Genomic DNA, 132,049 nt, shown 5'->3' with positions numbered 1-132,049 from the left:
ACTGTGGAAGAAAATAAAAGCAAACAAACAAATTAGTAGTAGAATATATGGCACTGTAAGTGAAAACTGAAAGAAGAAAGTCGTAAGAGGCTCACCAACACACATAGTGTAGGTCCGTAGTGGCGGGACATGCCGCGGGCGATCGGCAGGAACGCAGCCCAGAACAGACTAATGGGTGGGCGATGTGTGTATCCATTTATACCCCTATCTAATATGTGGCACAGACAGATAACTGATGACACGTTCAGGATCGCACTGAACTTGTCGCAGCAGTAAGCAATTGGGCTATGACGGTGCTATGTGTTAAGAAATCTAAGCAGGAGAACCTCATGTAACATCCTGACGGCGGCGCTCTTGGTACGTGGAGGGGAGGACACTCCAATTGTCAACAATAGGGCCTTGTGCTTTGTTTTGCTCCAATATCTAAATGGTTAACCAAATGGGAGGGGGAAATGTGGCCGGACCAGTCGCTCATGGTCATGGCTGTCAACACATTCAGTCATGGAGAAAATGAACACAGGAGGCTGCCGCTACTTATACTAGCACCTCTTTTCTGTTATGTGCTTCTCAGCTAAACTGATCGGATCGCAGCCAGGGAAGTATGATCTGCCCTCTCCATGACAAACGGCAAAGAGAGATGGGACGAGCAGTAGGAGGCGAGCTTCGTGTTGCCCCGCACATGTTGCGTGGTCCAACGGGTGCGCATTTTCTGTTTTGGAGGAGGATTTCTGCATGAGTGTTTGGGAACTGGACCAAATTGTTCTCTCTTCCCAAAGGGATTACACAGCAAATTGGTGAGGCTAAGGCGAGTCTCAGTGGACAGTTTCATTGCACAAGCATGGAGAGTGAGAATTGTTAGTAGATGGTGCATGCATAGCGTGCGTGCGGATTCCGGCTACTTGAGTTATTGGATGCCGACCTGGTGTTTTTAAAGACGGAGTTGTAGATGCTCTTTCATTAGACGGAGAGAACAGACAAATAAGAGAAAAGCGGTGCTAAGGCCGAATTGGTAATCCTCCTCTGCTGATTCCAGTGTATGTGTTCGCCTTCATGAGCGAGCTCTCCCCTAGGCTTGTTCTAACACTGCACAATTCTCGGTCTTTTTCGCCCACCTCTTGTGTATATGTGCCCCTCAATTAGCAAAGTAGGATATTGGAGCGAAACAAAACATCCATACAGCGTACAGTGGGGAAATGTGTGCCGAGAAAGATTTCACGGCTGTTGGACACCACGTTGACTGACATGGCCGTGTTCTCCGCATCCTGGGCAGCAGCGCCAGGTTGTAGATGGCCGCGCCACTTCACGATACTGGGCCCGCCGTTGGTTGTTCTCCAACGACCTCCTCCCTGCGGTGTCCAAGCGTGACGGCAAACGAAGCGGTGCTCAAATTTCACTATGTTCTGATCAGGTTCCTCTCACCAAAGCATATAGGGAGCAATTTCGGTGGCACTATCACCGCGCAGATTAGCGGACGGAGTTACATTCGCCGGAGAATACGTGGCAGAGGTAACGGAGCCCAGGGGAGCGCTGGATTTCCGTCGTCATCCGGCAGGCATTCGTCACGTAGGGGAAGAAGGGCGCCAGGGGCAGTAGGGGCATGTAGCTCCGACCAACTCCTGCATCCTTGATCGAGTTGATGTCGCTCCGATCGCTGACAATGTGCGTCTAGTGACCCCCGGCTCGTCTCTATGCCCACCACCTGTGCATTGGTCGATCAGTCGATGCCTAGTGAAGACTGAAGAACAGAGCATTCGGATGGAGAAGCACCGCATCAATGGCTACGAAGATCGGATCATCCTAATTATTTCTACCGTGTCTTTCCTTTTGTCACTTTCTTAAATCTCTCTCATCTTTTATTTCTTCACTGTCAGTCTGTCACACATTAAGCTGATTTTCCCCTGTTGTGTTGATGGGTAATGATTCTAAAGATAGCGATCATGTACTCATTTAGCAGTCATCCGTTTCTTTACCAGATTCATGCAAAGTTCTCAACCTTCCTTCATATTCCAAAGAACCACCACCGCACCATCTCTTCTCGATAAACGACTATTGGCGGCAAGCATTCTGAAGTTGTGATTGCCTTTTCCTGGGCAATAGTTGTATGGAAACAAGAGAAGTAATAAGCTTACAGGATTTATGATCATAAAAAAGGAATAATTTGGGTTGTGGGCTTGTGGCTGTTGACTAGAAATGGTATGACATTAAAAATTTTCTTGTTGATTTTACTTGTTGCACATGTATGTAAAATCATGATAGTTTGTGGAAATCCTACCTTACTTATTGCAGTGATTGTGATGGCGACTGCAAACAGGGAGTCTAGACAAAGGTAACAATGTTGTTTGAGAATAGGTGTGTACTGCATGACGAACACAATGAGTTTGTTTTCAGTTCAACCACTAACATCCAATCAGTCCATGCTATAGTATTGAATCTGGTAGAGTTTTGGAGGAGTAGGAGTTTCTCACTTATATCCATATTTTCTGCTGGTCAAGAAATCAAAAGTGGCTACAATTGTTGGTGACAAAACTTTTTAAATATTGCCAATGTTAATATTTGCCTCAACAGCAAACGAATTTTCAGGTTTGTGCTCTTAGATAGACTAGCAAGTAACAAATGATTTTTTTATTTGGGGATTTGTTTACGTGCCAGGTTTTAGTTTATGTGCGCCCGCATGGTTGTGGTATTGTATCTCCATTACTCAAAATAAGCATCGAGTTGTCAGTTTGTGCATTGCATTTGCAGCAGCACTTTTCAGAAAGAAACTGCCTCCACTCTCCTTGTCTCGCCTGAAAATGTCGACTCACGCAACACAGATGGAATGTATACGTGATGATGGGGGCATTTACAAGTCCTAATCACACAGAGAATGTAAACATTGTAATTTATTACTAGCATTTCAACTTCGATTCAGGTTCAATGAAAACAAAAGACATTTTGACGAGGTACTGAACTCTGCATCTATTGCTGAATTTGTTTCCATTTTCATGATCAACTCTACCAAGTGAATACTATGATATGATGAAGCCTTTACTTGACACCAGATGTCAAAGTGAACACACGTCTGAGTTGCTACACTTTATTCAGCGCCAGAACAGGCCGCTGTCAGATTTAGCTCCACATGAACACAATGGGGCTCCTCACTTGATGCACGTCTCTTATGAAGAGACAAATTATTTTTAGTTTGATGTGGTAGCGTGAGTGAGCCACTGATCATTTCTTTGATAGTATAAACTTTCTCCAATTAGGAAGGGAGACAGATCAAGCACATGGTCGTGGCACTTGAATGCAATCAAGAAAGTGCGGACATTCTGTTTGATCTCCGCACTAGGGACTAATATGGACAGTGCGTGATCTTCAAAAATAAAATAAGAAAGAGATGCAAATGTTCATGATAAGAGGGAAGTGTCTTGATTTTGCTCTATGAATAAACACAGCAAATTCATGGATGAACCTTGACTTTGAAGCAGTAGGGGTTGGATCAACTTGAGAAAAAGACACTCATTTTTCACTTTCCAGAGACTCCAACTCATCAAGATTATGATTCCAATGAAGAATGCACAGCTAGAGAGTTGAGGAAATGTTGGATGATTGCAGTATCAGAAGTTCAGAACTTGCAGTGCAGCTGAAGCTCAACAAGGCCTAGCAGAATTGCAGGGCAGGAACAGATAGACTATTGCTCTTACCATAAAGCAAGAGACTAGTGACATATTCTCTCTTCCTGAAAGACCAGCTCGGCAAGTCGTTCAAAGAAGCCAGTAAGAACACCATGTGTTTTAACTGGCTAGATGAATTCCAGAGCTAGTGGCTCGCCTGCCTGATGAACTGGTGTGTGCCCAGTGACAATTTTGTAAGCCTTGACTGAGGAGAAAACATGTACTAGCCCAAATGTCAGAGGTATGTAGGCACTGAGTTAATTTGATGCATCCTGCAGTCTATCATTCTTGGCAAAGGTATGCAGCTCAGGGGAAAAAATTGCAAGGAACAATTCCAGCCCCACATGTCGTTGCAGAACATGCTTGTGCTCCCCTCCCATCACCAGTTACGCAGCTACTGCAGTCTGCAGTAGCGATACCTCTGTGAAAATTTAGGAATTTTACCACATCTCTCCACAAGAAGGATACTACCTTCTTCATCTCAGGAATTGCAACTGGTATCATGTTTACTGGCACACAATGACACAAGTACGTCCAGCCATCAGCCAAGTAACCAGAGCAGGCTCGCTCATCATCCTCCCTGCACCAGCGCGACGCAATCAGAGAACCAGTTTATCTGCCCCCATAGCCCCGTTGACCGGCCGCGGATCGGCCACGCCTCGTCCGAGGGAGGCGGCGAATCGTGCTTCCGCCCCTTGCGGTTGCGGCAGGAGCCAGCGAATCTCCGTTGGACCAGAGGAGTGGAAAGCTTGTGCTAGGGTTTGAGGAGGTGCAGGGGACGGATGGGTTAAACCTTCCGCTTGCACTGGGCGGAAGACGACGCCGCCGTCGGCGGCGGTGGCTCAACGGGAGGGGGAGAATCAGAATGAGCGCCCATCCGCCTCCCATCCGGAGGAGGCAGGGTGTTTTCCAAAAACAAATACGAACCGTAATTTTCACATGACACCCCTTCTGAAAATATATCTTCCGGTAATGTTCCAAAACCCCTCATTTGGATCGCAATTATTAGTTGCGATCCAAATTAGGGGGTTGTATGAAACAAATCTCAGACGGCATGACGGCGGCCGACGAGGCTGCGCGACCACTGGGTGCCGCCGCAAATCCCTCCGTGATGCCTCCGGCACCTCCATTCGTGGACAGAGAGCTCTCAGACGCGGCTCGGGATCCGACATTGCCGGCCACAAGCGCCGCTGCCTCCGGCCGGCACCGCCAAGCCGCCGCCTTCAACTGGAGGAGAATGAGAAGACGACAAGCAGCAGCCATGGAGACCCAGCGTCGGGCCAGCCCTTGTCACTAGGGCGTGGTGGTGTTCTCCTCCTCCTCCTCAATGGCAGGCCCTCACCCTGGAAGACTTGGATTCTGAAGAACAAGAACTCGCTGTTCACCTTACCGTTCAACTGGAGGATATGGAATTCTGAAGTAGACAAAATGCTTACCAGGCCAGCTTGCAATTGCAATTGTGTCATGTTCAGGCACACAAGTAAGTTTAAGACAACACAAGAAAACTTAACATTATATAGCAATTATCAACATCGACAAAGCTCACAAACTGCACAAGGGTTCATACCAGCACTAGAATTTTACTGACACGAAGAAGGTATCATATTAGCAGTTTAGCACTACAACTTTCATTCATGTTGAACTCTGCGTCTCATGACGTTGAACTCGAGCAGTTTAGATACAGTGATATGCAACCTTTTATTACTGGACACCAGATGTGAAGTACACCACCAACAAGTAACGAACACGTCTGCGCTGGCCTGACTTTATTCAGCGCCTGAAACAGAACAGGCCGCCGTCAGGTTCAGTTCCAGGTGAACACGACGGGGCTCCTCACTCGATGCGCGTCGTTTTCCCACACGATGTGCCCGAACTGCATCTTACTACCCGCGCCATGCGCACCAGCCGAGCTGTTCTTGCTCTGGAACACGACCTTGTAGCTCTTCGTCTCATTCAGCTCGCCGAACTCAAGCGTCGCCGGCGTGACGGTCACCGCCACCAGCTCGTCCGGCACCACGACCCTGACAGTGTAGATCTCCGGACCCTCCGAGACCCTCGTCACGTTGCGTGTCAGGACACGGACGTCGGTGCCGTTGCTGAAGTCCACAACGAACGACGGGTAGTTGAGGTCGCCGACGCCGCCGGGGAGCGTCCTCGTGCAGCCGGAGAAGTCTGGCACAAACATCCGGATCTGCGCGGTGGTGTAGTTCATGGTGCAGAAGAAGTCGACGTAGTCCTGCTCCACGGCGTCGTAGACCAGGCCCGGGTAGAGCGCTAGCTGCGGCCGGACAAGCCCGGCCCCGGCCGCCATCGGCGTCGTGCTGCCGCCGGGGCGGGCGTTGTCCGTGATGGGCCTGCCGTGGCTGTCGAGCATCGTCGCCGTCGTCATGAGCGCCGACCGAACCATGGCCGGAGTCCAGTCGGGGTGCTTCTTCTTCAGCAACGCGGCGACGCCGGCGACGTGCGGGCACGCCATGGAGGTGCCCGAGATGATGTTGAAGCTTGATCTTCTCGTGTCGCCGTCGGCGCGTGTCAGGGGCGACTCGCCGGGCCAGGCGGCGAGGATGTTCGTGCCGGGCGCGATGACGTCCGGCTTGAGGATCTCGCGGACGAGTTGGTTGGGTCCGCGCGACGAGAAGGTCGCTACCATCGGCGCGCGGTTCTCGCCGGTGACCGTGCTGCAGGTGAAGCGAAACGACGCCACCGGATAAGGTTCCGAGTGGATGTACGCCGCGAGCTTTTCGGCTTCACGGGCGCTGAGGCTGACAGCCGGAAGGGTGAACGCCTGGACCATGAGCCCGTCCATATGCTGCTCCACGGTGGCAACGGAAACTAGCCCGCTGCCACCGGCCCTCTGCACTGCAACGCCGTATGGTGGAGAAACTCCGAAATTGCTACTGCACACGACGATCTTGCCCATGATCCTGTCCGGCACCAGGTCGTTGCCAGTGCAGTCGCTGGGCAACAGCCGGACCATTGGTGTTTGTTTGGCCGCCTGGGCGTAGAGAGATTGACCGGTGAGGACCTGGCCGTTTCCAAGCGTGGCGCTCACCGGGAAAACCCGGTCCACGGTGGCGGCGCCGACCGTCGTGATCCACGGCGCCACGTTGCTCAGCGAGGACTCTAGCGGGCCAAAGTTGCCGGCCGAGCAGGCGACGAAGACGCCTGCCCGCACGGCGCCGAACAAGGCGATGGACATGGTGTCTTTGTAGAACTCCGAGGCGCCACCTCCGATGGACAAGGACAGGATGTCGACGCCGTCGTTCACCGCGGCGTCGATCGCCGCGACGATGGCCGTGAGATCGCATCCGCCGTCCTGGTTGCACGCCTTGTACATGGCGACCCTCGCCCTGGGAGCCACGCCCGTCGCGGTCCCACGCGCGAACATGAACAGGCCGGCGCCGGGAACCTCCGCGCCGGCTGCCGTTGACGCCACGTGCGTGCCATGGCCGTAGGCGTCCCTTGGCGACTGGAAGTCGGTGTCCACGTCGACTGCTTCCGGGCGTGTGCCAGCGGCGAAGAACCTGGCGCCTACTAGCTTGTTGTTGCACATGCTAGCGTTGAAACGCTCGCCGTCGTCGCACCGGCCCTTCCAGCTCGGCCGGACGGGGCCAAGCCCGGTGTCGTCGAAGCTGGGGTTCTCTGGCCAGATGCCGGTGTCGACGAAGCCAATGATGACGCCGTCGCCGAAGTCCGTATCCGGCCAGATCCCGAAGTCCTTGTTGAGGCCGAGGAAGCCCGGGGACCTGGTGGTGTGCAGATGCACCACCGTGTCCTTGTACACGCCGGACACGCCCGGAGTGCCCGACAGGAGCCGGGCCTCGTCGTCGGTGAGCTCGGCGGCGAAGCCGTGCATCACGGTGTCGTACACGTAGAAGATGCGTTTGGAGGTGGTGGCCGGGGAGAGCGAGGCCACCATAGCGGTGTACCAGTGCTCTGGGGTGGTGAACTGGGACGGCTTGGCGAGGTGGTCTGTGTGCACGATGTAGGCGCTGGAAGGCTGGGGATCGTGCTCTTGTTGGCAGCCACTCGGACCGCTCGGAGGTGGGATGATGACCGAGTGAGCGAGCTGTGCGAGCAGAAGTAAAATGGGTATGCAATGCAGGAGACTGGGGGACTTGGACGCCATTGTTGATGCACGAGAGGTTCCGGCTTGGGAAGACATGGCGTAGGGATGCACTGGTATTTATACCCGCATGAGCACTCATTTGCCCAACCTGTCAGTGACATGATGAACGGGTGCGGCACTAGTGTTGCCGTTTCGTACTTCCCAAAAGAAAAGAAAAGTATTATGCTGTGTACTTCTCTGTTAACTTTGTTTTTTTTCCCTTTCATTGCAACATGACTCATAAAGTTTTTGTCATTTCACCTAATTTCCTGTCCATTGGATGTGCTTCATGGTGCCATCTTTAGTTGCGGGTGAAACGTTTTACGATTTTTGCATGGTTCTTTATGATACCATTTTTAGGGAATGAACACATGTTTCATGGACATGTCAAAATTACAATATACATTTGTACCAAAATTATAAATTTGTGCAGCAATAATTAAGGATAAACATCATGCAATTCAGATGATTTTTCTAGAGATAACAAATTTTGGACCTAACAATATGCAATTTTGGTAAATAGTATGGAATTTTAGGCTAAATAGTATGAAATTCAGGTAACAAAAGTGGGTGATATGACAAATATCTTTCATAAGAACGATGCATACGAATTTCTAAAATTTTTGGACATATCCTCTCCTCTTAAACCTTCCTTCCCCATGCAAATGGCTAGCTCCCGCACGCACGTCACCACTCTCGCCAACAGAATGTTGTAGCTTAAAATTGCCATCTTGCTAGCTAAGTATAGCTTTGGCATGGCATTTTAATCAGGCAACTCCCGCTCTTACGAAGAGACAAAATTATTCTTAGTTTGATGGAGTAGCGTGAGAAGCAACATTGAGCCACTGATCATATCTCTGACAGTAACATTTCTCGGATTAGAAGGGGAGGCAGGTCATGTGTATGCTGGCACTTGGATGCATCCAAGTAAGGGCACGCATTCTGTTTCGATCTGGACACTAATATCCTTCAGGATGGGTTACTAAAACTTGGCGCCTTGGCGCCTCTGGTGCCTGTAATTGCTTCCCTTCTTATTAATTAACGCTGGGAATCATTATGGGTCTTTCGGAAAAAAAAAGACACTAATATCGATGGTGTGCTACCTTCACAAGTAGTAAGATAATTACAAAGAGACAAGAAATGCTCATGATTGAGGCATGCGATTTATATTCCACAAATTTTAGGCTCGTATTTGAAGTTGCTACTGTACTATACGTAAAAATTTCCAAGCCTTGTAACTTTTGAAGATAATGAAGTCACGAGTTAAAAAATTAAAAACAATTAGTTGTCGGTACCATTACCATACAGTCTTCATCGAACCGGAGTTGGCATGCACCAGATCAGAGTGGGACTGTGGGAGTTCTAGTCCCTGTATTGCACGGATCGCAAAAGATGTAGCGCTCCCGTCCCGGCTCGGTAGGGTCGGACTCGAACACGCACCAAACTGGCAAACTCCACCGATTCCAGCCCCCGGGCACGAGGCGCAGCCGCAATCTGCACCTCCGGATGACGAAGCGAGCGGCGTCCCGATCCCATGTCCCGTCACGGCGGGCGGCCAAGCGGCCGAGTGCCCTCCTCGACGATCCGCCACGCCCCTGCTGCTCCACATCCACCGCCGAGACGAATCTCCCCACCTGGGGCACGAAGCGCGCGCGCACCGCGCCCCACGATCTGGTCCGTGCCCACGACTGGGCGAACGGCCTCGCGGGCGGGCCGGCGTGGCTCATCTCCGAGCGCGTCCTCGCCAGCGACGTGGCGGACAACGTGCGGTCCCGCGCCGTGTGCCGCGCGTGGCGGCGGTGCGCCGCCGACCCCCGCGGGCACGGCGCCCTGCACGACAGCCGCTTCCACCCGCGCCGATGGTTCATGCTCCGGGAGGACGTCGACGCGCCCACCCCGCACCGCCGGCGGTTCCTGAACGCGTCCACGGGGCAGTGCGTCCAGATGGACATCCCCGAGCTCCAGGGCCACTGCGCGTTCGGGCCCATCGCGACACCAGGTTCAGGATCATGTCGGTCTTGTCATTCACAGGCCGCTTCTACTGCATCGTGGAAGGTAAAGTCATGGTAGTGGAGACTGCAGGAAACCAGCCACCGCGGCTGGTGGTGGCCGCCGAACTGCCCATGCCGACCTTTCCCCATGGGGACGCTCTGCAGCTGGTGGAGAATGCCAGGGAGCTTATGCTTGTGCACCGTAGCATGTCAATTTACACGAGGAAGTATGAAGTGTACCGGGTTGATTTGGAAGCGAGGAAGACGATACCTGTCCATGGCCTCGACGGGAATGCCATGTTCATTGGCATGTTCCGCGCATTGTCAGTGAGCCCTAAGGTGTTCCCTTCTATCAGCGCCGACACCATCTACCCAGGCTTTGAATTGGATGACAGGACTGGTCGGGGCAAAATCGACGCCTACTATCTGGCGGATCGAAGCATTGAACCCTCCGCCTACAGCTTGGTAAAAGGCCCTCGTAAATTTAAGAATCGGGCTCTATAAAAACTGGACAATAATATTATATTATTTTAAACTAAAAATAAATAAGACTGAGTTGGATTGTAAATGACCTACAGCTCTTCAAGCGGGCTCAATCTGGCACGCCCTTATATAATCATTGACGTTCTATCCTTGTACATAAGAAGCTATGTCGACAAGTACGATGACCAGAAGTCATGTCACACGTGCTGTGAAAATTGGAAAATACTTCCTCCGTTTTAAATTGTAGATCGTTTTGGCTTTTCTACACGCATAATTTTAATATATGCATCTAGGTTATGTAATAAAAAAACCAAAACGACTTACATTTTGGAACGGAGGGAGTAATTGTGTTATGTGATGTGAGGAGTGTATCATCAATTTTTTGAACTGCATTGTTTATTGTTTGCAACATTTCCTCATGTTTATCATCTAATGGAAATAATATATGGAGCCGCAATCTGATTGCAGCTTCTTCTTTTTTAAGAACAGAAAGGACAAGGCCCTCAAATTATATTATATTACAGAAAAGGAAAAAAAAGAGTATATGTACAAGCATTGAATGAAAAAGAGAGAACATGAAAAGAACTTGAGAATATAATCTAGCCAATCAGAAATCCGAAGGAAGTATCTTGATTTTGCTCTATGATGAATAACACCACGGAATTAAACTCAAGGATAAATCTTGACTTTCAGGCCAACTTGATGGAAGAGACATTTATTTTCCATTTGATGAACTGGAGTGTGCCTGTGCCCAACGACAGTTTTGTAAGCCTTTGACTGAGGTTAAAACAGGATTACCCCATCTATAAACCCAAATAACCGAGCTAGCACTGAAACTGGCAAAATGAATTTCTGGAATGCTTGCAGAGAGGTCTAGGTGGAAGTAGTTCTGTAATTGAGTTACATTTGGTTCCTCATGTAACATAGGAAAACTATTGCTGCAAGGAACAATTCCATCCCAAATATTGTTCCAGAACATGCATGTTTGTGCACCCGTCACCAGCCACTGCAGAAGCAATACCTCCGTTCTGTTCATGTCTTCTGTCTAGCAAATTCACCACGTGTGGAGAAATTGCAAGTAAATGCCAACCACAACCAGCATAGTACTTCTGGCTGTCAAAGAACCGCCTTAAGTCAGGCAAGCAAGCACTGAAATACCGAACAGTTTAAATGTTACTGTACTTTATATCCCAATTATGGATGAAAAAGCGGGGACCTTCTTGATTATAACGGTGGCATTGTTAAAGCAAAAATAGAGCTTTGTGGCCTGATTACTTCCCTTACCTGCTTCCCTACGTCCGGTGGAGTAACTACAGCAGCACGACGCAATTGGAGGCTCCTCCATCTGTCACCACACTCCCAATGACCAAACAACGGCGGGGGATCGGCCACGCCGCGTGCGCAGGAGGCGGCGCATCGCTCGCTTCCGGCCCTTGCCGCAGGAGCCTGTGAATCGCCTTTGGATCGGACGAGTGAAAGGCCACGCTACGGTTTGCGGAGGAGCATGGGATGGAATGATGGATGCGTTGAACCTTCCTCTTGCAAGGGACGGATGACGGCGCGGCCGTCGGCAGCGGCGGCTCGCCGGGAGGAGGGGGACAATCAGAACGAGCTGCCCACCTGGAGAAGGGCTTATTTGAAAATACTATGGGTTTTTTTGTGAAATAATGGATCGCGATTAATCATCACGATCCAAAATAGGGTGATTTATGAAAATATTAATCGCGATCCAAATTAGGTATTTCTCTGCAAAATGTCCCTAGCGGCGTGACGGGCCGGCCGACCACCGTTGGCCGCCGCGAATCCCGTCGAGATCACTCCCGCGCCTCCATCCGTGGACAGAGATCTCCCATACGCGGCTGCGGATCCGTCACTGCCGGCTACGCTCGCGCCGCTGCATCCGGCCGGCAGCACCAAGTCGCCGCTTTCAACTGGAGGAGAACGAGAAGAACACAAGCATCAAGCAGTAGCCGTGGAGAGCAAGCATCGGGCCTGCTCTCGCCACCATGGCGTGGGGGGGTCCTCTTCTTCTCCTTCTCAATGGAAGGTCCCCACCCAGGAGGCCAGGAGGACATGGATTCTGAAGAACTCTCCGTTGCTCACCCGGAGGACCGAGGCCATGGAACTCTGATGAATTGCAACTGTGTCGCGTGTTCAGGCACACAAGCAAAATTAACAGAACACAAGAAAGATTATATAACTATTATTAACACCAGTAGCTCTCACAATCACAGAGTCACAACAGAGGATACATGTCCGATCAACTCATCAACATAGCTTCACTTCTTATTCCAATGATTCCAATGGAATAGCTCTCTCACAAGTCACATCACTTCTTATTCTACTGCAAGTCTGCAAGTTTCTACTGGAAGTCATCAGTTCCAATGGAAGGCCACTGGGCTGCTGACACGATGGTTCTCGTTCTCCCAGCTGATGTATCCGAAACCCCACTCTGTCTTCTGGTTTCCACGGGCTTCATTTCTGAATTCCACCGTGTAGCTCTTCGTCTCATTCGGCTCCTTGAACTCCAGGGTCGTCGGCGTGACGATCACCTTCACGTGCTTCGGCGCCTTGACGGTGACATTATACGTCTCGGCCTCCTCGGACACCTTGGTCAGCGTCCGCGTCAGCGTGCGGACGGCGGTGCGGCTGTCGAAGACCACGACGAAGGACGGATAGTTGAGGCCGGCGGGGCCGCCGGCGAGCGTCCTCGTGCATCCGACGAAGTTCGGCACGAACACGCGCAGCTGCTCCGGGGTGTAGTTCAGGGCGCACAGGAAGTCGACGTAGTCGCGCTCGCCGGCGTCGTAGACGAGGCCCGGGTCCAGCGCGAGATCCGGGTGGACGTACCCGGCCCCGGCCACCAGCGGTGTCGCGGCCCTGACTTCGTCGTGGCGGCCAGCGGTGGCCCCGTCGTCGCGGATGCGCCGGCCGCGGTTGTCGAGCGTCCAGGCAGTCGTCATCAGCGCCGACCGTACCATGGCCGGCGTCCAGCTGGGGTACTCCTTCTTGATCAGCGCCGCGATGCCGGCGACGTGCGGGCACGCCATGGACGTCCCCGAGATGATGTTGTAGTCGGCTGTCCTCCCGTCTCGAACTCGGTCATCTCCCGACACAGACGCGTCGCCCGACCAGGCCGCGAGGATGTTCACTCCCGGCGCGACGACATCGGGCTTGAGGAGCTCGGGGACGATCGGGTTCGGCCCCCGCGACGAGAAGCCCGCCACCACCGGCGCCCTGTTCTTGCTGATGACCGTCTCACAGCCAAAGCTGAAGGACGCCACCGGGTTGGGCTCCGAGGCCATGTATGCCCTGAGCTTCTCGCCGGAGGTGTAGCTGAGCGTGAGACCCGGAAGGGTGAATGGATAGGCCGTGCTGCCATCTCGAGACCACTCGCGAGGATCCACATCAACTATGCCTGCTCCACCAGCATTCTGCAAGAGAATGCCATACGCGTCGGTTGCGCCGTCCATGCACACCACGATTTTCCCCATGACCGTGTCGGGCATCCAGTCATCAGGGGATCCACTGGACACTAGCGGGATCATGGCTGTTCCCTTGGCCTTCATGATGTAAAGGGACTGGCCCTCGAGCACGACACCGTTCCCAAGCGTGAGATTCGCCGGGAACAGCCGGTCCACGGTGGCGGCGCCGACGGTGGCCATCCATGGCGCGAAGTTGATCACCGTAGATGATTCCGGTCCCGCGTTGCCGCCGGAGAGGACGACGAAGATGCCTTGGCGCTCAGCACCAAAGGTGGCGATCGCGACGGCGTCGCTGTGAAAGGAGCGCGGCGGGCCTCCGAGGGAAATGGAAATGATGTCCACGCCGTCCTTCACCGCGGCGTCGATCGCCGCGACGATGTCCGCCCCTGAGCAGCCGTCGGGGTCACACGCCTTGTACATGGCGATCCTCGCCTTGGGCGCCATGCCCCGCGCGGTCCCTAGCGAGAACATGTTGAGGCCGGCGTCCGAGACCTCCGCGCCGGCGGCCGTCGACGAAGTGTGGGTGCCGTGTCCTACCTTGTCCCTCGGTGAAGGGACGCCGCCGCCGCTCTTCCTCATCGCCCTGGCGTCCGCGCCAGCGCTGAAGGCCTTGGCCCCAACCAGTTTGTTGTTGCACAGGCTGGCGTTGAAGTCCTCGGTGTCGACGCACTTGCCCTTCCAGCTCGCACGGACGGGGCCGAGCCCGCTGTCGTTGAAGCTTACGCTCTCGGGCCATATGCCGGTGTCGATGAAGCCGATGATGACGCCGTCGCCGAAGTTCGTCTCGTTCCAGGCGCCGTTCTTCGGGTCGAGGCCGACGAACCCCGGCGACCTCGTGGTCTGAGGGTAGAACAGCCCGTCCTCGTACACGCCGTCGACGCCGGGGGCGCCTGACATGCGCCGGGCCTCGTCGCCAGTGAGCTGGACGGCGAAGCCCTGCATCACAGTGTCATAGGTGTACAGGATGCGGCTGGTGTTGGAGGGGTGAGGTGAGTTGTCTGCCACCATGGAATGGTACCAGTGCTCGAGGGTGGCGAAGTGGGGCGGCTTGGCGAGGTGGTTGGCATGGACGATGTAGGTGCTCGATGGCTGAGGCTTGAGAGAAGCGTGGTTCTTGATCTTTGAGGCGAGAGCGGGGTCGGTGAGCTGCACAAGGAAGAGGAACAGTGCTAAATGGCGCAAGAGCTTTGTGATGATGGACGCCATTGCTGGTGGATGTGTGAGCTCGGTGGTGAAGGAATGCGGGTCCTGTGTGGGCTTTATATAGTGCTTGAGCCCTGTTCATCTGCCACCCTGGAAACCTGCTGCTACACAGCACTGTGGTTTCAAACTTGTGTGGTGGTGGTCGTGGTGGATTGACACTAGGAGAAGAAATTTTGCTCACTAACAAATTAAAAATATAAGATAGTGATAACATGGGGATGATATGTGGGCATAGGACCATTTTGTCAGTGATAACAATGTTACTTTATACTGTAAAATATGTCTTTTTTAACAATTATTGTACAATATCTTTGTAGTAATTTGGGCAAAATTTGCTCGACATTTGATATTGGGAAAATGGAAGCAATCCAACCAGTATGAGTTAATTCTAGGACTATTTCCCCCCTAGAATTAACTCATACTGGTAAATTCTAGGACTATCAGACACTTGTAAACACAGTTCCTCTATCTGAGAAGATAATCATTGTAATTACCATTTGCTGTAACCTTTCTAGATTAGCTCTGATTGTGGATTTGTAACAATTGCTGTTGCCCTCTGTGGCTCTAGGGTACACTTCAGTAAGGGGTTGATGGATTTAATTTTGGTGTTTTTTTAGAGTTGTGAACCTATGTAATATTAGTATCCAATGTGAGACTACTAAAACTTGTCCGATCTTAAGTTAATTGTGTGCTCATGCCTAATGGGCATTACCTGCACGTTAGATGAGTTTCTCCCTCATAAATAAAAGGGACATGACTTTGTGTATGATTAGTGCGTCAGAGAGGTATACTAAAAAGATGTAGAGTTATGTGTACCCAGGTGAGGAGCTCTGCAAAAATAATTTGAACATTGTTTTTTGCAATTATCAGGCTAAATTCATCATACATTGTATTTTTTTGTTTAGAAAAATGGAAAAGTTCCAGCCTATGCTCATCTTATAGTGCATAAAACTTGCAGTTGCAGATAAGTGTTTCACAAGACTTGGGTTTGCATATACCAGTTTTTCTTGAAATGCAATGCAACCAATTATCTTGGACTATACAGGCAAGGGGACCGAAAATATGTAAACACCCTGTAGCGTGCAAGTCGCATCCAGTGCGACCGAGCACACTGAAGAAAGCATTAGTGGATATTCTGGGCTATAGAACAAAATCAGTTTCTGGAGCTATCTTACTTTGGTACACTATATAGGAATCTATACATAACTCAAGGAAAGTGTAAGAATTTCGATATCGTCAAGCCGCTAAATATAGAAAAAGATGACACATATATAGAGAGAATATGAACTCTGAAATACGAGTATCAGATTAGGGATGGACAGAAATAAACACTTAACGGCCACCTCCCAAATTGACAGCACCATGTATTCAGACGAGAGGCCATCCACGAGACTTGTCCGGCCTCAAATATCCTCTTGGTTCAATCAAACCCAGTTCCACCAGAGATTACACATATTAAAAAACGGTGGTCATTTAGGTTTCTTCCTGTGTAATCAATCCTGAAATTAGTTGCTTGCATCTGTCTCCTGATTATCAAAATCAATTATGGTACATAAAATCGCTTCTTTAGCCATTTATAATGAAATACAGTCACATGAAAACAATTCAAAATGGATCTGAAAAGCTGTGTATTGTTCCGAACGATGTGACCAATTGAAGTTTTCTTGCTCCTATGCTACTTTTGATCCACACCCAACTCGCTGCATATGCTCGTGAGTGCTGCAACACGCAAAAACAGCCAAGAAGAGTGTTTGTGTAGGACAAACCTTACAAAACAGGTTGTACAATGCAAGATTGGCACACTTCTGAATGTGACTTGTAAATTGTAATCGTAACAGTTTCTCGGTCATAAAGATCCGTGGATAAGTACCAAGTGTACTGAAGAATTAATTTGCAATGGTGTAGATGAACTTATGGTACAATGTTAATATCATAACTCCTAAGTGACAACTTCAGTAATCCTAGTGCAATAGGCAAGGTAGCAGTGTTCTCAACTAGTGCAAAACGTGTAGCAGTGTTCTCCATCTTTCCTTGATGTAAAAAAAGGTATCTACATTTAGAAGCAAAGCGTGTAGCGGAAGCTTCGAAGTTGCAACAAGTGCCGCGTTGTACATACCTTTATTATATTGCCATCGGAGAAAGAAATCCTTAAAAATGAACTGCAGCTGCTATTATTCAGCACTTGGACAAGAGTTATTTTCAGTTGGAACTGGCGAAGGAATCAGCGCAAAACCAGGTGAGAGTTTGGAACTTTCTCCCAATTGTACAAGACCTGCGTTTGAATGTAATAGGGTTGGAAGGTGATAGATGACAAGTGGACATCAGGACATGTTCCTTGATGAATTTCATGTTCATCAAACCACTAGAAAGAGGCCAGTTAGCTTTCATACCATGTATGTATCAATGATGAACTGATAGCTTGCCTCCTGAATATCAGAAATAATTTTACATGACCATAGGTGACATTGTTTCATCCGTTATATGTACATTGTATATTCTGCGATCACAACGAAATTACAGTCCTATAAAACAAGAACTAGAGTAAACATTCTTTCCGCTCAGCAATGAGCAATATATGCCTATGTGGCAGTTTAGTTGCTGAACAATGAAGATAAGTTGCATTACAATGGATCGTGGAATGATCTGTACAGTTCAGTATGATCAAAAGAAGTCTTCCTGTTCCTATTGCTGCTACTTCTAATCCGTACTCAACGCGTCCCTGAATACATTCGCAATCAATTTATTCAGAATATACATAAGTGGAAATGAATTGACCAAGCATCCGATTGCTCCTTCCATCCTTTGCCCTACAATATCATTAGTAGCTTCAGGCTCCAGCACTAGAGTCATTCCATTGCGTAACCATGTGTCTATTACTGATGACCAAATGTTGACAGTCAAACTGTAGCAGTGCCACCAGCAAAATTATGCTAGAAGGGGCTCCACCAAAGGTCTTCGCCGAGTATCAGGGAGGTCCATGGTATAAGCTACTATCGCTGAAAGCAGTGAACAGGCAGCTGGAACTAAGCCCAAGCCAAGTCTTGTAACTGAATAGCCAAATGCTGTCTCTACATTTGGTGTGATATGGGTATTTCCTGCATGCAAAATCCCAACCTCATAAAATTTTAACTGAAAGATTACTAAGTCAGTGCTTATGTTGATGTACCAGCACTAAGACAGTTACAGCTATTACCTTGATAGGACTCGAGTATATATAGGGCTATTCCACATGAAATTTTGTCAACAAAACTTAATGAGCCATACACAAAAGCACAACCGTTTAGATCTTCTCCTACTAAAACACCTTCCATGCTAATACTTGTCACCTGGTACCAAGGAAAGAAAAGGAAAGGTAAAAATGATGGAAGTAAACTCCCACACGATCAAAATTATGTGTGGGAAATTTTCAGCTGAAAATATGCAGGATAGCATAAGCACATATTTAAGTTGTTTTTCTCTACTCCCTTTTACCATAACTGATCAACAAGGATACATTTACTAAACCAAATAGCAGTAAAGGTCAGGAATTAAATACAAACCAGCATACCAGATACATTACCCAGCTAACAACTAGGAACTAGGTACATGGGCCAGAATGACAGCATACACCATGGCATGATTAATTGGTAATATATCCTCTTGCATGTTTTTTCTTTAATTGTACATCTTATTGAATTAGCTACATAGTATAACACTAACTACTTTTTCCTAAAGTTGTATCATCTCTTTGCAGTACAGGTATTAAATATTAACCAATGTAACATCGTACTTACTGTCATAAGTGCATTGGCAGCTCCTATTACGATTGAAATGGCATACATGACGTTGTTCAATCTGCTTGGTAGAAGAACAATTCCAAGACCTGACAATATCCAAAGCACCGCTCCAGCTGAAAAGTAAAGCTTGAGACGCCAACTTGACCATCTAGTCTCCTATAAACGTTTCAAAAGTCCAATGAGTTGAGTAACAAAGTACTACATTAGAAAAAAGTAGACATTAAAAACAGTCTGACCTGTAATATTACAGATACTATCAAACTGCAGACGTAAATAATAGCAGGAACCTGAAGAAGGAAAATGTGAAATAATTAGTCCAAGGGGCACACATATTACAAGCCGACACACAGGGGCGGAGCTGTGCTGGTCAAGCGACTAGGGCCGCACAATGGTATTGCTCCATGATTGGGCTGGACTACATAAAAAATAAAAAAAACAGAAGGGAGTCCAAGGCGCAACTGGGCTAAGAGCCCAAGACTAGGGCCACGAACCTAGATGGAAATCCGCCACTGCCAACACACTTCATCATGTTAACTGATATAACATATGGAGTAAAAGTTACGAAAAATTGGTGATGGTATCTTAGCTACCAGAAGAAGAAAAAATAATTATTATTTAACATATATTTCAGTGTTCAGATTATTTTGACTATGAACCATCGGACTATCTAGACTGATCATCAGAAGTGCTGGAGTTAACAGAAAGCAGATTAATTTCAGAAAACAAACTGAAATTCAGCAGCTTTCACACATTCAAGAGTTTTGCACCTCTTACAACATTGATAATAAGTTCAAGAGAATATACTATATCACTTGCTTGTTTAATCGTTTAAAATTTCTACAATAGCATGTCATTGGATGAGTACACTTTCCCAAAGATATAATAAAAAAATAGACAAACTAAATGCAAGAGTCAGAAATAAATCTTAAAAAATAAACAAGGCTGAGGTTGGACCTTACCAATGCTTTGGAGGACTGAGGCATTTCTAAATCATATATCACATAAAAAGCAAGAAATGCCTGTTAAAACAAACGGAACATTATCACTGACTGGTCATCTTGTTGAAGTTCCAAGCATAAGTTGTATATTCAAAAATAAAATTCGCCATTGTAAATAGAATGAACAGTATAAATGCCTTTAGAACTTCCCAAAGAAAAGGTAATTTCAGTCCTGTATCAAATATGAAGAGATTACTAGATACCTGTGAGACATTGGTCACCAATCTAGTCAGAGTATAGACAAGAGCAACTTGGTAGTATAATACTCTCTTGAACCAGTAGGCCCATGAAATTCTGGAAAGGTTCTTATCCATAGGGTGCTGAATTGACCTAAAGATAAAATGTTTTATTCAAAATAGAAAAAGATAACTCTTTCAAAAGAATATTAGTATGAAGGTATCCATCTTACCCTGGCTCCTTAGTTCCAACTAAGAAGATGACAACAAAACAAGATCCGATGGAAATGGACACATAAGCAATCCACCGGTACTGTCAAAAGTATTAACAAATTATAATGAATATCCAGAATATAAGGCACATACTAAACATATTACTTAATACAAAGAGAGTACCTGAACTATTACGCTCACTGAATGCAATAGAGTAAATATCAGCAAAGCAATGCCATACAGGCTAAGATTTGCAACCTAGCAAAAGCATGGAAGAGCACATCAGATTCAATTACTTTTTCATTTGGACATAACAGAATAAATATTAGGGTAGAGTATTCTAACCATTGTGAAGGCATTACGACAGCTTACAAGTGAAACCCGGCTAGTTGGACTTGATGTCATGCAGTTCACCATTGACCTTATAAATATGAAAAAGACACCCGCAAATGAAACATTGAAACCTTTTGCCACCCTTTTGAAAAAATAAAATGCTGAAACCATAGACATAAACATAGGGAAAGTAATGAAATAAAGGAACAATTACATGTGAGCGACTTGAGTAACTGCCCAACCAACATTAAAGATAGAGGCAAATGTGCTGTATCCAACAGTCTCCAAAGTAGATGAATTAGTCCCCATAAGTTTGCAAGGGACACAGCTACCGAAAACAGATGAGAAGGAAATTGCCACTAAAATAGATCCTCCCGCATGCCACAGTTTGAAATGCCCAAAACGGTCCATCTGGAACAGAAGCAGTATGTTTATATATCTTCACCAGAATTATACACAACAAATGCTAAAGAAAATTATCTCATATTGATTAAAAAGATAAGAAAATCAAATAAATTGTTATTGTATTGAACTTTTTAATAGATGGATCATGTTATTTCTTGGCTCATACCAGTTCCCCGACAAAGATTGTTGTGAATCCATCCGCCAATTGTCCAGAAAGCATGACAACAGCAGCATCGCTGCAAAGGTGAATTATAAAGTAAAGTGTCTGAAGTAATCCTGAAGCTTTTACTTCCAAGCTTTCAGCATCTCAGTATTTCCCATAACCTGGATGAACGAACATATGATCTGATCCAACAATCCAATTTTTTAGGCAGACTACAACATGTCATTGATTAGAAAATTTGTTGGCTTTAAAAAAAGTACTCCCTCCGTCCCAAATTACTATTCGTTTTGGCTTTTCTAGGTACATAGCTTTTGTTATGCACCTAGATATATATTATGTCTAGATACATAGCAAAAGTTATGCATCTAGAAAAGCCAAAACAAATAGTAATTTGGGACCTAGGGAGTAGCTGGCATTTCCCTAGCAACTAACATTTCTGTTATAGCCTCATTAGTATTTGAACATGGTAAAGCCTTATTTGCCAAATTTTTAACATTGTTAACACCAGTGACATACTTACACTTAAAGTTTTAGATTATATATTTTTCGAAAGGACGTTTGGTTATATTGCAGTAAGATAATTTCTGCGTCACGTCAAAGACAACTTGAAATTAAACATGAAATTGCTAATTCATAGCAGCATAAAATTCCACTTTAAGTAGAGTGGATAAAGAGTTCGACTAAAGCTAACGCGATTTCATAAAGACCTCCAGTTTAACATGATCGAGCAACATACTAGAAACAAAATATATTCATATATTAGAATAGGAGAAAAGGGGATGCAACCCAGAAAGCACATACCGTGGACTAAGTCCCATTTCAGTCAAGAACACAAGCAGGTAGGTAAACCAACAAGACGATGTGATATCATTAAGCATATGCCCAGAACCATAAGAAAGTATCCGCACCCTCCCTAATGGCTCCTCCATTTGCGCTTCATATGATGATTCGTTGTCCCTCATATTAACCATTGTTTGAAGGTAGCAAAGACTATAAAAGTATCACCTGCACCACAATGGCAATCATGTTACCTTCAGTTATCACTTACCAGTACCTGACTAGCACAAAGTCTCCCTCACAACTTCAGGAAAAAAAAAAAGAATAGTACTGCAAAGGTGCTATCTAGAAGTTTCATAAACACTTGAAATGTTGCATGCCATTCATGAGTTTTGTGATGCAAAATTTCAGCATAAAACCCAAGTTTTAGTTCATCAGGCATATCTTTGGATTAACCAAGTGACAGCATGCTGATCGCATGATTATAAGTTGTGAACTTTTAAACGATGGCTACAGTGACAGAACCAGATCCATGTTTCACTTGCATGACTGATTCTGACATGTAATGTACTAGTATTGCCCTGCAATAAATACGAGACATGGACGTGACCATAGTGATTGCAGTTATGAGAAGTACATGCGTTGCGAAAGGTCAACCAGTCTACATAGGGGCACATCGATTTTTCAGTGCGCCAAAGTTAAGAAATGAATCGACCGAGAAGAGATATATTCGCATCTCCACTAGCCAGCCAGCCCTCCTACTATAATCCACAGATTTATGAGCCACCTCCGATCCCACCTTTCCCATACCCGAACAAGGATTTTCGGTTGTAACAGATTCACGCCCACACATCCGGCGTGCCCAAACTTCTGCAAATCGCAACAAACATTTAGACAGCAATTGCACTGCACCAGAAGTTCCCTCAAAAGATCGTTCTTTGAGCAGCCCCAGGGCCAGGTCCGCAAGAACTTACTGCGGAGTTCGAATTCTAAAATCAAAAGTGAGTGAAACAGAACGAGACTGTATTGAAGACTTGCGAAAATGATAGAATTTCTAGCAGTCCTGGTCGTGTAGTCCACACGAACCGCCTGCAGATGAAAGGAAATCGCACACATCCTAATTCCAAGTCGCGCTAAGAAATATTCCCCGAGATATCTTGCACCCCCATGGCAAAAGAACGGAAGATCGAATCCCATGTTCCCGAGAGACAACCGCAACCTCAAATCCCATGGCAATGAACCAGAGGCTGCGGTGAAAGCGTGAAAGTAACCCAGGCACTGCCGTCCCCAAGAACCCTCGGAGACCAAACCCAGCAGAGGCAGAGGAAAGGCCACCGGAGCTCACCTGCAGACTGCAGCAGCAGCGAGGGCCTCTCCGCTCGCTCGCGCCGCGCGGCTCCTGGAGTCTTGGGCTCGGAACTTTCTGAAAAGAAGGAACCCCGCCGCAACTATCTCCGGCTCGGGTCAGAGAGGGTGGGTCGATTTCCGGGTCGATGGAAGGCGACGGGCCCGAGGAGCGTCGCGTGGACGGCAGGCAGCAGGAGGAGGTGCTGGACTTTATGGAGGAAGCGGAAGCGCGGACGCAATCTCGGCGGAGAAGAAAAGAATTGTATCGGGGCGCGCCGCGCGCCTAGCGCACCACCGAGACAACGTTGTCACATGAGCGGGTAGCGGATGTTCTGCCCACTCGGGTGGTGGGGCCCGGTAGGACTAGGAGACGACGAAAAGATATGGAATCATTTTTTATTAATTGACGACGCCCTGGTGGCGCTGGCGCCGCGCGTCACGTCACGGCCGCCAGCCGGTGTGGGGCTCTTCCACTGGCCCCCCGCCACCGGTGGAGACCGGGAAGGCGACGGGGTCGGGGCGTGCGGCGGGGTCCGGAGCCGGACGGTGGCGGGGGTCGCGGGCGCCGGCATCTGGCAGACGCGTGCAGCGGACGGACCGGCGGTTGCAGCATGCGCAGCTCCTCCTCCACCGGCGGCCGGCGGCCGGCGTGCCGAGCTGCCGGTCCGTCCCGTGGGAACCGAACGATGCAAGGTGGTGACCGGTGAGCGAACGCGTGGGTGGGATGGGTGGGGACAGGTGGCGTGCAACGCGTGCTGCTGCAGGCTGCAGCGTACGGTTTCGTTCACGAATCTGGGGGCGGTGCTGTACTCCAACACAATGGCTCCCGCCCCCGCTGCATATCCAATCGTGAATTCGTGGTGGCTGCTGGGGTCCGGCCGCAAAGTCAGTGGAGACAACATGGAGCTGTTGCCGATAAGATAATGCTACCCGAATTACCTCTCCCCTTTTTTTCCCACCGTGGAATGGTATTGCGGAGATAATCGCCGAGGCAGGCTGATTGGGTTTCCATGCAGAAGGATGGCGCATGCACGTGACCATCGTGTGATAGATCGTCAGCAACGAAAAAAACAGTGGATGGTATGGGCCCCCACCACACGTCAGCCATCCCCATCCCATCCCATGGACCTCGGAACCAACCAAGCAGCTGGGCCGGCCGGAGACGACGGCTGGACGGCGTGCTTTCGGCCGCAGTGGCCAGCGGGCGGGCAGCTGCATGCCTTTGCGCCCTTGCGGCTTGCGTGCCATGTTTACTTGCATCTGCAAGGCGGGGGGCTCTCGATGACTGAGTTTTTTTTTCTCTGAAAAACTACGATGACCGAGTGATGCTTGCCAATGGTTCGGGAAAAAAAAGAACGATGGAAATGGGTTGGGTGGAGCATGTGAGCACTGAGCAGCTGTATTGTAGCGTGCCAATTTCATGCCGCCGTTTGCTGCTTATGGTTGACCAAGCTGGGAATTTGCTCTCTCTCCCCGCGTCTATCTTCTTCGCTTGTTAAGAATCTTAGATCTCCAGGGTATCCTGCTGAAGGCGATCGTTTGTCGGAGACAAGACAACGAACAAGTATACGCGTGGAAATCCACTTTGCAGCTCTTGCAGAGAAAGATAATGCTGCAGGATTATTCAGAGGCGAAGGTTGGTGATTTCCGACGTTTTGATTGGCTGCAGAAGAATGATGACATGACCGTGTTTGTCACAGAAAAAAAAATAGAAAACCACGATGCCTACTTGGGATTAGATATTTGGATGCTTCCATGTCAGTATGTCGCCATCGCTTGATCGTCCAAACACACAAGTACATCAATACACAGTGCTACTCACATATCAAGAATCCCCTCGATGAAACAATAATTATAAGAAAAAAAATAGTTAAGGAAAGGAAAACGCAAAGGTCCTCTGACATCCGGGACCAGCGCCAGAGACACGGCTCTCCACCCTTCCCTCGCCTCCTAGTCATCTCCGGTCTCCTCTGTTCCCCTTCACACCTTCCTCCCGTGCCTCCGTCCATTGTTGTCGCCCTCGTCAGCCCCGCACCCCGCGTGCCCCGCCGCACCACAATCTTATTCAGGTCAAAATTGGCAGAGCTGGACAATCACGTCTTTGAACTGGTCTCCCCACCGGTCAGATCGGTTGGACCAAAGTCCTCAAAATGCAAATTGGACCTCACCATTTTGTAGCTCTCGAGTAGATCAAAATGCAAATATAGAACGTCCGATTTGGAATTCGAACGAGAGAGTTATGACATCGGAAAGATCTGCACCCACAAAAATCAGTCATGCTGGTTTCCCAGGGTGGTCAGACCGGTTTGGTCCGTATAGTCCGAGTTACGAGTTGTATTTTGACATAGGATTTGTTAGGGTTTCGACTCCCAGTAGGGCAAGACCTTCCCACCCTATAAATATAAAGAGTCATAACCGATTGAGGGCATCCCAATCGAATCTATCAACAATACTTTTATCTTTTTATCTTTCTTCCTCTTTACCCTACTTTTCCAACCCCATGTGTTGTTCTTCTCCTGTCTCCATGGCATGAGCAAGCGCCCTAGCTAGCCTGCCGAGCCTAGGGTAATCCAAGGTGCGCCTGCCCGACATGATCCCTCCCGGGCGGGCGTTCGTTGGATCTCCGTCGGGCTCCACGGTGAAAGGTTTGACCGACCATCATACCGATCTGACCGGCCTATGCCGAGGAGCAGCAAGGAGCCCCTTCGTACGCCGCACGTTCGAGTGCTTTTCATGTGTTGGCCCTAGATTTGCGTCAATACATTTTGATGACTCCGCTAGGGAATGAGATCATCATCAAGGATTTGCAATCTTCAAGTGAGTGCAGACTCTTAATTTTAATCTTGTGGTTACAATGCATCCTTATGTTTGTGCTGCAAGATCTTTTGAGGAAATATTACATCGGCTAGCAATTATTTAGATTTTTATTCTAGATATCCAAATTATGCTTCTGAAAATCACATACAAAAGCCTATGCAAAATAAAATGTATACCTCTAAGTTTCCATGATACTAGCAACATGCAGAGTACGTCTATATACTCTCATACATTAGCATCCCAACAAACTTATATGCCGGTGAACAATCTAGTGAGTTCGGTTGAATCTCACTCCAATTGTACAATGAATTCACATGAAAAAATTACTAAAATCATCTTTGATGAAAAAGATGTATCTGAAATTCGTGATATATTTGTTGAATTGCGTAAAGAGCTCAAGTTAATGGTACAAAAGGCCGCTATTGATTGCAAACAGCCGACTAGTCTTGTTAGAAAAGAGGGTTTAACAAATCCCATTATTGATAATTCGGCTTTAGGAGAAAGTAAACTAATGGAAAAATCAGATAACATTAGTACTAGTGCTGACTCAGTCGAAATTGTTGACTCAGCACCCCCTAGCAAGAGCATAGAAATTGTGTCTAGTACTTCCACACTCAAGTTGCAACAAAACAAAGGCGAATGTGCCAGTTTTGCCATAATCGGTCTGACCGGTTTGCAAACCGGTCTAACTGCTTCTTCTAGGGTTTCGTAAAATAGATCAAAACCAAAGATGCTTAAACCCAAGAAATCTGAGATTGGTGTTTGGAAAACAGTTGAATCCAAAGGCAGTAGCAAGCGTCAAATGGAAGAGTTGAAGCCCGATACAAAGCTTCCAGCTAAGTCCGAAAGACAAAAATATGTCAATAATGCTAGTCAGCCTATAAATTCCAAACATTCAAAATCTATTCCAAAATAGAAGTTTCATGATCAAAATCGGTAATGGAGTAATTCTCACATATCAATGTCGTTTCCATTGTATGGATCACCTTTACATGTACCATGGGAAGCTTATTTTAATCTGCATTATTCTTGTCCTCCATGGTCTTATAATTCGTGTATGTCGTCTTCTCCTAGATCTTTCCTTCCAGATTACATTACTTATAGGGAGCCGGTAATTAATGAGCCACCACCTATATATATATATATATATATATATATATATATATATATATATATATATATAAAATGATCGTTTTGATCAAAAGGATCGGTCCATGTAGAAAAATAAGCGTAAGGTGATCAAGCAAGTCTATTGTGTCAAAAATGATGACAGATTGAACAAAAATTCAGATTTGATACTAGACACAGAAAAACCGACCATTGAAGAAAAATCGGCTAGTTCTGTTGATCAAATTGTCCCTAATGATGAGCATGCTTCAGATAATATAGCTAAACAAAAACTAAGTTCGGCTGGGGGCCAAGATGGTATCAAAGTGATTGGTTTTGAGAAAGCCGGTCCAATCGGTTTTGCTAGGAATTCTAGTAAAATTGAAATATTCAGAACAAACAACATGGTGATAAGGAATAAGCCAACCTTTGAAGATCCGTTACATAAATATCAAAAGATAGCCACCCAAAATCAAAACAATCGGCTTGAGAGCAATCAAAGGAGGAATTTTTCATCACCAAGAGCAAAAAAGCATCAACGGTCATCATATTGGTCTTCATCATTTATCCCGTCAATGCATGCGCCATGGAATGTATATTTAGGTATATATTACAGTTTGTGGTTTTGATATAATCCTTGGTTCTCGCTTTATGATTATCAATATTATGCTTATAATTTACTAAGGAGCCATAATTGGCCGCCATGGCCAGATCAAGATTTTTACTATTAGATATGAGATTCCCAAAAGCTGAAATAGTAGTTTCATACGTGTTATAATTGCTACCAGGATTTTGTTTTAGCTACATTAGCATCCACAAAGAAACCATCATATGGGCGATGTATTGTTTATCATCGTATTTAGACAATTTTGATTATTGAGAATGTTTTCTAGCACACAAGCTTTGCCATAAAACAGGGGGCATGTGTTTGAGGTCAAAATTGGCAAAGCTGGACGATTATGTCTCTGAACCGGTCTCCCCACCGGTCAGACCGGTTGGAACAAGGTCCTCAAAAATGCAAATTGGACTTCACCATTGTGTAGCTCTCGTCAAGTAGATCAAAATGCATACGTAGAACGTCCGATTTGAAATTCGAATGAGAGAGTTATAACTTCGGGAAAATCTACACTTAAGAAAACCGATGTTTCTCAAGGCGGTCAGATCGGTCTGGTCTGTGTAGTCCGAGTTAGGAGTTGTATTTTAAAACAGGATTTGTTATGATTTCAACTCCTATAAGCCCTCCCTCACGCCCAATTAAGGACATCCTAATCGAATTTATCAATTATACTTTTATCTTTTTACCTTTCTTTCTCTTTACTCTAATTTTCCAATCATATGTTGTTCTTCCCATGTCTCCGTGTCACGAGGCGGTGCTAATAATTTCGATTTGACATTAGACACAGGAAAGCCGATCATTGAAGAAAAATCTGCCTGCTGATCAACTCAAGGTACGTTTGCCCTGACGGATCCCTCCCGAGCAGCCGTTCCTCGTATCTTCGCCGGGCTCCCGACGAAACCGGTCTGACCGGCCAGAGGAGCGGCAGGAGCCCTCCGCACGCCATACGTTCTGAGTGCTTTTCGTTGGCCCTGTAGATTTGCGTCAACGGATCCCTCGCCGATCCAATCCAGGCCCGGACTCCGTCAGCCCTCGCGCGCCGGCGGAGGTGATGGCGCACCCGATGTACGGCTCCGGCCCGCTCCGATCCAGGTAAACCCTACCGTACCACCTCCGCGGCATCTGTTCGCGGATCCTCTGTGCCCCGAGAAATTGGATCAGAACCGGTTATGAAATTTTGGGCGCTCGGGGTGGGGAGTTTGCAGGAACGCGGCGAGCTCGGACGAGATCCAGCTGCGGATCGACCCGGTGCACGGGGACCTCGACGAGGAGATCGACGGGCTGCACTCCAGGGTCCGCATGCTCAAAGGGGTAAGGATTGATCTCCCATCCCGCCTTGGTGTGCTCAATTGAGGGGGTTCCTTGGAACCGCGACTCCGAAGCTAGAAAACCAATTGGTTGGGTGTGCAGTTACACACGCGACGCTGATTTTTCATGTGGTGATGCTAAGTGTATTTCGTAGTTGCTCGATTTTGTTTTAACATGTAGTTTGATTCGTGATTTAGCGCATGGTGGTGCTGCAGCTTGCTAGTCCAGCTAACTTTTGTTCCATTGTCTTTAAACCTAGAGCATTTGGGAGTGGGTGGAACTAGATTTGGAACCATGTCAGGTGAATAACAAACTGCGGCTTTGGTATAAGTTGCTACCAAGGTTTTAAAAACAAGTTGATATGAATTTCATGGAATTGGGCATTTTTTGGCCAGTCACAACCCATTCCCTCACCTTTTATTTTCTGTCAAACATGCATCAAGCCTGAACTGATTCTACTACTACCATCTAGAGGTAAACCAAGGCAAGCAAGCTAAAGCAGCTCAAAATAACACACTCACTGGGACCTACAGTGCTCCTGGCATCCAATTAGATTTCTGGTTCCCAATGTAACAGCCTGTTACCACCAGGTTTTCGACCAAAGGAGATATTAGTTGCTAGCAAGGTTTCAAACACCGGTTCCTTAGATTTCAAACATCTTGGCTGTCCTGAACACAAGAATTTCATGATAATTTTGCAGGAATATTACTGGAAACTATTCAATTCCAACAGGATATGAAACTAATTTCCATGTTCCAAACGGGCATCTAGTTATTTTATACAGTGGCATGGTGTTATAGTGGGTTAGGTATTTTTTTCATAACTGATGTGATCTTGGGTGTTTGGAAATACAATATATGAATTAGTGTATGTTAAGGTTAATGATGTACTTTGAATATTTTTATGCCTCATTATGTGCCATGGTTTCATTGTAGGATTCCATCTCTGAATCAGAAATTCAGGACATTTATATTACCCGTTGCTCCTGGCTCATCATTAGATTTTCTATGATTAGCTGTCTTGTTGATCTTTTATTTCATTTACCTCCTACTGTGAGTATTCATTGATTTCATTGACCTTTCATGTTGATGTGGCCCCGTTGACTTAGGCCTTGATGCTGCAAGCTCTATCACAGCTCTAGCTAGTCGATGGCTGTTTTTTTGTATTATTGTAGAGCCAACCTTAATATATTTCAAATACACTGGATGTAGTTCTTATATCAAATGTTTTAGCAAATGAAGGAAAAACTTCAAGTAGCAATTGCTCATTTTTGCTATCGTTGTTATAAGGTGTTGTTTAGATTCTTGAAAGCTGCTGATTGTCGTAGTTTGTTCTCATTCCGCGATCCAAGTCTTAACTTTTGCTATTTGTTATTGTTTCTCCAGGTGGCCCAGGAGATAAATTCTGAAGCCAAATTCCAGAATGATTTCCTTAACCAATTGGTATGTTCCTGCAATTTCTTAGTTGCATTTACTGTGGCTACTGGGATTATATCTTGGCATCCTCTTGGTTGTCCTTATTAGGGTGTGCACAATTGTTCATTTTCCCTTTCTCATCTGATATAGGTGTCTGTTCAATCTTACCACCTCCACTTATAGTCCTTGTCATGATATTTCCCAGAACGTTTCTTTCCCTCTTATCATTTTCTATATTTGTATCTACACTTGAGGTCAGGTATTGTGTACTTCTGCATGAAATTGTTACTTGTAGGCCCCTTGGATGAACTCTAGGAAACGGTAAAATATTGGATTGATGTGTTGCGTATAGCTGCATTTCGGTTGTTAAGGCCCCAGATGTAACATAACAGCATCACCTTTAGGAACAGCTAATGTTTCCTATTCTCTCTCACAATCTATAACCTGGATACGCTCTGACTTTTGTTATCTCCTGTGCATGTACAGCAAATGACCCTTGCAAAAGCTCAGGCAGGAGTGAAGAATAACATGCGAAGGCTGAACAAGAGCATCATCCAGCAGGGTTCAAATCATGTTCTCCATGTCGTCCTCTTCGCTCTGTTTTGCTTCTTGGTTGTTTATCTCCTGTCAAAGTTCTCCAGAAGATAGTTTCATTGTCAGGTGGCGTCAAATCTAGGATACCATAAGTTGTATGTAGTCTAAAGAAAAAAATATGCTATCTGTTGGACTTTGTTTCAGAACAAACCAGATAAAAAGGAGGGAAATTATTACTCTTATAAGATAACTGCTAACCTCATCGGCTGATCTGTATGACTGAGAAACTGTTGCATTTGCAAGTTGCATTTGCAAGTTGCATTTGCAAGTTGCATTCAGTGGTATGCCAATCTTGTATTCGATGCAATCTATTTCTTAAGGTGAGTGCGTCAGGCACAGGTTTGTATCAGGCAAACTCGTGTATTGCAACCCTCGAGCGCATGCAACAAATTGTGGACTAAAAGTATCATAGGAGCAAAAAAGTTTTTATTGGTCGTGTCATTGGGAAATGGAAGCTGTATATAGCTTGAATGTGAATCCATTCCTGATTGTTTTTATAGGATTGTATTTCATTATAACTGGCTGAAGCGGTTCAGAGCTGTCATGTACTCTATTTCTGTTATTCAAGGAGTCGGATGCGAGCAACTGTTGTCATCATCGAATCGATACATATATGGGAAGAAACACAACTGATCACCATTTTTCTTGCATTGCACTTTGTCTGGTGGAACTGGATTTGATGGAACCAGAGAATTTTCTGGTCCGGATAGGAATAGTGGATGCACATGCACTCTCATTCTGGACAAATGGTACTGTGAATTTGCAAAGTGGCTGAGCACTCGATGTTTATTTCTATCCATTCCTAATCTGAAATGGAAGGAGCCTGGAATTTTCGTTGAAAAAGGTTTATCATGTAATCTCATCCTCAGAATGGCAGAATATGATCAAAATGCTGATGGTTGAAAGAGAAGCTAAAGGAGAAACGTTGTCTAACCTTTCTAGGAGCATCCTATTGCTTCAGAGTTAATCTTTTCTGAATAAAGATTGCTTCAGAGTCCATATTCACTATCAGCGCTGCCATTTATGAATTTGGTGGCACGATAAATTCAAATTCGTACAGTTACATTGAGCTATCTTGTATACCAAATCGAGATAGCTCCATGTTTTGGTTAGTCCTAAGCATTTCCTTCTCGTCGCTCCTCGTGGGGATTACTTTTCCAAATATCACGAACTACTTGTTAGCCAGCGAAATTTTTTCCTAGTTTCAGTCTACAGACCACCATGACCTACAGGGCTACAACAACACCAGTTTGAAACCACTGTCCTGTGTGTGTGGTTTCCAGGGTGACACATGAACTGGGCTCAACGCCTATATCAAGCCCTGTCCTTCACCCACCACCGAACTTGATCACTCTTCCATCAGCAATGGCGTCCACCATGACCTGGCTCTTGCGCCACTTAGTCATGTTCCTCTTCCTGGCGCAGTTCACCAACTCAGCCCTCGTCCCAGAGATCAACAGCCGGCCTGAGCTCAAGCGTCAGGCGTCGAACACCTACATCGTCCATGCCAACCACCTCGCCAAGCCGCCCCACTTCGCCTCCCTCGAGCACTGGTACCATTCCATGGTGGACACCCACTCACCCCGGCCCGTCAACGCCAGCCGCATCTTGTACACATACGACGCCGTCATGCACGGCTTCGCCGTCCAGCTCACCGACGACGAGGCCCGGCGCATGTCCGGCGCGCCCGGCGTCGCCGGCGTGTACAAGGACAGACTGCTCAACCTCCACACCACGAGATCCCCGGGATTCATCGGCCTCGACCCGAGGAACGGCGCCTGGAACGAGACAAGCTTCGGCGACGGCGTCATCATCGGCTTCATCGACTCCGGCATATGGCCCGAGAGCTCAAGCTTCAACGACAGCGGGCTCAGCCCCGTCCGGTCGAGCTGGAAGGGCAAGTGCGTCGACGCCCACGACTTCGACGCCAGCCTGTGCAACAACAAGCTGGTCGGCGCCAAGGCCTTCGACGCCGCCGCGAAGGCGATGGCAGGGAGCACGAGCTGCGGCACCGTCCCGTCCCCGAGGGACAAGAACGGACACGGCACGCACGTGGCCTCGACGGCCGCCGGCACCGAGGTCCCCGACGCCGGCCTCTACATGTTCTCGCGAGGGACCGCGCGGGGCATGGCGCCCAAGGCGAGGATCGCCATGTACAAGGCGTGTGACGATGACCACGAAGGTGATAACTGCAATAATGCGGACATCGTAGCGGCAGTGGACGCTGCGGTGAAGGACGGCGTCGACATCATTTCCATGTCCATCGGAGACCGTCCCCTACCCTTCCACGACGACGTCATCGCGATCGCCATGTTCGGTGCCGAGCGCCAAGGTATCTTCGCGGCCGTCTCGGCCGGAAACGCCGGCCCGACGGCATCTACGGTGCTCAACTTGGCGCCGTGGATGACCACCGTCGGCGCCGCCACCGTGGACCGGCAATTCCCGGCGAACCTCACGCTTGGGAACGGGGTCGTGCTCGCCGGGCAGTCCCTTTATACCATGCAGGCCAAGGGCACCGGCATGATCCAGCTAGTAGTCTCCGCGGACTGCCACAGAAAGTGGCCGAGCTGGACGCCCGACACGGTCATGGGGAAAATCATGGTGTGCATGGACGGCGCAACCGACGCGTATGGCATTCTCTTGCAGAATGCTGGTGGAGCAGGGATAGTTGATGTGGATCCTCGCGAGTGGTCTCGAGATGGCAGCACGGCCTATCCATTCACCCTTCCGGGTCTCACGCTCAGCTACACCTCCGGCGAGAAGCTCAGGGCATACATGGCCTCGGAGCCCAACCCGGTGGCGTCCTTCAGCTTTGGCTGTGAGACGGTCATCAGCAAGAACACGGCGCCGGTGGTGGCGGGTTTCTCGTCGCGGGGGCCCAACCCGATAGTCCCCGAGCTCCTCAAGCCCGATGTCGTCGCACCGGGAGTGAACATCCTCGCGGCCTGGTCGGGCGACGCATCTGTGTCGGGAGACGACCGCGTTGCAGACGGGAGGACAGCCGACTACAACATCATCTCGGGGACGTCCATGTCGTGCCCGCACGTCGCCGGCGTCGCGGCGCTGATCAAGAAGGAGTACCCCAGCTGGACGCCGGCCATGGTACGGTCGGCGCTGATGACGACTGCCTGGACGCTCGACAACCGCGGCCGGGACATCCGCGACAACGGGGCCACCGCTGGCCGCCACGACGAAGTCAGGGCCGCGACACCACTGGTGGCCGGGGCCGGGTACGTCCACCCGAATCTCGCGCTGGACCCGGGCCTCGTCTACGACGCCGGCGAGCGCGACTACGTCGACTTCCTGTGCGCCCTCAACTACACCCCGGAGCAGCTGCGCGTGTTCGTGCCGGACTTTGTCAAATGCACAAGGACGCTCGCCGGCGGCCCTGCCGACCTCAACTACCCGTCCTTCGTCGTGGTCTTCGACGACCGCACCGCCATCCGCACGCTGACGCGGACGCTGACCAAGGTGTTCGAGGAGGCCGAGACGTACAATGTCACCGTCATGGCGCCGGAGCACGTGAAGGTGATCATCACGCCGACGACCCTGGAGTTCAAGGAGCCCAAGGAGACGAGGAGCTACACGGTGGAGTTCGTGAACGAAGCCGGAGGGAACCGGAAGTCAGGGTGGGACTTCGGGCACATCAGCTGGGAGAACGAGAAGCATCGAGTCAGGAGCCCGGTGGCCTTCCAGTGGAAGAACTGATGACTTCTAGTAGAGACCTGCAATAGAATAAGATCATGCTTGAACCGATGCTATGTTGATGAGTTGATTGGCCAGGGTAAAATCAGTAACTCAGTGCGCTGTGTTGTGAGATCTATCAATGTTATTATCAGTTGGATTCCTTTCGGAAAAATGTTAACAATGGGATGCTGTTAAATTTGCTTGTGTTCTTGTAAGCAGTCTGCTGGCGTGGTTATGCAGTGAATGGATCTAGTCTTCTTCAGAATCTATGTCCTCCAGTCAGGGCCAGGTGAGCAGCAGGGAGGTTTTCAGAGTTCAGAGTGCATGTCCTATAGAGTGACGGGCAGGCCCCATTCTTGATCCCATGGCTGCTGCTTGTCTTCTTCTCATCGTCGCCCATGGTGGCGTCCGGGCGTGGCCACTTGCTCCTCTGGTTTGGTGCCGACTGTGCCAGCTCCGGATCGTCGGCTTGGTTCTCTCCGTTCAGAAGCTTATCACCCTTTCTCTCTCCTCCAGAAACAGAAGCTTCTCCGCTGGCGCGGCCATGCCCAGAGCACGGGTTGCTCTTGCTCCTCCTCTCCCTCCATCAGACCGCCGCCGTGCCGTGCGGCCGCGTCGCCAGCCGCCGCTCCTGCTCCGCAGCCTCCCACAACTGGACGCTGCACCGCGAGCCCACGCCACTACGCCAGCGCCGGCGCCGCTGCAAGCCGGCAGGAAAGGATTAGGACCACCGGCGGACGGATGGAATTGGATTGGGGATTTGGGATCGCTCACTTGGGCCTTCACCTACGGCCTACGGGGTTCTGCTGGGCTGGCCCGGCAACAACATCATGCATGCCCATCCGCGCATTGCCATAGTTTGAGTTTAGTCAAACCTATGTAAAACCGGGCATTCACAGTCCCTCAACTTTCAAATCCGTTTATTTTTTATCTCTCGCTAATTTTGACTGTTGTTTTACTTGACATGACGGTGGACCCCACGTGCCAGATAGCTTTCTTCTCCCCCTCCCTCTTCCTCCTCAACATTCTTTTCGCTAAGCGTATATAATAAAATAGAGTCCCCTCTCTTCCTTCTCCCCCTCAAGCGGCATAGGGTGGGCCCGAGCACGGCTAGGCCCTGATGGTGGCCTACGGCATGAGACGGCCATGACAATGGTTGGGATGGCGCAGGCACAGTCGGACCTTGACGGCTGCGTGGCCAGCGTGAGGCCCATTCGGAGGGCGGCACTCACCCGGCGTCGGCTGGCCGGCTCGAGAGGCGAGCATTATGCAAAATCACTCATGTTTGATTGAGCGTCATATTAGGAACAACCAGCTCCTAGTATAACCAGACTGACAGAACAGAGAATATAACCAGACTGTCCAAAATCTATTAATAAGGAAAACACATGAAGGTCTCAGAGGAGAATGAAAAACACACGGTCACACACACCTTGCCGATCTATTACTCCTGGTAAACTTGATTGATGTATGCAGGTGGTCTTCTCCCAGAGCCCAACCTGATTTTCTCCCGTCAAAATCAAGAACGCATCAAAGGAAGAACCCTTACCTCCTCGATCTGGTTGACGCAATCTGAGCCTGAGAAGAGGAAAGTGGAGAACTCACAGATCCAAGACGTAGACGGGGCAGTGAAAGGTGCCGTGGGTAGGCGGCGGCCAAGGTGGTGTCGAGACGGCTGCGGTGCTCTAAAAGGAGCCCTGAAAGGTCGCCGGACCTTTTAAATAACACCAATTGCAAGCGGCTAAGCAGCTTAATCAAAGCAACGAATTAGCAATGTGAGGCCTTTATTGTTCCGGTGACAAAATCTGCAAATTTTCAGTAGCCGCATGGAAAATAATACAATGTGCACGAAGACATGCCAACAGATCAATAAGCCTAATTTGAAAACTTTGTCAAATGATAAAAATTAAAACAGCTTTGGCATCCACATTGACTCCAAGTGAAACAGCATACAGCTTTGGCATCCACATTGACTCCAAGTGAAACAGCATATCAGTGAATCCAGAATGTCTTATTGAAATGACCTCATGGGAAGGATCCTGGTGCACACTGCAGACAGGTAAGGAAGAAAAGGAAGCCTGAGTAGTTTTGTTTTGTGGCCAGCAGACACGCCTCTGCCAAGGAATTGCTCGCAATTACCCCACGAGCACCAAAAAGAGGTTTTCCAGTCTCTACTGTACCACTTTGTCTCTCTACTCTACCATTCCACGCTGCTTGAAGATTTCAAACATGGTAGAACCAATTTTTGCTGGCGACTCCACGACAGTCACACCAGCCTCTCGGAGTGCCTTGATTTTGTCCTGGGCTGTACCCTTTCCTCCTGACACAATCGCTGCATAACAAGGATGGCATGGAGCTGTGTTAGCACATGCAACGTGGTAAACAGGAATTGAAAGTTGAAACTGAATTAAGAAAATTAGCACATTAATATCTAACAGTGTAATCAAAATCAGATTGATGATTACAGCGTATTCAAGAATGCAAACCAGGTTGTCACCACAAGTTTGATGAATGTCACAGTAGCAAAAGGGAATTTTCCCCAGATTGGTAGACGTACAAATTCACCTACCACAACTTGTTTGGGAAGGGTTTTGTTCTTCATGTTGTTTGTTTGTAAACATGTACAAATTGGCCATGCTATGGCTACTAAGTGAACCAATACCACATCCACCCAAGTCTGATACTAAAATTGCTGGAGTATCTTTTGTCATCTATAGACATTTAGTAAACTGATTTGATCTCCATAAAGTAGTTTTTTCCCCCTGAACTGCTGCATGCAAAGTGACATAATCACCTTGGACCCATGTCAGTAGAATGGCACACATAACTACATAAGCAACATATTTTAACTCAATAATATGGAATGGCCATTTAGACTTCTCATCTTAAAACGTTACGCGATCGAATGGGGGAGAAAAAGAAATCGTAAGATTAGATTAAAAGAATGGAGGTATTGCTTAGGTAAATACCTCCAGCATGACCCATGCGACGACCCGGGGGTGCCGTAAGTCCAGCAATGAATGCAACAACAGGCTTTTGTGTTTTGCTTTCCTGAGGACCATAACAAATGAAGTTAGTAGATAGGAAGTGTAGCTTAACTCATCGGAAAAAAAAAGGGGCAGAAAAGTTTCCAGCAACAAAACCAAAAGACAAGCAGTACTATGAAATGAAATATCAGCAGTGACTAATGATAAATCCCTTTATAGAATAAAAAAGACAGAACCCATAGACGTTAGTTTCTTAACTTACAACCTGACCAGATACATCATCAGGTCATTCCATGTCACATGTTTGGTTCATTACAACTACCTTAGGTCTATGGCGCGAGTAGTGGCCACAAGAGGTTTTACTAAACTCATATACCAGATGGATAAGATGACCTACTTAGCGAAAATGTGCCCAAGAGGGCCACAACACAGAGCTTTCTTAGGAACTGTGTTGACCAGCTTGAAGCTAGGGTTGAGTAAGCAATATATGCATAAGTTAAATCAAGGTACAGGCATCTAGCTTAATTGCCTTACGTAAAAAGGACAATGGGAAATGTGTCCCTATGACAGTAAAAAAGTGTTGCTTTGCTACATGCCTACATGATACCATTATTGTTTGATTTTGGCTGCCGGACACTATGAAATTGTGGTTTTGCCTTCATGACAACAGGGGTGAGGGGAAGCTGTTTTGGTGTCCTCCCTTTTCCACTCGGAACCTAAAAGTGCAAGGCAGCTTGAGGCTTGCTAGTGTTTACATGCTGTGTTTACCGAAACAATGTCCGAAGCTTCATATGATAAGCTAGTTCATCAGTAATGAATATGATCAGTGGCTTTCCTTTCAATATACTTATCCGTGAAACATTTTGGCTCAATGGTGTCACTGATGCCTAAATATAGAGATAACAATTTATAATACTAAGTGAATTGAAGGCCAACAGCACCACACATGGGTACTTTTTACAACATATAGAAAAAGAGAGACAAGATTAGATTCCTATATGGAAAAAAAAAAGCACTAGTGGAATCTTTAAGAAAGATATGCATTCTTATTACTGAGGATTCTCTGGCTATAAATATTTGAAGACACAGGTTTTTAATATCCATCGATCTTGTACTACAAATCTACGGAACACCAAAAAAAAAACCATGAACATCAGTATATTAAATAGGTAGGACATGATTTCGAGTGTTCAGACTGAAAATGCATGAAACTTCACCAGTTCATGAGGGAACGGTGTCGCAAAGTGCAGAATCAATACAGGAATATGATGGTACTAACAAACTCTTACCTGGATGAATGCTGCAGCATCCTCCTCAGCAGTACCTCCAATTTCACCAATGAGAACAATACCTGAAAGGCACAGTATGTTGTCCAACAGTGAGAACAATCCATAAATGAGATGGAACTGTGTTGACTGAAAAAGGCATATGGACGTATTGAAACAACAAATAGTGTAGTTGAAGCATTCAAGTGCCGAAAATACCAAATTCAATGGATTAATGCCACATAGAAGAGTATGCAGTTCAGGAAGAGACATCTCACAACTTATTTTTAAAAAAGAAAGGTTTTTGCTGTATTGGTCGCAAAAGGTGTACCTTCTGTCTGAGGATCGTCAACAAACTTTTCAAGGCAATCAACAAAATTCGTGCCATTGAATGGGTCACCACCAATGCCTACACAAGTTGACTGCCCCAGACCTACAGCTGTTGTTTGAAACACCTGTCAATAAGAATCGAATGCACCTTAGTCAAATAAATTACCTGATTAGGTGCATACATAAGAAAATCATATACCAAACATACCGCTTCATATGTCAAGGTACCAGAACGAGATACAATCCCAACACGCCCTGGCTTGTGGATGTAACCAGGCATGATTCCAATTTTACATTCACCAGGCTTAATGATACCAGGGCAATTTGGCCCGATCAATCGAGTTTTTGACTGCCTGTTTAGTGCAGCCTTCACTTTCACCTAAAATTTGCAAAGGAAACATTGATATCACCTCATGGAGTTCCATTAACATAGCAAAATTGAATTTGCAACGCAAGCTAATAGCAATATGTACAAAAAATATATCAAAAAGGAATATCAGCAAGCAAACTACTCAATGGAGCATGCTAATAAAATCTGCATCTATTTGGGTCCAAATCACTTTTTAACCGATCCTGCTCACTAGAGAATAATAGCATACTACATATCCATCTGTGCAAGATGACGTTGACCATTCACACTATTTTCTAATGCTTTTGCCCAAAAAAATTTAATTTACATGTACAGTTATTAGTGAACCAAAGATGATATGGCACCGAGCAGATTCCCAAGCTCAGAAGTCAAAGAATAATAGTAATTAACAAAGTACTAAAATGTCCAAAAGTTACCATGTCATGCTGAGGAATTCCTTCTGTAATGCAGACAACAAGGTCGAGCTCAGCCTCCATTGCCTCCATTATAGCAGCGGCGGCAAATGGTGGCGGAACATATATAACAGATGCATTGGCTTTTGTTTCAGCCTTAGCCTCTGCTACGGAGTTAAACACTGGGAGCCCTAAATGTTCAGTTCCACCTTTCTTAGGAGTCACTCCACCCACCTGTCATAACAAAAAGGACTTTAATAAAAGAGTTCCACAAAATACAAACAAAAAAATATTATATTCAAAAGCTATGGCACTTATTTACTGAAACACTGTTGAAACATATAAATCCGTTGCTCAAATATTGTGCCACACGAACACCTTCAGCCGTATTGAACTATTCATAATAACATTAGTGCAGTACCACATAGCAAGCAAAAAATGTTCACATCAGGGTCAATTCCTTTTGTTATGGCACAGTTAATTATATGAATCTAGTGGTCAAGAACATAACTGTAAATTAGAATATGAGACCTTCAAGCAACATGCCAGGTCCATGGAATGTATCATCTAAACACCACAGACTTCATACATGATATTTTTGTTAGATTGTACTAGAACAGCTTGAAAGGTTTCAACGCATTCATGATGGATATGATTCTCATAATCTAAAGATATTCCAATCCATTTGCATCTTGGTTCTATAAAACATCAAGAAATTCATCAAAACATTGTTCACTTTGACAACATTTTCTTGAGTTCATGCATCAATAATCCCTATCTATCTGACTGACAAATGCTGCCTCTAGATTGCACAGTGAACAGCGCCGTAAATTACTAGACAATGTAAATGGCATACATCACCAGCACCCAAATCAACTCAACAAATGGTAATGAAACCTAGGCACTGCTGCTTCACTTATGGTTTCAGCCTTTCAGGCATTGTAACCTGCAACAAAAAAGGCAATTATGATAGCTCACACATTTTACCTCCAACAACATCCAGTTAAGCGTACTACATATCACGCCCTGAATCGGACCATAAGGTAGCGAAACGAAACCCTACGACCCGAGGAAATGAAGATCGGCGACCGCACACCCACTAGATTGGACCGTACGGGCTCCATCAAACCCTAGAATCGCGCAGCAAAGAACGGAGCGCACGGATCGAGGGGGCGCATCAAAGGGAGATAGACGGGGGCTGGCAGCGGCGTGGGGCGTACCATGTTGGTGCCGTACTCGATGGCCTGCTCGGTGTGGAAGGTGCCGTTCTTCCCCGTGATGCCCTGGCAGATCACGCGGGTGCTCTTGTCGACGAAGACCGCCGGCGAGGGCGCGGCGGCGGCCGCCGCGGCGAAGCCCCGCGCGTGGAGGAGGCGAGAGGCGGCGGACCCCAGCAGCTGCGACGCGCGGCGGGAGGAGGCGGCGGCCATGGCGGGCGCGGTGCTGGCGGCGGCGCGTGCTCTTCGCTTTTTTCCTTCTCCCCCAACTCGATTCGATTTGTTTCGGGTTTTTGGGATGGTGCCCCTCGCCTTCCTTTGTCTTCGGTCTACTCTTCTGGGGCCTCGTCGCGATCCATTCTTGCAGGGAAAGTTGAGCGGTCAAACTTCGCGTTAGACCCCTGTAATGTCGATATTTCGGAAGCCAGCGAAACTTGAAGCGATAGATGTTTTGCTATACTTTTCGATCATCTTCCAAAGTCCGAACAAAATAATATAACACCGTATTGTTTGTGAAAAAGCATTACATTTTTATGTAGCAAAATTTTCATGAAACAAGTTCAGGTGACTAAGAGATAACAAGTCTCAAAATAATTGAAAATGTAAAAATGCATTAAGGCAATGCTGCCATTCGGTCTTCTTCGTCCAATGACTATGATATTGGATCACCATTATTCACGTATGTAAAACATGCTAAAATGCCCAAGAAATGCAGCAAAGCAAGTCGTCTTTGGTTTGGAGCGAAATTTCCGGATGCATAGGTTTGATGGAGTGCCACACCTGATGGCGTACGCTTGATTTGAGAAATTTTCGAACGAATATTTTTAACCTTTCAATTTTCTATTTTATTATGCTCAACTTTATGTATTTATCTACCTGTCTAATACAGTGAAGGTAAAAAAAGGCGAGTTTATGTCATTCATTTTAACTACTGTGAATGTGTTTTATTTAATGCTAACGATTCCATAGCTCGTTATTGTTACAATTTATATATGTTCCCTATTGCCAACCCTTCTTTATATGTCCTTGAAAATCCACATTTTTCTTATTTTCTCTCTGGAAATGCTTTCGAGTACGACTATGCATCTAAAGCACTCGATACATTTTGAGCTTTTTCAATCTAAGTGATTTTAGCTGGTGGATCTTGAGTTGTGCTCAATTTATACTCAAAGGATATACGAACATGGAGATCAAGCCAGTGGCGAGATTCATGGCGTTGCTAACATTTTCGGTGGCCCAAGTGAAGGCCCTATATAATGTTTACAATACTTTTATCTTGAATTCAAAGCTAATCTTTGACACATCATAAAAATGTACTTCCTCCGTTCCAAATTGCACGTCGTTTTGATTCTTTTAGATTCATAAATATTATTATGCATCTAGACATACACTATATCTAGATGCATAATAATATCAAAAGTCAAAACGACCTGCAATTGTTAACAGAACGAGTAGCATTTGTTGTTATAAATGAGCATGGTGCATGCATTCACATGGTACCCCCGGATCAAGACACGTCATAAAAGCCACATAAAACATGACGAAGGAATTTTTAGCCATTTTACGAGCCTTGCGGAGGTACCGCTAACATCCATATATTTTTAAATGGATGTAATATGTTAAGCATTATCAATGCCTGGATCATCTCCATTTGTAGCGGGATATTTGCCAATTTTGCATGTTCTGCGGTGCATTATACCAAACTCTTGTGAAGGTATCTACAACAAAGCTAGCCGCACATGAGCATTCCTCGTAACCTATTAATGTTTTCAGACCTAGTAACGCAATGTCATTAACACGATCGCCACGAGCATTACACAGCCATCAAGTCGTTAATTCAGTGAAAAGAACATATAGCATCTAATGAGTATTGCATTTTTACATTGGTTACAACATAGTACAAATACACGATCAAGAGGCATGCATCGCTCCACACAAGCCATTGAATCATCACAGTCTATTCCGTCCCACAAAAAGGAAAAAGTCGCATCGACCATCAACCTATAACAATCTCCACCTCATGCATGCGTGGTATAGCACGCAGCACTCAGATCGCTAACTCCAACTCCTCATTTGGGGGTGAAGGCCTGATCAAGAACACAACAAAAGTTCACTAATCAGTAACCAAACCGTATAGATCGAAGCTGTGAGGTATGTGCAGTTTGATCTCAGCTGACCTGGAAGATGGTGGCGTGGCCGGGGTCGGCGAGGTGGGCGAAGAGGTTGTCGATGGGGCCGGTGCCGGTGTACTCGGCCTGAAACCAGGCGCCCATGACGGCGAGCATGGCGAGGCGGCCGTTCTTGATCTCCTTGGTGCGCAGCTCCTTGATCTTCTCCGGCGAGCCGCTGCCCCAGCCGAGCGGGTCAAACCACAGGCCACCAGGGTACCTTAATTTTTACATGCATTTCCAGCACACAGAGATCAGCCATGGATATGAGGACTGCTAGCAGCTAGATGAGTCTTTGGGAATATAATAATGTTTTCTTGCGTGTTCATGCATGGGGCCGGAGCGAGAGGTGGTACCCGACGTCGGTGCCGGTGAGCTTGTTGCTGGGGAAGATGGGGTCAGTGTTGACGCTCCCGGGCTTGATGATGTCGGCCCAGCGGCGGCCCTCGGCCCAGCCGATGAGGATGAGCTCGATGATGAAGAGGGTGGTGGTGTCGGTGAAGTACTGCTGCTCGCCGGCGGTGTACCAGAAGGGCGTGTTGAGGATGCCGATCTTGGTCAGGAACTCCGGGATGAAGATGCCCGCCGCGCCGAGCATCGCCCACCGGCAGTGCACCAGCTCCGCCTGCACGTTCCACCGCAAGCTCTCCGGGTCAGATCCTGCACAGAGTAATCGCAAGCACATGCATCAGGTGTCAGCTATATCGCTCAGAAATTATTTACATGTTCACAAGAAGATAGATTGACCAGTGATCAGAACTCACCAAGGCCCCAGGGATCGAAGCCGAAGTCGCCGGGGAGGCTGCCATCGAGCCACGGCGGCGGGGTGCTGCCGGGGAACCAGATGGGCCTGTCGGGGTCCGCCGCGGCGCGCACGGCGAACGACGGCCGCGCCGCCTCGGCCTGCCTCAGCAGCGTCCTGCCGCCGAGGAAGGACGACGCGCGCTGCCCGTTCCTGGGGAGCGCCGCGACGGCGGTGGTGGAGGAGGAGGAGGCGGAGACGAGTGCCATGGCAGCGAGAGCTTGTGGCGCGGGAGCTAGCTGTGTGGCGTGGGTGGCGCGCGCGCCGCAAGTTTAAGGGATCTCGCGGCGGGCGGGCGCCGGAGCGGGGCCGGCTTATCCGCGAGGGGATAGCGGGCGCGGCCGCCTCGTGCCACGCGGCGAGGAGAATCTGCTCGTCTGGCTCTGGCACGCCGGATCGCGCTGACGTGGAGGGGGCTCGGCTGCGAGCTGATAAAAATCAGTGGGAGGCACCGCACTGGCTGCTGCCATGTAGGCACGTTCCTGCTCGTATCGGCTATCGGCCAGGCGCTCATGTGCCACGCACACGCAGATTCCCGTGCTTAAAAGAAGAGGGTGACGCGTTCCTCGCTGTCTCGTGTCACGTCGGAGCATATGCATGGTTCTTCACTTGTTCAGGGTAAAACCGTCGAAAAACGGCGTAACATACGAATTAGCACTCGAACAAATGATCAACAACATAAAACGGACGTCCACTGAAGTATTGCATATGGAGCGTACAGAATATTATCTCAAAAAGGATAAAATAAAAAAAACCTGGTTAGATTTCAGTAGCCTAAAAGTTTAGCAAAATAAACTTTAATTTATAGCGATTCGTGTCACAAACACTCTTCATCAGCTGCTTCAGATGTCCCATCCGTAGTGAATGATAAAATTATGATTCTAAGATAAAAGTTGAGTAAAATGCACAAGCGTACATTAATTTAGCATGTAAATTGAACTTCCTAAACTTGCTAACTGGTTACCGATGTCCAAATCCCCGTGACATTACGTATTTGAATGGATGATGACGTGGACCTGGCACAAGGGTCCCACATGTCAGCCTAATCTCTTTTCTCAAATGCTGTCATGACCCACGTTTTCTAATTATTAAAGAAAAAAGAAAAAAATCTGTCACAGTATGAACCATGGACACCGCGGCCATCTGCCCGCGCCGGCTCGCGACCCCCGGCCGCCCGCGCCCGGCCTCGGCCAGCGCCGTCGCTTGCCTGCGCTGGCCAGCGCCGCCGTCTGCCTATGCCGGGCTGCGGCCACGACCGCCGTCCGCTCTGGCCGAGTTGCACCTGCCGTCCCCATCTGCGCGCGCTGGGCCGCGGTCGCCGGAGAGGAAATCGAGCCAAAGACGCGTGAGCCCAGGTGCAGCAATAGGACGGATCCGGCGGCGCAGGAGCCCATCGTCGCCGGCGAGTGGTGCGGTGAGGGAACGGTGGCCGGGTCGGTAGGAGTGGCCCGCGCGGGGGCGGACGGCGGTCGGCCGGGCAGGAGCTGCCCTGTGAGGTGGATGGCGGGCGGCCTGGCTGGAGCGGCCGGCCCGGCAGCAGCATCTCCCCGGGGGTGGGCGGCGGCCGCGGCCTTGCGCAGGCGGACGGCGGTGGCAGCCATGGACGCGGGGAGCACATGGTTGCCCCCGCAGCCGCCTGCGCGCCTATGCGCGAGCTCGAGCACTGGGAGCTCGGCTCGACCGGCGCAAGACGAGGATGCCGGCTCCTTCGCGCCTCCACGCCAGGCACCACCCACCTCCCCAATCCGACCGTCTTCGAGCCATGGCGCCATGCCCTGCATCTGAGCCGCCCCAGCCGAACCCCTCCCCATCCCAGTCGTGCGCCGCTCCGGCCGGGCAAGCCCCTGCCACGGCCCGTTAGCTACATCGTCGTTGCACCTTGCGTCGGCCGCCGCCTCTCCATAGGCCCCGCCGGAGATGTTTTTTGCGAGAGAAGGGAGAGACATGTGAGGCAGAGAGAAGGCAGGGAGAAGATGGTCCACGTCAGTGCTACGCCACGCAGGTGGTTTAACTCAGTTAACAGTGATTTGGATCTCACGTGAGCCGATTAGCAAATTCAATGATGCGAATGTACATTTTGAGAGTTTGGAGACCAAATGACATTTGATGCCAAGTTCGAGAACCGGCCATACATTTTACTCATAAAAGTTGATGCGATAGCGGCGCAAAAGTTAGAAGGCATCACGTGGCAAGTTCGGTCACGGTAGGATAAGGTTGTGGTGACATGAGGTGATGCCAGTGAGGAGGAGGAGGTGATAGGGAGGCAGAGCAAAAGGTGAGGTGTGGTTAGGGTGTCAGCTGATTAAAAAATTAATATATCCTAAATATTATGTTTAAAATTAGATGGAATAATGTATAGGAGTACAATCCTATGCTCACGTTGATCCAGCAGGTGAGGATTCTTAAAAAGAAAAACGTGAAGCGAAATTGATGATCATCTTATGCTTATCCTTCCTACTTTTACATTAGTTACAAAATATTACAAATACCTTAACATGCATGATTGCTCCATGGCTGTTCCATATCACCACTGACAGTCTACCTAAGTCAAAAACATCATCAGCAGGCATCAACCCAATACATTTTCCTACCCTATATCCTATATGGTAGCACTCGAGCTAGTGGTGTAGGCTTGACAAGGTCAGCCTAGCCGATGCCCATGAGGATTATATTGGCAATGAAGAGGTTGGTAGTGTGAAAGTGTCGGTGACCTAGAATTATCTCAACAACACTACAAAGGTTGACGTGTTGAGAACGTTGAGCTTGGTCAGAAACTCCGGGATGAACATGCCCGCCACCCCTAGCATCGCGCCCATCGGCCATACATGCCCAACTTTGACTGCACATTGCACATAGCCGGTGGGTGTGATGCTGGTTCCGATTAATAATTGCTAACTAAACTATAAATATAGATGAAAAATTTATAGACCACTAATTACGATGTAAAACCTATCACGATCGAATAAAAGTGCATACATGCATGTTAGAGACTTCGTTACAATATATTTTATAAATGAGAGATGAACGTGTACAAAGCAATCAATTTTATCACCTATGCTTCTCAATATTACTAGCCCGTGCAGGAGCACGGTTCATAGACTAATTTAAACTAAATATTGTCCTAAACGTCATATTTAGCTATCCTAAACTTTATATATATTTAGAAATAGATGGGGAGTATTTATATATTTTCACACGGCCGGCTTCATCCAATCGTGATATGTACTTTAACATATTGGATCCTGAGCACTAGGGTTAGCCCGTGTTTTTTCTTTTGTTCCTTTTTTTCTTCTATTCTTTAGTTTTTTTAGGATTCTCCCTCTTCCATTAGCTGTCCTTCATCTCAAGGAGAGCCATGTTGAGGATCTTCTCTCTCGTGCCGGCACTAACCCTTGCGACCCGGCGTGTAATGTAAGGTTGCCATGCATCCAACAGATTTGCTTCGTTACAACTGAACAGAGATAACTTGATCCGAATCTTATCAAGTAATTCATATACCATTCATATATAGTATTGCGGCATAAGCACACTTGATCATGGATTTCAACAACTCTTTTCATCATCCTAACGCTTTTGTCAGCTCTTCAGGTGGCGCGGACTACACAAGATACTGAACATTTCTTCATCTAGCTACCGTGTCTGCCTCGGTAACAACCTTGTGCCGTGGTTCTCCAAACGCCTGATCGAGACTATTAGCACACCTCGCTCCAGTGCTGATGCCTGATGCTAGCTAACTACCGTGCAGCGTGCAGGAGCAGATGTTGCTGTTGAGTGCTGCTAGGTTTGTCAGCTGTTACAGAGAGTTGCACTTGTACATCACAACTGCACGTAACTGCTGTTTACTCTCTGACCATGCCGGTGCGGCGTTTCTTCTCTCAGCTAATCCATTTTAACACGGCGCATAAAGGTAAACTGAAATAATTGATACTCACTTTCATGCACAAGATAGATGATCGCACTGTCCGTGACACCAAATTTCTCCGATGTGCCGTCAGCCTCTCCAACCAACCAGTTTGAGAGGTTCTAGCTCTAGATATGAATTCTCGTGACTCAGCCTGAACCAAATAGGAGCATCACTTGGCGTAAAAGATATGAATTCCACGTAAACCTTCGTCGTCTTCACATCTACTCAGGCTGTGTATATATGTGAAGTATTCACACGACGTGTGAATATTTCACATATACAGCAAGGAAAGAATACAGCAACAAAGGCGTTGCAAACTTGCAAATCCTTTGCTTTGGATCAGAACTCACCGAAGGCCGCCAAGGGGGTCAAAGCCGTAGTCGCCAGGAACAGGAAGGCTGCATCAACAAGACAAGAACAGCAGCACGCACACCGTCAGAGCTAGTCACGTGCAAGGGCTTTGTTTCGTCAATGCCATGCGTCCTGCCATCGAGCCCTCGTACGCGTAGACGCGAGCGTCCGGTGGCGTCGCGGCAGTTTAAAGAGGTCAAAACGCGCCGGGCTTGCTTTATTCGGGAGGAAATAGCGACACGCGGCACGGAGAATCTGGCGTCGTGGTCTCGTGGAGGTGCTCAGCTCTGCGAGCTGGTAGAAATCAGGGGGTGGGCACGGCGCTGGGCTCGATCCGCGAGTTGGTAGAAAACAGGCACGTTTCTGCTCACATCGGCCGAAGTCTCTCCGTGCGAGGCAGATTTGTGATTCAGACGGTGAAATGGAGCAATACAACGTCAGTGTACCGAGTGTTCTTGGCATACCAAGTAGTAACAATTTTGGTTTCTTTAAAAGCAAGAGAAGTCTCATAAAAGAGGAAGCCGGGGAAACTGTCTGTTCAATTTCAGTTGCATAAAAGTAAGTAGCAGAAAAATTATACCATAAACATGTCCTCCAGTCCCAACCTCAATAACGCACGCTTTCAAAACAAGTAAATTCAGAGTGATCATAAATGAACAAGACGTGTGTGATGGCATACAAATACCATGGGTTACATCCTCAACCAAGAACTCAAAGACACTTCACACTTCACAGGCTTCAGCTCTTTCATCTTTTCTTTTGATCTAACTTGTACTCTCAGCATTTATCATACACCAAATCCTACCGGGACGCGACACAAAAAGAACGAAAGGGAGTTTGCACCAAAACCACTGCTGACCTGGTGGGAAAGTGTCGGTACAACAGACCATTTTCCCTTTTGTGATCACGATCAGATTTCTAAAAGAAGCTTTGCAGAGGAAGTCAACAACAACACACGTTCAGAGCCCAATCTCGATTCCTTTGACATTTTACCCTTTACATCGTCGAGCAAATAGTGTACAATTAAACATCACTGAGTAGAGCATTTTCTCACATAGTAACAGACTAGTGATCTTCAGCTAAATTTGAGTATTTGACTGTTTATTGCTATAGGTAGACGGTAATAGACCGGAGCGTAAAAAGCCCGGTATGGCTGCGGAGTTTCTTACCAGATCTTGCACACTCTGAATCATGCCCAAAACTTGGTTCTGCACAACTGCGCGTGCATTCTTCAGAGATGTGCAGTCCACTACGAAACTCTCGAGTCTGGACCACACGTACATGAATTCTGCTCAAATTACAAATGCAAGTTCTTCTTGGACCCATGCTTGGTCTTGATCATCTGGTTCAGGGCCTTCACGCACCGGCGTATCATCCCCATCGACTTCTTCCCTCCCTCGGGTCGCTTTATCACCATGGCCAGCGTTGTGCCGCCTGCTGCTGCTCCTCCTGATCCTGAAACCTTATGGTCAGGAAGGGCACTCTCGCCGTGGCCGCCTAGCTTGTTGGTAGGCTTTGCCTCTCCGGTTTGAAGCTGCTTCTGCTGTATCAGCTCCTGAAGGGAGAACCGGGGCACGTTGTCCACAGCACGCGGTGGCAAGGGCAGCTTCTTCACGCTTTGGAATTGCTCCGGCTCCTTCTGCTCCGCCTTGCACCATTCCTGCTCTGCCTTCTGCTGCTCCTCATCTTCTTCAGACTGCTCTGACGCCTTCTCATCTGCCTCTTGGCGTAGTTGGTAACGCTCTGCTGTCATCTCCTCATCGTTTTCACTTTGGTTTGGTATCATCAGCACTTCTTCTTGGTATTGTGATGCTTTTTCGTCTTCATCTTGATACTGCTCTGGCGTCTTCTCCTCTTCATCTTTATGCTGCTCTGGTTTCTTCTCCTTTTCACATTGATAATGCTCTGGTTTCTTCTGCTCTGCACCTGAATATTGCTGATATTTCTTCTCCTGCTCATCTTGATACTGCTTTGGTGTCTTTTGCTCGCCATCTTCATACTGGAGTGGTGCTTGTGGAATCTTCGACTCCTCATCTTCATCCAGACCCAGTGCCAGCTGCTCTGCATCCTCACATTGCTGGAGTGCCTTCAGCTCTGCATCTTGGCATTGGAGAAACTCCTTCAGCTCTTGGTGGCGTTGTTGTGCCAGGGATGGCACATACTGATCTTGGAAACAGGCGACCAGGCTCGTCGATCGCCGTGTCCGCCTCGACATGGCCATGTCAAAGCGGCGAGACTTGCTCACATCTAGCTCCGTGGCCATGGTCTGTGGTCTTAGGGAGGAGACCCCCGGAAGAGTTGCTCTGCATCTTCTTCTCTGGATGGAGTTATAAGGTCGCCAGATATGATCAATTGAACAGTCCGTACTGGGAATCAGTGAACTGGTGAGGCGTCCATTTCAGAGGTGAAGCCCAGTTTGGTCATTTGTAAGATCAGTAGCTGTCACCGGTAGCTTTTCATCCCTACATGAAGTGAGATCCAAGTTAGCAGTAGGCAAGTGACCATTATTCTCCATAAACATCTGATATCTTTGTTCTGCAACTTTCTGAAACAACACGATCATGCTTTGTTGGATGACAATATGACATTTACTCTGTCCAAGGAACACCTACGAACTAGGGACAATGTTCTGGAAGAAAATGCAGCTGTAACTGAAGCCTTGTCCAACAACACCACCAGAATGATAACCAGCAGGATTTGGTTTCAAGTGAAAGATTTGAATGACATGAACTACTTTGACTGGAGAAAAATTAATCAATCATTTGCTCAACTGTAACATTAACAGTTGTCAGTCACTGAACATTTCCAAGTAACTTTGGGGTTTTCCCAGTTTCAATAAAAAGAATTTCGAGAAACTAATAAGCTCAAATAGCAGGTTCTGAAGAGTTAATTAAGCAACTTTGGCAGAAGTGCAAAATCGAAAAAAAAGGAGATGATTCTGTGCTTAAAAGCAGCAAGTAATACTCAAACACAAATTACACCTTTATGTCACAACTCGGATTAAACAAAACGCGGGTCCTTTGCCAACATTCTACATCTCAGGCCACATTAAGGATTATTCTTTTACAAGATCAATCTTGCTTACATACAGACAGAATTCCCTATCTTGCAAACCTCATTGTCCACTCAGCTGCTATTTCATCGTGTTTAGTTCTGTCAGTAAGATACTGACGTGAAATGCTCATCACAAGCGGGGTGTCTGCACAAACAGATCATAAACATAACTCTTTTGAGCGTTAAAGCAAAGTAGAAACCCTGCAGACAGTAGGCTTGGTTTGCACTGGAATCCATGACTGTTTACAGAAGGTGTACAGAGAATGATCAAAACATACATGGATCTGGATTGCCGATGATGTCTTTTATTGCCAGTAACACCTTTGAAATGGTGAAAGCTGGACTCCAGCCATCCTTCAATATGTCCAAATGCACTTTACCAGCAGAATCAACGTTGCAGTGGTAAATCCTTGTTTTGAAAGTTACCTGGGAGAATTGCATAACACAAACTTGGAGTTATATGAAACTAAATTTGTCCAATCAAAATAAATAGACAAATATACTCAATTTAAATAGATTCGACCAGAAGAGTAAAATATTTGCGAATACTCTCAACTATTAACATGTGAAATATCAAATCATGGTTAGCATGGCTTGTAACACTACAAAAGTTATTCAGTACATAAGTATAGATATGATAATCACTCCATAGAACATTGAAAACATATTTCGACAACACACAAAAAAAAGAAACAAGAAAGCCTTTTAGCCCAAAGCAAGCTGGGATAGGCTATTTAGAGAATTGAAACATTCAAAAATATTTTCCATAATTTCATATATTTAATAGCTTTAGTGTGGTTGTTAGTTTCATTAGCTGATCATGGTTAAACTGCGCCACTGAAGGTCGGTGTGGTAGGTGACAGCTAAAACAGAGGTTGGCTGTTTCTGGTCCCTCATATCTCAAGCAACCTGTCAAAAGTTGAAAAGTAATAACAGGAAATAGATGGTGGTGGTGTTGGCATCCTCCAGAAATGTGTCAGTGGTGATTTTCGCTATGGCTAGCAGCTGGACAGTGATGAATAAATATCAATAACATGAATGAGTGGGCTAGGCATTTAGAATCACTTCCCTCAGTTAGCAGACTCTTATATTCTAAGCCAAGATAACAATAGGTCACCACATGACAAGAGGTGATGTCAAAAGTACCTGTTGCAATAGCAAGGCTTCCACCAAGTAAAAACAATTTTATGACATCTTTTGTTCGGGAAAGTATTGATCGAAGCATGCCAGAACAAAAAACAATATCTTAGCAGCTCTGCATTCTTTCTTTTTTAAAAAGAAAAACCAACAACAGTAAACTAGAAACCTCAGATGGTTTTTCTTCATACATCAATATCGCACTAAGAAGTCCTAAAACATCACATTACAGTACTTCGCATGAAAACGTACAAACACGGCTTTAGAAGAAACAAGCTAACGTTAATTAGCAGCAAAGAAAACTATCTTTCAGCATAATCTTTTTCACATTAGTTCCACTCCTCGCCATCAGATGCATGCCTCCCTACCAGTATTCTCTGATGAGGCGTTTTCATGTGGCACTTCTAGATTAATCTTCATTCTTGACAGATAGCTGAATGTGCTTTTTTTTTTCTAGGGAAAAGCAAATCTTCATAAATTATTGTTTCAAAATCAAGTTTACCCATATTATGATAGCCAGACTGTTGAAAATTTGGGGATATAAGGCTTCAGGGCAACTGATGCTTTGAATCTTATAAAGCATACTAAGGTTCATTGCTCTGATAACACTCTGTTTGCACAGTTCATTCAGTTGCCTAGGATGATCAAATTACGAATCCCAAGAGCAGAACAATCAGAACTAGAATTAGACACTTTTTTTTTACCGAGCAGAACTACACACTATTACCAGCCTAACTGATCTGACCTCCCACTTGAATTTCTGTTACGAATACTTTCTAGTACTTAGGCAGTCGGAGTCAGCACAACTGAGTGTGACATACAGAAATACACATACATTCCTTGAAACTTGTCCATTCAAAAAGAGTAAACAAGGAATCGAGGGATTAGGTAGAAGGTGTACATAACAAGAAGTGGAGAAATGTCCAAGTTGGAGCTTAGTTTTCAGGACACAAAAAAATTTCTGTACTAAGCCAAGATTCCCAAGCACACTTCAACAGATCAACGTCAACAGGAAGAGCATGCTAACAAGAAATGTGAATCATTACCATGGGAGGTTTGAAAGGATAATCAGGGGGGAACACGATATCAAGGAAAAATATCCCTCCTTCATATGGCGATCCTGCAAGACATAACATTATGCGTCAAATCAGCCGGCACGTACTCGTGAGCCCAGTTTATTGTACAAATTAAACTACTGCACCTACTCTAAACATAGAAGCAGCAATTTGAACAAGTAAAACTGACATCCTCCAGCGCAGTTAAATTTCCGCAAGCTTTCAACTGTCTCGAATCAATTGGAGAAACGGATAGAGGGAGCTCATACCTTGGGGCCCGATGATGGTGGAGAGCCAGTGATAGAGGTTGTCGCCCTTGGGCCCGGCGGAGCAGTCGGAGGCGTTGAGGTCCAGCAACTCTTTCTGTATCCGCTTACCTGACGACGACACCGACGTCCCGCCGCTCGACCCCCACGGCCGCACGCTGCTTCCGCCTCCTCCTCCTCCTCCGCCGCCGCCGGGGGCCCCGGCGCCGGCGGCGAAGGGGAAGCGGGAGGTGGGGAAGGAGGATGAGGACATGCCCGCCGCGACGGACGACAGTGACGGAGGGCGAAAGCGTGTGGGCCGGCTCGCCGCGCATCCTGGTGAGGCTTTAAATCCAATTTGCAGGCCCATTACGGTAATTGATAATGGACCGGTGGGTTAATATGGGCCGCGTTAGTCGCTCAGTCACAAGTCACAACGAGTCAATTTTTTTCTTAGGCTCAAACCATTTTCGAAAAGGCTAAAAGTGCAAAGATAAGAAAGACAGCAGTACACCACTGAAACCATACTGTATGCAGGAGTGCTGAGTGCAAATCATTTGGAACTTCCAGCATTCAGATAAGCTGCTTGTCACAGCTCGATTTTCGAAATTGACCTTCAAAACTGATGATTTGACGCAATGCTGATTCCTAGGAAAACAAATTTTGGGATAAGATTACATGGCGATGGCATCTACCTGAATACACTAAAACAAATATGCCCCTACAGTATCTAATGACAAGATCCACGGCAAATTACGGGTATCTCATCCAAAATGCAACATTGTTACAATGTTTTACATCACTAGAATGGCCAGCAATGCGGCTACTAGGTGAGTCAACCAGCAGGATTGGGATTTCGAAGCAAAACTGTCAGGGCTTACAGGCCCGGAGGCTGTACCGCCGTCGCTGCCGTTGGCGCCCGTGCTACAAACAGGGGCAAATCACATTCTCAGTACAGAGCACAAAACAGGGTTAGAACTTGGAACCTTTTGACACGAAATTTTGAGTTGGACATACCTTCCAGCGAAAATGCATGAACCATGGCCTGCAAGAAATAAAGGGGGAATTTAGATTAGGCTCGTGTTATTTACATGCTATACAACAATTTGACATTAGCACTAAAATACTAGATACCCTTGATTTCTTGAAATTAAATTAAAATGACAAAAAAGGTGAGGTCTTTAAACTAGAAAACACAAGTAACTATTTCTAGAAATTATAAATTAAACATAAGATGCTGATGAAAGTTGTTGTGGGCTGTGGTATTATGATTTGGACACTGCCTGTGATTTTGATCTGATGTAACAGCTCAAATTTGACTAAACCCCACATCCCTACATACGTTTTATCTTGGCCTAATGGGACACACATCTTAGGTAAAATGCTTGCCAGATTATTTACATGTTCCCTACAGAAATTTGCACGAGTAGCGCTTGCTTTGGGGCATGGTACATTTCTAGGAAGGTCTCATTGCTGGTGGGAACACAATAACAGATCAACAAGAGATTGAGCATTGGCTAGCTAAACATGTAGAATTCTCGCCTAATGATAATAAAACAGAAGTCCAGTAGGGCTTTTGTGTAATAAAAATCACAGTCAAAACACCATGGTAGCCAATCAAGGGTTAAATTTTGCATAACAAGGACCTTGATCCCTTCAAGCATTTCAGTGCTAAATTTGGTGTTTTGGATTGTCGCTTGCGCTGATGTAGGGCAACTATAAATTATTTGCCATAATTACTGAAACCCATACGAAATAATCAATAATTGTGCCAAAAAACCATTGTATCCTACTAAATGTAGGAGAGCAGAATGCAGCTTACTTGGATCAGTAGATGTTATCATTGCAGTGCCATTAAAGCTGCATGTACCACCGCTAGATTGTGTTCTATGATAATAATCGTTGAAAGCATATGAAGCAACAGCTACAATGTTATCTGATTCATAGCATGGTTGCCCAGGCTGAATTGCACTGCAGTTTGCAGAGCCAGGGCCACATGCCCAATCCAAACTATGCTTCAGTGCACCATGGGGTGCACTTGAATTTGCCACACAAAACATCCCGCGCAGAGCTGGTGATTCTGGGATAGTTGTGGCCACGTCCTCAAATGATAGAGAGTACACAGTAGTAGCGTTGGGAAACATAATCCCCCAACTTTTCTCTGATACAGGTCCTGACCGAAGATCCTCGTTGAATAGCTCAAAGATGTAGGTGCTTGACTGATTCATTGGTTGGCTGGGCGTACCAGAATTATTCAGTACATGACGTATGAGGTTCGTATTGTAGGCCAAAGCATTATCAACAGTAGCAGCCTTCTCATTTTGCCCACCACGCCATGGCCAGCCAGAAGCTGTGACCAGAACAGGAATCCCCGTGAAATTCATTGCTTGGATTGAGTTGTAAGTAGCATCAATGATTGCATCAAACATATTGGTATAGAACAGATTGGTGTTGGGATCTGAAATTTGACCGTTGGGACTGAGTGAGCGGAATAGTGCATACTCTAAGGGGAATACGCCTTGTCCTCCGACATAGCTATAGTATGGTTGGGCATTCAGCATGAAGGAAGATCCTGTATTCTTCAGAAACTGAAGATATTGAGACATTATTGAGCTCCATGTCGAATTGAAAGTGGCAGTGGAGGGAGGAAATGCCTTCGAGATCATATCCATTGAATGTGGACTTGAAATTTTCACCTGAGTATTGAGGTTTGCAGCCAACAGTGCTGATTGGAGGAACTGCAATGCAGGTATAAGAACAAGGGCTGCATTTGGAATGTTAGTAAGAACCTCATCACCCACTGCAATATATGTGATGTTAGTTGCTGGAACATAAGCAGCAACGTTCTTGTTAATCCAATCAGCAGCTGTGGATCGAGATTGCCCCACACGAAGTAGCTGATCATTGGGAACCCCAACCATCACTTCTATTCCAGTATTTGCAAGGGCAGTCAACATCTGATGGTCTGAATCAATCAGACGAACATGCTGAATCTTCTTTGCTTTAAGGATAGCCACTATATCTGTTGCTGATGGTAGGTTTGACATATCATTACCAATAGTGATCCCAACAAATGCACCTACAACAAATTGCAGCAATGATTGTTTATGCAAACATAGGGATTATATATATTTAGAACCTATTAATCAGTTCAAAATAACATTTTTTGGTGTCTTTTCTAAACTAGTTTCCAGCACATTCAGGAAAATCAGAATGAGGAACTACGAATACGGTAAATAATGATTTCGGTACATCTATATAGAACATAGTGTAATTTTTGCACTGCCATATTTCTACAGTCAGTAGTATAATTTTAGCACTACTATTCTGGAACCATACCTACAGTTTCAAAATATAGTAGTTCAAAACCATATCTAGGTACTACAAACTAATATGGTGAGCTGGAGTACCTGAAACATTGAGAACCATGAGCATTAACAACATAACCACGCCCTGTAGTCGCTTGGGCGACATATTGTTACGCCCAAAGATCTGATTGGCTGTGAAGAAGGGATACTCCAGAAGATCTCAAGCAAAGCTGAAACAGCAACAAAAAAAAGGGGTTGGTTATTGCGTTCATTTAACCAGAACAGACTACAATATATTCTTAACTAAAGAACTGCATATATGGGAGATATTTTAAGCTATGAAATTCATTGATGATACCAAATGCAAGCAGTACGCATCCACATTTGTAGAGTATACGCTAAATATAACACTGGAAAACCAATTTTCAGATTTACCCAAATCTCCAGCACGGAGCAACAAACTTAGAAAACATTTAAGTACTACAGTACAGGGTAGTCAGGCAGTCCCATGAACTTCTTCTAAATTAATGAATCCACGACTTAAAATGACCCACAAATCATGGAGAAAATCTTTTGGCTGCTAATAAATGGAGAAATTGAGGCAATGAGTAGGCACCGCTAATCATGAGGGCAAAAGATTCCCAATTTCTATCGCCACACATTCACGAAGTTCAAGCCTACAATAACATACGAGACACACGAACTAAACCGCCACGGACAGAATAACTGAGAACTGTGAATGCCCCTCCAAACTAAAACATCAGAAAGCAAAGCAGAGATCAGCGAACACCTAGAAATTCCTTCAGGCATAATGTGAACAAGGGTTCAAGAACACCTCATTACCCGTTTGTCGGCTAAAATGACACCCCTTTCTAGAGGAACCTCAGTTGGTAGAAAGTCACGAGCAGGAAAGATCACAAGGGTCCAAAAGAACGCAACAAACGGCGACATCGTAATCTCAACAACAGTACAAGAAAAAAAAAAGTGGAACAAAATCAGCAAGGAAAGAGAAGATCGCCACCTGATTTTGTCCTCAAAGAAGAGCCCTTTCTTCCTCCTCCCTTTCCCAGACGCGCACGGAGGAACTCCTCACAGACGGAGACGGCACCAAGAAGCCGCCGCGGAGCAGGACGAACCGCGGTCGCCGCCGCCGCCCGCCGCCAATAGAAGTGACTAGTGAGGACGAACTGGGGGAGTGGAGAGTGGAGACTGACTGCCGCAGCACTCCTGTGTGGGGATGATGGGAAACGGGAAGCTCTCTCCCCTCTTGTGCGCCAGCACGCAGAGAATCCGAGGAGGTTTTGATGCCCGAGTACGGCGTACCTGAGCGTGTTCTTGGCTCTGGAGGCTCTCTAGCTTCCCTCTGCTCCTTGGAGGTTTAACACAAAACACTTCATAATAAGCGCCATTAAAAACTGGTCTCTCCAAGAAGTGGCGATTAGTAAAGAAATGCGAGCGATTGACCGAGAGCTCAGCGAGATCCGATTAAGTTTCCTCGAGGGGAGGGGACACGGAGGATAAACTAACAGGGAAAAGAGGTGGGAAAGGCGGAGGGAGGAGGAATCAAAGCCAGCGCTTTTTGATTGTTGGAGGCGTGGTAGCGGGAGCGTGATGACTGTGAGGACTGACGAGTTGGGAGGTGTGCAGTGTGCAGGTTCCAGAGGAGCGGCGAAGGACAGGCCAGCCCAGGCCAGGAGGCCAGCGTGCGTTTCTGTGGTCACACCCCCTGTGGCCACCCTGTGGGTTGGTTGGACTCTTAAATTGAGCTTTGGAGATAGTGGGCGTTTATTTTAAAAAATCCAAGATGTTTTTCTCTTATAATATTATACAATAAAACTATATTGGAGGCTTGACCTCATGTGGTAGTACTAAGGTTTGCTACTTGAGATCTAATATCACGAGCAGGGCCAACCTGAAATTTCCGTGGCTTGGGACGAAATTAAAATTAGAGGCTCTTATGAATTGGTACGTGCTTAGTTTGTGCAGCAGCTACAGCTAACTCTTTAGTATTCAATGGACCATCATGATTTAAGAAAGTAATCAATGGGCTTTTTATGTGATTCTATATACTAATTTATTTGATTGTTTATTCTTTTTTATTTTGTCACTGACGTAGGTCTGTACCACACGATGGCATAGGAGTTGGTATGCGTATACAACTAATGCACACACATTTTGATATTGACTAAAACTAGAAAGAAAATATAGGAGCAAGCGGATAGTGTCAGAAACTAGAAAAAGAAAACAACATTATCTATATACTCCCTCCATTCCAACTCCATTCCAAATCGTAGATCGTTTTAGCTTTTTTATGCATAATTTTTGTTATACACTTAGATATAGTCTAGATGCCTAATAATATCTATGAATCTAGAAAAGCCAAAACAACCTACAATTTGGAACGGAAGGATTAGAAAATTAGTGCAAATCTAAAATAAAATTGAATTAACTGATATATAATGGAAATCCTCATCGTAACCAAGAATCGAAGTAATAAAACCGTTCCAGTCTAATCTATGGAAGGGATAAAGGAACAGATGTAGAAAAGTACATGCAACCACAAGCTTGATGAAATTTGGAGTAGGCTGTTCTAAATGTAAATTTTGTACGATCATTGTGTTGTCCTTGCAATCCAGTTGTTATCCAATGTTGATTGTATAATAATACAAACAATATACCAAAAATTCTTTGCACATTTTTGCATCATGGAAAGGGATGTTGCGCCATGTTTGAAACACAAGATATTTTCATCATTAATTCATTTGATATAAATATGATAAAGAAATATAATCATGTGCCTTTTTATGCATACCTTCATCAAAATTTCTACTAAAATACTTACATAAGGAACTTGACACTACTCCCTCCATTTCAAATTATGGGTCATTTTGGCTTTTCTAGATTTATAGTATTTACTATGCATCTAGACATAAGCATATATCTAGGTGCATAGCTAAAATTATACACCTAGAAAAACTAAAATAACATATAAATTGGGATGGTAGAAAAGCTAAAATAACCTATAAATTGGGACGGAGGGAACAGTACTCAAGTAGTAGTCTAGCCCCACATGTGTTACCCAATCGTGCCCCGCAGAAGATCCAAAATTGCAGAATTCACTACGTTCATGGATAGTATATCTCACCGCTTGAATCAACGCCTTTTCTAAGTAGGAAATCAGCAGTTCATTACACCTCCATCCGGTGAAAATGTGAAGGAGACACTCCCATTTTCCTTTGTTTATGAACGGCACTTGCCTAACAGGTTGACACAAACAATGCAATTCCAAACCGATTCACTATGAGTTATCAATAATCAGACTGGCTTCACCTTTCCAAGCGCTGTCCGGTACCACAAAAGCATGTGCAAATGAAAATTCCAAAAGTGTGGTTCGATTAAACTGTGATTTAGATCATACACAAGTGTCGTAGGACACATGGGACATGTTAATGCAAAGATCCAATCGGTTCTCTTTTCCTTCTTTTTTTTATTTGCAATGCAAAGATCCACTCTGAACTCTGAAGTGCCTAGTACTGCCTAGCTTGCTCGCATACAGAATTATACCAGTAGTGTACTACTGCTGACAAGCATGAGCTCTATGAATTTGAACTGCCATCAGCCAGACCCTGCTCCTATCTGAAAATCGCAAATTCATTTTGCCCCCAAACACATTCAGTAACATGTTCCATAATACTCCAAAGTTGAAGAGATTTGTGCTCAGGCTCACTGGGTAGAAAAATAGGGAACAAGTTGGCTGTGTATAATACTTCAAAGACTTTGCTGCATTTTTCACGCCGTGGGAAGATGCGAATTCAAACTGTTTCACCCATGTTTTTAGGGTGCGTTTGGTAGGTTCCAAATTCTCATAGGAACGTTTAGATTCAGATTCTTTATAGAAACGTTCCTCTGTTTATGAATCAGAATCATTTTGTGAAACCGTTTGGCTACATTCAGATTGGTAGGTAAAACCACTATTTTACATAAAAAATCTGAAAAATAGATACATTTATTAAAAAATATCGAAACTTTTTTGAGTGAAGAACGGTGCTAGTGCAACCCATTTTTAACTTGTTGCACTTAAAAAGGATTAATTTTTAACTTGTTGCACTTAAAAAAGATTAACAAAAGAATATGATTGCTAGTGTAGTGTGGAGTCAAGAAACAAAACCCAGCGAAACCACCCTGAGGCCGTTTCAGGTGCCTAGGCAAAAAAGAAAAAAGAAAGAAAGAAAATCGATTCGAGTGATTCACCGGTGAAACCTTTCACCCTCTGCCCGTTTGGCAGTGTACGCTAGAATTTGAAACGTTTCGAGCTGCCAAGCAAGACCTATACTTTCACCTTTCCCCCCTTTTGAAACGAAAAGGTAGCGGGACAGCAAGTCGCAGGAAGATAAAGGGCACCGATGCGGAGCATTCGCCGTGCCAATCACACGCAGAGCTCTCTTTTCTCCAGAGCTCAGCTTTTCGGTCGCGGACGGGTCATTTTCCCGTCCTCCAAAATTCCCTCCTCTGCAGGCTGCAGGCTTGCAGCGTCTTTTTGCATGGTGCGCATATCTTCCTGTCCAGGACTGAGGGCCTTTGCTTATTTTTAAGCAAGTGTCACATCAATGTTTAGATACTAATTAGGAGTATTAAACGAGGCTATTTACAAAACCTATTACATAAGTGGAGGCTAAACAGCGAGACGAACCTATTAAGCCTAATTAATCCATCATTAGCAAATGTTTACTGTAGCAACACATTGTCAAATCATGGACTAATTAGACTTAATAGATTCGTCTCGCCGTTTAGCCTCCACTTATGTAATGGATTTTGTAAATAGTCTACGTTTAATACTTCTAATTAGTATCTAAACATTCGATGTGACGGGTGCTTAAAAATAAGCAAACGAACCAAACCAGGCCTGAATGATGGAATATTTCAGAACTGTAAATAAAAATGTTTACACACTCTTCAATTTTCGTCTCAAACCATGAATTCTACCACCTCCTTTTTCTCGAATGATATGAACTGTGTACGTGTAACCTGGGGTTCCAGATTTCTGCAAAGAATCTTCCCCCACAGCACGCAGCAGGGTTTTTTGTGTTCTTTGGGGGAGCATCGAGACTGCACACTGACTGTGCCGAGTTATGATTCTCCGAGTGCGAGAATCGCTGCTGCCGAGGCCGTAACGTTGACCCGGATCCACCCGACGAAATCATCCCTGTCCGGTTGTCCCTTGGTCTTGGTTTCATCCGCTGTGGCTGTGTGTATCGGTCGTCCGTGGCATGTGCGCTCGGGTTCGTGTAGATCCTGCCCGCAGATCTACCGGACGCCGACGCAACGTAGAGGTAGGTGGATGGCAATGGCAGTAGCTGCGGCCGGGTAGTGTGTTGGTGCTTCCGATGAGGGCGACGTCCGGGAGTACGGACGGGGTCCGGGGACAGCGGCAGCGGAGCCGGGAGTCTACCTCCCGCGCTGGGAACACAGCCCGGCTCGGCCGTCCTTGACTCCTTGTCACCTGGCCGGCGGCCGCACGCGACGCTGCGTTGTCATGCGAGCCGGGACCGGTGATCCACAACTCCGTGCTACCGTGCCTCTGTGCCTTTGTCCGTTCGCCGGCACCGCCGAAGCAGGGGCGGCCTTCCTCCCTAGTCTGTATTCGTGGCATGGCACGCCGTCAACATGCCTCTGACACGCAAAAAATGGGTAATTCGACAGCAACGCGACAGTGCAGGGCTATGCAGGGGGCGGACCCAGGGCCCGGGGACCCTGGGCACCTGCTAGACTCCGGCGCTATAATGGACGCAAGAGTGAGCTCTCATCGTTGCAACCATGTTCTGATATACAGATGAGAAGAGAGAGGTGCCCTGGAGTTTGCCCGGGGCTCCGTTTGATGGCTAGGTTCGCCACTGGGGCTATGGAACAGGTTGTCCAGGGACTTTCTGAAGTCCTGTTATGGACTGCGCGTGCATCTGACAAGCTGCGAGGCCTTATTCAGGTCTTGGACTGGCCATATCTAACTTTGTGCATGTATTTGTATCCATTATAATTGTATATCAGGTGAATCTGTCGAGTGAAGCTGAGTCTGAAATTAGAACGTGAGTTTTAGATTCATTCTACCAGTAGAGAAGCAAACGATCAACCATATCATTTTTGAGGTCTAATACCACGTGCATCGCTTTGGGTTACACATGTAGTCGCAATGGCCATCCCTCACTTCACCTTGGAGCAGAGGAGACGCCATGCTGCCCAACCTGAAGTTCCGGCGCCTGCCCCACCGTAGCCGCGTGCGTCGCACCTCATCATAGCACAAAACACGACCGGCGATGGTCCATCTCACCGCCACCCGACCCTCCTTCCAAGCAACCTAACAGGCTAACACCACCAGGGGCTCGCTCGCCGGCTCCCGGCTGCCATTCGCAACGACCAGGGGTAGGACGGTATTTCATTTACCGTCCACCCTGGGTACCTGGCGTCCGTCCAATCCAGATCTCACGGTCAGTATTAAGCAAGAGGCGTTCGATGCGAACACTTTGTGAGTCGAAGGGAGAGCCGCTTCGGCGCTCTGCCGTCGTTCCGCGGCGCGGCTCCGCCGGCCTCGCCGCTGCCCTCCGGCGAGCTCGCGAGTCCTTCATGGTGCTCGTTCGGCCCACCTGGAGGTCTTGGAATGTCTTCTTTGCTTCCTTTTTTCGAGTGGCAAATTGGATGTGTTCTCTTCTCATGGACTTACCTCTCGCGTTCCAACACATCATTTCGACGTGACGACGTCTATGCCTCCATACTGCCATGCCCCGGTAGAGCTGGGATGCATCAACGTCTCTTGGACATGCCTGAGAAGGTGCCCATAGCACATCAGTCGGACTAGCGCCCGTGCTCTGCTCCATCAGCAGCCGGCGGCCACTATCCCATCCGCCGGCTCTTGGAACGCCACCGCCGGCCATCAACTTCTCCATCCACCACGCCGCCGCGCATGACGCGCTGAGGCTAGCGCTCCACGTTCCCGCGTGCGGCGAGCTCGCCGTAGCACATACCGTGCGATGGGACGTACGCTGTGGTCGCTGACCACCGGCCGGCGGGCGCGCGCGAGCATGGCACACCGCCGAGCGCGAGTGGCGCTGCCCGCGAGTAACAGCTCTAACAGAGGCTGCGGCGCTCGCCCGTTTCAGATCCTTTTGTTTGGCCTGTTGTTCTTAGAGCTAGGAGAAAAGGCACCATACAACTCTGTCCTCTGTTCTTTTTTTTTTCTAATTTGGCACGAAAACTTGCCCTTCGTTGGAAAGAAACTTGGTGAAACTCGTAGGGTTAAGGTCAAAACCACCGGCAGTACAGTGGTAGCTGCTAAGTTAAAATGTTAAATCCAGACTGCAGAGTAATTCTGAGTTTAATAACCATTGGTGTGCAAAAGCATTTCGGCTCAGATGGACAGTCTCAAGCATTTCTTCTTGTTGTTGAAATCGTTCATGTTTTGAACAGGGTTTTAAGTACAATATCGGACTGGCAACTGTTCTATTTATATGTAATATGTGCTTAATTACTTTCAAGGATCATACAAAGTCTGATGGAGCTCCAAATGGTTGATGGCTTGTTTGCAGAGTCCGAATCTGGTCAGGTATTTCTAGTAGCATTCAACATTCTATCAATCTAACGAGTTAATCTGAAGTTCATTTTAAAGAACTAATATTGTATCAATCGGAGATAATCTGAAGTCAGCCTGAAGTTCAGTATAGCCTCTGAAAATCGCAGAGAGTAATTGCTGCTAGTTCATGCCCACCCTGAACCTGAAGCAGAGCAAGAAAGCACCATACCACCCTCGGCAACCCTGTGTTGCCGCGCTCTGGCGCTCTGCTTTGTGTTATCCCTCCTCGCAGCGTGAACGCGTCCCGCGATGACTCTTCTCATCGCCTCGTGCCATCACCAGCCGGCGGCCACTCTCCCACCCGCCCGCTCGTGGAACGTCACCGCCGCCGGCGGCCTTCAACATCTCCATCCACCACGCCGCCGCGCACGCCGCGCTGAGGCAAGCGCGCAGCGTTCCCGCGTGCTGCGAGCTCCCGGAGCACACACCGTGCGATGGGACGCCGTGATCGCTGGCCACCGGCCGGCGGACGCGCGCGCGAGCCAGGCGCACCGCTCGACGGCTCCGACAGAGGCTGCGGTGCTCGGTGCCGCCGGCAGCGGCGTCCGGGTGCGACGCGGAGTCCCTCACCGTCGATAGCGCGCCGCGTTCCCGCGTGCGGCGAGCTACCCGGAGCACACGCCGTGCGATGGGACGCCGTGGTGGCCGGCCACCGGCCGGCAGGCACACGCGAGCCTGGCGCACCGCCGGGCGGCGCTTGCTCGCGAGTAACGGCTCAGAAAAGGCTGCGCTGCTCGGTGCCGGCGCCGGAAGGTTCGGTACGCCACGCGAGGGCTATCAGCGTCGAATTGATGGCGATATCCTCTCCCTAGCCTCGCTCGCCGGCGGCGGCGTGCGGCGTTAGCCGCCATTCGCAAACGACCCAGGACCGGGGTGGACGATATTTCATTTACCGTACACCCCCTGGGCATGTGGCAGCCATCCGATCCGTTTCTGACGGCCACGATTAAGCAAGAGACACCCGATGCGATCAGGCGAAGCAAACGGAGCGCTTCAACGCTGTAGCGTCATCCACGGTCGGCGCTCTTCGCCAGCGTCGCCGCCGCCTTCCGGCGAGCACCGGAGTCATGTGTGCACGCGCCGGCAATCGTTCGGTCCACCTCCTGAACACACGGGCCTGGCCGCCTCCCGTGTCCATCGACGGGCAGCGATGGTCCCGACGGTGAGCGAAACACGGCGCGGAGCACGACGGGGCGCGCCAGAGTCCATCCGCGAGGGCACGCCGCTCGACGTGCGACGGCCGACAGCCGCGGGTGGGCGACGACATCGAAGCCTGAAGGGTGTGTTCCGCGTCCGGAGGTGACGGTTGGCCGGACGCGGGCGGCCATGGCGGGCACGGCGCCCTCTCTATCCTCCATCCTCCAAATACCAACTCACCAGTTGGTGCGGCCGGTGAGCCGGTGAGGGCGACTCCGGGTAGTTGGGTCCGGGGACAGCGGCAGACCCTGCGTGCCCTAAAAGTGACCGTGCCTCTGTGCCTTCGCCCGTTCGCCGGCAGTCCGGCACCGCTCATGCGCGGCCCTGCCGCCCTGGAGCTTCGTGCTCGTGCAACCTCTGCCCGTGGTGCTCTTTGGCTCTATGCCGCACATTTGCTACCATATGGTCTGAGGCTAGGTTCCATGATGCAGCAAGTTCTGTAGCATAAAGCTTTGTGCGAGCCAAGTTACAGCTTACAGGCATACACATGGAGGAAGTTTCAGTCGTCCAGAAACGGTGGAAAAGACAGTGGTTCCTACTATACAACAGTTTCAGCTGAAGCTCAAGAAATATATACGCAGTAACTCAGTAAGCCAAGCGTATGATACCAATGGACTAATGGTCCCTAGCCAATTTTCGTGAGAGGGCACGCCGTCAATATGTCTCGCATACTAGCTTAACCTCGAGTGACAAGAAACGAGCTTGGCTTGGCCGTTCCACCACCACCTGTTTGGGGCCAGAGCCTGAGCTTCGATCAACTTCAGTCCTCTATGCTCAAGCCCTCCCAAACAAGGCCCTACAGAACGGGACTCTGTTGAATTGTTACCAAAGCCTGCTTCCGTGGCTCCAACAAGGATCCTTGTAACACTGCAGCTTTGTTGTTCCCGTACAAGATATGCACAACAATCACGTTTTATATCAGTTACTCCCATCATTTTGGCTGTAGACCAGGCTGAAGTACCAGATCTGACAAATTTTATATGCAAATAAATTTTGGAAGTAAAGGGACTTTAAAAGTAGGATCGAATGCTAATAGAAAAGGTTACCTCTAGGCTCTAAATCTATATTAACGGGAAGAGGATATATTCAGCGTAGAAGAGATTCCAAATGAACCGGTAGTACTGCGAAATAGCATCCTGCAAAACAGATGAAGGCAAAAACTTCTATATCAGAAATGAGGTGCATGTGGTCACTAAACGAAAATTCATCCTTTTGTCGTACGTTATTGCCCCATCAGATATCACAATTACTTTTGCAAGTGATCTTCCACAAAGAAAAAGGTTAACAAAATACACAATGCAAGTAAAAACTAATGATTATAACATCTATTGTGGCATCTCATCCAAAAGCAATAACATAGATAATTCATGGGAAACATGCTGCATGGAAGCTTGAAAGCTCTTTTTACTTAGGTTAGACGTACTTCCATATCTAAGGCACTGAAAGGTCATGTTTCTTCTTTAAAGATATTAGTCCTTTTAGATTAAATTGCATTAGAAATAAAGCACAGCAACTAGTCTGAACAAAGCACATGCAAACTCACATGCAATAAGCTTTTGTTAGCAATTTCAGTTACTGAAGTCTACTTTTCTGAATAGTTTTTCTATACACTTTTAACTGTGAAAAGTGGAAGTTGAAAGCTTCACCTTAGTGTACTTCGCTTGCTCCAGAACCCACGTCTGAAATCATGGTAAAGAATAAACAAGTCAGAACTAAAACACACGTGCCACAGAAGCAAGGTAACAACACTGATTAGTCCAATTCATTAATATCACATAGCTTTGCATCGAATAGTTAATAATATAAAAGCTGTAGGATCAATCATTCATGACCTTAGCAACCATGTTCCTGGAACGATGGGAACAGGAACGTGGTACGATACTTATGAAAGGTTTTTACACAAAATTGTTCCCGGAATGAGGAACGTGGCTAGTGTTTTAAAGGCGATAAGGCGACCTTGGAAATCTTTGCACGCTTTATCACCTAGGCAAGCGACAAGGCAGACCGGTTTCCCAAGGCGAGCTGGGTCCGCCTGAACGCCTAGGCGACACCTTTAAAACACTGAACGTGGCCACGTTCCACGTTCCCGGCTGGTAAGTTCATGACACTCGACATGTTTACCTGGAAAATTAAACCAGCTGCAAGGGCAACATGCACAGGAACCATGACAGCGCGCCTAAAAGCCTGCAAATTAGAACATATCAATGCAAAAGGGGTCAGGTAAAACAACCTATGTTAAACCATGCACAATGTTGAGCAAATGAGCAATCCTTCAGGTAAAGAATCTGCATGCTTATATGCTTCAGAAATATAAAACTATTCTTCAAGACTATTCAGCATATTGAACAAAAAGTTGTACAAAATAATTGTGACAAATCTTACAAATGAATTTTACAGCATAAATATAAACGACGAAAAAAATAAACCAAGCTGAGGAATTATATAAAAGAATGTGTAAGAATAACCATGGAGAAGTGGCACAATGGGATAGAGGCCATATTGACTGAACATGTTTCATGAAGTAGAGGGGGAAAAAGAAGAGTTTAAACTTTACATGCGAGTGCATGACTACACCTGCAATCATCATCATCAAAAAGCCTCAAGATATAGTGAGGCAACTGAGCTTGAGGAAAGATGGCTCTAGTTCTCCCCCCCCCCCCCTCCCCCTCTCCTTCCCGACGCCTCCCCTACCCCTAGCCCCACGTCGTCGCCTACTCCGGGCACAGCGGCCACCCCTCCGGCTAGGCCCTCCCCCAGGCCAGCTCTTCCTTCTCTAGCATCGGGAAGCTCTCCTCCTGCTCGTCGTCCGACAGTCAAGCTTGGGGCGGCTACTGGATGATCCAAGGCCCAGCGGTGGCTGGATGGTTCGCCTTCTTCGGTGGACTCCGGCGTCTCATTCATATCATTCAAGGAAGCTCTTATCAAGGGTTCTTCTCCGGCGGCAGTTCAGCGACGCACCGGAGACTTCGTTCCTCAGGTGATCTCGCCAGCCTCGTCACTGGAGAACCCCTATCCTCGCATCGCGTCGCTGGAGGCGCTCCCGTCTCGCGTCGTGAGGGCCCAGTCGCAGGAGGCTCCATCTAGAGGCGCTCGTCGTGGACCTGACGCAGAAGGGTGGTGGACGGTGGAGAGCCGATGTTCTCGCTGCGCGCGTCTGCGTTTCTCTCACCGGCCTCGTCGCATGGTCCCTTCGGACCTCCGAGGTAGGTGTTTCAATTGCTTCTCAACGGAGCACTGGGCTGTTGGATGCCGCTCGCCGCCAAGGTGCTTCCACTGCTAGGCATTCGGCCACCATTCTTACGACTGCCGGCGGCGACCCTCGGCTCCGCGCCCGGAATTAGCCCTGGTTCACAGTAAGGTCTGGCGGCCGGTGAGGTCCCTGGCGGCGGCAGCTGCTATCCTTGTGAGTTCCATGGAGACCCTCCAGGAGACCGGAGCTGCATCAGGTGCAACTAGACGGCGCCAAAGCCATGGGCGACGTGCGGAGGTTGGGGCTGGGCAACCGTCATCCAATGTCTCAGACACCTCCCCCGATGAGGAGGTTGGCGGAGATGTTCCCCGCTCGGCAACCAACGATGAGGAGCAAGTCCCGGCGGTACGAGTTCGACAGATCATTGATCGCACAGTTTCTATGATGCAACGGGAGTAAGAGCTCTCGCGTGCCCTGGTGGTGACAGTGTTCAGGAATTCGCTCGTCCAACGTTTTGGGTTGGAAGAAGAGGAGATCGTCTTTCATCGTTTTGGCGCTGCTAGCTTCTTGATGACTATGCCCAATGCTAAGATGGCTGCACGGGTTTACAATGGAGGGAGACCGATCATATCTCAAGTTCATCGCCTGCACATCATGCGCTAGTTCCGTTTCCTCCACTCCACCGTGGTGGCACTTCCTGTTCCAGTCGAGGTTGAACTTCGCGGCATCCCCGCTCACGCCTGGGACCTAGTGACGGCAAATCAGCTGCTCAACGAGTTCTGCCGGGTTGGTGGTTTGCACGCAGATACGGCGGATCGGCGGAATGTTCTTCGGGCACGGAGTTGGAAATCTTGGAACCTCCAATAGCTGGAGTTGATCATCAGGAGGGGAAGCGGACTCTCCTCTATCCAGTGGAGGTTGCATGCTTGGCTTCTGGTTAGATACCATTGGCTGATGCCCCCTCCCCCCACTCCCGCCTTCGGCTGACCACCAACATGGTCGCCGTTGTAGGCACTGGCGGCAGCGGCGAGGCTCGCCGGTGGAGCACCCGGGGCAAGCGACGTCCGGAGTTCCCTAGGTGACATGCCCCCCAGCACATTCAAGGCTGGGGCTTGTTCGTTCCTCGTGCGGCATGGTGACTCCAAACGACAAGCTTGAGGGTCCGCCACCCGAGGAGACCAAGGATCGAGAGGCCGTTGGGGGAGCATTGGCCGCGCCCTGTCCCGCCGACAATGACTCCGAGGCGCACAAGCAGGCGAACTCGCCGGCGCCCACTGCTGCTCCCGTTGGCAGCGGGGCCCAGGTTGAGGAGCCTGCGAGTGCGATGGCGCCCACACCTCAACTCGTCGGTGGTAACTCCCTGGAGGACGGGTCGGCCAGCCCAGCGGCGCACACCTCACTCCCAGTGCTCTTCCCGTCAGCGGTAGGGCTCACCGTCGGTGGCTCCCAGGGTGAGGAATTGGAGTGTCCAGCGGCACCCTCTGCTCCTTCTCTGACACCAGACGATGCCCCGGCCACAGCGCAGTTTCAGGTCAGTGAGGTCTCATCTGCCCCCCTAAGGGTGTACTCTTGGCAGCGGCGCAGAGTCAAATCAGTGGATACACATACAACAGATGCCAATTCTCAGGGAATCAGGCCGCCTTCACCAATCCAGAAGCTCAACAAGGTGTGCAAGCCTGTTGAATCACTTCTCCCTCTGCCAATGATTCAGAAGCGCCGGAGGAAGTTGCCTCGGCGCAGCTGTCGGGTCGCTGGTGCAGGGCCTTGTTCACCAGGGCCTATGGTAACAGATGCTCAGAAGAGGGTGATGAGGCAACTAGGCTTTAGCGAAAGGGAAGTCATCGAGCCGGAAGCGCAGGACAGATACTGTAAGCTCTACAATCCTTTGCTATCTGAATCCCATGTATCGGCTATTGCTGCCATCTTTGGCTGGACAGTTGGGGATGGAGAGCAGGTGCGATCTGCTGATGTTCTTACAGTCTTGTGAGACTCTGGTCCTATCTCAGGTCGATAGTTAATTTGTTGAAATGAATCCTGCTGCTATACTGATATGGAATGCACGAGGCCTGAATCAGAAGGATCGTCGGAATTCTGTGAGAGGTCATTTTTTCCAGCAATGCTGATATTGTTTGTTTGCAAGAAACTAAGGTCGCCAACATGTCTCAACATCTGTTCTTCTCGGTGTTTGGCACTGCTTATGACAAATTCATAGCACTCCCAACCAATGGCACCAGAGGAGGGGTTCCGATTGCATGGAAGAGTAATGTTTGTCACGCAATGGCTTCCAGGGTGGACACCTACTCGGCTTCTGTGTTATTCTCGGAACAGGAAGGTCGCAATTGGTGGTTCACTGGCATATATGGGCCACAAGGTGATGATGAGAAGGTGTTATTCTTGCAGGAACTTAGAAATATTCGAGCACTATGCAATGGGCCTTGGCTTGTGGCGGGGACTTCAACCTTATTTACCAGGCTGCTGACAAGAACAATGCAAACCTGGATAGGGCTATGATGGGGAGATTCAGACGCTTCTTGGATGCGGCTGAGGTAAAAGAGATACCGCTTATGGGTCGTAAATACACTTGGTCGAATGAGAGAAGGTCTCCTACTCTGGTTAGATTAGACCGTGCTTTCTGTTGTTTGGGCTGGGAGAGTATCTTCCCAGATTCAGTCCTACAGAGTTCAACGGCCGGAGTTTCTGACCACTGCCCCTCTAATTCTTGGATTGAAGATAAGCACTAATGGAAAGCGTCGTTTCCACTTTGAAAGTTTCTGGACCAAAGTCCCGGGTTTCTTGGATGCTGTCAAGCAAAATTGGGAGGCTCCTGTACCTTCAAATTGCGCCATTGAGCGTCTTTTTCTGAAGCTGCAGCGCCTCAGTAAGGGTCTCCAAAAGTGGGGACAGCGGAAGATTGGGAATATCAAAGTCCAACTTGGGATGGCTAAGGAGGTCCTCCACCATTTGGAAATTGAGAGGGAGTCTAGGGACCTATCTGATGGAGAGGAATGGCTGTGCAAGAAACTCAAGCTTCACTGTCTTGGTTTGGCCTCTCTGGAACGGACCATTGCCAGGCTACGTTCCAGAATTCTGTACCTCCAGGAGGGGGATGCTAGTACTGCCTTCTTCCATCAGCAGGCTAGATTCAGAAAAAAGAAGAATTACATCCCAAAGCTGCATGTTGGGGAACAGGTGGTCGTATCACAGAAGGATAAACAGGAAGCAGTGTTGGAATTTTATGAAAGTATTCTTGGCAGTGCAGATGAGAGGGAATATACAATTAATCTGGATGAAATTGGCATCCAGCATCATGATCTGTCAAGTCTGGATGCGCCATTCTCTGAAGAAGTATGGGCTACCATAAAGGATTTGCCTTTGGACAAGGCCCCTGGGCCTGATGGGTTTACTGGGCGCTTCTACAAAACATGCTGGAGTATCATCAAAGGAGACTTGTTGATGGCCTTGGATGCTATTCACGAGGCCATGTCTTCAAGTTCAGACTGCTCAACTCGGCCTTCATTACACTGCTGCCTAAGAAGATGGATGCACTAGAGGTGAAGGATTTTCAGCCTATTAGCCTAATTCATAGCTTTGCTAAGTTGGTCACCAAGATCTTGGCAAATCGTTTGGCTCCATTTCTCCCCTCACTGATTTCTACAAATCAAAGTGCTTTCATCAGAGGGAGGAATATCCATGATAACTTTATGCTAGTACAACAGATGGTGAAGTGTTTGCATAAGAAAAAGGAAGCTCATATCCTGCTCAAGTTGGACATCTCTAAGGCTTTCGATTCTGTCTCCTGGTCGTTTCTATTGGAAATCCTTCGCCATGTGGGTTTTGGACAGCGATGGTGTAATCTCATTTGCCTGATCCTATCCACATCATCCACTCAGATTCTAGTGAATGGAGGACCAGGGGAATACATATTCCACCACCGGGGCCTTAGACAAGGGGATCCTCTCTCCCCCATGTTGTTCCTGTTGGTAATGGATGTCTTGAATTCAATGATTGAGTATGCATCTAGGGAGGCTTTGCTTCAACCTCTTGCTTTTCAGCAAGCCCGGCATCGGGTTTCATTCTATGCTGATGACGCTGTTATTTTCTTGAGACCTGACAGTTTGGATCTAAACACAGTCAGACACCTTCTTGATCTGTTTGGACATGCCTCGGGACTTTGAACCAATTTAGCAAAAAGCTCAGTGTCTCCTATCAACTGCTCTGATGAAGAGCTGGCTCTCACAGCTGGTGTTCTCTCTTGTTCTATCAAGGCATTCCCCTGTACCTACCTTGGACTTCCACTCACAATTGGCAAACCAACCAAAGAGGTGCTGCTGCCTTTAGTGGATAAGGTGGCTGATTATCTTCCAGGATGGAAAGCTTCCCTGTTGAACAGAGCCGGGCGACTGGTATTGGTGAAAGTGGTTTTGACCGCTGCTCCCATTTACCATATGATAGCCATGGACCTCCCAAAATGGGTTTTCAAGGCTATAGACAAAAAAAGAAGGGGCTTCTTGTGGAAAGGACAGGAACAGGCCAATGGTGGTAATTGTCTGGTAGCATGGGAAAAGGTGCAAAGGCCTATAAAATATGGAGGACTTGGAATTCTTAATCTGGAATTACTTGGCTGCGCATTAAGGGCCTGCTGGCTTTGGGCAGAAAAGACTGACCCTTCCAGGCCATGGGCTGGTCTCTCAATTCAAGCCTCCCAAAACACTCAGGCCCTTTTTAATGTTGCCGTGGATGCAATAGTTGGTAATGGGGAGGAAATCTTGTTCTGGACAGATCACTGGTTGGATGGTCATACATTGGTTGAAATTGCTCCCAATCTGTTCAGCATGGTTCCTAAAAGATTGACCAAAAGGACTGTTGCTCAAGCGCTCCAAAACCGCCGCTGGGTGGGTGACATCAAGGGAGCTCTTACAGTTCAGGTTTTGTACGAGTACCTTCAGATTTGGGATATTGTGGAGAACGTTGTCTTGCAACAAGATACTCCAGATCAATATAAATGGAAATTGAGTCAATCTGGGTCATATAGCAGTAAATCTGCATATGCAGCTTTCTTCGAGGGATCTGTCAGGATTGGGCCTTCGAGGAGGATTTGGAAAAGCTGGGCTCCTCTGCGTTGCAAGTTCTTCATTTGGTTAGTGTTTCACAACAGGTGTTGACTGCTGATAGCCTGGCTAAACGAGGTCTGCCTCATCCGGAGGCCTGCCCATTCTGTGACCAAGCTCCGGAGACGATCCATCACTTACTGGTCGGCTGTGTTTTCTCCCGCCAGGTTTGGGTTCTGATTTTCCAACACCTGGGTCTGATACATCTAGCCCCTGAATCTCCCGAGACCCGCTTCTTTGGATGGTGGAGGAAAACATTTTTGGCTGTACCTAAGGGTATGCGTAAGGGCCTTAATTCACTGATAATTCTGGTCGCCTGGGAGATTTGGAAACACGGAAATGATTGTGTGTTCGAAAAGGTTAGGCCAAAAACTCAGGAGGTCCTTAGGGCTATAAGCAATGAGGGCGGCCTATGGTGCATGGCTGGGGCTTCCAAGCTTCAAGAGCTAGTGTCCAGGTCGCCACCCCTGGGAGTTTAGGCTCTGTAGGTTTATGGTCGCCTCATCCTAGATCTGGTGCAGCCTTAATATAGTTGCTGCTGTGGTGTGGGGTGTGTAGGTGTTCTTGTACCTGGGTAGGGACTACCCAAACCCGTGTATTTTCTTCTACCTTAATGCAATGACGCAGCTCTCCTGCGTAGTTCGAGGAAAAAAAAGCCTCAAGTAAAGTAGTAGTATAATTGTCTTATTTGTATTTCTATCATCTAAGCATCTACTGGAATTGAATTAGTGATATACAAAAACAAGGTACTGTAAATGATGCCAGTAAAATGCATATTAGTACAGCAATTCTTGTGTTTGTGTCTCTCTAGCCGGAAGGGGAAAAGAAGCTAAATGGGAGGTCAAAAGTAGCAGTAAGATTACCTGAGGCATGAGAAAAGCTACAACAATAGCAGCAATGTAATTTGCTACCAACAAACCAGACCCAAGGAAGGCAATGTTTCTGACACCAAGCTTTGTTGCCAAAGTTGATATCTGGTACCTGGTGGGGGAAAACATTATAAGTTGAATGTCAGCTATTCAACCATTGACATTTCTTTTCAAAAGCTTAATGTAATTGGCAGAGCCTCAGATTGCTGCCTGCTGTTAATCAATCGTAAGTGAAACTAAGTCAAACTGTCAAAGTTTAGCTTCGAATTCCAGATCACACGCAGTGCAATATATGCAAGTTTCAATCTTTTTATATCCTATACTCACTTGCTTATTTTAGGCATATTCTCTCAGGTTAAGATCCTTGCTCCACCCTCAGGCCATCTGGCTCAGGCCACATGGCATAACTTCGAGAAATGTAACACAAACGTTGCAGGTTCAAAATATCATTGTCTGCTTTACAACTTCGTGTTCATAACTAGGTGCTTTGACCTATTGATTTGGGTGCTGGTATGCAGATTGTAATGACCCTCGATAACAATGTGTAGATATGCATGTGCACTAAAATTCATGCACCTAGACAAAGATAATTATTTATATAGTGTTTTTCTTTAACTGCTAACAGAGTCTTTTTGTACCTACCAATACCACTGATGCCTAAAATCAACCAACAAATTGGAATCACCTTTCACTAGAGAAAGAAAAGGTGCTGACAAAACTACAGGACAATGTAAAATTAGAAACTCACTTGCGATCCCCTTCAACATCAGGGAGATCTTTGGTTATAGCAATGACCAGAGCAAATAGTGTCACGAAGCATGTAATGAATGCAACAGGAGAGCTGCAGATAGAAAGATATCATATGGCGTTAGACATCATGTCATCTCTGAATGTTCGTCTGCAATGAGAAGGAACAGAACTTTTACCACTTCTATCAGGTAAGATGTATGGAATGTCTACATATAATGCTGAATGCAAGAACAGTTCCCAGTGACTATTTACCTCCATTGGAATGTAAGACCTAGTGCAGCCCTAGTAGCATAGTACACACCAAAGTTGAGAAGGAAACCGCGAACCTAATGAAAATTTTGAAAGGTGGGTTCCTCTTGCCAAAAAAGATATTCATATGTATGAAGTATTTGTAAACATGAAATCTAGAAAACAAGGTCATGCAGAATAAATGGAGAGAAATTAAGAAGTTCTGAATCTGTATCATGTATGAGTTGTAAAGAAAGAATGGAATTACCTTGGCAAGTAAATTTTCTAGCAAATAAACAGATCAAAAGTTGAGGCAAGATTGCAGTATTTAGTTATTTTGGAGAAAGTCTTGCAAGGTACCTTTTTAAAGCCATTACAAGACTAATGGAAGAGGTGAGTTGCTAGTCACAGTACTATTTCTCTTTTCCAACAAATATATATCCTCGACATTTGAGTTCTCAACACTCAGCTAATCTTCCCTTCCCATAAGGAACCCCCGAGATCATGAAACAAAATTAACATGCACAAGCATGTGAAGGTAACCCTGACTATTTGATCTTAGTACTGTTAGCTCCAACTCATGCTTGGTTAATACTTGACAAAAAGGTTTGATACCGCTGCCACCTTCTTAAGGATGTCGAATAAAAAGCATAGTTCCATTACAAGGTACATGGACGTATCTAACAGCTTTGTCAGCCGGTCAGCCCTAGGAGCTTTGAATTGAAAGAGTTAGATGTTCTGTTGGAGTAAGCAACTACTGTAAGAGTCTATACTAATTTCTGAGATATTTCCCTTTTTGCATTAAGTTTTGTTTTACCAAGCATATAATCTAACAAACAACACTTTGATACAAATTATGTTTAGCATGACTAAAACATAGAAAACAAACAAAAATTTCAGTGGTGCTATGAAAGTAAAAACAGAGAGAGGAGGGGCCCAAGTACCGTTGCAATGATAAGAAAAGCAGCAACCGGATATCTCTTCAGTCTGAATGGTGGAACGGAATATATAGTTCCAAGAAATAGGCCAAGGCAGTATAGAGAGGTAATGAATGGTCCAAAGTTCGACAGGACAATTGAAAAGCCTGCAGCTGCGAATAATATTACCAACAACCAAGCTGACTCAACTGACAGATCGCCGGCAGCAATGGGTAGGTATGGCTTATTTACCCTGTTCAATAGCATAAAATCAGAAATTTCGGATATACAATAAACGATTGTTCGAAATATTTCACTAACAATAGTAACTCATAATAGCACCTGAATTTTAGGTACTAAAAGTAAGCCAAGCCATGGAAGGATTGTACATACTTGTCAATAGCAACATCATAGATCTGATTGATCCCAACTATGTAACCATTGCCACAGATTAACGCTACAAGCCCATAGAATGCTTTAAATAATAACCACCAATTTATCAGGTGGGAATTCTCTATCAAGGCTCTAGCAACCAAAGCTCTGCATCAAGTCATCAACTCAATCAGTACCAAAGGAAAAATTACAACCTAATTACCAACACAAATCCAACATTAGAAAAATAGAACTTCACATGGATACAAAAGCAACAGCAAACAACAAAGCATCTAGTCTCAAGCAAGTTGATGAAACCCAAAGAGAGCCACATAAACCAACAAAAGATACTAATGAAAACAGTAAAATAATACATGGATCCCAAAGCAGTTCCTCGAATTGTGTGTGGCCTCAGAAATCTCCAGCAGGAATCCTTGAGGTCTGACAGAGTCTTTGATAAAGGAGCTGGTCCAGCAGCATCAGCTTGAGAGAATGTCTGTACAAGGGACCAGGTTTGATCAATGTGGTGATACTATACAACAAGACACACATAGTTTACTGTGGTAAATACACCGATGTCTGAGTAGTTACAATGATGAGCTCATCTTCATACTTATCATGAAAACTGCTATTAAGCAACACAACACAGAGCAAGAGTAATCATATCCATTATACAGGTGATAGTCACCCAATTAGCCCAAGAGCTTAATGCAAAATTCCAAATTGGATTAGGTAGTTACTAAGGCGTTTTGGGTTCTCCATGTTGTAACAGTTTAGCACAATTTCAGTAGTGCAGTCAAAGTAATGACCAGACTGCTGAGGAAATTATTAGGGAAATAACGAACTAATATATGCAAACTAGGAATTTCTAAAGTGTACCACAAACTAGATTAAACTTCTACCAAGTATGGCTGACTAGCATTTTTTTCTGTCCAACTATGGCTGACTGAACCAGTTGATTTGCATTTCGCATCTGTATTTGCACTGTCCAAGTAACTGGACAAATTGGTTGGCATCCATGTTTTGCAGTCTCAAGGTGCTTCTAATCTAGAACCAAGGTTAGGAGAAATTTAGAAAGCCAATCCTGCCAGCCAGGTCCACTTTTTCAGCACAATTGATTGCTACATTTACAACCTAAATTTCCATATGATCTCTCCGCTCCACACACTCGGTTGCCGCATGCGCAGCAGCACAAATCACGAGCGCCGCGGCAGGACATTGCATTGAGCTAGAGACGGGAATCGGCGGTCTTACCCGCACGGAGTCGCGGCGGCGTTCGCGGGCGGCGCTGCAGGGCGCGCGAGGGGCGCGGGGGAAGCAGCCTGCGGAGGCGGAGGAGAGGAGTGGGGACGCGGACCGCACCGGCCCGACCAGGCGCGGAGGCCGCCCGCTGTGGATGGCGGGGGCGGCGAGGAAGCTAGGGGCGCGGGATGGGAGAGGAGGGGCGGCGAGGGAAGCCATGGGCATGGGGGCAGGGGCCAGGGAGGTTTGGGGAGCCTTGGACTCCGGTTTTTTCAGCCACCCGTCGCCATTGGTGATGGGCAGGGAGGGAGTGAGGCGGGTGACGAGAGCCGTGCGCGTGTTATCCTATGGCTGCTGACTGCTGTCGTGCCGGCAGGGCTGCTGACTGCTGTCGTGCCGGCAGGGCTGCTGACAACGGCAAAAATGGTAGTACTAGCGGTCTTTCTCTCTTCTTTTTTTATCGACATGAAACTCACCAAAAATGGCAGGGGTGTTTGGGAACATCGTGCTAAATTTTAGCACCTATCACATCAGATATTTGGATACTAATTAGGAGTATTAAACATAATCTAATTAAAAAACTAATTGCACAGATGGAGTCTAATTCGCGAGATGAATCTATTAAGCCTAATTAGCCTTAATAGATTCGTCTCACGAATTAGACTCCATCTGTGCAATTAGTTTTGTAATTAGCTCATATTTAGTCCTTCTAATTAGCATCCGAATATCCGATGTGACCCTGCTAAAGTTTAGCACCTCATATCCAAACAAAATTTGAATTTTAGTCAAAATAAAATAAATTAAAAATATGGTTAAAAAAACTATCCCAAGCTCAATACCAACCTAGCAGGCTAAATATATCCAACTAACACTCAGTTCGCAAAGAAAACTATATGTTCACTTATATCCATTTGTTTTAAACTCAAGTCCAATTCATTTTTAGCTATATGGCATATTTGGATGATTACCGCACTCTTGCATACCTGCCATGTCTCAAATGTTGCACGTATCTTGAGTGTGTAGTTGCCGCTTAGGCTTAGGCACGTCAATAACATGCCCCAGAAAGCTAGTTCATTTTTCTACCACCGCTCCCTACAAGTGTGGTGGATGATTCGCTCGCTACAATTGTGATGCGGCTGCGGATGCTGCATCGGTGGTGTACAAACACGCCCTTTATTACCGTGGTGAGCATTACATTCAAATTTGTTCTTATTGGATTGGTTTTCCTTAAAACATGCAACCAAACAATTTTTCTAGTTAATTTTATCTGGTTTACTCTAATATTTCATCTGTTACCCAAAACAAAATAATTGAATTGGTGGTGATTTACATTCCCGGCTGCATTTGAAAATTGGTGATCCAAAGTTCAAATTTGTCCAGTCCACGCATGCACGGATCCCAGCCATTTCCATTTTGCAGCATATGCGCATGGCATCTTATTTGGAATCTGTCCACTTATGCGAAAATCAGGATCCGTATGGATCTCAGCGCATGTGACTTGTATATATTTTTCTCCGAGCTTATATACACTTATTTGGTTGTTTTGTCCTCTCACTCGAACGTGGCTTTCAAAAGCCGAACGAGAAAAGCACGCCTAGTGTGACGACTAGGAGCCTACGGCGTCGAAGCCTAACTCGTTTATCGCAGAGTACGAGAAGCACGTACGAGCTCTCGGCACTAGCTCGTGCGCGCGTGGCGCCACTTTAGCCGCCCGTCTGTGTGAGCGTCAAACAATCTCAGCTACAGCTGCTAGTAGTCAATCTTGCCGAGAATTTCCATGGAAGCGTTCAAAGTTTTCCAGCCACCATCAATTCATCATGCGCCGACGTGAACAGCCACCGATGACCCGATGACATCTTTCCAGAGAGACTCCAGTCCATTTTTTCCACGTCCCAATCCATCCCATCCTATAAAACCCAGTCCATCTCGTCGTGTCTAAGCAATCATATCCACCCTTCCGCGTTCTTGTCCGCTGCATCTATCCATCTCTCAAATGGCGCCTCCTTCCGTGATCGGCTTCGGCGCCGCCGTCGCGACGCTCGCCCTCCTCGCCGCGGTTGGCGAGGCGGCGGTGTTCACGGTGGTGAACCAGTGCCCCTTCACGGTTTGGGCGGCGTCCGTGCCTGTGGGCGGCGGCCGGCAGATGAACCGCGGCGATACGTGGCGGATCAGCGTGCCCGCCGGCACGACGGCGGCGCGCATCTGGGCGCGCACGGGCTGCCGGTTCGACGCGTCCGGCCGCGGGAGCTGCCGCACGGGTGACTGCGGCGGGGTGCTGGCGTGCACGGGGTACGGGCGCGCCCCCAACACGCTGGCGGAGTTCGCGCTCAACCAGTTCAACAACCTCGACTTCTTCGACATCTCCCTCATCGACGGCTTCAACGTGCCCATGAACTTCCTCCCCGACGGCGGGTCCGGGTGCAGCCGGGGACCCCGGTGCGCGGTGGACGTGAACGCGCGGTGCCCGGCGGAGCTGAGGCAGGACGGGGTCTGCAACAACGCGTGCCCCGTGTTCAAGAAGGACGTGTACTGCTGCGTCGGCTCGGCGGCCAACAGCTGCGGGCCGACCAACTACTCGAGGTACTTCAAGGGGCAGTGCCCCGACGCGTACAGCTACCCCAAGGACGACGCCACCAGCACCTTCACCTGCCCCGCCGGAACCAACTACAAGGTCGTCTTCTGCCCGTAAGGCTGAAGATGGCGGCAGAGTTATATATACTACTATGAAGAAATAAGAATTCTGGAGAACTTGTAGAATCCAGCGTGCTCGACGACGACTGGAGAAATGATAAAGCTGATTAATAAGGACGTGTGATTTCTGTATCACCATAATATAATAAAAGGGAGTGTCTACTGCTAACCCGGGTGTTATTGTGGCCACAATCACCGGGTGATTTGAAGTTGGATAACACCCTGATTTGAAGAGAAAAAAAATCAAATGATGAAAACAGATCTGTCACCTGAAAATTATGACCCTAGGATCCTGATAAGACGATGCAGGAAAAAACAACTAAATTGAGCACATAGAAACAAACTAATGCATAAAATAGAAGGAAAAATATGCAAAGGGCAAAATTGAGAACTGAAACAATTTTTTTCTATAGTCAGTCAAATAACAAATTATTTCTAACCATGAGAAATCCCTCAAATGCAAAAATACCAATCAGATTTTAAAATAAACAGCATGCAAATTTACACAAATTTAAAATTACACAATATACAAATTGAAATTACAGTAACAATGTCACTATAAGTTAGTGGGCAAAAGAATCCTAATGTATATGGAACGGCACGCAGAGTCCTATTGAAAGCACGACTGTCGCTCCTGCCTGCATGCTTAGATGCTTTGCAGCTGCTTTGGCCTGGTCGGAGCGCTGCAGCAGCACAGATGCTCAGCAGGAGGCAGCGCGCAGCAGCAGTATCTGACAGAAAAGCCAGGGAGCACCACAGATCCTCAGATCGGACGGTGCAAAATTCAGGTAACGGGAGCTCGTGAATCCCTAATAAAAGCATTCTAAACTTTTGCTTAATCTAAACAATGATCCATAACAAAGAATGAAAGGAAGTTGACTCTGCAAGGCCTCGTCAGGCCTCCCTCTCGTCGTTCCTCCAGTTGCCGTGCATCTTGGGCCCCGTCGGCCCATCGCCGACGAGCACCTTCTCCACCAGCTTGGCCAGCCGCTCCCTCGCCGAGCGCGGCAGGATCCTCGCCACGCGGTTGATCACGCGCCCGATGTCGTACTCCACCCTCGGCCCCCACTCGCGCTCGAACCCGAGCCACGCCGGCTCCGCGACGCCGAGGTACTCCGCCGACACCACCTCGCACCGCCCGGCGCCGCCGGTGTCCAGCCTGCTCCCCCTGGCGGCGTCGTTCCGGATCCCGACGCCCAGCCTCGCGTCGCCCTGCAGCACCAGCCCCGCCTTCGGGTACAACGCGTGCCCGTGCAGCGACGCGTACGCCACCGGCCTGCTCCCGCCGTCCCCCGCGTCGAGGTACTCCAGCTGCGACGCCTCCACCCACGTCCCCGCGCTGTGCTGCGAGAAGTACATCCGGAGCAGCTCGCCGGAGAAGTTGCTCACACGCAGCGTCACGTGCTCCCAGTCGCCGACGTGCTCGCCGATCTCGCCCAGCGGGATCGTGAGCAGGCCGACCTTGGCGCGCGCCGGCCCGTTGAACGGGTAGAAGATCCACACGGCGAGGTCGGTCACCGTCCCGCCCAGCATCGGCTTCGCTTGCACGTACACCTTCGCGCTGGCGAGGTCGCCCCTCTTGACCTTCTCCCTCTGCTTGTTGTCCACCGGCAGGTCGAGCCAGTAGCCGCCGTCGTTGCCGCCGCCTTGCGGGAGGTTCGACCCGTCGGCGGCCACCGGCGTCGCGGTCTGGCTGCCCTTCTGGTACAGCAGCGCGCCGTTCTCGAAGAACCACGTCACCGACGAAGGGAAGTAGGGCTCGTTCGGGTGCAGGTACACGTGCGGCGCGTAGGCCGCGAGGAGGGAGTTCACCTGAGCCAGGTCAGGCATGGAGGACGTGTAACTCGCGCTGTTGTTCTTCAGGCACGCCACCGTCGAGGCGCTCGCCGCGTTGCTCTGGGCGAGGAAGGTGCCGGCGTGCACGCCGCGGGCGTCGATGCCACGGACGGACGGCCTCAGAGTGGCGGCGCTGAAGCCGTCCTTGTCGCTGCTCAACAGCGACTCCTCTGTCTCGCACGCGTCGGTGAAGTCGGCGCGGACGCACCTGACCTCGTCGCGCGAAGGCTTATCAGACGTGGCCGTGACCACCGCGCCCACCGCCTTGTAACCTTCAGGAGCCGTGGGGAGCCAGAAATTGCCGGCGCCGTCCGGGCTGGACCAGACGAGGGTGTAGTCCACGGGCGCGGCAAGGAGCGCTCCGGTGCCGGAGGTCTCGCGAGCGACGAGGACGTGGCCGAAGAGAGGGCGGCTGTTGGGCTGCGCGTAGTGGCCGAGCACGGAGAAGCCGGCAGGGACCGGCGAGGGCTTGAAGAAGGTGGCGCCGACGCCGTCCTCGCCGCCTTGAGTGGTGGACCAGACCTTGGCGAACGTGGTGATTTGGCGCACTTCCAGGCCTCCAAGGTCTATGCTGCCCTTTGCAAATCCTCCATCTGAAACTGAAACAGCAGTGCCACCGGTGAGCCAAAAATGTTTCAGAGCAGACAAACTAAGCCAAGTTTCAGATAATGCTGTTGCTTTTCAAATTTCAATCTTCTTTTTGAACGATTTTTTATATTTTTTTGACAAACCTTTTCAATCATTTTCTTTTTGATCAAACTTCTTCTGCAAGCAGCAATAAAATCATAATAGTATTTTTTTTTACTGAAACTTCACACCATGTAGTGTAAATTCAAGATAACTAAGTGCTCAGTTTTAGGTAATTTGGAGATAAAAAACAAATTTCCAGAGTGAAAAATGCTGAAATATGAATTATGCTTGAGAAAACTCGGAAATTTTTTATAACCAAAGAGCAGAAATCTTTTCAAGCTTTGCTACTCGCCTACTCCGAATAGGTCGAGACAAGCATAACGTCAAAGCTACTTTGACTTAACAGAGGGTCAATATCATGCTGGCTTCGGTGACTCGAACCTATCGTTGCTCCCGTTTCAACATGTATAGATACTTAAGAATCTATGCTTATCTTATTACGTTCCACGCAACACAGAGCTCACAAAGGATCAGAGGATTGCAGGAAAGCTACCCAAAGCTTAAAGATAACATTTGACGAGTGTTTTGCTGTCTAAATTTCTATGGTGCCCGTCCTTCAGAAACGAGAGGTCACAGAAACAGCCTATACGTGCAAACAAAAAATCCCGGCAGGACAAATTTCAATCTCTACAATACAATGGCCTTATTGGATAAACAGGTTCAAAAGTACTACAGTACTAAACTCGAATTTATCAGGAAATAAAGTACCATTCATGCACCGAATTTCTCAGAAAAACACGAATGCAAGTAATCATTAGCTTATGAACATGAGGTACCTGCTGCTGAGGCCGGCCATGACGGCAGCGCAGCCGGAGGAACGAATTGCTTCTCGATGGGCAGCGCCGCCGTTCCCATGGGCACGCAAGACAAGCACGACCTGCTCCTTCGCATAACCCCGGCGAAGCCTGCCGACCGGAGAAGAAGAAGGCGAGCTCCAATACGTGTCCTTGGCAGCTCAGAGCCACAGAATGGAAGCAGGAGGTAGCTCAACTCGATCCCCTCCGGACAAGTGACAATGTATGGGATCCTTGGGCGACACTTGTCTGTCTATTTATCCAGCCGGCGGCACAGAGGCCTGGGTCAGGGTTGGCTTGCCGGCCACCCCTGCCGGCCGTCGCAAGGAACCGGCGGTTACTTGCAAGAAACCTCGAGCTCGCAGTGCTGGCCGACGATGGCTTGTTTGGCGACGACTCCACTGCTCGCGCCTTTAATGCATCTTCCTCCGCTTCACGGCTCGTCCATATATATGCATGTCCTTGACGACATGGGTCTAATCCACAGTATCCCTTGGCTTCTCGCACGAGATACACACCCACGTAGTGGCTGCTCGTTGTTTAGTGTTCCGTGTCGGCTTGGGCTTGTGTGGTGGTGGGTCGTGTGTTAGTTTAGAGAGCCAGAGCGGCCGGCATACTGTCGCGTGCTTCCGCATGCTGTATGATTGGAGGAAAAACGTGCGACAAAGCGAGGCCAGCGACGACGCGCTGTGGATGTGGGCTGCGCCGTTGTTTTCTGATTATTTAGGTCAGAGAAGAGAAAGCAGCGAGCAGAGCAGGTACGGCTATGGTCATATGGATGGGGAGGACAGCTCGTTTCGGTTGTGACGGCCAGAACCAGAGTCTAGTACCAGACCATGGCTTCGTCGAAGGACGGGCCAGCCTGTAGATTCTGTTGGTTTCTTTGATTAGATAGATGCCCATGATCTGTTTGTTTCACACGGGATGGCTGACCGATACAGAGAGCAGCTGGTGATGCTGCAGAGCGACAGACCCATAGAACGAGAGCTCTGCATACGCAGTTATCATTTCGCCGGAATTGGAACGGTGAACTTGCACGCACAGAATATGCAACTATGCAAGGGGAATATCCCATTTTCTGAGCAGCTTGGAGTCACATCGACTTGTTGTCTTGGGGTGCTCCATGACACGTTTCGGACGTGGACAAGATGCCACTTGCAAATTTTTGTTTTCATGTACATGTACAGTCTACCGGACCATTTCTTGGTGTAATCATTCATATGAGCAAATATTGCCCGGTTGCATGGAGACCGTACAGAAATTCGGCGGTACAGCTGATCTGTCCAATCAACCGATACAGGCTATTGCGAAGGAATATCTAGAGTACCAGGACCAGCAGTAGCTATTAGATGGACGGATTTTTTAAATAAGTTCAAATGTCAATGTTGGAATTTCACGGGGGTCTGTACTTTGTACATATATTACAGTATACACTACGCCCCGTGTATATTATAGACTATCGGTGACAAAGGAAGTGCATTTACATATGGAATTAAACATCACATTTCGATGCATTTGGAACATTAACACCAGAGTACTCTTAACCCCACTACAATGCAAAATTCAAAATTCCACAAGCAACAAAAGTATCATAAGTCTTTACGATAGCTGTAGACATATAGGGAAATTCATGAAAATGCAGGAGTACCATGTAGTGTCCAAACAGGAACGAGTTTATCCAACTTTCGTTTCTCTTTCTCTCTTTATTTTCCGAAAGAGATAATACAAGTCAAGTGTCAACATTAAATGTTATGTCTATACAATTCGTGCAGGCTCATTTTTATGGATAAACATACATGTATGAACTTGCGTTCACTTTCGCTATAGCATCAACTAGCATAGAACCGCTGTGCTGCTGGTACTAACCTATCCGGTCTGAGGAGACAGGTTCTTCCTTTTGCTGTAATAAAATCAGATATTCCCTCGTAATTTCTTATATTTGATTTATAATTTGCCAAATGATGTTTGCCACCTGCACTAAAATGCAAGTACTGCTGAGCACGAGAGCAAAAACTTAGTCACCAGAAAATTGGGAATAGTAAACTTTTTTTCCGTCAGTTTCAGGACATATGACCATGCTGATAGTTGGAAAGTGGGAACGCTTACCATGGCCTGTAACAGAAGGACCCAGTTGCTATCCCAATAACATAATCATGCATTTCCTTACTAGGAATCCCTAGTGGAAAATGGCATCAATAAGCGTAGAAAGCAGGCTCACCCATGTGCTAACTATGACGCTGAACAAATGATTGGACAAGTGGATTTACAAGCTCAGGTGCTTCATCCTGCAAGACAAATACAAACAAATAAAATACGAGCCACCGGATGCAAAGTTGAAAACGCTGGGCAGATTGCGATAGATATCTAAAGTCAACTGTTACAAAGAGGACCTGAGGGCAGTGTCCAACATCTGGCAAGACAACAAAATCTTCGACTGTATCAAAAGATGCATAGGCTCTTCCGAGCTCCACAGGCTCCCATGGATCCTTCTCCCCCCATGCTACCAAAACTGGACACTGCAACAAACAAAAGAAAACCATATATAATTTCTCAAATCAAAACAAACTACTAATCACACAACTAAGAGCACCCTAACCTTCACCAATGGAAGCAACTCTTCAGGTAGAGGTCCTCCAGAGTAGCAGATGAACTCAAGGAATACATCCACTGCGCCTGGATCAAGCCCTGGCTGTAGAATAAACTGAACTAGCTCATCTGTCACTGCAGATGTGTCATGATAGCACTGCAAAAAATTTCGTCAAAACCAGAAAAGGTATATAAGTTGAAATGTATACAATCTAAAGGTATACCTGCTTATCATTTAAGTAGGCAAAAAGTTCACATTCAATACTTTACGGATGATGAAACAAAAGGATCTCTGTGCTTCAACAAGGAAAAAAGAAAATGTACAGAGTTCTTAAGTTGAATCTGATTGTTTCTTACTGAGTTGCATACAACAAAAAGTTCAACCAAAAGTCTAAGGTACTGAGGAAATGTGCACAAAATGCACTATAGTTCAACACTTCCACTCACTTGTAGGCTCCATAAGCTTAAGATGCCGGATAAAAGTGTGCTATAATTTTTATTAAACTGTGACATCTAGGATCAAACTCAAGAGCCTTGGCTCTTGTACCATATAAGATATTAAAGTAGCATCCACTATACATCAACCATTTCACTCAAAAGTCTAAGCAAAATAACGAAAGGTAGGCAATAAACTAATTCCACAACATTATTATTGTATTATGGATTTCTGAAGTGGGTTTAGTGGTTTACAAAAATCAGAAGATTTCTTGAGTATGGATGAAGTGAAACTGCTTCATGCAATTTGATGCATATATCAGATATCCGCTGCAACATACATGTAAACCTCTCACAGCCTCAGAGGATATTAGGATAAGATGCCTCTTCGAAACATCTCGTTTACTGTTACTGTCTGTGAGAGCCTGGGATTGTGCATAAGACCCATACACCCCTAAGTTGAGGGTTAAACTTATAAATGGAAAAAACTCTGACTCATAAAGTACATGTTTAAGGAACTGCACGTAGTGCAGTTGGCCTAGGCTCCAGCGGAGGAGCCAGCCAGCCAAGGCTCGAACCCTAGCTCCTACAAAAGGCCTCCAAAGAAGGCTGGGTCAAAGGACCCTTCTAAAAAAAATAATGTACATGTTTAGGCTTAAGCTAGTGGCAGCTTTCAGTTCTACAAGCCCAACTGCCCAATCCATTGGTCCTAATGTACTAGTGCAGTGTTCTGCAACACATATAGTTTTCTTCATGTAAGTATTTTTGTCCTCAACATTGTCATATACATGGGAATTTCAGGACTTCTCACCTAAGTATTGCGTGCCCCAAATTTAAAATATATCCTTTGAATATATTTTTTACAAGATGAGAGGCTAGAAAGGAAATACCTGGCAAAGTATATTTTTCACAGATTCTGGTGTAGCGACAGCATTAAAAAATAGCTTCCCAACGATGGTGTTCCTAGAAACCAGTAAAGGTGTTACAACAACTAACAAGCAATTGGCGAGTACCAAAGATACCGTGATGGAGCATGAAATACAAGTTACCTTAGGAGACTTTGGAAGGATTTGATGAAAGGCTTTCCAAACCATGGTTGCTTCTTGATATGAAGCATTCTTAGTGAAATATCCAATAAAACAATTCCTTTACATTTCTGAGGTTCCATAACGGCTGCCTGCAGACCAACAAGCCCTAAAGGATAATAAAAACATCACAAAGATGTAATATACTCCACTGATATATCAAACACTCACAATATCAGTTTAATTAATTAGAATCATGAATTGACTCATTTAAGTAATAATTAAAAATAAGAATGCTAAGCTGGGGCATCCAGAATTTCAACATTGGAAATGTGCCTTTCAACAGATTCTACCAAGTAACCAGCATCGTTCTGCTAAGACTGCCACTTCAGTATCTAAAATGTATTATAGAATGGTCCATCTAATATATAATCAAAGATGATGAGCGTACAAATGCAATAAAAAGAGAAACATGGTAGAAATTATGACAAAAAAATCTGAAGCTATGATTATAATCTTTCAATTGGATGTTATAAGTAACCTTTTCAAATCCAAAAGATAAGAAGGCAGAATACATCAAACCAACCATCATTAGATGCAACATAATTCCCTTGCATTGAAAACATAGTGGAATGCATTAGGAGTACCAGCACAACTATGCAGTAGCAGCTATTAGACTAGCTGTTGTCAAATCATGTACGGACCCAATATACCTCCAATTGAATTGCATATGAAGAAAGCTTCACTCTTGACCACTTCAGCACAAAACGTATTCAGCTGTTCTCCCCATGTCTCAAAAGTATAAAAGTTCTCTCCAATCTCACGTGGATTAGGCTTATCAGAATAGCCATAACCAATTAGATCTATCGCATATACCCTATTTGCCATGGCAAGAACAGGAATATTTTTCCGCCAATGGTCACTGAAAAAAAAGAGAAGAGGAATGGGTACATCACTGCAAAGCAAAGCAAAGCTAGCAATTAACTTCCAGAGAGGCATCTGTGTCATGTCATTACTAAATTCCTAGCAATATTTTAGTCACATTTGGAAATTGGGAACAAACCTAACTTTCAAGCGAATTAATCAGGAAAAAAATCAAAGTAATAGGTTAACAATTCTTCTCCTAAAGCCGGACCATCAAATGACTATAGGTTCTCAAGCACCAACAAAATAATGGACTGCTTACCTTAACAGTTATCTACTGAAAAATGTGCCAAGTGCTAATAAAGATCTGCGCCTAAGAAATGCAGTTGCTTGCAATTTACGAATGGGGAACTGAAATGCGTTTGCATGACACGCACCTGTTTGCCCCAAACCCATGAATAAGAACCAATGCAGGGCCCGACGTCCCGGCGTGCTGGTAGCGAATGTTGTAGCCCCTCCATTTCCATGTGCTGCATGCAGAGCGGGAAAAAAAAGTAGCAATCGACTGTAAGCAACGCAACTCGCAATTTCTGGAACAGTAAACCTTAATCGGACCGGAGACGTCACGTCATGCGCAGCGGTGCCTACCCGGTGCTTACTTGGGGCTGAGTCTCCAGCGACGTGCCCGGCGGGGACGCGTCAGCAGGAACTGGAGCGACCGCAGGCGGCGCAACGGGGGTTCTCTCCTCGACCGGGTCCACCTTGGAGCTGGAGGCCACGATGTGCAGGCTGGAGCGCGGCGCGCCTCCCGTGGAGGGCTTGAAACGTCTCGAGAATCCCAGCGGGTGTGGGCCCGCCGCCGCGGCCGCGCGGGGCGCCGTGGCGCTGCGGCGCGCGGGGAGAGAGGCCACGGGGAGGGGGCTGCGAGCGGCCGCGCTCGCCATGCCGCCGCGCCGCGCGCACGGTGGTGTGTGGAGAGAGTGGAGAGCCGATTCGAGGAATCGGAGGGGGAGGAGAAGCAACCGCAACGGCGCGCGTGCGGGGAGCTCCTCGTCCGTTGGTGTCGGGCGTTTCGCCGCGTGGGCGAAACGGGACGGCAAGAGAGCGTCAGGGCCATATGTCGCTGGTGATTTAGCCTAACTCCGCCCTCGTGCTGTTTTGTTTTTTTTTTTCTGCGAGCTGGCAGTGGCATGTGGACGGAGAGGTGCTTCTGGTTTCTTTTTCTTTAGTGTTTTTTTTCCTTTGTTCTGTTCGTTATTTGTTTCATCACTGTGTTTTCTTTCATTCATTTTTTTTCCTTTCGCTATCTATTTCTCTTCTCCGGTTAACATATTTTCTTCTTTTTTTTCCTTTTTCTTACTGAAGCTTTTCCTTTTCACTCTTTTTTATTCTTTTAGTCGTCTCATTTATATTATAATTTATTTCGCAAGCTCATATATCTTATTATGACTATTTTTTCTTTTTTTCTTTTACTTCAATTTTCGTTTCTTTTATTTTATCTTATTTTTTATCTTCGATCTTATTTTCATTTCCTCGTTCTTTTTTCCCTTTTGATTTCTTTTCCTTTTTATTATTAATTAATTACTTTTTATATTTTAATTCAGATTCTCTTCTATATATTTCTTCATGTAATCTATATTTTTTCCTTATTTGATTCATTTTTCTTTTCTCTTTTTACTCTTCTCTTGTATTTTTTTATAACACTATATATTTTTCTCAGTAAAAAAAAGTACATTCAAGATTATTACTTAGTACATTTAGTTGTTCTACATAGATTTATTAGTTTGGAGTGTAAAATTATGTATTCAATAGACTCATTCATTCGCGACACTGGCTCATTTATTCCTTTTTATGATTAAACTGGTCAACCATGTAGACTCGTGGATTAAAATACCGTTATATATCCAAATGTATTTGTTCCAAGTGTATAAATTTTTATTCAATGAGTTCATATAATTTGTTCTAAGTGTATAAATACTTGTTCTATGAGTTTTGAAAATTTGTTCGAGGTATGTAGATCTTTTGTCTGTGAGTTCATATAATATGTTCGATGTGTACTACTATTTTGTTCTGTGAGTTCATATAATTTGTTCCGGGTGTATTTATTTTTGTTCCATGAGTTATATAACGTGTTCGATTAGTATAACATTTGAGTTCGTATAATTTATTCTAGTGGTACGTATTTTAAAAGAATGTTCTAAATTGATGTTCATATTCTACTATCTTATCTTACACAATCAAATTTTCAATCTTTTGTTTACTATACGTCTATTTTATTTGCATCATGCAATCTTCGTGATGTTTAGTATTTCATTCGCTGCTTATAATCATTTGTTCACCCTGTTATTTTTTTGTTCGTATGAGGCAATTATTTCTTCTGGTTATTCAAGTATTTGTTCGTTGTAATCAAATTTAACATTTCATATTTTTTAAAAATATTTTTGTTATAAAATCATCCAAACATAGTCGAGTGTGATCTTGTTTTAAAGATCTAAGAAACACAGCGGTGCAATCGGAATTTAATTTGGATGCTCAGTTTATAATTTATGACTTTTTAAATTTCAAAACTGCATGTATATGGATGATGTCATCGTTACTCTCTTTATTTGCATGCATCCAGAATCTTTTTTTCTTTCCGTGTAGTTGTCTCTCATAGGTGAATACCCCTTCATTCACAGTCAACGGACGGACGCGCTAATTATTGTATCTGAACCATTGAAAAATGTGCTGGCCCATTAATCCCTTTGCGCGGACGGTTAGAAGGTCACCCACGCAAATTTGTCGCCTCTGGGCGATGTATAACCGCGTCCTCAAGAGAGCACAGGCAAGCTGACGTGTCGGCGTTTCGTGGGCCTGAGCCTCAGGTCACGGGCCCATGCTCGTGCTTGTCTACGTCTCGCGGACCTCGCTTGGGCCGAGAGCAGCATCAGCCCTAGATCTATCTCCTTTCTCGAGAGAGCCCATGGCCGCATAGGCCTTGTCTTGGGCTCCTCATCAGTCTACTGCATTCTTCTGCTGATAATGTTCAATATGCAATTGTATTGTATTCCTTACGTTCTAAAATATTAGTTATTTTTTAGTTTTTAGATATAATATATATATATATAGTTTTTTCTATGCACTTACGTCGTCCTCAAGATGTTTACTTCCATAATCATACGCTTTTCCTTTAATGCAAGATGTATCAATACTCTATTGGATTAGGATTACACCATGCATGGGGTCATACGTCACGTGATTGGACAGATAAGCTATACTCTCATCTCTGTACCGTTTGTACATGCAACAGGGAAAACAATATTTGCTCGTCTAAATGATTACCCCACGGTATATGAAAAGAAACAAAAATTGAAAGTCGCCTGTTGTGCAAGTGCAACAACGAAAATTTTGTGCTGGAACACTCCAATACTCCAAACTGATGTGACTTCCAGCAGCTAAAGAAAAAAGGATATTTCCTTTGCATTATCGCATATTCTTTGCAAGTTCAATTCTGCTCCTCTTCCCGTGAAGTAACAACTGCGTATACTCTCGTTCGATGGGTCTGAAGACTTCCATAGTCCCACTGGGAGGATAAGGGAGCCCTGCAAGTTGCAAGGCACACTTGCGAATAATCTTTCTTGCTCTGCATCGTCACCGGAATCTTTCAGCTGTTCTATTCGTTTCTCTAATTTGGTAGGGTCCCTTTTTTTTAATGAAACAGGAGGGATTTGCATCCCTACTGATTCTGTATTATATTAGAAAAAAGAGTGCAGGAAGAAAAGACGAGAGTACAACTAGGATACAAAGACGAAGCCAAAACAGGCTGCTGTATATGCCTGGCCTTCCCTGACCTAACCACTACGCGACGCAGCCTGCAGCGCGTCGTCGCTGTCCTCTCGCCTTGTCGCACGTTTTCCTCCAACTATACAGCGCGGAAGCATGCAACACTACCACAAGCGACGACCCTGTCCGTTCATGCCGGCCGCTGGGTCTCTAACTAACACACGGACACCACACAAGTCCAAGCCGACACGGAACACTCTAAACAGTAGAGCCTCTACGAGCAGAGGGTACTTGTGTATCTCGTGGGAAGTTAAGCGATAATGTGGATTAGATCCGTGTCGTCAGGAACATACAGTACATTATATATGGACGGGCCGTGAGGCGGAGGAAGACGCATTAAAGGCACGAGCAGTAGTGAAGCCGTCGCCAAACAAGCCATCGGCGAGCTGCCTGCTGCTTGCCTTCTTCTCAGTCGGACCTTTTGCCGGAGCTATGCAAAGGAGCAAGTCGTGCTTGCCTTGCGTGCCCATGGGGACGGCGGCGCTGCCCATTGAGAAGCACTTCGTTCCTCCGGTTGCGCTATCATCTTGGCCAGCCTCAGGTACATCGTCTTCATAAGCTCGTTGATTTCCTGGTAGAATTCAGTTTAGTTCTGCTACTACCAACATGTTTGTCCAAAGAGACCATCAGTAGAAACTAAAATTTGTCCTAGCTGCTGGGGGCGTTTTTGCTTCCACACGTTGGCAGTTTCTGTGGCCTCTCGTTTAAAGGACGGTTACTGTAGAAATTTAGACGGCAAAAGCACACACACGTCAAATGTTATCTTTAAGCTTTGTATAGAGGCAGCTTGCCTGAAATCACCTCGAATTTAGGTAGAGGTAGCTTTATCTTGTCTGCTCTGAACACATTTTTAGCTCACCGCTGCTGTTTCAGTTTCAGATGGAGGATTTGCGAAGGGCAGCATAGACCTTGGAGGCCTAGAAGTGCGCCAAATCACCACGTTCGCTAAGGTCTGGTCCACCACGCAAGGTGGAGAGGACGGCGTCGGCGCCACCTTCTTCAAGCCCTCGCCGGTCCCTGCCGGCTTCTCCGTGCTCGGCCACTACGCGCAGCCCAACAGCCGGCCTCTCTTCGGTCACGTGCTCGTCGCTCGGGACACGTCCGGCACCGGAGCACTCCTTGCCGCGCCCGTGAACTACAACCTCGTCTGGTCCAGCCCGGACGGCGCCGGCCATTTCTGGCTCCCCACGGCTCCTGATGGTTACAAGGCGGTCGGCGCGGTGGTCACGGCCACGTCTGACAAGCCTTCGCCCGACGAGGTCCGGTGCGTCCGCGCCGACTTCACCGACGCGTGCGAGACCGAGAAGCCGGAGCTGAGCAGCAGCGACAAGGACGGCTTCAGCGCGGCCACTCTGAGGCCGGCGGTCCGTGGCATCGACGCCCGAGGAGTGCGCGCCGGCACGTTCCTAGCTCAGAGCAGCGCGACACCGGCGAACGCCTCGTCGCTGGCATGCCTGAAGAACAACAGTGCGAGTTACACGTCCGCCATGCCTGACCTGGCTCAGGTGAACTCCCTCCTCGCGGCCCATGCGCCGCACGTGTACCTGCACCCGAACGAATCCTACTTCCCTTCGTCGGCGACATGGTTCTTCAAGAACGGCGCGCTGCTGTACCAGAAGGGAAGCCAGACCCCGACGCCGGTGGCCGCCGACGGGTCGAACCTCCCGCAAGGCGGCGGCAACGACGGCGGGTACTGGCTCGACCTGCCGGCAGACAACAAGCAGAGGGAGAAGGTCAAGAAGGGCGACCTCGCCAGCGCGAAGGTGTACGTGCAGGCGAAGCCGATGCTGGGCGGGACGGTGACCGACCTCGCCGTGTGGATCTTCTACCCGTTCAACGGGCCGGCGCGCGCCAAGGTCGGCCTGCTCACGATCCCGCTGGGCGAGATCGGCGAGCACGTCGGCGACTGGGAGCACGTGACGCTGCGCGTGAGCAACTTCTCCGGCGAGCTCCGCCGGATGTACTTCTCGCAGCACAGCGCGGGAACGTGGGTGGAGGCGTCGCAGCTGGAGTACCTCGACGCGGGGGACGGCGGGAACAGGCCGGTGGCGTACGCGTCGCGGCACGGGCACGCGTTGTACCCCAAGGCGGGGCTGGTGCTGCAGGGCGACTCGAGGCTGGGCGTCGGGATCCGGAACGACACCGCCAGGGGGAGCAGGCTGGACACCGGCGGCGCCGGGCGGCGCGAGGTGGTGTCGGCGGAGTACCTCGGCGTCGCGGAGCCGGCGTGGCTCGGGTTCGAGCGCGGGTGGGGTCCGAAGGAGGAGTACGTCATCGGGCGTGTGATCAACCGCGTGGCGTGGATCCTGCCGCGCTCGGTGAGGGAGCGGCTGGCCAAGCTGGTGGAGAAGGTGTTCGTCGGCGATGGGCCGACGGGGCCCAAGATGCATGGCAACTGGAGGAACGACGAGAGGGAGGCCCGGTGAGGCGCACATGCCACGAGCCTCGTTGATCGTTAAACACCGTCACCGTATGCTGCATGTCAATCAGACGGTCAGGACATGCCGGGGGGGGGGGGGGGGGGGGGGGGGGGGGGTAGAGAAGGCGCTGTTCATACGTACATGTAATGTGTATAGTGTGGAGATTGGTATTCGTATATGTTCCTTGGTATTCGATTTTTGTTTTGGCCTGCTGTTACTTGTATAAATATTGAAATGTGAAAGTTTAAAGGTGAGTTTGACAAGTTTATCGATCGGTCATCAATTAACCGGGGCGGATAAGTCAATGTTTGCTTGCTATAGTTGTCATGTGAAGCAATAGGGGTGCGAAAAATTATACAAGCTGCAAAATCCAGTTCGTGAACTACTAACCTCCGTCCACAAATACTTGATAATTTTGAAATTTACTATTTGTATTTTAACCAATAATTATTTAAAAACTACTCCCTCCGTTCCAAATTGTATGTAGTTTTTTTAGGTTCATAGATATTATTATGCATCTAAACATACCCTATAGAAAAACTATACATCTAGAAAAGTCAAAACCATCTACAATTCGGAACAGAGGAAGTAGAACACTAAAAGTGTCCCTATGTTTGTGTCAAATATACTTTAAGTACATTGCATGTGTGAAAGTGCTTAACAACGAATATGTCCATTTTTTAGCCCCATTTGCACATCCCACGTGGGCTGGGCTTTATTTTTTTAGAGAAGCATCCACACGTCGGCCCATAAGGTAAACTTCCTCGGCCCATTAGCAGTTCTGCTTGCTGTTTGCAAAGTTTTTCATGTTTGGGAGTATGTGATTTAATACCTAAAACCCATTCGATTAATGCTTTTTGAGAAAAATCTCTACATATATTTGTTATAGTTTCACATGTGTTGATATACTAAAGTTTTTGAAGTTTTGGCTAAATCCTCGTGCAAAACGACATTCTTAACAAATTTTTGACTGGACAGGCTACAGAGCCGCATGAGCTCAATCAACCGCATCCAGTTATGGAAGCATGTTCGAACAGGCAGAGATAAGCTATCGAAATCATATATTTGCACGCCAATTAAAAAAATTAAATTCCAAGCTCCTTTGAAGTTTGACTGCAGTTCTGGCAATGAGCCGCCTAATTTTCCGGTCTACCTGACTTTCTCCTTCTCACTGTGGAGTAAAAATAGCTAGAAACTCAACCATTGATGCTTCCAGTCAGCAGTTCAGCATGCTCGATCAGCAGCTTGGTAGGTGGCGACGTTTTTTTTCTTCTTTCAAAAAACAAGAGCAGGAGCTCCCTACTGGATTTATGATGCAGGACAAAGAAACCAAAAAGAGAGCAGAAAACAAGAAAAGAGAAAAACAACAAAAAAGAGCTAAAGTTTAATCTAGAGAGACTAGCAAGTTACTGATGCGAATGAAGTAGCTCTTTTTCGCATGATACATAAGCATTGCGAATTCATGCTTGAATTTCGATCTGCAATTGTGTTGTTGAAGATTGCATCATTTGTAACAATCCACATGCTCCAAGCAAGAATGGTGATGAGCTCCATGAAGAAGGGCACTACAAGGCTGACCTTGAAGGACTGTATAATTTGTTAGGTGGCGACGTGCCACGAGCCCACGAGTACCCCAGAACTTTTTCCTCCCTAAAATCACTTAAAAAGGCTTACGATGAAAGCATCTGTGACCCACATAAATATACTGTGGATTTTCTGCCTGCAATTATACAATCCAATTCAGGTGACCAGCGATTCAAGGCTAAGAAAGCTGCCTTTCAGTTTCAAAGGAGGGAAAAAAAGGGGACGTATCATTGGCTGCGCGCCTGCGCCTGCGCCACCCGTGACGCAAAAGCCATGCTCCTTCAGCTCTGCGCCGCTCTGGTCCTTCTCCTCGTGCCCGCTCACCGCGGGGCCGCGGCCACCGGCGGCGGCAGCGACGGCCACCAGTTCGTCTACAATGGCTTCGCGGGCGCGAGCATGTCCCTCGATGGCTCGGCCGCGGTGACGCCGAACGGCCTCCTCATGCTCACCAACGGCACCATCCAGATGAAGGGCCACGCCTTCCACACGGACCCCCTGCCGTTCGACGGCGCCGCCCAGAAGCCGCGGTCCTTCTCGACCACCTTCGTGTTCGCCATCTACGGCCCGTACGCCGACCTGAGCAGCCACGGCCTGGCGTTCTTCGTCTCGCCCGACAAGGAACTGCTATCCACCGCGTTGCCGGGCCAGTTCCTGGGCCTGCTCAACACCACCTACAACGGCAACCGGAGCGCCCACATCTTCGCCGTGGAGTTCGACACGCTCCTCAACGCCGACTTCCACGACATCAACAGCAACCATGTCGGGATCGACGTTAACAGCCTCAGGTCGATCGCTGCCGCTGACGCCGGGTACTACGACGATGGCACGGGGCGGTTCCGGAACCTGAGCCTGGTAAGCCGGAAGGCCATACAGGTCTGGGTGGACTACGACGGCGAGGCCACGCAGGTCACCGTGACCATGGCCCCTCTGGGCGTGCCCAGGCCGAAGAAGCCGTTGCTGCAGACCGCCGTCGACCTTTCCGGTGTGGTGCGGGGCACGGCGTACGTGGGGTTCACGTCGGCGACGGGCGTCCTCTTCTCACGCCACTTCGTGGCCGGCTGGAGCTTCGCGCTGGACGGACCCGCCCCGCCGCTGAACGTCGCGGCGCTGCCTGGCTTGCCACCGGCGGGGTCCAAGCCACGGTCGAAGGTGTTGGAGATCGTGCTGCCCATAGCGTCGGTGACGCTGTTGCTCGCCGTGGGCGTCTCGATTTTCACCCTGGTGCGGCGGCGGATCAAGTACACCGAGGTGCGCGAGGACTGGGAGACAGCGTTGGGGACGCACCGGTTCTCCTACAAGGAACTGTTCCATGCGACCAAGGGATTCAGCGAGAAGCGACTGCTCGGGAAAGGAGGTTTTGGAAGTGTGTACAAGGGCGCTCTCCACAAGTCCGGCATGGAGGTCGCGGTGAAGAAGGTGTCTCATGAGCCAAAGCATGGCATGAAGGAATTGGTCACAGAGGTTTCAAGTATTGGACGACTGCGTCACCGCAACCTCGTGCAATTACTTGGCTACTGCCGGCGCAAAGGTGAACTTCTCTTGGTCTACGATTACATGCCAAATGGTAGCCTAGACAAATACTTGTACGATCGGAGCAAGGGTACACTGGATTGGCCTCGGAGATTTCATATCATCAGAGGAGTGGCATCTGGACTACTATACCTCCATGAGGATTGGGAAAAAGTTGTGGTTCACCGAGATGTCAAGGCAAGCAATGTGCTCCTCGACAGCGGGATGAATGGACGACTAGGAGATTTCGGACTCGCAAGGTTGTATGGACATGGAGACGATCCCCAAACAACCCATGTGGTTGGTACTATGGGGTACCTAGCACCTGAATTAGGGCACACCGGCAAGGCAACTCCAGCAGCTGATGTGTTCTCCTTCGGTGCATTCCTTCTAGAAGTCACTTGCGGGCGAAGGCCGGTCGGGGAAGATGAGCACAAGAACTGCGTCGTGCTTGTGGATTGGGTAGCTGAGCATTGGCGCAGGGGTTTGATCATTGATGCGGCGGACACGATGATCCCGAGTGGATTTGATCCTGATGAGATCGCTCTAGTACTTAAGCTAGGGTTGATGTGCTCGCACCCATTCCCCAACGCAAGGCCAAGCATGCGGCAAATCATACAGTATCTCGATGGTGATATGCCCCTTCCCAACTTGTCATCAACATCCCTAAATTTTACCATGCTGGGGCGGATGTATGGCACGGATTTCAACCAGAATATGATGTCATCTACGTCATCAGCGAGCTCGGGTGCCGTTTCTGATTTCTCACCAGGAAGGTGATGTGGTGCTTGCGATCAGAATATTTGATGTTTAATTAGTAATTATCTTGTTCGCGTTGTACTAAGAAAATACTGAATTCTATTTCTGATATACCATATATTGTCCACCCCCAAATGGCATATCGATAAGTTAGATTACAAAAAAGCAACAATAACAAAACGAACAGATACAAAATGTTTGAATCAAAGTCAAGAGTAAGCTGCGCATTAGTTTTTTTTTTCCCTTTTTTTTTACAAGTAACCTGTGCATGAGTTGACAAACGCCTCACTGAATCAGTCAAGTCCAGACCCTGAATACGCTTAGAAATGCATTCATGACGAGATCAATTGCAACTCTAGGATTGACCCACTACACAACCTGACTAGATCGATTTGAGACATGCACATTATCTGATATATACTAGTAGGAGACTAATTTGCCATATTCCAATCAGGCTCGAACGAGCAACAAATAAACAAGCACAGGTAAAGCATACTTTGTCAAATTTGGACTAAGCTCAATGACCAATCGATCAAAATAAAGGTGAATGATGTCAGTCACCCGTCCTTTTTTGTACCCTGCAGGGCACGGCGACAGAGCGAACAGCAGAGAAGTAGCCATCCTGCATCTGCCAGATTACTGGCTTACAAAACGCCGGGTCTGCATGAGCACCCTTCCCTGTCAATCAGGGTGCTAAACGCACGGGACAAAAGTTTACAGGACATCGACAAGTCAATGCACGCGGCCGAAACATTCAACACCCAGCCTACCGTCGAGAAGCTCCACAGCATAGTCACAGACCAAGCAATCATTTAGCCGACGGACGCATCCTAAGGGTTTGTATTCTGCGGCTGCAATGCCAAGTTTCCCGCAAAAGCTAACTATGCTTTCCAAGCTCGTATCCTTCGTCGTTGTGCTCCTCCTGCTTCACGTGGCCGCGTCAGCCGCCGCCGACGGCGGCCGGTTTGTTTACCACGGCTTCGCGGCGGCGAACCTAACTCTGGCCGGCCACGCCGCCGTGACGCCCGGGGGTCTCCTCGAGCTCACCAACGCCACGCGCCAGGCGAAAGGGCACGCCTTCCACCCGGAGCCTCTGCACCTGCTCATCAGCAAGCCCGCCACGGCGGCGAACGGCACCGCCGCGCCGCGGTCCTTCTCGACGTGCTTCGTCTTCGCCATCGTGTCCCCGGTCCACGACGGGCTGATCAGCGACCAAGGCCTCGCCTTCGTGGTCGCCCCGACCACCGCCCTCTCCGCGGCGAACGGCGGCGCGCAGTACCTGGGCCTCAACGTGATCAACGACGGCTCGGCGAGCGACCACTTCCTGGCCGTCGAGCTCGACACCATCATGAACCCCGAGTTAGGCGACATCGACAGCAACCACGTCGGCGTCGACGTCAACAGCCTCGTGTCTCGGCAAGCCAGCTCAGCCGGCTACTACAACGACCGCGCCGGCGGCGCCTTTCAAGAACTGAGGCTAAACAGCCGTGAGCCGATGCAAGTGTGGGTGGACTACGACGGCCAGGCCAGGCAGCTCAATGTGACCCTAGGTCCGGGGCGAGTGCCAAAGCCCAAGAGACCTCTTCTCTCCATGAACATTGATCTTTCGACGGTCGTCGCCGATCCGGCGTACATTGGCTTCTCGTCGACGTCCAATATCATGTTGACGAGCCACTACGTGCTCGGATGGAGCTTCTGCTTGGACGGGCCAGCTTCTCCTCTGGACTTCTCCAAGCTTCCGTTCCTGCCGCCCGTGGGTCCGAAGCCTCGGTCCAAGGTGTTCGTTGTCGCGCTGCCACTCGCCATCGCCTTGCTAGTGATTGCAGTGGTAGCAGCCGTCTTCCTGATCCTACGGAGAAGGCGCCGGTATGCCGAGGTGCGGGAAGATTGGGAGGATGAGTTCGGCCCGCACCGGTTCTCATACAAAGATTTGTTCCATGCCACCGATGGCTTCAAGGATAGCAACTTACTTGGCGTCGGAGGGTTCGGGAGAGTATACAAAGGGATACTTGCGCCATCCAATTTGGAGATCGCGGTGAAGAAGGTGTCACATGATTCGAGACAAGGAATCAGAGAGTTTGTCGCTGAGGTGGTGAGCATTGGCCGCATCCGGCACCGGAACCTCGTGCAGTTACTGGGCTACTGCAGGCGTGAAGGTGAACTTCTCTTGGTGTACGACTACATGGCAAATGGCAGTCTTGATAGACACTTACATGATCAGCAATCGCCAGCACTTTCTTGGAATGTGAGGTACAGGATCATCAAAGGCGTTGCAGCAAGCCTCCTGTATCTACACGAGTACTGCGAGCAAGTTGTTATCCATCGAGATGTAAAAGCGAGCAATGTGCTCTTGGATGGCGAGATGGACAGTAAGCTCAGCGACTTCGGCTTGGCCAAACTGTATGACCATGGCACCGATCCTCAGAGCACACACGTTGCCGGGACCATAGGGTACCTTGCGCCAGAGCTCATACGCACGGGGAAGGCAACACCCTTAACCGATGTGTTTGCATTTGGTGTGTTCCTCTTGGAGGTCGCTTGTGGACGGAGGCCGATCGATCACGATGACCGCAACAGTCGGATCGTGCTGGTAGATTGGGTGATCGAGCATCATGACAATGGCTCAATCCTCGACGTCGTGGATCCACGGCTCGTGGGGAAGTATGAAAGGGAAGAGGTAATCCTAGTGCTGAAACTGGGTTTGATATGCGCACACCCGTTGCCCAATATAAGGCCTAGCATGCGAAGGGTCATGCAATACATGGAATCTAGTCAGTCGATTCCTCCTGATCTGTCACTGATGCGGAATGAAGGATTTGATCCGTACGTCAGCTTGGATGATCGATCAATAGCGAGCATTGGCTCATCCTCTGTGACTATTCTTCTTGAGGGAAGGTGATCCAGTAAGTCAACAATGTGAAAGAATGCAATTAGGGCTTCAATTTTCAACGGAAGGAAAGCACGGGTACCTCCCCTACGCAAAAGATTCAGGAGGAAGCAAGACCTTGGTGTTAATAGGAGCAAGGCGTTTAACGATATTCCTTGCAGGGGCGTAGGACCTTTTGACAATTTTGTTGATGCTCCTGTGTTTTACATTTTGGCTGGCTGCTTGTAAATTTCTACTTTGTTGAGTGAGATAGGTACTGCTTATGCTTGTTTGTAAAAAGAAAAACTTTCCACCTTTCTATTATGGCTTTTTTTGCTGGTATTCTTTTATGGCTTTATGTGTTTTCTCTGCAGCATAAAAAGTATTATGACATTTTAATTGTCATAGTGCCCATGGGGCTGTCTTTCTAATTTGAGATAATTGAGAAAAAACACCCTATATGTCGCTTGAAAGATTCAATATTCAAGACCTAAGCATTTCAATAGTACAATGTGGTGGAAGTGAACTGTACTACTGGAATAGGCTTTTTCCTCCAAAAGACCATGACTCTTTTAGTTCATATTTAAGTGTTGTCCATTTAAACCCCACACAATCCTTCACAAATTTAGATTGTTTTTTGTCACCTCCTAGGGGTGGGCTTGTGTGTTTTATCCATCGGGAACAACCCCACGACAAACCAATAACAAAAAAAATTCCTAGGTAGAAATCAAGATGTGATGACAAATAAAATATTGTTCTGAACCAAGAAAAATGTTCTACGAATATAGCAAAATTATCCAAGCCATTGGAAAAAATATTTTTAGATAAAATAATGTTCTGGTTGAATAAAAAGCATTTTGAACCAAGAAAATTTATTTCATGAATGTAGTAGAATTTTTTATACCAGAAGCCATTAAAAATTGTTTTGTAGAAAAACAAAATAAGAATATTTTGACTTATAACCTACGATAAACAAACTATTATTTTCCCTAACATGCTAGGCTGACGTGTATGTTTTATGCACACAAAACTTGTCGGTATTTTAGTTGGGGAGGTAAAATGATTGGTATCATAGTTAGGGAGGACCCATGTCCAGTAAAACGGTTGAGCGATGAAACTCACCCAATCCATCCCAGCTGCAGAAACTCAAGCACCTCTGCTTCCGCGACATGGACATCCGTCAGGCTGACGCCGCTGCCATGCCGGATCAGCCCGCCCAGGCGCCCGGCCGGCCGGCAGCCGCCGCACGCAGCAGCTTGCACGCACTCATCGGATCACGTCGGTGCACGCCGCCTCTAGAGCGAGCTAGAGCTTGCTCCGGTTTCTGCATCGCGCCTAGGCTTTCTTTAGCAATGGGAATGCACTTGTCATTCGCTGTCGAGTCGAGCCTGTGTGCTTCTCTCCCGGTATGGTATGGTACCTGCACGGACTGCTACTCCGTGCTTGGTTTCCGCAGGCATGCCGCATGCTCCATGATCGAGACGCTTTCAGGAGCAGAATGGTGGCGCTTGTGCCCGCGGCGTACACGAGGCAGGCGCGATGGACGCTGCTTTCCAGGCCCCAGGGCGACCAATCATTCCAGCAACATGCCGTGACCGCTCCCCGGCATGGCGGCGTGTAGAGTAGACGCGGGCGTTCCCCGGCCAGGATAACGTGTGGGCGCTGTGGCGCGCGCGTACGCATGTGTGTATCGGTGTATAATTCTCGCAGACAAAGGCTACAGCCTACGGCAGAGGATGCAGCTTTGCTGGGCCCGTCCACGGATGATGATGCTAGGTCCTGCCCTCCCTCCCTGCTGCGATCTTGCTTGCCTCGACGGAACGAAGGAGCTCTTCGGGCTAGTGGCACTGGCCACTGGCACAAGGGTGTGCAGAGAATGTAGTGTAGCTGCTTTGGGCTTTGATCATTTGATGGCCCTTTTTTCTGAACCCTGTTTTGTCTGTCAGGAGGAATGCCGGTTCGAGAGGAATGATGCATCACTTGAAATTTTTGGTTTTGTGTCCTTGATCGTGCGACATGCAGCTTCGACTTGGCCCAGTTTATCCACTATCTCAGGTTTTGGCTCCTACAAAAAAACCGACCGTATTTGCCCTACAATTATACTGGGTCTTGGCCTCTTGGAGAAGTCGCAAACCTGAGCACAATCAACACCTCAAGGTTTTGGAGTTTCATGTTACGTGGGCCATGAAGAATGGCCGCCTCAAGGCGAACGAAGCTACGAGAAGAAAGAAAAAAAAGGCACGACATAACATTAGCGAAGCAGATGTAAGATAGATCTGAAATCTGACCCATCTTCAGGCTTCACCAACGATTATATTCTACTCCTCCCATCCCTTTTTATCTATCGCTTGGGAATCCCAGACGTCAGATAAAAAGAGATAGAGGTAGTATCTGTATTCACCAAATACACCCCACAATGCAGAAGCATTCCCGAGTTTGGATGCAGCATTGCTGGGACCATTCATGGATGGCAGCCACATGGATGGTGATGCATATGTGAACACCCACACACCTTCAATTATTTGTTCGCCATCCTCCCAGCACATGATACTTGATACTAAGGGGGTATTTGGATCCTTGGCTAAAGTTTAGTCCGGGTCACATTGGATGTTTAGATGCCAATTAGGAGGACTAAATATAAACTAATTATAAAACTAATTGCATAAGTCATGGCTAATTCAGGAGACGAATCTACCAAACCTAATTAATCCATGATTAGCACACGTTTACTGCACACGTTTACTGTAGCATCACATGTGCTAATCATGGGCTAATTAGGTTTAATGGATTCATCTCGTGAATTAACCCTCATTTATGCAATTACTTTATCATTAGCTTATATTTGATACTCCTATTTAGCATCCAAACGTCCGATGTGACGGATTAGCCCAAGGGTATCCAAACACCCCCCTTAGTCTCGGTACTGTTTCCTAGGCATAGGCAGGACTGCAGGAGATGGAGGCCTGAGGGGGTGAGCTGTTCCTACTCACTGTCACAGTTGGGGACGGGTGTGAAATGGGCAAACAGGCGGTGACAGTGGGTAGACCAAACACGATATTCGCCTACTCGGTACGGAAGAGTTGAAACAAACACGGGACAAGTCAACAGGTTTACCCCCGCAATCAACTCAGGTAGCAATTATTACCCCAACAAAAAACCTTACAATCTTCTTGGATGCTTTACAGTATCCAGGTTTTCGGGAACAAGGGCCAATCCACTTTCTGTTTCTTGAGCCTACATACTCCACATGACCACATGTGTAGGAATGATCCTAACAGCCTGTAACTCGGTTACCCGAAATGCATTGGTGCAAGAAGTACAAACACCCTATACACCAGTATTGTAACGACTATCCATGTCTTAAGCCAGGGAGCAAATGCTGGGAAAGGAAGAAGTAGCCTATATACAAATTATCGCATCCAGTTTTTTGGCCGATGAAAGATCAGACTTTTCTTCCACCCTGTGTGTCACGAAAACTAAAAGGTATTATAAAGAATTACAGGAGGTAGATCTATGATCCATGTTCCTTTTGCATAATTTATTTGGCCAATTCCAAAATTTTATAGTAGTAAACCAAAAAATTTGAATTTTAAGTATATTATATTGCAAACATAATCAATAAAGTTAGACACGCCTTCCCATCAACTGAAATATACAAACTGCCGTATTTACCTCTACGTCTCTTGTGAATGGTATGCTCCTTGATGTAATTTCTTCAGGGATATCCTTCTTGAAAGCCTTCCAAAATGGTTTATGTGTTTGACAAGTCTGCAAACAAATAAAAACAAACTTTATTTTTATTTTGTGATTAAATAAAAATGAAAACCACAAGTACTAGCAGAATATTCTTATCACTAATCCACAAACTAGCAGCCCCCCTCTAGAGCCGCCTCTGCTTTCTTTGTTGATAAAGCAAACATTTAGATTTACAATCACAACATTTACAAGTATTATATTTTCTTGTTTTTTTGTTCCTCTGGGCTACTTATTCTGCAAACATCATCTCAAAGTACAAGGCTTTGTAGGGTTAAAAGTTCACCAAACAGTTCTTTAACCAATGATAAACGGCAACCTATAAGCCTGGAACAGATATATGTGTAGTTAACAAAAAGTAACTTTCCTTTCCGGGAAACAACAATTGAAAAAATAAAATAAAAAGAATGATGTATTTGCATTATTTATATCGAGAAGGCAAAAACTCTGAATCATTCATCTGCATCTAACAATATGCTGGCATGAAACTTTAGGATTCTGTCGGTTAGCATCATGCATTTTACACATATTTGGTGTTTATTTCCAGGATAAGAAGCATTGCATAATTGCTAGTCCTAAAACGAGATTACGGGCATCTTAGAAGTCTTTGTGATAGCATATATGCCTAAGGGCGGACCCAGAAATGGGATAGACCCCGGGCTAACCCACAGTCTGTTCCTCTATATGCAAGAGAGAGTTAAGAACCAACTGAACAAGCCGCATAGCAGCATACATATAGTAGGCGAATACATGAGCTGGACCCGTACTGCAATACCTCCAGCCCGCCAGCCCAGGCCCTAGATCCACCCCTGTATATGCTAGTATTTTGGTAACTACTGCTGGGATGTTGTTAGCAACTGATTTTGCTGGCATACTAAGCAAAGCAATGCAAGTGATGTAAAGGGCTGCATAAAAGCATAAACAATCTTATTAATTGACCTGCATCAAAGAATTTCGTTTAGCATGTTCTGTCATAATTTTATCTACAATATTGGCCATAGGCCATGGCATTCTTTTATGAAATTTATGAATTCTAATCTAGATACTATTTTATATATTTAATGATGTAAAAATGCATACCTCCGTCACCATATTCACTGTTGTGTCAAATGGTAAACTTGTTATTTGAGAGTTGATATCACTCCTATCACCCAGGAGCACCTTCACACATGCAGAAACAAAATCGGCTAGCGGATCCAAGCCGTAGCCACCCTCAAGGACCATGGCGACATGAACAAACCTAATTAACTAAATAGAGAGAGGGATGTCAGAAGAACAAGAGTAAGAATAAAAAGAGAATAAAAATAGACTACAAGAAACTACCTTATCAAGCAAGGTTGCATATCCACCTGGAGTCATCTTACAATCACCCAGAGGATCACCTTCAACTGCCAAAACAGAATACACAGTATTCTTGTGGGTAGAAATAGAAATACTCTCCTAAGCATATGATGTTGGGAGAGAGGAAGACAAGGTAGAAAAAATATGGTTTGCTTTTAGGTGACGTTTCTTTGTGTGTGTGGACAGTTTTTTTCCCTCGAATAATGCAAGAGAGCTGCGTGTCATTTCATTAAGGTAGAAAAGGAGAAACAAAGGGGCTAGCCAAAGCACACCTGCATCATATCCAGCTGAGATTAGAATGATATCAGGTCTAAACTCATCGGTCATGGGTAAAACAATATGGTCCCAATCATAGATATAATCTGCATCTCTTATACCCTCATGAGTCCAACACAACCCCTGCCATTCCCCTCGCCAATGTGGCCAAGACTTCCTAGGTCAGTTGAGGGATAGAATTGTCCGTGCCTGTAAGATAAAGAACTTATAAAACACCCTAACAATTTACCCAAGCACTGCCTATAGTGTTCAAGTTTGTACCTGTGCAAGGAGACGAGTAAGACACAATTATCTTTATAGAAGATCTGCTGTGTACCATTACCATGTACATACCAATATTATCAGTATTTTTCTCATTTTCTACACATGTATAAAAAAAAGAATCAGAAAAAGATTTCAGTTTGTATCCTATCTCTACTTTGGCATCTTATGGCTTGGAAATTGGAAAGTTAACCATTGACTAGTTACTTTCAGGACACAGCACACAAAACTCACGTATTTCTCCAACAAGTGTGAAGCTGCAATAGCAATATTGTTAAATATGCAGAAGCCACTTGGGTTGTTCCCGCATGATGTCCCGGTGGTCTCACAAGTGCAAAAGCATATTTGTGGATCCCTTCAGCCACAAGCGTACACGCCGATGAGTTTTAATTATTTAGAGCAACATAATGAATCTTATTTACAAAGGAGCAAATTACTTATACAGTTCTAATATGCTCGCAGAGGAAAATATCTTGATAGCTCCCCCTGCTGCTAGTAATGCTGCCCTTGTCGAACCTTTGCTGTAGTAGATATCATCATTTTGAGCATGCTTGCGAGGAGGAGGAGCAGTGTGGCCAGTGAATTGCTGTAGTTGCATAATTAGTTCACGTTTAGTCCTTCTAATTGGTATATATAAACATCCGATGTGACCCGATTGGTTGATACCAATTCGCGAGATGAATCTATAAGCGTAATTAATCCATGATTAGCACATATTTATTGTAGCATCACATGATCAAATCATGGATTAATTAGGTTTAATAGATTCGTCTCGTGAATTAGTCTTCATTTATGCAATTGGTTTTATAATTAATTTATATTTAATACTCCTAATTAGTACTTAAATATTTGATGTGACAGTAAACAGGGACTAAGAGAAGAGATTGCGTAGTCGCGTAGAGGCTGTGGCACGCAAACTTGATTGCTCTCGCGAGTCGCGTCTGGGTTGCCAATTCTAGCACATGGCACTCTTCGTGGTGTTGGATCCGACAAGGGTCAACGCTCTCCGTTCCCCCCTCTCTGTCCCCTTTCCCTGTTCAAATATTGCTTCCCCTGAGTTCAGACAGAAACACCATCAGCTAAATCGCCCCGTCCATGCATTTCAGTCCCGAGTCCGCCGCAATCTTCAACTTAATTGGTAGGTGATGTTCCTCACGCGCCACGAGGATCCCTGAATTTTCCTCCCATCGGACACTTCCAAAAACTTTATGCTGACGGTTGCGTATTACTGCCGCACCAAAACTGGCGCCTGCCGTTTACAATTCAGAAATCCAACGGCGACGTCGGAGCAATGCCGCTTCAGACTTTCCACCTGGCCGCACTGCTCCTCCTCCTCCTCCTTGCGCCCGCTGGCCGCTGCGCGGACGCCACTGCCGGCGGCGATGGCGGCCGGTTCGTCTACAACGGCTTCAAGGGCGCGAACCTCACCCTCGACGGCGCGGCCTCCGTGACGCCGAACGGCCTCCTGATGCTCACCAACGGCACCATCCAGATGAAGGGTCACGCGTTCCACCCGTCCCCGCTGCCGTTCCAGGACCCGGGCGCCCGGAACGCCACCGCCGCCCGGTCCTTCTCGACCACCTTCGTGTTCGCCATCTACGGCCCGTACGCCGACCTGAGCAGCCACGGCCTGGCGTTCTTCGTCGCCTCCGACAAGGAGCTGCTATCCGCCGCGCTGCCGGGCCAGTTCCTGGGCCTGCTCAGCACCACCAACAACGGCAACCGGAGCTCCCACGTCCTCGCCGTGGAGTTCGACACGCTCTTCAACGCCGACTTCGGCGACATCAACAGCAACCACGTCGGCGTCGATGTCGACAGCCTGGTGTCGCGCGCCGCGGCGGACGCCGGGTACTACGACGACGGCACCGGGCAGTTCCGGAACCTGAGCCTGGTCAGCCGGAAGGCCATGCAGGTCTGGGTCGACTACGACGGCGCCGCCACGCAGATCACGGTGACCATGGCCCCTGTAGGCTTGTCCAGGCCCAAGAAACCGCTGCTGCAGACCACCGTCAACCTCTCCGACGTGGTCCAGGACACGGCGTACGTCGGGTTCACCTCGGCCACGGGCATCCTCTTCTCGCGCCACTTCGTGCTCGGCTGGAGCTTCGCGCTCGACGGGCCGGCCCCGGCGCTGAACATCTCAGCGCTGCCTACCTTGCCGCCGGCGGGGAACAAGCCGCGGTCCAAGGTCTTGGAGATTGTGCTGCCCATAGCGTCCGCCGCGCTGGTGTTCGCCGTGGGCGTCGCGATTTACGCCTTGGTGCGGCGGCGGATCAAGTACGCCGAGGTGCGCGAGGACTGGGAGGTCGCGTTCGGGCCGCACAGGTTCTCGTACAAGGACCTGTTCCATGCCACCAAAGGGTTCAGCGACAAGCAGCTGCTCGGAGCAGGAGGGTTCGGAAGTGTCTACAAGGGCGTTCTCCGCAAGTCCAACACGGAGGTCGCGGTGAAGAAGGTGTCTCACGAGTCCAAGCAGGGCATGAAGGAGTTCATCGCCGAGGTTGCGAGCATGGGACGGTTGCGGCACCGCAACCTTGTTCAGTTACTCGGCTACTGCCGGCGCAAAGGTGAACTTCTCTTGGTCTACGATTACATGCCAAACGGTAGCCTTGACAAGTACCTGTACGATCGAAGCAAGGGTGCACTATTGGATTGGCCTCAAAGGTTTCACATCATCAGAGGAGTGGCGTCTGGGCTATTGTACCTCCATGAGGATTGGGAGCAAGTTGTCATCCACCGAGATGTCAAGGCAAGCAACGTGCTTCTCGATGCTGAAATGAATGGACGACTAGGAGATTTCGGCCTTGCGAGGCTGTATGATCATGGAACCGATGCGCATACTACACATGTGGTCGGGACTATGGGGTACCTAGCCCCTGAATTAGGACATACCGGCAAGGCGACTCCGGCGACCGATGTCTTTGCCTTCGGGGCATTCCTTCTGGAGGTCACCTGTGGACGAAGGCCAATTGAGCAAGACGAGCACGGCAACCACACCGTGCTCGTGGATTGGGTAACTGAGCACTGGCGTAGGGGATTGATGGTCGACGCGGCGGACACGATGATCCCAGACGGTTTTAATCCTGATGAGGTATCTCTGGTACTGAAACTTGGGCTGCTTTGCTCGCATCCATTGCCCAATGCAAGGCCAACCATGCGGCAGGTCATGCAGTACCTCGACGGAGATATGGTCCTTCCAGACCTGTCACCGGAGTATTTCGGCTTCACCGGAATGGAGCGGATGTACAGCAGGGAGTTCAACAAGAATATGATGTCATGCGTGTCGTCAACGAGCATAGGTGCCGTTTCTGATTTCACTGGAGGAAGGTGATATGATCTTGCAGTTAGGGACTGTAACCGTTTATCTGTTTTCTCTAATAAGAGGGGGGGGGGGGGGGGGGGGGGGGGGGCGGGGGGTCGTCTTATGTCATACAGTAGTACTGTATTCTTCTTATCTTTGACACGGATCAGTGAGACATCTCTATGCTTAACGAAAACAACAAAAGAAACTAGTACTAAACGCGGTGCCGTAATCCAAAAACAATTATTAATGGCAGGATTATTGGCATGAACCTGGAAATTTTCTTGTCAAGGATCTCAGTAGTAGTTTGCCTGAAATGCTGACCTGGTCAATACCATTCGTGTAGTTGAGATATTTTGTCTAAACACAGTTGATTTTTATTTGCAAAAGAAACCGTTTAAATACTAGTAATATACTCGTGTAAAGGATTCAAGGATGAGGTACACCTCGCAGATGATGACAGCAATGAACAATCATGCATTTTCGGGTGGCCTTATCACACTCACACGAAGCTGTTCATGAAACCAGTCAAATGCGCATGCTCAGAAAGCAAAAAAGAAACGTGATCCGTGTCAAGATCGATCGGGACTCCAGAATTGACCCGCGAGAGAATGGATCCTTCTGCGGTTGCTGTGTGAAGTCGAAATGCTTCGCTGTCACGAGACAGAAGAGCTAGCAGTCCATGGAATGGTCGAATGGAATCCTAATAAACGTCAACCGGAGAGTAGGTGTTTGAGTGTTACCAGTACCAGTGAAAGAATTCGGGCAGTCCATCCAACAAACACTTCTGACTGGAATGGTCGTTCTATTTGACAAAGCAGTGCATCGTTTAGTCAGCAGGGTACAACAGTCAGCTGAACACTTCTTCTTTTTTGAAGAGTGTCAGCTGAACACATACGACCGAAACGATCCAGATGTTCAGCTACTGCCTACTAGCACATCGCAGATTTCGTTTTCTTGCCGGTGACGGGCAGCAACGCTAATGGTTTCATTGAAACCTGCTTCTTTACTGGACTCCTTTACGTTACGCAATACTACTACTTAGTAGCATATAGTATATATAAGATCTAACTGTTCATTATTATGAATAATTTATTAATTATTACATTGTAAAAAATGATATTTCAAATAGTAAACTTTATGCTAGTGTCAAAATAAAATTATAGTGATGCTAGTTGTGTTTTTTACCATAATACCCTTCTACTACCTATACTATTTATTTATATATACTACCTATATCACGGATAAATAATTAACATTTAGCCGTCGCTATTACTTTTCGATATTAGCACGCGCAACGATTGCTCACCCGCTGGGCACGGCAACACCACTCTACCAGGATAGGTTCGCAGGACACTTCGAACAGCAGCCATCTTTGAAGTTCCTGACGGCAGAATTGTCGCGTCGGACAGGTCTTTCGTTGACATCAATGAATCCACGCGTGGAAGTTGCAGTACCTGTCAATAGATCGCGTGCGCGTGCCTCTCGGTGTATCTTTCAATCAGTTTTTCTTTTCAGCTCTCCTGTTCCTCAAGACTCAGTCATCACCCACTCTTTACCAGGACACAAGTCCAGCAGTCCAACACCCAACCAACCCTGGATCTCGACATGTCAAACACTGTAGGTGTACTTTGCCAATGCAAGCATATCAGGACTGAAGTTGTGGCTAAGCAAAGCTCTTTGAGGGTGTCAAGGAGAAGTGTCCCAGTAAAAAACAAGATGCTTGCCAAGATCGTACCCTTCGTCGTTCCAATCCTCCTGATCCATGTCGCCTCGTCGTCCGCCGACGTTGGCCAGTTTGTTTACCAAGGCTTCGCCTCGGCGAACCTCACGCTGGACGGGCTCGCCGCCGTGACGCCCAGCGGCCTCCTCGCGCTCACCAACGCCACGTTCCAGGAGAAAGCACACGCCTTCCACCCGGCCCCCGTCCACTTCCTCAACGCGTCATCCTCCTCAACGGCGGCGGCGAACGCCACCGCGGCGGGGGCGCGGTCCTTCTCGACGTGCTTCGTGTTCGCCATTGTGTCCGCCTACGACGGGCTCAGCGACCACGGCCTCGCCTTCGTGGTCGCCCCGACCACCAACTTCTCCGCGGCCAAAGCGGGGCAGTACCTGGGCCTCCTCGGCGCGATCAACGGCACGGCGAGCGATCGCGTCCTGGCGGTCGAGCTCGACACCATCATGAACCCCGAGATCCGCGACATCAGCAGCAACCACGTCGGCGTCGACGTCAACAGCCTGATTTCAGAGCAGCCCCAGCCGGCCGGCTACTACGACGACGCGGCCGGCGGCGCCTGGAGAGATTTGCAGCTGAACAGCCGGAAGCCGATGCAAGTATGGATCGACTACGACGGCCAGGCCGGGCAGCTCAACGTGACGCTAGCTCCGGTGCAAGTGCAAAAGCCCAAGAAGCCTCTGATCTCCGTGCCCGTCGATCTCTCTACGTTCATGGCGGATACGATGTACGTCGGCTTCTCCTCGGCCACTGGAGTCGTCATCACACGCCACTACGTGCTCGGGTGGAGCTTCAGCTTTGACGGACCAGCTCCACCTCTCGACTTCTCCAAGCTCCCCGTCCTGCCACGCGTGGGTCCGAAGCCACGGTCCAAGGTCTTGGATGTCATGCTTCCCCTCGCCACTGCGTTGCTCGTGGCCGCAGTGCTCGCAGCCGTCTTCTTGATAGTATGGAGGCGGCGCCGGTACGCCGAGGTTCGGGAAGATTGGGAGGACGAGTTCGGCCCGCACCGCTTCTCATACAAGGACCTGTTTCATGCCACCAACGGGTTCAAGGACAAGAACTTGCTGGGCGTCGGAGGATTCGGAAGAGTATACAAAGGAGTGCTTCCAGGATCCAGTTTGGATATCGCAGTAAAGAGAGTGTCACATGATTCCAGGCAAGGAGTGAGGGAGTTCGTTGCCGAGGTTGTGAGCATCGGCCGCCTTCGACACCGGAACCTTGTTCAACTGCTAGGCTATTGCAGACGCCAAGGCGAACTCCTCTTGGTCTACGACTACATGCCAAATGGTAGCCTTGACAAGTACCTGCACGATCAGCATATGCCCACTCTTTCCTGGCACGAGAGGTACAAGATAATCAAGGGTGTCGCCGCAAGCCTACTGTATCTACACGAGGACTGGGAGCAGGTCGTGATCCATCGAGACATCAAGGCCAGCAACGTGCTGCTGGACCACGAGATGAGTGGCCGGCTCGGTGACTTCGGCCTGGCGAGGCTCTACGACCATGGCGCCGATCCTCAGACCACTCATGTGGTCGGGACCATGGGGTACCTCGCGCCGGAGCTCGTGCGCACCGGGAAGGCGACGCCGTTAACCGACGTGTTCTCCTTCGGCGTGTTCCTCCTGGAGGTCGCCTGTGGGCGCAGGCCTATCGACCGCGACGACCGCAACAACAGGGTCGTGCTGGTGGATCGGGTGATCGAGCATCACCGCAACGGATCGATCCTTGACGCCGTGGATCCGCGGCTTGTGGGGAAGTATGAGGTGGAGGAGGTGACCCTCGTGCTGAAGCTGGGCTTGATGTGCGCGCACCCGTTGCCGAATGTGAGACCCGGCATGCGACGAGTCGTGCAGTACTTGGACGCCAACCAGCCGGTCCCTGAACTGTCCCCGAGCTATACGAGCTACAGCATGATGTCGCTGATGCAGAACGAAGGGTTTGATTCGTATGTCATGTCATCTAATCAGTCAGAGACTAGCATTGGTGTATCCTCTATGAGTGTTCTGTCGGAGGGAAGGTGACCTGTTATTTCTGTAGCTCCTCGTGTTTTCACTTCTCTGGAATGACACGTTTTGCATAGAAACAGAGAGTATCCTGAAAAAAATAAGAAGTCTACCTTCCAATTTATGTGATTCCCTACTGTATGTTTTTCTTGTTTCGCCTTCCAAATTAAACAGCCCTAATCAAGCTCACTTTGTCCAAATGGATGACAAACAACTCCGTTCCAGTACTTTACTAGCAAAGACACTAGCAGAAGCCAACGTGTTATCATACTCAGTTCCCAGCCCATAAAAACAAAATTCAGCAGGCCTTCCACTATCCGCTTCCTCGTAAACTACTCCCGCCGTTGCAGCTATGCCCCAGCGTCGCCTCTAGAGACTAGAGTCTAGAGCGAAGTGGGTACGCGACGAACACGTCAAATCAACGCGATCTCTGCTTGGACGAGTACAAATGGAGCCTGAACGCGAGTTGTTTAGGCCTGAAAACTCCGCCGTGCAAGTTAACCGGAGAAGCGTAAACTCCAAAGCCAGCATCAGATCTGAAACGCAACCGGAGACGAAGATCTTAATTAAAGAAGTTAGCGCCCATAAACAGACGAACGCTAGCGCCAAGAACAGTAGAACACTTGATGGAGATGGAGCCACTTGGAGGCAGCAGCGACCACTATGCCGCTCGCGCAATTATCTCCTAAGATAACAATAACACCCGCACTTATAAATATAGCAAAGAGCCTTGACGTCGAGGAGTGCACCAATTAGAATCTGCAGCGCGGAGCAGCTCGATCCAGAGCTCTAATGGCGACGCTTCTCCTCCGGCTGCTGCTCTTGCTCGGCTGGCCGGCGATGCTCCTGATGACGCGCGCGGCCGCTGACGCGTCGTTCCCTGTCAATGTCTGGCCCAAGCCGGTGTCCATGTCGTGGGCGGAGCCGCACGCGGCCGTGCCGCTGTCGCCGTCGTTCCGCATCGTCGCGCCGTCCGGGAACCCGTACCTCGCCTCCGCCGCGGAGCGCTACGCCAAGCTGCTGGTCACGGAGTGGTACCGGCCCGTCGTCCGGCCGGCGGTCAACGTCACCGCGGGGAGCGCGCTGGCGAGGCTGACCCTGGCCGTGTCCGACCTCGCCGCCCCGCTGCAGCACGGCGTGGACGAGTCCTACACGCTGGAGGTCCCCGCCACGGGCGGCGCCGCCACGGTCACCGCGGTCACCGCGTGGGGCGCCATGCGCGGGTTAGAGACGTTCTCGCAGCTGGCGTGGCGGGCCGGCCACGGCCGGGACCGGGGCCGGGACATGCTGGTGCTGGCCGCCGGCGTGCACGTCGAGGACCGGCCCCTGTACCCTCACCGCGGGCTGATGCTCGACACCGGTAGGACCTACTTCCCCGTGGCCGACATCCTGCGGACCATCGACGCCATGGCGGCCAACAAGATGAACGTGTTCCACTGGCACATCACGGACTCCCAGTCGTTCCCCATCGAGCTGCCCTCCGAGCCGCAACTCGCCGAGAAGGGCGCATACGGCGAGGACATGCGGTACACCGTCGAGAACGTTAAGCACATCGTCGAGTTCGCCATGAGCCGCGGCGTCCGCGTCGTGCCGGAGATAGACTCGCCGGGTAAGCCGTGGGCGCTGCTCGTTTTCCAGCTTCCTCTGCTCCGTCTTTTCCTGCTGCCTCTGTTTTGTGGGCTTTGCTTTCTGCGGCCCAGTTACTCTATTACATGGATTTTGGTTTCTACGGCCCAATTAATTAACCTCTCGACATTATTGTTGTTAGGCCACACGGCGTCGTGGGCCGGCGCGTACCCGGAGGCCGTGTCCTGCGCGGGCAAGTTCTGGCTTCCCGGCGGCGACTGGAACAACCGTCTCGCGGCGGAGCCGGGCGCCGGGCAGCTCAACCCGCTGGCGCCCAAGACGTACGAGGTCATCACCAACGTCGTCAACGACCTGACCTCCCTCTTCCCGGACGGCTTCTACCACGCCGGCGCCGACGAGGTCACCCCGGGCTGCTGGCACGCGGACCCCACCATCCAGGCCGACCTGGATCGGGGCGCCACGCTGAGCCAGCTCCTGGAGCGCTACGTCAGCGCGGTGCACCCTCTCGTGGTGTCCCGGAACCGCACGGCCGTGTACTGGGAGGACGTGCTGCTGGACGCGGCCGTGAACGTGAGCGCGTCGGCGATCCCGCCGGCGACGACCATCCTGCAGACGTGGAACAACGGGCCCAACAACACGAAGCTCATCGTGCGGGCCGGGTACCGCGCCATCGTCTCCTCGGCGTCCTTCTACTACCTCGACTGCGGCCACGGCGACTTCCTCGGCAACAACAGCATCTACGACGACCCCAACAGCGACTTCAACAGCAGCGGCGGGTCCTGGTGCGGGCCCTACAAGACGTGGCAGCGGGTCTACGACTACGACATCGCGTACGGGCTCACCCCCGAGGAGGCCCGGCTGGTGATCGGCGGCGAGGTGGCGATGTGGACGGAGCAGGTCGACGCGACGGTGCTGGACGGCCGGGTCTGGCCCAGGACCTCGGCCATGGCGGAGGCGCTCTGGTCCGGCAACCGCGACGCCTCCGGCAGGAAGAGGTACGCCGAGGCGACGGACCGGCTCACCGACTGGCGCAACCGCATGGTGGGGAGAGGGGTCCGGGCCGAGCCCATCCAGCCGCTCTGGTGCCGGACACGCCCCGGGATGTGCAACGCGGTCCAGTAACGACCCGGCAAGCGAAGCTTTGACAATTGTTGGCCAACTATTCATCATACTATATCACATCCTACGTGTCAAATTATCTTTAAAAAAAACTGAAGTGTGAGTGCTGATCATACAGTTTGTTCCGTTCTCGTGTCGATGTTGGGGAGATAACACCATTTGTTTGTTCTTTTGTTCATATATTTAAGTGAAGTGGACGGCATGTTATCTTGTTAAGTGGAGTTTGTGCACCTTGAAAGCCGGCTTTATGTGTGGGCCCATCCAGCTATTAGCAGCTCCATTGCTTGTAGCTCGATGTGATTAAAGAACTCGAGTGCTGATGCAACGTTTGAATTGTTTTGTACCTCAGGGGAGTGCCGATATGCTTGTTTGTTTGTGTCAATTATTTGTTTGGGGGAATGTTTATGCCCTTCATTGTGGAAAATTATGCATTATCACTTGGTTGGCTGGCTGCTTGGCTTGAAGAATGGAGCTTTTTATTGGTATGAGTGTGACATGTGATGCTTTTCACATTTTCAGCTGGGGACACCAATACGTGGACAAGAGGGATCCAAGGGCTGGCAAGCTAACCAGATTTGTTCACTAGGTGTACGAGGCTCACCGCCGCATCTACCCCTACGTTATGCTATATATATATTGACAGAATGACAGTGATTTTGTAATTAAGGAGCTATGCGTATCGGACGTATTCCAGTGTTTGGAGCTTTCGATTGAGTGGTCTGTTGCCACGAGATCGCCTTTGCACGTAGGCGAAAATCCAACCGAGCTCTGGTTCAAATCTGGACCTGAACCCAGCTTGATTTCAGACCAGCTGGAATATGTTGCAGGCGTTTTTAGTGAATCCAGTGGGATGAACAGTGGATTGAGTCAAGGAACTAGTGGGTGTTTTATGTTTGACCATTATGTTATTTTCCAGGGGAATTTTCAGTAAAAACTAGTTGGGTGTGTTATGCTTTTCAATAAAACTGGTTTCAAAAATGTATTTTTCAAATTATTGGTTAGTCTAGCTTTGTCTCAAGTAAAAATCGTCTAACTTTGACCAAGTTTGATGGATAATCTCATTTTCCAAACCAAAGACCTCTTTATTGGAAAGGGACATTGGAACGCGATAATCAAACTAGCTAGCATCATATTTTTCATTTTCCTGTTTGAGGAGGCCCATCTCAGTGGTTGATAGATAGGTTGGCATGATTCGAGCTATTTAAGTTGCAAAACTGAATAATGATTTATCGAGACTTCAAAGTGTGTTATATCTCAACATGCAAATGGACATATTAATCTTGAGATTTAAAAGTTAAGACTCCAGTGTTGAGAGAAGCAAACATATTTTAGACTACTCTTTTCTTAAGTTGATTCAAAGCCCCCTCAATTCTCTGAGAAGGACAAGTTGAGAGCTTGAAGAACGCAAGAACGGGGTCAATGATTCATCATAGTGAATGAGACAGATTTCGGTTTGCACATATGCGGTTGGTAACACACATTGGACATTTGTGCCCAAATTTCAATCAACTTACGATAATGTTTTTTTAGGTGAAAGAAAAATTATATTAAATTGTAGCTGAGTACATCCTAACGTTACAAGCACTCTCGAATACAAAGATTACAAGTGTACCCATAAAACTGCTCTTCATCTCTATGGTAATTATGCAACATATAGCTCTAAATCTCAATTCCAAACATATATGAAGATCCATATGGATAACCCCACAGGTAAACACTCAGCAAACAGGCTGAGAATAGGTGCCCAAAGAATGGCGACCAACATTCCTGTAGGCGAAATTGAGTATAATCTTTTTTTTTCTTGTGTCTTCCTTATTTTTCCTTCTGCCACCGAAGAATAAGGAAAACCACCTGATCTTCCCAACTCAAAACCAAATATAATCGGCTCGAGGAGCAGATTTATTCTCACAAGTCCTTCATCGTGGCTAGGTCTAACCATAAGAAAACGGAGAAGGGGCTGAGAAAATTATTCCACAATGGTAACATCATCCCCGCCTTGATGTCGCCATCCAGAAACCTAATTCTCCATGTCGTCATGCCAAGGAAGTTGGTGACGTCGTAGTTGCCGCCATCATCTTCATCGGAGTCGCTATGGAGAGACCAAATCCACCCTACCTCCTCGCCGTTGACGGAAAGGAGAAGGAGGTAACAAATCTTCAATATCGAGAAATTCAGCATGGAGAAACCTAAACCCTAAACTGAACTCGATCTACTAAGAAAACTATTAGAGAGATGGATCCCCACTCCCTCCGACCTCTGGCGAGATGACGGAGGTGGGAAGGGAGGGGGACCAGCGGTGGTGGAGGTGAGGGAGGTTGCGACGGCAGCGGCGGCTCAGAAACCCTCGGGGAGGGGGCGCGTCTAGGCCAAATCTGATCATGACGGTTAACTTACGATAATGTTTGGTCACATTTTTTTATAATGTAATTAGATTGCATTGCCTAGCCGTTTAATATGTGAATCCCTCCAAGCCAATGTATATCTTGCGATCTTAATATGAAATATTCAACTAGTGCAAGAACGTGGCGCCGGTGAATTAGGTTTCATAGAAAGCTTTTGTAGTTATGATGTGTGATGCTTACCAGCATCCGCATGCAATAGGGAAATGGAACTCATCGAGGCTACGAGGAGGCTAAAGAGGGCAAGTTGGTTTACCTTGAGGGTAGCATGTGTAATTTGCTTGGTGGTAGTTTGACGGAACTTACATTCTACAGATTACCACGGATGCTAAATGATACCGCCAAAGCAGAAGTGATACATAATGCGTGATAGCCGTCGATGACGATAGCTACGACACGTCAGAAGATGCAGCTCCACTGCGTACAACAACCTTCCTCTTTCTATGTGTCGTCTTCTCCTTTAGTGGAAGCTTCCCACTTTCCATTTCCGTTATTCTTGGGAACCGAACAATGTCGGTGGCCTAACGCAATGTCAGTTTCTTGTTACTTTGCTAACGACATAACGCCATGCCAGTTTTTCTGTTTGTTTGTTAACGGTTTAACGCTACGTCGGTTTCTGTCTGCTTCGTTAAAAGCATAACGCCATGTCGGTTTCCGTTATTTTGTAAACGGCTTAATGTTACGTCAGTTTCTCGTTACTTTGTTGACGTCATGCCAAATTCTCATTACTTTAATAACTTTTACGGGGTATGCTTGCTTTTGCGTCGCAATTTATGGAGCAAACAACACCTCTATCGAAAAGGAATGGAATGAACATGGTTCAAAATTTTGGTTGAAATTCGTAGATTTTCGATCGAAATTCGTGAATTTTCGGTTGAAATTCGTGAAATTTTGGTCTTTTCGATGGTGACTGAAATAACTGTTTGCCCGGAATTTTGTTCTCTTCGTTGAAAGATTTACCTTTTTAGTCCAAATTTCAGCTGGAATTCGTGAAATTTGGTGTTTTTATTGAGGACCGAAAAAATTCAAAAAACGAAATCATAATCCCTGGGAATGAACACACGGGATCTCAATCACCGTATGTTCACCACTTGTTTTGCATTGATACGGTGATGCACACGTAACTATTGTACTACGTGCTACACACCATTGATAGCTAACCAAAACATTCCCACTCTTCGTACCGGAAATCAGTCAACCCACAAGATTGCCAGCAGCTTGCACGAGCCCTGTTGGGCCGCTGCTGTTCCCCTGAGCCGTGCATCAATGATGACGCGGGGAAGATGGCGCCCGGCCGGCTGCCTGTACCCATCAATGCCCAATCATGGCCCTCCATGGGCGTCACCACCTTCTCCTGTCCATCCATTCCATCCACGCGCCCAGCTCACACCCCCCAGCTGTAAAACCCAGAACCCCCCGTGCCCGCTCGCCGAAAAGACGCGGCGCGGCAGGGAAAAGGAAGCATCGGCGAAGCGGCGGATGCCATAGGGGCACGAGCGGGTGCCGAACCGAGACGAGCCGAGCGGTCGGTTTCGGCGGACGCAGAAATCGGCGAGTCGATGCGAAAATCCACGGGGGACGATGGAAAAGCTGACGGGGACAAGGGAATCCCGCGAAACCGTCGTGCGGTGCCCGAACCCCGCCAAGCCGGACCCGACCCCGGCGGCCTGCAACCAAACCACACGGCGAGCGCGCTGCTCTCGTCTCGTTCTCATCTCGCGTCGCGGCGGTTGCCCCACCCAGTCACCCACCCCAAACGCACCAGCCACCAGGTCGCCTGGCCTCTCCCCGCCGCGCCCGCCCGCGACGAGCGAGCCGCACGCATCTCCCAAACCCTACCCATATAATATTAAACCCAACCCGAGGCCGTGTCTCTAATTCTCTCTCCACCACCCTCCTCCCCTTCCCGCCGCCGCCGCCACCACCGGCTCGACCCCTATCCCCCCTCAAACCCTAGCCGCCGCCGCGCGCCCCGGATTCGACCCCGATCCGATGGCGTCCGCCGAGGACCAGGCCGCGGCCGCCGCGCTGCTGGGGGGCGACCCGGCGGCGTTCGACGGGCTGCTGTCGACCCTCATGTCGTCCTCCAACACCGACCGCTCCGCCGCCGAGGCCGCCTTCCACCGCCTCCGGGCCTCCCACCCGGAGCCCCTCGCGCTGCGGCTCGCCTCATCGCTCGCGTCGCCCGCCACCGCCGCCGACCTCCGCGCCATGGCGGGGGTCCTGCTCCGCAAGGTCCTCTCCCCGACCCCGTCCTCCGACGCGTCCGCCAACAACGCCTCGCCCCCGGCGCCGCTCTGGCCGCAGCTCTCCCTCGCCGGCCAGTCCGCGCTCAAGGCGCACCTCCTCTCCGCGCTCCAGTCCGATCCCCCCAAGCCCATCGCCAAGAAGGTCTGCGATGCCATCTCCGAGCTCGCTGCCTCGCTGCTGCCCGAGAACGCCTGGGCCGAGCTGCTGCCCTTCCTCTTCCGCGCCGCGTCGGGGCCCGAGGCGCCCAACCTTCAGGAGTCGGCGCTGCTTATCTTCGCGAGGCTGGCGGATTACATCGCTGAATCGCTCCTCGACCATCTGATGACTATCCACAACCTGCTCGCCGCCGCTCTGGCGCACCCCACATCCCCTGATGTGCGTATTGCGGCCCTGGGTGCCGCAGTCAACCTCGTCCAGTGCCTGCCAACCAACGCCGATCGGGATAAGATGCAGGATTTGCTCCCGGCTATGATGAGGGCGCTCACGGATTGCCTGAACTCTGGCCAGGAGGCCTCGGCGCAGGAGGCGCTGGAGCTGCTCGTTGAGCTGGCTGGCGCAGAGCCAAGGTTCCTACGGAGGCAGATTGCGGACGTGGTGGGAGCAATGCTACAAGTTGCTGAGGCTGCACAGCTGGAAGATGGGACCAGGCACTTGGCGGTTGAGTTTGTCATTACTCTTGCTGAGGCAAGGGAGCGTGCACCGGGAATGATGCGTCGACTCCCGCAGTTTGTCGGCAGGCTGTTTGCAGTGCTAATGCAGATGCTGCTTGATGTCGAGGATGACCCTGCTTGGCACTCTGCTGAAACCGAAGATGAGGATGCAGGTGAAGGGAACAACTATGGAGTGGCACAGGAGTGCCTTGACCGCCTTGCCATCGCCATTGGTGGAAATGCAATTGTGCCAATTGCATCTGAGCTGCTTCCACAGTACCTGTCTGCTCCTGAGTGGCAGAAGCACCATGCTGCGCTCATAACACTCGCACAGATTGCGGAAGGATGTGCAAAGGTTAGCATGATAACTTTATAAGTATGGCTAGTATACAGCAATCTGTTGTTCAACTCAAAAGATATTTATTGTTGCTGTTTTGGATAGGTAAAATGGATTTCTTGAGCTGACATGTTGAATTAGGAATTGGGAAAATGGGATAATGAACACTACATGTAGAAGCGGTGACAAATACTAAATTGCCAAATCTATAAGAGCTGTTGGCTACTATTAAACCACATTATGCTATCTGTTCTCGATTTCATGTTTAGGAAAATAGCTGGACAAGGCCATCTTATCATTGGTTGCTGTTTTTGCTGGCAGGTTATGCTTAAAAATTTGGAACAAGTTGTCTCGATGATATTGAATGGGTTCCAACATCCTCACCCACGTGTGAGATGGGCTGCAATCAATGCCATTGGTCAGCTCTCTACGGATTTGGGCCCAGACTTGCAAGTTCATTACCACCAGAAAGTGTTGCCTGCATTGGCGAACGCTATGGATGATTTCCAGAACCCACGAGTTCAGGTTAGTTCTATTATTTTAGCAAAACTTGATCTCATATCTTCAACTTGTTAATGCTTATTCTAGAATTAATGTTGCATCAATTGGCTTGATGTGGATCAAGAAAGTTATTGTTCGTGCATACTGAAACAAAACTTTGTAAATAGTTGTGGGCAGTTAACACATGAATGTCTAAAAACGAAGTTCTATTTAGCTTCAAGCTAATAATTTTCTTTAATAAATAGTAATTTAATCACCTGGCAAGTTAGTAAGTCCATCATCACCATTACAAGTAAATGTTACTAGAAGGTAGCATTTTGTAGATGCTTGATTAACTTTGACTTTTTTATCATTTCTTTTTGAAAACTAAGACTCTTGAATTGAACGCTGTTGAAGTGTTTTGCGTTTATTGAGATGCTAAGTCTACGCAACTCTTTATGTCTCTATTCTCAATCAGAAGTCATGTGCATCTATTATGTCATGCATCTTAGGAAAAAGCAACCTATATTGACTTCCTGTATGAATCTTCTTGTTGACAGGCACATGCTGCATCTGCGATCCTGAACTTCAGTGAGAACTGTACACCGGAAATTTTGACACCTTACCTGGATGGAATCGTCAACAAATTACTTGTCCTTCTTCAGGTATATGTTTACTTGTATTGATTTACATTTCAGTTTTGCTTTGTGCATATTCGTTATTCTGGGTAGTAAACATGCTAACTTCTCATGTTATTTCTAGAATGGCAAGCAAATGGTGCAAGAGGGAGCATTGACAGCCCTAGCTTCAGTGGCAGATTCATCACAGGTAACTGTTCGCCTGGGAGTGCATAGATACATTTTTTTTTGTTATGTGCATAATGGATTTCTGTCGTCATGTATCACATGTATCATGGGGTTGTCTCATTGTTTTAGTGCTGTATAGCTTGGTAATGATAACAATTTTATAGCATTTGACTAAACTTTTTATTTGTCTGCTCCTGAGTGGCAGAAGCACCTATTAACAAATTTATAGCATTTGACTAACTTTTTTATAGCTGACCAATTATAACAAATTGTTTTAGTGCTGTCTTGCCTGCTGTTGATAACAAGCTGATAGCATTATGATAACTTTTTGTTTGTTTGCCTTGCAGGAGCACTTCAAGAAATACTATGATGCTGTCATGCCATACCTAAAAGCTATTTTGATGAATGCAACTGACAAGTCTAATAGGATGCTCCGTGCCAAGTCCATGGAGTGTATTAGTTTGGTAGGAATGGCTGTGGGTAAGGACAAGTTCAGAGACGACGCGAGGCAGGTTAGCCTTTTCTTTCACTTGTAATGTTATGTTCCAGCTTGCAAATTATGTACTTCTATTTTGTTGCAAATAATTTGTGATTGATCTGTAACCACTGTTCGTATTCTTGAACCGTTTCACTGTTCAAGCTTTTCCTGCTAATTTATCGGAATTCAGAAAAATTATGTCTATTTCTGTTTATTAAAATCATTATTTATGGCTGTCATTTCTTCTTCTTGCACTTTTAAGTCTAAATGTGCAATCAGCTGTAATATTTTATTTAATTGAGGAAGTGTTATTATTCTAATCATCTGCCCTTTACTAGGTTATGGAAGTACTTATGGCTTTGCAAGGAACACCAATGGAAACTGATGATCCAATTACCAGCTACATGTTGCAGGTATGTTTCAAAGCATCTGAAACTAGGCTTAACAACACTTCAAATATATATCTAACACTTACCACCACATGTGATAGGCTTGGGCCAGGCTATGCAAATGTCTTGGGCAGGATTTCCTTCCTTACATGAGTGTTGTTATGCCACCATTGCTTCAGTCTGCTCAGCTGAAGCCCGATGTGACAATTACTTCAGCCGAATCAGATGACGAAATAGAATCAGATGACGATAGGTCTGTTATCATTCTGTTGCAATGTTTTATCTACTTTATTAGAGATTTAGGTTAGCAAACCTGACAACTATGTTGGACTATTTCCACTTAGAAATATCTATACCTTTCTCGCTCTTGTACAGTTGCAAATATGGAATCTTTTTAATTCCATGGTTGATGCTTGTCTTTTTGTTTAAATGACTTTTTATATGCCCGTATCTGAAGTATCCTGGAGAATGTACAATTTTTTGTTTAAATGACTTTTTATATGCCCGTATCTGAAGTATCCAGGAGAATGTACAAAGGAGAAAATTTAGAAGAAATTCGTTTTAAGCTGCAAAATCATCAGTTTAGCATTCTAATTTTAAACTTATTTGCAGTATGAAATGATATGAACCGTACACAAGCTTTTAGATTTACTGTGCCTATAGTCGGTAGAACATTTACACTGTCATTTATGGAGTTTTTTCATGTGTTTTGGTTTTTTTCATTGATGATGCCAAGCTTTTGCTATTCATTCACCTTTCTGCTGACACAAGGAGAGCATCCTACTTTTAACTTTGTATGATTTTTTTTACACTTACCCTTACCCTTAATTTGTGTTTTATACAGCATTGAAACAATCACACTTGGTGACAAGAGAATAGGAATCCGAACTAGTGTGCTGGAAGAGAAAGCAACAGCTTGCAACATGCTGTGCTGTTATGCTGATGAGCTTAAGGAGGGTTTCTTCCCATGGATTGATCAGGTTCATTATTGCACTAAACATATCCAATATCTAATTCTTTCAAGTTTCAGCTGCCCCTTTCCAGCATATATCATTGGATACAAATTTACGTGTAGGTTGCCCCCACGTTGGTCCCTCTGCTGAAGTTTTACTTCCATGAAGAAGTCAGAAGAGCTGCTGTTGCGGGTATTTTCATGTTACACTATGATTTATTTGTGCTTGCAGATTTGTTCCTTTTACAATTCTGAACATCTGTGCAGCAATGCCGGAACTCTTACGTTCGGCAAAGTTGGCTGTTGAGAAAGGACAGGCTCAAGGCCGTGACGAGTCTTATGTTAAACAGTTGTCTGACTACGTAATTCCAGCTCTTGTTGAAGCACTTCACAAGGTCTATTTAAAGATATCTCAGTAGTTGAATTATTATTTCTTTTACCCATGCTGACACCTGAACTTTTTGCGTCCTTTGTGCAGGAGCCAGAAACAGAAATGTGCTCATCCATGCTGGACTCATTAAATGAGTGCATGCAGGTTTGTGCATTTACACCATCTATGCTTCATAATTTGAATCCATGATTGAGATTCTTCCTAAAGCTTCACTTGTATATTTAGGACCTCACCTTTTTTTCCTAACCTACCCCTATGTTATCAAATAAGTATATCTTAGCATATTTTATCTGAAAGTTGTCTAGTTAGAATGAAACTTATAAAGTGCACGCAGATTTTATCTGAAAGTTGTGCTCGCAGATTTGCTCCTTTTACAATTCTGAAATCTGTGCATCTGCATATGTGAACATGTGCTTGCCCGTGATTATCACTTTATAACCACAAAAAGACAAGAAAGGGATCATTTCACTATGTTCAGTGGGTGAAAGAATATGTGTTATAGTTCTGTTGGTTTCTCTTCGCATGGGTTTTTAAATATTCTATTTTCTTGAATGGTTTATTTATGACTCAATTTTCCATTGATCTTACTCATGAGCAGCTTTCTGGTCGTTTGCTCGATGAAACCCAAGTACGAGCTATTTCGGATGAGATTAAAAATGTCATTATAGCCAGCGCAACCAGGAAAAGGGAACGTACAGAAAGAACAAAAGCGGAAGATTTTGATGCTGATGAAGGAGAGCTACTCAAAGAAGAGAATGAACAGGAGGAGGAAGTATTTGATCAGGTTTGTTTGTTTTGAAATGATTTGAAGTTTTATCTGTTTTGTCATACTGAGAAAACTGTCTTTGGCATGTTATGTTAAATGATTTACCTATTAATTTTCTTTTAACATATTTAAACTTTCAGGTCAGCGAGTGCCTTGGTACTTTGATTAAAACCTTCAAAGCTTCTTTCTTGCCGTTCTTTGATGAGCTCTCTGTGTACATTACGCCAATGTTGGTAAGCTAACTGAACCCTGACCTGATTGTTTATTTGTGTGAGCTCTCTATTGTTATTTATTGAGCATTCAGTTACTGCATGCTAGTTTATGTACATGAATCGAATGGGTTTCTTCTCATTAGTTATTGGCATGTTTTTTCATGCTTATTCCTGTTGTGCAGTGTTATGCTCCAACCTTTTTTTTCAGTTTGATGTTTTATTCCTACTTATTTTGGTACCCTATGTTTTGATTCGCAGGGAAAAGATAAAACACCCGAGGAGAGAAGGATAGCTATCTGTATCTTTGATGATGTTGCGGAGCAATGCCGTGAATCAGCTTTGAGGTATTATGATACATACCTTCCTTTCCTTTTGGAGGCAGCAAACGATGAAAATTCAGATGTCCGGCAGGTCTGTTTTTTGTTCTATCATGTTCCCTTGACCCATTCTCCCGTTTTACTCGGTCTCATTGGACACTGATATAATGCTGGACCTCTTCATTTAGGCTGCTGTCTATGGTGTGGGTGTATGTGCTGAGTTTGGTGGTCATGTTTTTCGCCCTCTAGTTGGAGGTAGTTTCTTTATATTTCCAGTATTTACATGTTTTGCTTTTTTTTCAACATTCTACAACTAATCCAACCATGTTATGCTTCTGAATTCAGAGGCCCTATCAAAGTTAAACAATGTTATCCGACATCCTGAAGCACGACTTCCAGACAATATTATGGCCTATGACAATGCTGTTTCGGCACTTGGAAAAATATGTCAATTTCATCGGGATGGCATTGACGCGGCCCAGGTATATGCTCTATTCTCAATGTCTTTTTTTTCCTCTGATGATATGGCCAACATTTTCTTGTTATGTGCTTACCCCAACTTGCTAGAGACAAGGGCTTAGTTGTTGGTAATGGATGAATATTTGGAGGTTGTATCTATTGCCTACCGATTGTGACGGCATGTTTCCAGAAATTGCTCGGTGTGCCGTAGGCAGTAGTTCATGTGGGAAGGAGGGGGGGTAATAGGAAGGTGTACCTGCTCTTGGAGGCTGAGGCACAGTACTAGGCTGGCTTAGCAGCGTGAAGCCTGAAATCTGGAATTGAAAATCTTAAGACGGTGCTGATTGTAACTCTTTCATTCCTGAAAAGGGTCAACCCTTTTTCTCCTTTCTTCTCACCGCACTGAGACTGAGAGCGTGGACACTGAGAGTGAGGAGCAAGGGACACACTGAAACCCTAATAGGGTGTTTGGTTTGAGGAGTCTCCTCGTCTAGGATGGAATGGTCTATGGAGTCATCCCATGAATTTTGGTGGGTTAAGCCAATTCTTCATTATTAAGTTAACCATGTGCTTGTTGGGATGAGGTGGTGATGGATCAACTCATCCTATTTCCCAAACCAAACAAAAATGTGAGGAGTGAGAAGGTTATGGTCTGATGGACCACCCATTCCTCAAACTGAACACCTCTCAGCTTCTAACTGTACTGCGTGGTGTCTGAAGCCTAATTTTGCACTTGTAGCTTTGCCAGGGGATAGTTATTTGTGCTTGTGGATGATACTTTTCGAAACTGACCTATACAGTCTTCTCAGGTTATTCCAGCATGGCTTAGTTGCTTGCCTATAAAAGATGATAAGATTGAAGCTAAAGTTGTACATGAGCAACTTTGCTCAATGGTGGAGAGGTATGTTCTTGACTGGAAATCTGCCAACTAAGGTGGATCCCATTTGCGGTTTATAATAACCATTTCTGCTTGCAGGTCGGATGGAGAAATTCTTGGCCCTCAGAATCAGTATCTTCTGAAAATTATTTCAATATTTGCAGAGGTAATTTTTTTATGTGTACTCTAATTTGGTAGGGTTGTAAATTTGTAGCGATAACTATGTTTGACTTAACTGTTATGGATGAACTCATTGATTGTCCTTGTACAATCTGCAGGTTTTGTGCCCTGGGACAGAGCTTGCTACAGATGAAACAAAAAACAAGATGGTCAATATCTTGAGGCGATTCCAGCAGACTTTACCTCCAGATTTTCTCGCGTCAACATTTTCCAACTTGCAACCGCAGCAGCAGCTCCTGCTACAGTCCATCTTATCGACATAGTTGTTTTTTGCCGCTGCAAGGTCCGGGCTGCATTTTTTCTTCTTCTTGATATTTCATCATTGTTACTGTCAGGCAATTCTTTTGTGTTGAATCTTTTTCTGGGTGGGGTAATTTGTGAATGCATCGGTCGCTTGGAGGAATTGGAAGTTGCATACATGGTTTTGATGTAGAGTGTATATTGTCATGTACTCAAAATATGGTTTTGAGACGTGCTGGCAACAGAGGTGTAAGGGAAATGGTGAGGTTTGTTGTCGGTTGGGTTGGACCTATGCTGCATCAGTTTTGGTAATGAGATCATTGTACTTTGAGTGAGATTGCCTTCTGCATCGCTTTGATGCCCGTTAATTGTAGTCATTTTATTTGCCAATTTTTTCTTGCAAACTTTTGAGATATGCCCAGTTTGGAAATGCTGAAGTTGTGCATGCTCCGTGGTTAGTAATTGAGAAAAACGAAACGTTTACCAGCTTGTGTTAAAGCCGTCGAGCATGGCATCGAGTTAAAAAGCCACTACGAACAGATGATAGTTCGAACGTGGCTTTACCTTTTGTGTGGCTTCTGAAATTTGCTACCTTAACATGTGTTGAAAGAAAAATAACTTCACGATTCTATCCGTTGAACGTTGATATGCCCGCACATGTGCATGGCGGCCTTGTCTTCATACGAGTGGCATCGAGAAATCTGCGGCGGAATTGAAGATTCCCGACGGCTGGGGAGCTGGAAATGGCAGCCCCAACCGAAATCGTTTTAGATATATGCAGCCGTATCATGTTCTTTCTAGATTTGAAGGAGCATGCATTACGATGCTGCTTTTGTTTATCGTCCCAGCTCCCTATAGCCAGATAGTCCTTGTTTGGGTTTTCTTCTCAACAAATCAATAGAAGTACACAACCACATAGCAGGTGCATTCGTCACCGTAAAGGAACCAATGGCAAAAAATTCCAAAGGTAGCTTTCAGATAATCTTCGCTGCGAAAAGTTTTGACGTCAGCAATGAGCTAGAATTGGTCGCGAGAGGGTTACCTCCCAAAACACGGCTGGAATATGTCCATCTCCTCCTGCTCCATGGCGGCTCCATCACACAAAGACAAATCTGAAACCAACCCCCGGGACCGATGCCAAGATGCCATCTTTCTTGACCTTGCTGCTGCCCAAAAAGTGGTCTCTTGTCATGTTGGCGCAGGTAGCCCCACCGAGCTCGACAAAGAAATGCACCTTGACAGCGACAAACAGGGCATCTGCCATGCTACGAAACAAGAGGTTACGAGCCATAGCCTTCTTGGAGTCATCCTGACTATAAAACTATGGCCAATGTGGGTGCTCTATCCTATTGCTCAATCAGCAAGCTGAACATAGTTTATTTGGTGGAATGACGCGCCACAATTTGACAAAGTTTGCCTTTTTGATAGGTGAGGTAGGCAAGCCTTTGGAGTTGAAGGGGTCCGTGTTCATGAGTCATGACGATGACCTTTTCTCAAGTTATGAAGGGAAAATATGCCCGTTGCTTACCAAGGAATGTAGCTTTGTTAATCCTAACAGTACATTGTGGTATGCAAAGAGAAGACCTGTTTCATTAAACTAGCAGTGCCGTCTCTTTAGTTCCGAGAGATCAAGAAAGCCTTTGCCATCATGCTTGCTTCAGTTTCAACCGGCTAGAGAATTGTTGCTATTCTCAAAGGTAAAGCAAAGATGCTTCAGGGTTTAGATTTGTCTCCTAGTGTAAAAATCATAACGCTAACACTCCAGTTATTGACGTATTGTTACCTTGAACTCCTCAAGTGCTCATTCTGCAAAAAGAAGGCCTGAACGGGTGGTCAACTGTTAGCTCAACTTCCATGTCAAAGGGAACTTCCAAA

General features: G+C 47.6%; 17 protein-coding genes and 1 pseudogene across 24 annotated transcripts; 8 read left to right on the top strand and 10 right to left on the bottom strand.

Moving 5' to 3' along the window:
• Positions 1 to 5,138: 5,138 nt before the first annotated feature.
• LOC117843286 (subtilisin-like protease SBT1.8) lies at positions 5,139 to 7,929 on the bottom strand. The gene has a single exon (XM_034723854.2). It carries the CDS (start codon positions 7,816 to 7,818, stop codon positions 5,458 to 5,460), a length of 2,361 nt encoding a protein of 786 aa, XP_034579745.2. The 5' UTR covers positions 7,819 to 7,929; the 3' UTR covers positions 5,139 to 5,457.
• A 4,539-nt stretch (positions 7,930 to 12,468) lies between these two features.
• Positions 12,469 to 15,083, bottom strand: LOC117845921 (subtilisin-like protease SBT1.8). The gene has a single exon (XM_034726993.2). It carries the CDS (start codon positions 14,924 to 14,926, stop codon positions 12,611 to 12,613), a length of 2,316 nt encoding a protein of 771 aa, XP_034582884.1. The 5' UTR covers positions 14,927 to 15,083; the 3' UTR covers positions 12,469 to 12,610.
• A 2,238-nt stretch (positions 15,084 to 17,321) lies between these two features.
• On the bottom strand, positions 17,322 to 23,384 carry LOC117845235 (uncharacterized). 2 transcript variants are annotated; one of them, XM_034726200.2, is made up of 13 exons: positions 23,110 to 23,384; positions 21,789 to 21,992; positions 20,991 to 21,060; positions 20,634 to 20,830; positions 20,432 to 20,507; positions 20,270 to 20,344; positions 20,107 to 20,186; positions 19,901 to 20,027; positions 19,659 to 19,718; positions 18,936 to 18,986; positions 18,697 to 18,855; positions 18,117 to 18,249; positions 17,322 to 18,018 (listed from the first exon to the last, which is right to left on the bottom strand). In XM_034726200.2, exons 2-13 carry the CDS (start codon positions 21,956 to 21,958, stop codon positions 17,849 to 17,851), a joined length of 1,368 nt encoding a protein of 455 aa, XP_034582091.1. In that variant the 5' UTR covers positions 21,959 to 21,992; positions 23,110 to 23,384; the 3' UTR covers positions 17,322 to 17,848. The 2 variants fall into 2 exon arrangements, with proteins under 2 accessions (XP_034582091.1, XP_034582092.1); XM_034726201.2 differs by lacking the exon at positions 23,110 to 23,384 and having other exon boundaries at positions 20,991 to 21,148; positions 21,789 to 21,928.
• A 4,961-nt stretch (positions 23,385 to 28,345) lies between these two features.
• LOC117846241 (bet1-like protein At4g14600) lies at positions 28,346 to 31,275 on the top strand. The gene is made up of 5 exons (XM_034727365.2): positions 28,346 to 28,483; positions 28,629 to 28,743; positions 28,857 to 28,962; positions 30,345 to 30,401; positions 30,861 to 31,275. The coding sequence occupies exons 2-5, from the start codon at positions 28,703 to 28,705 to the stop codon at positions 31,020 to 31,022; spliced, it is 366 nt and encodes a 121-aa protein (XP_034583256.1). The 5' UTR covers positions 28,346 to 28,483; positions 28,629 to 28,702; the 3' UTR covers positions 31,023 to 31,275.
• Positions 31,276 to 32,321: 1,046 nt separating this feature from the next.
• Positions 32,322 to 35,553, top strand: LOC117843667 (subtilisin-like protease SBT1.8). Its single transcript, XM_034724331.2, has one exon. The coding sequence runs from the start codon at positions 32,334 to 32,336 to the stop codon at positions 34,674 to 34,676; it is 2,343 nt and encodes a 780-aa protein (XP_034580222.1). The 5' UTR covers positions 32,322 to 32,333; the 3' UTR covers positions 34,677 to 35,553.
• Positions 35,554 to 36,422: 869 nt separating this feature from the next.
• Positions 36,423 to 41,538, bottom strand: LOC117843668 (succinate--CoA ligase [ADP-forming] subunit alpha, mitochondrial). The gene is made up of 7 exons (XM_034724332.2): positions 41,220 to 41,538; positions 40,024 to 40,233; positions 39,446 to 39,616; positions 39,239 to 39,362; positions 38,932 to 38,993; positions 37,625 to 37,706; positions 36,423 to 36,987 (listed from the first exon to the last, which is right to left on the bottom strand). The coding sequence occupies exons 1-7, from the start codon at positions 41,427 to 41,429 to the stop codon at positions 36,848 to 36,850; spliced, it is 999 nt and encodes a 332-aa protein (XP_034580223.1). The 5' UTR covers positions 41,430 to 41,538; the 3' UTR covers positions 36,423 to 36,847.
• Positions 41,539 to 43,052: 1,514 nt separating this feature from the next.
• On the bottom strand, positions 43,053 to 44,420 carry LOC117843669 (photosystem I chlorophyll a/b-binding protein 2, chloroplastic). Its single transcript, XM_034724333.2, has 4 exons — positions 44,149 to 44,420; positions 43,741 to 44,044; positions 43,394 to 43,604; positions 43,053 to 43,303 (listed from the first exon to the last, which is right to left on the bottom strand). The coding sequence occupies exons 1-4, from the start codon at positions 44,393 to 44,395 to the stop codon at positions 43,286 to 43,288; spliced, it is 780 nt and encodes a 259-aa protein (XP_034580224.1). The 5' UTR covers positions 44,396 to 44,420; the 3' UTR covers positions 43,053 to 43,285.
• A 4,979-nt stretch (positions 44,421 to 49,399) lies between these two features.
• Positions 49,400 to 51,220, bottom strand: LOC117843513 (uncharacterized). The gene has a single exon (XM_034724126.2). The coding sequence runs from the start codon at positions 50,702 to 50,704 to the stop codon at positions 49,739 to 49,741; it is 966 nt and encodes a 321-aa protein (XP_034580017.1). The 5' UTR covers positions 50,705 to 51,220; the 3' UTR covers positions 49,400 to 49,738.
• Positions 51,221 to 51,358: 138 nt separating this feature from the next.
• Positions 51,359 to 58,922, bottom strand: LOC117843514 (glucan endo-1,3-beta-glucosidase 4). Of its 2 annotated transcripts, XM_034724127.2 has the most exons (10): positions 58,262 to 58,922; positions 57,343 to 57,470; positions 55,755 to 57,011; positions 54,950 to 54,977; positions 54,773 to 54,856; positions 54,385 to 54,459; positions 53,957 to 54,216; positions 53,679 to 53,752; positions 51,774 to 51,921; positions 51,359 to 51,640 (listed from the first exon to the last, which is right to left on the bottom strand). In XM_034724127.2, exons 2-10 carry the CDS (start codon positions 57,404 to 57,406, stop codon positions 51,543 to 51,545), a joined length of 2,088 nt encoding a protein of 695 aa, XP_034580018.1. In that variant the 5' UTR covers positions 57,407 to 57,470; positions 58,262 to 58,922; the 3' UTR covers positions 51,359 to 51,542. The 2 variants fall into 2 exon arrangements, with proteins under 2 accessions (XP_034580018.1, XP_072147703.1); XM_072291602.1 differs by lacking the exons at positions 51,359 to 51,640; positions 51,774 to 51,921; positions 53,679 to 53,752; ... (1 more) ...; positions 54,385 to 54,459; positions 58,262 to 58,922 and adding an exon at positions 58,031 to 58,114 and having other exon boundaries at positions 54,542 to 54,856.
• A 7,556-nt stretch (positions 58,923 to 66,478) lies between these two features.
• On the bottom strand, positions 66,479 to 79,084 carry LOC117844840 (probable homogentisate phytyltransferase 2, chloroplastic). 3 transcript variants are annotated; one of them, XM_034725640.2, is made up of 11 exons: positions 78,744 to 79,084; positions 77,864 to 77,985; positions 77,511 to 77,657; positions 77,145 to 77,370; positions 76,225 to 76,298; positions 75,971 to 76,063; positions 75,217 to 75,334; positions 68,177 to 68,239; positions 67,702 to 67,734; positions 67,102 to 67,191; positions 66,479 to 66,928 (listed from the first exon to the last, which is right to left on the bottom strand). In XM_034725640.2, exons 1-10 carry the CDS (start codon positions 78,954 to 78,956, stop codon positions 67,117 to 67,119), a joined length of 1,164 nt encoding a protein of 387 aa, XP_034581531.1. In that variant the 5' UTR covers positions 78,957 to 79,084; the 3' UTR covers positions 66,479 to 66,928; positions 67,102 to 67,116. The 3 variants fall into 3 exon arrangements, with proteins under 3 accessions (XP_034581531.1, XP_034581530.1, XP_034581529.1); XM_034725639.2 differs by having other exon boundaries at positions 66,479 to 66,922; XM_034725638.2 differs by having other exon boundaries at positions 66,479 to 67,021; positions 78,744 to 79,082.
• Positions 79,085 to 80,664: 1,580 nt separating this feature from the next.
• LOC117844670 (alpha-amylase/trypsin inhibitor) lies at positions 80,665 to 81,642 on the top strand. The gene has a single exon (XM_034725421.2). It carries the CDS (start codon positions 80,725 to 80,727, stop codon positions 81,418 to 81,420), a length of 696 nt encoding a protein of 231 aa, XP_034581312.1. The 5' UTR covers positions 80,665 to 80,724; the 3' UTR covers positions 81,421 to 81,642.
• Positions 81,643 to 81,880: 238 nt separating this feature from the next.
• On the bottom strand, positions 81,881 to 85,305 carry LOC117844667 (hypothetical protein At1g04090). Its single transcript, XM_034725417.2, has 2 exons — positions 84,725 to 85,305; positions 81,881 to 83,857 (listed from the first exon to the last, which is right to left on the bottom strand). The coding sequence occupies exons 1-2, from the start codon at positions 84,837 to 84,839 to the stop codon at positions 82,317 to 82,319; spliced, it is 1,656 nt and encodes a 551-aa protein (XP_034581308.1). The 5' UTR covers positions 84,840 to 85,305; the 3' UTR covers positions 81,881 to 82,316.
• Positions 85,306 to 86,415: 1,110 nt separating this feature from the next.
• Positions 86,416 to 90,739, bottom strand: LOC117844668 (uncharacterized). Of its 3 annotated transcripts, none has more exons than XM_034725420.2 (9): positions 90,301 to 90,739; positions 90,090 to 90,182; positions 89,502 to 89,710; positions 88,813 to 88,957; positions 88,654 to 88,726; positions 87,339 to 87,485; positions 87,133 to 87,258; positions 86,849 to 87,027; positions 86,416 to 86,733 (listed from the first exon to the last, which is right to left on the bottom strand). In XM_034725420.2, exons 1-8 carry the CDS (start codon positions 90,594 to 90,596, stop codon positions 86,968 to 86,970), a joined length of 1,149 nt encoding a protein of 382 aa, XP_034581311.1. In that variant the 5' UTR covers positions 90,597 to 90,739; the 3' UTR covers positions 86,416 to 86,733; positions 86,849 to 86,967. The 3 variants fall into 3 exon arrangements, with proteins under 3 accessions (XP_034581311.1, XP_034581310.1, XP_034581309.1); XM_034725419.2 differs by having other exon boundaries at positions 86,416 to 86,719; XM_034725418.2 differs by having other exon boundaries at positions 86,416 to 86,714; positions 90,301 to 90,738.
• A 2,856-nt stretch (positions 90,740 to 93,595) lies between these two features.
• On the top strand, positions 93,596 to 96,162 carry LOC117842988 (hypothetical protein At1g04090). Of its 2 annotated transcripts, none has more exons than XM_034723527.2 (2): positions 93,596 to 94,015; positions 94,354 to 96,162. In XM_034723527.2, the coding sequence occupies exons 1-2, from the start codon at positions 93,907 to 93,909 to the stop codon at positions 95,898 to 95,900; spliced, it is 1,656 nt and encodes a 551-aa protein (XP_034579418.1). In that variant the 5' UTR covers positions 93,596 to 93,906; the 3' UTR covers positions 95,901 to 96,162. The 2 variants fall into 2 exon arrangements, with proteins under 2 accessions (XP_034579418.1, XP_034579417.1); XM_034723526.2 differs by having other exon boundaries at positions 93,611 to 94,015; positions 94,348 to 96,162.
• An 845-nt stretch (positions 96,163 to 97,007) lies between these two features.
• On the top strand, positions 97,008 to 102,450 carry LOC117843211 (L-type lectin-domain containing receptor kinase SIT2-like; annotated as a pseudogene).
• A 6,727-nt stretch (positions 102,451 to 109,177) lies between these two features.
• On the top strand, positions 109,178 to 115,414 carry LOC117842294 (L-type lectin-domain containing receptor kinase SIT2-like). The gene is made up of 3 exons (XM_072291601.1): positions 109,178 to 111,516; positions 112,363 to 112,376; positions 113,646 to 115,414. The coding sequence occupies exons 1-3, from the start codon at positions 109,535 to 109,537 to the stop codon at positions 115,301 to 115,303; spliced, it is 3,654 nt and encodes a 1,217-aa protein (XP_072147702.1). The 5' UTR covers positions 109,178 to 109,534; the 3' UTR covers positions 115,304 to 115,414.
• Positions 115,415 to 115,938: 524 nt separating this feature from the next.
• On the top strand, positions 115,939 to 118,334 carry LOC117843231 (beta-hexosaminidase 2). Its single transcript, XM_034723801.2, has 2 exons — positions 115,939 to 116,894; positions 117,054 to 118,334. Exons 1-2 carry the CDS (start codon positions 116,078 to 116,080, stop codon positions 117,992 to 117,994), a joined length of 1,758 nt encoding a protein of 585 aa, XP_034579692.1. The 5' UTR covers positions 115,939 to 116,077; the 3' UTR covers positions 117,995 to 118,334.
• A 3,944-nt stretch (positions 118,335 to 122,278) lies between these two features.
• Positions 122,279 to 130,509, top strand: LOC117843722 (uncharacterized). Its single transcript, XM_034724400.2, has 19 exons — positions 122,279 to 123,645; positions 123,949 to 124,152; positions 124,668 to 124,772; positions 124,870 to 124,935; positions 125,261 to 125,425; positions 125,730 to 125,804; positions 125,882 to 126,033; positions 126,625 to 126,760; positions 126,856 to 126,925; positions 127,000 to 127,127; positions 127,211 to 127,267; positions 127,722 to 127,907; positions 128,030 to 128,122; positions 128,360 to 128,512; positions 128,607 to 128,673; positions 128,764 to 128,900; positions 129,687 to 129,778; positions 129,854 to 129,920; positions 130,033 to 130,509. The coding sequence occupies exons 1-19, from the start codon at positions 122,383 to 122,385 to the stop codon at positions 130,195 to 130,197; spliced, it is 3,381 nt and encodes a 1,126-aa protein (XP_034580291.1). The 5' UTR covers positions 122,279 to 122,382; the 3' UTR covers positions 130,198 to 130,509.
• The last annotated feature ends 1,540 nt before the right edge of the window (positions 130,510 to 132,049 follow it).

Source organism: Setaria viridis, chromosome 2 (genome assembly GCF_005286985.2).
Source record: "Setaria viridis chromosome 2, Setaria_viridis_v4.0, whole genome shotgun sequence".
NCBI classification, from domain to species: Eukaryota; Viridiplantae; Streptophyta; class Magnoliopsida; order Poales; family Poaceae; genus Setaria; species Setaria viridis.
This window is presented reverse-complemented; position numbering and strand designations above follow the sequence as displayed.

Excerpts from the sequence above, each read along its gene's own strand:
- LOC117843286 (XM_034723854.2), bottom strand. The coding sequence starts at position 7,818 with ATGTCTTCCCAAGCCGGAACCTCTCGTGCATCAACAATGGCGTCCAAG.
- LOC117845921 (XM_034726993.2), bottom strand. The coding sequence starts at position 14,926 with ATGGCGTCCATCATCACAAAGCTCTTGCGCCATTTAGCACTGTTCCTC.
- LOC117845235 (XM_034726200.2), bottom strand. The coding sequence starts at position 21,958 with ATGGTTAATATGAGGGACAACGAATCATCATATGAAGCGCAAATGGAG. Across the intron at positions 19,719-19,900 it reads TGGTGACCAATGTCTCACAG|GCATTTCTTGCTTTTTATGT; the intron begins GTATCTAGTAAT and ends TTGTTTTAACAG. Across the intron at positions 18,987-19,658 it reads CTCAGTCCTCCAAAGCATTG|GTTCCTGCTATTATTTACGT; the intron begins GTAAGGTCCAAC and ends TTCCTTCTTCAG.
- LOC117846241 (XM_034727365.2), top strand. The coding sequence starts at position 28,703 with ATGGCGCACCCGATGTACGGCTCCGGCCCGCTCCGATCCAG. Across the intron at positions 28,744-28,856 it reads TCCGGCCCGCTCCGATCCAG|GAACGCGGCGAGCTCGGACG; the intron begins GTAAACCCTACC and ends GGGAGTTTGCAG. Across the intron at positions 30,402-30,860 it reads ATGATTTCCTTAACCAATTG|CAAATGACCCTTGCAAAAGC; the intron begins GTATGTTCCTGC and ends GTGCATGTACAG.
- LOC117843667 (XM_034724331.2), top strand. The coding sequence starts at position 32,334 with ATGGCGTCCACCATGACCTGGCTCTTGCGCCACTTAGTCATGTTCCTC.
- LOC117843668 (XM_034724332.2), bottom strand. The coding sequence starts at position 41,429 with ATGGCCGCCGCCTCCTCCCGCCGCGCGTCGCAGCTGCTGGGGTCCGCC. Across the intron at positions 40,234-41,219 it reads TCGAGTACGGCACCAACATG|GTGGGTGGAGTGACTCCTAA; the intron begins GTACGCCCCACG and ends TTGTTATGACAG. Across the intron at positions 38,994-39,238 it reads TGACGATCCTCAGACAGAAG|GTATTGTTCTCATTGGTGAA; the intron begins GTACACCTTTTG and ends TGTGCCTTTCAG.
- LOC117843669 (XM_034724333.2), bottom strand. The coding sequence starts at position 44,395 with ATGGCACTCGTCTCCGCCTCCTCCTCCTCCACCACCGCCGTCGCGGCG. Across the intron at positions 44,045-44,148 it reads CTTCGATCCCTGGGGCCTTG|GATCTGACCCGGAGAGCTTG; the intron begins GTGAGTTCTGAT and ends TACTCTGTGCAG. Across the intron at positions 43,605-43,740 it reads CTCACCGGCACCGACGTCGG|GTACCCTGGTGGCCTGTGGT; the intron begins GTACCACCTCTC and ends GTAAAAATTAAG.
- LOC117843513 (XM_034724126.2), bottom strand. The coding sequence starts at position 50,704 with ATGGCCACGGAGCTAGATGTGAGCAAGTCTCGCCGCTTTGACATGGCC.
- LOC117843514 (XM_034724127.2), bottom strand. The coding sequence starts at position 57,406 with ATGTCGCCCAAGCGACTACAGGGCGTGGTTATGTTGTTAATGCTCATG. Across the intron at positions 53,753-53,956 it reads CACCATCATCGGGCCCCAAG|GATCGCCATATGAAGGAGGG; the intron begins GTATGAGCTCCC and ends TATGTCTTGCAG. Across the intron at positions 51,922-53,678 it reads ATCCTTTCAAACCTCCCATG|GTAACTTTCAAAACAAGGAT; the intron begins GTAATGATTCAC and ends CAATTCTCCCAG.
- LOC117844840 (XM_034725640.2), bottom strand. The coding sequence starts at position 78,956 with ATGCCCATGGCTTCCCTCGCCGCCCCTCCTCTCCCATCCCGCGCCCCT. Across the intron at positions 77,986-78,743 it reads GCCGCCGCGACTCCGTGCGG|ACATTCTCTCAAGCTGATGC; the intron begins GTAAGACCGCCG and ends TCCCTTGTACAG. Across the intron at positions 77,371-77,510 it reads TATGATGTTGCTATTGACAA|GGTAAATAAGCCATACCTAC; the intron begins GTATGTACAATC and ends GCTATTGAACAG.
- LOC117844670 (XM_034725421.2), top strand. The coding sequence starts at position 80,725 with ATGGCGCCTCCTTCCGTGATCGGCTTCGGCGCCGCCGTCGCGACGCTC.
- LOC117844667 (XM_034725417.2), bottom strand. The coding sequence starts at position 84,839 with ATGCGAAGGAGCAGGTCGTGCTTGTCTTGCGTGCCCATGGGAACGGCG. Across the intron at positions 83,858-84,724 it reads ATGGCCGGCCTCAGCAGCAG|TTTCAGATGGAGGATTTGCA; the intron begins GTACCTCATGTT and ends CTGCTGTTTCAG.
- LOC117844668 (XM_034725420.2), bottom strand. The coding sequence starts at position 90,596 with ATGGCGAGCGCGGCCGCTCGCAGCCCCCTCCCCGTGGCCTCTCTCCCC. Across the intron at positions 90,183-90,300 it reads CAGCCCCAAGTAAGCACCGG|CACATGGAAATGGAGGGGCT; the intron begins GTAGGCACCGCT and ends CTCTGCATGCAG. Across the intron at positions 88,958-89,501 it reads CATATGCAATTCAATTGGAG|GGCTTGTTGGTCTGCAGGCA; the intron begins GTATATTGGGTC and ends ATTATCCTTTAG.
- LOC117842988 (XM_034723526.2), top strand. The coding sequence starts at position 93,907 with ATGCAAAGGAGCAAGTCGTGCTTGCCTTGCGTGCCCATGGGGACGGCG. Across the intron at positions 94,016-94,347 it reads ATCATCTTGGCCAGCCTCAG|TTTCAGATGGAGGATTTGCG; the intron begins GTACATCGTCTT and ends CTGCTGTTTCAG.
- LOC117842294 (XM_072291601.1), top strand. The coding sequence starts at position 109,535 with ATGCCGCTTCAGACTTTCCACCTGGCCGCACTGCTCCTCCTCCTCCTC.
- LOC117843231 (XM_034723801.2), top strand. The coding sequence starts at position 116,078 with ATGGCGACGCTTCTCCTCCGGCTGCTGCTCTTGCTCGGCTGGCCGGCG. Across the intron at positions 116,895-117,053 it reads GCCGGAGATAGACTCGCCGG|GCCACACGGCGTCGTGGGCC; the intron begins GTAAGCCGTGGG and ends TATTGTTGTTAG.
- LOC117843722 (XM_034724400.2), top strand. The coding sequence starts at position 122,383 with ATGGCGTCCGCCGAGGACCAGGCCGCGGCCGCCGCGCTGCTGGGGGGC. Across the intron at positions 127,908-128,029 it reads AGGAGGAAGTATTTGATCAG|GTCAGCGAGTGCCTTGGTAC; the intron begins GTTTGTTTGTTT and ends TTAAACTTTCAG. Across the intron at positions 128,123-128,359 it reads TGTACATTACGCCAATGTTG|GGAAAAGATAAAACACCCGA; the intron begins GTAAGCTAACTG and ends TTTGATTCGCAG.